Source organism: Somniosus microcephalus, chromosome 7 (genome assembly GCF_052327205.1).
Source record: "Somniosus microcephalus isolate GS21.2 chromosome 7, FLI_Smic_1.0, whole genome shotgun sequence".
Taxonomy (NCBI): Eukaryota; Metazoa; Chordata; class Chondrichthyes; order Squaliformes; family Somniosidae; genus Somniosus; species Somniosus microcephalus.
Genome location: NC_140993.1, coordinates 181302172 through 181446350, shown reverse-complemented (window position 1 = coordinate 181446350; position 144179 = coordinate 181302172).

The window sequence follows — 144179 nt, the reverse complement described above, 5'->3', positions numbered from 1 at the left end:
TTTGGACAGGAACCTTTTGGCCAACCATGATGAATGTTCTCTATTACTGTTTGTAATACTGTATCTTTTACTGTTTCTTCTGCTATTTGCTTTGATTTTGTGTCTGACGCGGGCAGCGCAGCAGTGACCATACTCACATGAACATGCACGTCTTCTTCAGTAGAGCTCACATGACTCATTGTGGGTGCTCGGGATAGTGCATCTGCTAACACTATGTATCTGCCTGGTGTGTAGATCAGTTCAAAGTCCTATCTTTGCAGCTTCATCATGAGTCGTTAAATCCTTGGAGACATCTCATTCAGGTTCTTTTTTATGATGGCAACCAGTGGTCTGTGGTCTGTCTCAACTGTGAAGGTGGGAAGTCCATATGTGTAGCCATAAAACTTTTCTAGTCCAACTACCAAGCCTAGACATTCCTTTTCAATCTGGGCGTATCGACACTCAGTATCAGTCATAGACCTGGAGGCATTGGCAACAGGCTTCCAATCTTCACCCTCTGCTTGTAGCAAGACCGCACCTAGGCCATCTTTAGATGCATCCGTTGACACTTTGATTCTTTTTGTTGGGTCAAAGAAGGTGAGTACAGGTGTGGTTGTCAGTACTGTTTTGAGGTTGATCCACTCTTGTTCACGTCTTTCTGTCCATGCGAAATCATTTGTTTTATGTAGCAGGTCTCGCAGACAGGCTGTCTTGGCTGACAAGTTAGGAATGAACTTTCCAATGAAGTTTATCATCCCCATGATGCGTAGCACTCCTTTTTTGTCAGTGAGTCGGGGCATTTTGAGTATGGCGTTTACTTTTTCCATATCTGGCTCTATTCCTTTACCAGATAGATTGGCCTAGAAATTCAGTGCCCTTAGCACCGATTTTGCGGCGCTAGAGGGCCTAGCGCTGCAATTGGCGCCGGTTCCTAAATTGCCTGGGGCCCTTCCGCGGCGGTAGACCGGTAGCGCTGCGCCGGCACCGATGACGTCATCGGTGTGCGCAGCGTCCCGGTTGCTGTGGTAACCCAGCCCCAAGCCGAAATTCAGTTGCGGCCGCCTCGCCAGTGGCAGCCGCAACTAAGACTCCGGCAAACGAGTGTTGCCGGAGTCTGCGCCGGCGCTTTAAGGAGGCGCAGCGGCCGGCCGCTCTCCCGCCAGCTGCCTGCCCGCAGCTCCCTCCCCGGACTTCTCCCCCCCCCCCCCCCGGAACAGATGCAAGCCCGGCACTTCTCCGAGGTGCCGGGCTCATTTTTGAAGAGATTTGCGCGGGCCGCGGCCGGGTGCAGGCAGCTCCTCCTTAACGGAAGGAGGAGGCCTGCACTTCCCGAGCCTGCCGCACCGCAGCGGGCGCTGCAGCGCCGGAATAGCGCCGCAGTGCGGCGCGTTGCGCCAGTTTTCAGGCGCTAAAACCCTTCAGTAGCGCCAGCAGCCATTTGGGCGCGGCGCTACTGAATTTTTGGCACGCGCAAAGGGACTTAGCGCCGGCGTTAACTTCCGGCGCTAAAGCCCTGGCGCAGCGCAAACTCAATTTCTAGGCCATTATCTCTTTGGAAAGTGACTTCCTGGACGCCAAACTGACACTTGGCTTTGTTGAGTTTCAGTCCATTCCGGCGTATGCTCTGTAGCACTTTAGTCAGTCTCTCATTGTGTCCTTTCAGTGTGGAGCCCCAGATGATGATGTCATCAACATAGAACCGAACTCCTTCCAGACCTTCAATTATGTGTTCCATCGCTCTATGAAAGATTTCAGATGCAGATATTATCCCGAAAGGCATTCTGAGGAAACAATACCTGCCAAATGGTGCGTTGAAGGTACAGTATTTGGTGCTCTCTTCATCCAGTTTTAGTTGCCAAAATCCTTGTGAGGCATCGAGCTTTGTAAAGTATCTGGCATCTGACATTTCACTGGTGATTTCTTCTCGCTTGGGAATCTGGTAGTGTTCACGTTTTATGTTTGCATTTAAGTCCTTTGGATCCATGCATATTCTTAGATCATTGTTCTTTTTCTTTACACATACCATGGAGTTAACCCAGTCTGTTGGCTCTTCGACTTTCCTGATGACTCCTAGTGTGGTCATTCTGTTGAGTTCATTCTTGTGCCGGTCACGCAGGGGTGCTGGAACACTTCTTGGAGCATGTACCACTGGCTGAGCATCCTCCTTTAGCTGGATCTTGTAAGTGAATGGTAGAACTCCAAATCCTTTGAACACATCCTGGAAATTATTCACTACAGAATCCACTGAGTCATCTGGTCTGCTTATGGCACAGTTTATACGGTAGACTCTCTTGACCAGTTCTAAGTCCTCACAAGCTTTGTCACCCAGTAGTGAATCAAGTCTTTCAGCCACAACAGAAAACATGAGATGATGCACTTTGTCTATGACTGTCACTTTAAGTCTGCATACACCTAAGCTATCTATTTTCTATCTATTATAGTCCTTCAGTAGTACTGACTTTTTCTGTATTTTGGGCTTTTCTTTCATATTGTTAATGTCACTCATACTGATTAAGTTTGCTTTTGCCCCAGTGTCTAGTTTCAAGGTAACTAATGCTCCATTTACCTGCAGTGGGATCATCCATTTGTCCTCTTTTACTGCATTAACTTTATGTTCAGCATTGTCCATCTCTGAGGGCTGCACATTTTCTGTATCCTTTTTGATATTGTCACATGACACCATTCCTACAAAAAATGTCTCACTTAAATCAGTGTCCTCAATTACATTAACTCGTTGCCCTTTCTTAGTTTTTACTTTTGAAAAGCATTGTTTGGCAAAGTGATTCTTTCCATTACACTTTGTGCACATTTTTCCAAATGCTGGGCATTGTCTTAACTGGTGTTTGTAACCACAGCGTTTACAATTAAAAATGTCATCCTCCGATTGCTTTTCATTTCTGTTCTGCCCATGTTGCTTCCCCTTGTAGGACACAGCACCAACAGCAGCATTATCACTCATTACAATCGCATCATTATTGATTTCACTGAAAGTCTTCGTGTGCTTTCGAGCTAGCTCGCTGTCTTGGCATAGTTTCACTGCATTTTCCAAATTTAGTTCGGTTTCTCTCAACAGACGTTCCCTGACTTTTTTATCATGAATATCAAACACAATCTGGTCACGAATCATGGATGATTTCAGCTCAGAGAAATTACATGTCTGTGCTTTCAGTTTCAGATCAGTTATAAAGCTATCAACAGTCTCATTTTGCTGGTGTCCTTGAACAGAACATGTATCTTTCATAAGTCTCATTCTTTTTGGGAGAGCAATGTGCATCAAATTTTTTTAGCACATCTTCTAATTTTTCTCTGTTCTCCTCTGGATTAAATACAAATGTATTAAATACCTCTATCGCCTGTGGGCCTGTAACCGTAAGCAGCAATGCTATCTTCCTTGCGTCTGGCTTCGTACCGAATCCGATGGCTGCAATGTAGAGTTCGAATTGTTGTTTACGAGTCTGCCAATTGTAGTCGATATTTCCTGTGAGTTTCAAACGCTCTGGTGGCTTCAAATTCTCCATGTCACTTTTCACAATTTTCAGCAGATCTTCACCATCCTGGTACCATCTTATGTTCATTAATAAATAGACATTCTTATTATGAACACAGCTAGCTTTTGCTAGACACTTGTATTGAGCACATGTGGACTAGGTACAGTATCTGTAGAGGCATCCATCTTGACTGCCGCCTTGTGGGTAGCCTAGTGCCTCATGGGTAATGTAGTCTTAATATACATACAGCTGGGTTGTGTAGTCTTATATATATACAGCTCTACACAGCTCTATGGCTCCACCTAGTGTCCACTATAGAATGACATGTTATTGATCATTACACCATCCTTTCTTTGAGCGATGAGAGTTAATTTTGAGTGTAGCGTGATTCATTAGCGCCAATCTCAAAATTTCTGAAGTTACCGCCCATTCCTGGGCTATAATTAATTTCTCCCCCCATGTGTTCCAACAATAGGTTGTGCCCCAATTTAGGAATCAATTATTACTGGCAGATAAGTGATATCTTCAGTCAGCAGCAAGTGTTTGTGGGGAAAATTCAGAGTGCTATTAACTGACCTGACTTCTGAAAATGTATTACACCTATTTTTTTCTTTTGATAAGGTCAGTCACTGCTTGTTCTAAAACTTCAGATACAGATTATCACCCACACAGTGAAGACGAAAATCAACCTCATATAAACGAGGAGACTAGGGCCACGATTTCCCCTACCTGAGCGGGTCCGTGGCAGGCAAGGTCAGTGGCGGTCTGCGAACCCGTTGCTGCCTTCATCCCGCTACAAGAAAGGATTTTGCCGTAATGGGGCTTGTTAAGCCCACCCAGCATGATTCCTGGTCCAATAAAAGCAGGAGGTCTGATGACGCCATTGATGACACATCATCAGCTGGTTTCCTTAAAGGGACCATATGCAAATTTACTTCGACATTTGTGCGGTCAGCGTTCTACAGCTTTGAGGTACTGCAAACACTGACAAGCGCTGCACAGAGGTGCACAGCTGTACCCAGACTCTTCCATGACTCCTTCCATTTGCTTATGGAGGGAGTCACAGCACACAGGGAGGTCCTCTTCCCTTCCAATGGGTGGAAGAGACCTCCTGAGGGGACCAACGCAGCCTGGTTGCACATTGCACAGGAGGACACAAGCAGGGATGTCATCAGCAGGAGCAGGCTGCAGTGGCGCAATCCTTTTAATGATATCAGTAGATCACAAAACGTTACTGCAAAGCCGCACTCAACCTCATCTTGCCGTGCCACTCATTACATCCCCATCACTCTGCCTTCCCTACCCTACTTCTGCACATCCTTACTCACACCAACTTACCTTGCACCTGCTCCCATCCCTCTGAATCTACATTATCACTTCCCCACCCACTCACCCTCATCCCAGTCCAATCATACCAACTAACAACACACAAGGGTAGGTACTTGGGTGTTTTAGCCAATGTTCATGTGAAATTTCTGTTAATATGCTGTTAAACATTGAAATCTTTATTTTCAACACTTTGTGTTCTTGGACAAATTTGTGTACACATTTGGAAGTGGCTTGGTGAGTTGCAGTGAATGGTGAGACATAGCGGCACCTCTTGTAATGGTGGTTATTGTGAAAGGAATGGCTTGGGCATTGTAGGGATGCTTTATGGTGATGGTGTGGGGTGGTGCCAACCTGGCACATCATGTGGCAGCTAGGGTGTGCAGCATCAGGTGAAGTAAATCTGGCCATGGTAAGGCCAACCCTGACGTCCTGGGCAGCAATGTGGTCAGGTGCTGATGCCCTGTGTCCTGTGTAGCATCAGGTGATTGCGGAGAAGGTTGGTGTGGTTGTTGGTGATGCTGATGTGCCTGTTGATGCTGGTGTTGTGGCTGATCGTGGTCACATTCTGAGGACCAAGGTGAGAGAGTATAAAACATACCAATGCTGATGGAATAGGTGGCAGGTGAACTTGTGATGACAGAAGCAAGCTGTCAATGGTGAGAGAGGTTGTTCCAATGAGGTGACACTGGATAGAGAGTTTGCTCCAAACCCTTGCAACCTGCATAAAGCTCAATCTGCCTTCCAAAAGCAGTAAGCAACAGCTTCTAAGCTTGGAAAGTAAACAGCTGTGAGATGGGAGCTTTTATAGCACATTTGCAGCTGTCAAGTAATGAGGTGATTCCATGGCTATTCAACTCCAGCCCTGATTAACAGACGTGATCCCCGAGCAGCGTGGACCACATTGGCGAGCTGGTAAATTCTAATGTTGTGCTCAAAATTGTTGTTAATCCTCTGTTAAAAAGATCATGATGACTTGAATTGCCTCCCCCGCCGCTGCGTGTCAGGTCTACTCAGTGCTGACAGACCCAAGATTTGGTAAAGGCACATGGTGGTGGATTGACAGCGGGGTCCCGACCCGGTGTCAAAAAGCCGCACTTTCCCACCCGACCCGACGCCGATTGCACACGCTGACCCCTAGAAAATTCCCCCCTTGGGTTCTGACACAGGTGCATAAATAGTTACAATGCTGTAAAGAAACAGCAGTGCACAATGTTCTATACAGTATCCCGCGATGTACTAACTAAAAAGCCTACACATAAAAATATTTCTCCAAGCACCAACTGTAACAAAGATATTTCTTCGTTACTGGGCATTCTGGAGGGGGAGGGTGAACAGCCAGTTGTCGTGGTGCATATAGGTACCAATGATACAGGTAAAAACCGGGATGAGCTGAATATAGGGAGTTAGGAGGTAAATTTAAAAATAGGACCACAAAAGGTAGTAATCTCAGGATTGCTACCATTACAAGGGGGAGGGATTCATATTCCTTGGACATTGGAACCGGTTCTGGGGAAGGTGGGACCAGTACAAACTGGACAGTTTGCACCTTGGCAGGACCGGGACCGGGACCAATGTCCTAGGGGGAGTGTTTGCTAGTGCTGTTGGGGAGGGTTTAAACTAAAATGGCAGGGGGTTGGGAAGCTGTGCAGGGAGTCAGAGGAAAGGGAATCAAGGATAGAAGCAAAAGACAGGAAGGAGAAAAGCAAAAGTGGCAGTCAGGGAAATCAAGGGTGTAAATCAAACATGGCCACATTAAATAATCATTCCAAAAGGTCTAAGAGTGTTACAAAACAAGCCTGAAGCCTTTGTGTCTTAATGCGAGGAGCATTAGTAATAAGGTGGATGAATTAGTTGTGCAAATAGATGTAAATGGATATGATATGATTGGGATTACGGAGACATGGCTCCAGGGCGACCAAGGCTGGGAATTCAACATCCAGGGGTATTCAATGTTCAGAAAAGACAGACAAAAAGGAAAAGGAGATGGGGTAGCATTGCTGGTTAAAGAGATTAACACAATAGTAAGGAAGGATATTAGCTCTGATGATGTGGAATCTGTATGGGTAGAGCTGAGAAATACCAAGGGGCAGAAAATGTTAGTGGGTGTTGTAGACAGACCCCACAACAGTAATGCTGAGGTTGGGGATGGCATTAAACGGGAAATTAGAGATGCGTGCAATAAGGGCACAGTAGTTATCATGGGTGACTTTAATCTACATATAGATTGGGCTAACCAAATTGGTAACAATACTGTGGAGGAGGAATTCCTGGAGTGTATATGGGATGGTTTCCTGGACCAATATGTCGAGGAACCAACTAGAGATCAGGCCATCTTAGACTGGGTATTATATAATGAGAAAGGATTAATTAGCAATCTTGTTGTGCGAGGCCCCTTGGGGTGGAGCGATCATAATATGATAGAATTCTTTATTAAGATGGAGAGCGAAGTATTTGACTCAGAGACTAGGGTCCTGAATTTAAATAAAGGAAACTACGAGTTGGCTAGATGGAGAGTGAAGTATTTGACTCAGAGACTAGGGTCCTGAATTTAAATAAAGGAAACTACGAGTTGGCTAGGATGGATTGGGGAACATTACTTAAAGGGTTGACGGTGGATAGGCAATGGCAAACATTTAAAGATCGCATGGATGAACTACAGAATTTGTTCATCCCTGTTTGGCATAAAAATAAAACATAAAAGGTGACTCAACCATGGCTGATAAGGGAAATTAAGGATAGCATAAGATCCAAGGGGAGGTCATATAAATTGGCCAGAAAAAGCAACAAACATGAGGATTGGGAGCAGTTTAGGATTCAAAGGAGGACAAAGGTATTAATTAAGAGGGGGAAAATAGAGTATGAGAGTAAACTTTCAGGGAACATAAAAACTGGCTGTAAAAGCTTCTATAGATAGGCGAAGAGAAAAAGATTGGTGAAGTCAAGCGTAGGTCCCTTGCAGTCAGAATCAGGGGAATTTATAATGGGGAACAAAGAAATGGCAGCCCAATTAAATACATACTTTCATTCTGTCTTGACAAAGGAGGACACAAATAACCTCCCAGAGATGTCGGGGAACATAGGATCTAATGAGAGGGAGGAACTGAATGAAATCAGTATTTGTAGGGAAATGGTGTTAGGGAAATTGATGGGATTGAAGGCCAATAAATCCTTAGGGCCTGATAATCTACAACCTAGGGTACTTAAGGAAGTGGCCCGAGAAATAGTAGATGCATTGCTGGTCATCTTCCAAAATTCTATACACTCTGGAACAGTTCCCATGGAGTGGAGGGTAGCTAATGTAACCCCACTATTCAAAAAAGGTGGGAGAGAGAAAACAGGGAATTATAGACTGGTAAGCCTGACATCGGTAGTGGGGAAAATGCTAGAGTCCTTTATGAAAGATGTAATAGCAGAGCACTTGGAAAACAGTGACAGGATTGGACAAAGTCAACATGGATTTACAAAAGGTAAATCGTGCTTGACTAATCTATTGGAATTTTTTGAGGATGTAACTGGTAGAATAGATAAGGGAGAACCAGTGGATGTGGTGTATTTGGACTTTCAGAAGGCTTTCGATAAGATCCCGCATAAGAGATTTGCGTGTAAAGTTAAAGCACATGGGATTGGGGGCAAGGTACTTACTTGGATAGAGAACTGGTTGGCAGACAGGAAGCAAAGAGTGGCAGGCAGTGACTAGTGGGGTACCGCAGGGATCGGTGCTAGGACCCCAGCTATTCACAATATATATTAATGATCTAGATGAGGGAACTAGATGTAATATCTCCAAGTTTGCAGACGACACAAAGCTGTGAGGAGGATGCCGAGAAACTCCTGTATGATTTGGACAGGTTGCGTGATTGGGCAGATGCATGGCAAATACAGTATAATGTGGATAAATGCGAGGTTATCCACTTTGGTGGCAAAAACAGGAAGGCAGATCATTATCTGAATTGCAATAGATTTGGAAAAGGGGAAGTGCAATGAGACCTGGGTGTCCTTGTGCACCAGTCGCTGAAGGTAAGTACAGGAGCAAGGATGTCTTGCTGCAGTTGTACAGGGCCTTGGTGAGACCACACCTTGAGTATTGTGTGCAGTTTTGTTCGCCTTACAGAAGAAGGATGTTCTTGCCATTGAACGAGTGCAGCGAAGATTCACCAGACTGATACCTGGGATGGCAGGAATGACGTATGAAGAGAAGTTGGGTCAATTAGGCTTATATTCGCTAGAGTTTAGAAGAATGAGAGGGGATCTCATTGAAACTTATAAAATTCTAACAGGACTAGACAGACTAGATGCAGGAAGGATGTTCCCGATGGCGGGGGAGTGCAGAACCAGGGGTCACAGTCTAAGGATAAGGGGTAAGCCATTTAGGACAGAGATGAGGAGGAATTTAGTCACCCAGAGAGTGATGAACCTGTGGAATTCTCTACCACAAAAGGCAGTTGAGACCAATTTGTATTGATTTCTTTTTGGGTTCAATAAAGACTCATTTCTGAAAGAGAATGTTGTTTAATCTGAAGTCTTGTTCAAGACTTTCTACAGCTTTTTACAGAACACACTATGCTGTGATACATCTAGAATGAAACTGAAAGTAAAACTCCTCTGGACTGCTTGTCTCTCACATGACCTCTGCTGGTCAGGCACAAGTAATCAAAAACACAGACAAATATGCTGTAAGGCATAAGTAATCAAACACAGACAAATATCATCACTATTTGCTGATATCATTACACAATTCATTAAATATATTCAAGAAGGAGTTAGATATATGTCTTAAGGCTAAAGGGATCAAGAGAAATGGGGAGAAAGCAGGGACAGTGTACTGATTTTGGATGATCAGCCATGATCTCATTAAATGGCGGAGAAGGCTCGAGGGGCTGAATGGCCTACTTCTGCTCCTATCTTCTATGTTTCTATGTTTCTGCTTTATGAGTGACAAGAATAATGGATAGAGCAGGTCACTGGCATGAATATGTAAACTGCACAATCCTGAAAATGGACCACTGTAATAAAAATAAAAAGCATCTTCCTACATAAAGTGGTTAGAATAACTTGGTTAATAGTTCTACTTGTTAGATCTGTGTATCTTGACGTTGTGTCCTTCAATAATTAGACAAGAGACTGCAGGGAACAATCAACAGGTGTTTACTGAATGAGGGTTACTCTAAAACTAATTGTACAGATCCCTACTCAGGGTTTATATACAGGTGTGGTCACTGCCGGTACTACAGTATACAGGAGCTGTAAAAAGTAGTTCTCCCCTTAAAAGGTACATACATTACAATTCCTCCACTTTTAGATTAACAGTACCATAACATTCATTTAACAATTAAATATCAACTAATTACAATTAACACTTTTAACATGCAACATTAACTGAAAATAGTCTATTTATAAATTCAGTCTTTGGGGAGGCTTCCTGATCCTTTCTGGATAGCGCCTTTCCTGAGTGTCTTGCTCTTGGTGCGGAGGTGATTCTGGCCCCCTGTCGCCGGTTGGTTCATCCACTTCCGATGCAATTGTTTCTGGGGTAGATGCTACCGATACGTCGGGTTCATCACCAGGTACGTATGGGCGAGACATGGGGTTGACTCATTCGTGTGACTCTAGGATCTGGTCAACATGGCGTCTCACAATGTTCTCCCCAACATCCACTGTGTACATTAGTGGCCCCTGCCGTGCGCATATCATTCCTGGTTGCCATTTCTCTGTTCGGTAGTCGCGGGCCAAGACTGGTTGCCCTACATTGAAGCTCCTTGTCAGCTTCTCATTGATGTGCTGGAATTGCTCATTCTCAACATCTCTTCGTACATTTGGTCTGAGCAAATCCAGACGAGATCTCAACCTTCGGTTAAAGAACATCATGGCCGGGGTCTGGTTGGTGACTGCATGTGTCGCATTTCTGTAGGCTAACAGGAAATTGTCCACCTTATGCTGCAGTGGAATGTCGTCATCACACATGGCCCTTACTGCTTTTTTAAAGGTTTGTACGAACCTCTCAGCCAATCCATTTGTGGCTGGATGATACGGGGCGGATGTGTAATGCCTTACCCCATTCCTTTTCATAAATCTTCGAAACTCTTCGGACAAAAACTGTGGTCCGTTATCAGAGCAAATCTGCTCTGGCAAGCCGTTCCTGGCAAATATGGTCCGCAGGACTGCAATAGTTTTCTCTGTGGTGGTGGAGGACGTTTTGATCACCTCAGGCCATTTCGAGTGCGCATCCACGGCTATTAAAAACATTGAGTCCATGAATGGACCAGCAAAATCAATATGCACCCGCTGCCATGGAGATGAGGGCCACTCCCATGGGTGTAGAGGGGCATGTGGTGGTGCATTTTGGACCTTCTGCCATCCTGAGCAGCTCTTTGTCAGGTCCTCGATTTGCTGATCGATCCCCGGCCACCACACATAAGCCCTAGCAAGGCTTTTCATTTTCACCCCTCCCAGATGACCTTCGTGAAGTTCATTGAGCACTCTCTCCCTTAATTTGGGTGGAATTACTACTCGGGATCCACACATCAAGGTCCCCTGGCATACTGACAGCTGTTCTCTTCTGGATGAGAATGCTGGCAACAGTGAGTCACCATGTGTTGGCCATCCCTTCACCGTCAAGTCATATACCCGAGACAGTGTCGGGTCATTTCAGGTCTCTTTCTCTATACCAGCATTAGTTACTGGCAAGCGTTCAATTATAGTCGAATGGAATATTTCGACAGGATCCACTGCTGGTGCTTCCTCCGCAGTAGGCAGTGGCAGGCGTGATAGCCCATCAGCATTTCCATGCTGTTTCGTGCCCTTATATTCAATCTCATAGTGGTGCGCCCCTAGAAAAAGTGACCATCTTTGTAGTCGTTGCGCAGTCATCACCAGAACGCCCTTCTTCGGATTAAAAATGGAGACAAGAGGCTGGTGATCAGTCAGGAAGGTGAATTTCTGCCCGTGCAGATAGTGGTTGAACTTTTTCACTCCCCACACTAGGCTGAGGGCCTCCCTGTCAATCTGGACATAGTTACACTCGGCTGAGGTTAGTGATTGTGACGCAAAGGCTATTAGCCTCTCTCAGCCGTCCGAGAATTTGTGCGACAGCACCGCTCCAATGCCGTAGGGTGATGCATCACATGCCAACCGAATTGGTAATGCTGGGTTGTAATGGGCCAATACCTCTTTCGATGTGATTAGTGTTTTGCTCTTCTGGAAAGCTCGTCTACATTCGTCACTCCACTTCCATGGCACCCCAGTTGGCAGTAGGGTGTTCTTCAGTGGGTGTAGTATTGTAGACAAATTTGGCAAGAACTTATGGTAGTAGTTTTCCAGCCCGAAGAACGACCTCAGTTGTGACATATTTTCCGGTGCTGGAGCCTTGACTACTGCCTCAATCTTCTCTGGGGACTTATGTAACCCCTCGTTATCGATAACGTGGCCACAATACGAGATCTGTTTTCTAAAAAACACGCATTTGGGGTGGTTAGCTCGGAGCCCATATTCCTTCAATCTAGTGAGCACCTGCTCCAGGTTGGCAAGGTGATCACTGTCATTTTCGCCCGTGACCAGGATGTCGTCTAAATAACACTGGGTCCCTGGAATCCCTTGCAGGACTTGATCCATTGCCCTCTGCCATATAGCCGGAGCTGATGCTACCCCGAACACCAGCCGGTTGTATTGGTAGAGACCTTTATGGGTCTTTTTTGATGCTTCTTCTACCTCCATTTGCAGATACGCCTGGGCCAGATCAATCTTAGTGAGGCGTTTCCCTCCGGATAGTGAGGCGAAAATATCTTCAATCCGCGGAAGTGGATATTCTATGGTGTGAAGGACCGGGTTCACTGTTACCTTAAAGTCCCCACAGATGCGAACCTTCCTTGGTTCCCCAGGCATGCTGCTCAATGACTTTTTCATCACAGGGATGATGGGTGTAGCCCACTCGCTCCAGTCTACCTTGGACAGTACACCTGAACATTCCAGACTCTCCAGCTCTGCTTCGACGGCTGGGCGGATCGCATAAGGTACCGGTCTGGCCTTAAAAAATATTGGGCTTGCGTTTTCTTCAATTTTAATCGTCGCTGTCATGCCTTTTAGTGTGCCGAGTCCTTGCTGGAATACTTCTTTCGCGTCAGTTAGGATCTTTGACAGTCGCCCAGGTGTGACGTCGTCATCCTTTTTGTCAGCCACAGTCAGTGCCTGTATGGAATGCCAATCCAGTTGTATTTTCCGGATCCATTCACGTCCTAGTAATGGTGGTCCTCCATCTTGCAATACATACAGGTCTAGTTATGGTGTTTCCTTACCGTTATATATAACGGTCACCCTTATTTTTCCTTTGGGGTAGACTTTTTGCCCCGTGTACGTCTTCAAAATAATTTTTGTCTCTCTCAAGGGTATGTGAGAGAATAGCCGCTCGTAGTCCCGTCGGTTTATGACTGTTAGGGCTGATCCTGTGTCCAATTCCATCTTTACCTGGATTCCTACTATCTTGAGAGTGACCCAAATGGTTCGGTGATCCTCCGTTGTGATCACATTATGTAGTTTCAGACAACTCAGTTCCCTGCTTTCGGAGTCGTTATCACTGTTTTGTTCATCTGAACTATTCTCCGTTATCTTATGTACCTTCTTGTACTTTCCTTTGGTCGGTTTCTTATTGCTGGTTTTCTTTCCCAACCTGCAGACTCATGCTATGTGTCCTACTTTTCCACACTGTCTGCACACTTTGTCTTTGAACCAGCAATCATTCTCGTCGTGTGTTGTTCTGCCGCAGCGATAGCACTTCTCTGTTCCATATGACATTTTGTTTGTGCCATATTCTTGTGGTCTCTGTTGCATCTCTGCAACGCCCCGTGCTGCTGCTTCATATGATACCGCAATGTTGAAAGCCTTTTCCAGCGTAAGGTCCTTTTCAGATAAAAGCCGTTTCTGGGTTCCTTCACTTTGAAGCCCACACACAAACTTGTCCCTTAAGGTATCTGCCAGTCCCGTTCCAAACTGGCAGTGTTTCGGTAGTTTGCGCAGTTCTGTTAAATAATCAGCATTGCTTTCATCCTTATGCTGGTTCCGTTTGTGAAACTTGAATCTTTCTGCTATCAGCAGCAGTGTGGGGCTTAAATGTTCCTTTAGTATCGTTACTATGTCTTCAAAACTCTTTTCCATTGGCTTTGTTGGGGTTACTAGATTTCATAATAAACCACACGTCTTTGCACCCATTAAATTTAACAATACCGACGCTTTCTTGTCATCTGACACCCCATTTGCCTTGCAGTACACCTCTATTCGTTCGACATATGTAGTCCAATCTTCGACTTCATTGTCTAATGCGGTGATACTGCCACTCTTCGGCATTTTGGGTGTGGTTTAAAATGGCGTCTCCCAATGGCTTAAAATGGCGTCTCCCACACCTTCCTTCCTCCCCCGATGCTGCCGACGCCGCTCCCGGCGGTTCTCGTGGCAATGGCGGCACCCTGTAGGTTTCTCGTGCTTCTCCTGCGCTGCTGCCAACGCCGCTCTCGGCGGTCCTCGTGGCAATGGCGGCACCTCACGGGTTTCTGCATGTCTCTCTCTCCGACACTGCTAGGCCCCTGAACACCGCCTGCGCCCTGTGCGCTCTGCCCTCTCTCTCTCTCTCTCTCTCCCCCGTCGACGCTGCTCGGCCCTTTGCTGTGCCGCTCGGTCGGGCTCTAGCCCACCGCTGTCCGGGAAAGGTCTGCGCACTACCTGTTGCCAGCCCGTTTCGCTGGACCACCGCAACTGGAATGCCAAGCCTGGCTCTCGACAGCCTCCCCCGCAATTCTCGAGTCTCTGCTGGATGACTGGGCGGTTGCCCGTGGTCGACGCCCGAGTCTCTGGCCTTGACCTCCAATCCACTGATCTCCAGGAACGAATCCCCGGGAGGTGATGCAGAGTTGCAGGTAGGTTCAAACCTGCCTCGTCGCCAATGTTACATCCATGTATAATCAGATACAGACTGCGGAGAACGGTACAACGGTGTTTACTCAACGTGGCTCACACTGCAACTGATCTGTACAGATTACTACACAGTGTTATATACAGGTGTGGTCACTGCCGGTACTGCAGTATACATGAGCTGTAAAACATAGTTCCCCCTCTTAAAGGTATATACATTACAGGAGTGGTGCCAGGGGACTGAAGGATTGTAAATGTTACACTCCTGTTCAAAAAAGCGAGCGGGATAAACCCGGCAACTACAGGCCAGTTAACCTAACAGCAGTGGTGGGGATACTTTTAGAATCAATGACCAAGATTTTGCAGTGAAAATAATGGTGAGGTTATCAGTGCTCGCTGTTATTAAGGAGTAAGTCAGACAACAACTTCCGGTGTTCGCACATACGTAGTTAAACGTGGAAATCAGGAACTTGCTGTCCGAGTTGCTCTGCTTCTCCACAAGCTTCACTACCTTGGCAAGAGATTTGGCATGGAAGTGTATGAATTTGAGGTACTTAGTCACTAGATACCCACTAAACATGCCAGAAAAGATAGGTTGTCCATTCAAGTGCAAGTGAATTTTAACAGCGTGATAAGTCTTAATTACTGCCAAACAGTCTTTCTGGCACTGAAAATTAACTTTTACAAGTGTGGATTCTCTTCTTCAGATTTGAATTATTGTTGGATATTTAAAATTAAAAAAAAATTAATAGTTTTTTTTTACTTTTTCTTTCTGACCCTTTGGGGTAGATTTTCCCGAACCTGTCGGGAAGAAGGCGGGACTTCCTCTTTCGGGTTTTTGACCCGCCTACTTCGACATCCGGCCAATCCGCGCGATTTTCCCTTGATTGACCTTGTTGAGCCCGCCTAGCGGGCTCAGCAGGCCAATTAAGGGCCACCCGGCAACAGGTGACGTCACAGACTGCAATTTCATCTGTCAAGAGTTTTTGACAGATGAAATATCAGTGTCTCACAGCTGTTTGAAGCTGTGAAACACTGACACTCTGAGTTCTACCATGAGTCATTCTGCACAGACTCAGTTAGAACTCTTACCGGCACTCAAAGCTGCAGGCTGTCACTTTTGACAGATCGCAGCCATTCAGCTTTCAGTTCTGGCTGAGTGATGGGCTCCCGACGGCTACAGGAAGAAAGGCTGTGAAGGTAAGTACAGGTAAGTAAAAGTTCTTTACACACACCAAACACACTTACCTTTACACTCATGCACCCATCACTCACCTGAGCGCCGACATCGCGACCCCTCCAACTCCTTCAACCTGACAGCCCGCCTGCTCTAACCTGGCGTGGTTTGGAGCCGTCGGGAAACCCACACGAAACCCCTCAAAATGGGGATTAGGCTAAAAACTGCCTGTTAACTACCTGTTAACAGGCAGTTAATTGGCACTAATCCCTTCCCGCCTGCTTTCGGCGGGTCCCAGTGCAGGGCGGGTACCCGCCGCCCCTGAAACTTGTGTGGGGCGGGGTTTTGGGCGGGATGGTGTCGGGACCCCCAAATTCAGGACTTTCCCCCCAAACATGCCTAAAACCCCGCCTGATGGCTGAGGGAAAATCGGGGCCTTTATCTCTCTCTCTTAATCCCATCATTCTTTCCCAGTCTTTATTTTGCTTTCTGTACATGATTTGGCATTGAGTTAAATGTTCTAACTTACACTTCCTGGTTTAGACTCTGCAACCCCAATATTGACAGAGGCGAGTTGCATAGCGGTGGGTGGAGTTTTGAAGTCTGGGTTTCCCCACATGCGACTGTTTTCTTTGACAGGATTGCTGGCCGGAAGTCAGGCTTGGCTTCCAGTCGGGCGGGTAGGACTCTGGAGCAGGCCACAGGAGCAGATAGAGAGCCTACAGCTGCTTCTGGGATCATGGGGAGGTCCAATCCCTGACCCCTGGGACGTGGGGTCCCATACCCCGATTCCCATCTCTGGGAGGGGGGTGGGGGTTGGTGGTTCCGATCAAGGAGGGTGTCCCAGCACTGGCCTTTATATAGTGGGGGGGCTGCTGATTGGGGTTCAGATCCAAGGGAAGAATGTAAGCTTGGGGGGCCGAAAGGAAGCATTTCTGCTCCTCCTGGCCCCAAAGCTGTCCTCGCCTCCCTTGAGCTGTCAGGCCAGGATTAAATCTGCAAAACAGGTTAAATCTGAGGCTATGAATATTTAAATTGCCAACCCACATCCTGGGAATGGCTTGGCTGCTCGCCCCCTGTCCCGCTTCCGTTAAACTCAAAAGTGGGAGGGTTGAAGCCGGGTTTCAGATTTTTAAAATTGTAACATTTCACCCGACCCCAACCCACCCTTTTTGGGGGTTAAAATTCACCCCTGCGTGACTCAGTAATGATTCTTCAATCTGATTGGTTAAGGAGACACACCATTGCTTGCCCTGTTCACAGAAGTCCCAGATTCTGCTGTAGAGGGTGCCACACTGGTTTGGCTCTCTATTAACTACAAGTTCCAGTGCAAAAGCCCACAGAAAGTCTGGGCAAGGGTAAGTGTAATGAACGGCCGGCCATGCATTCACCGCTGACCGTAACCGGGCCAATAATCCAGAACAAAATTAATTGGCACTTCGAAAAATATGGGTTAGTAAATGAAAGCCAGCACAGATTTGTTAAACACAAATCATGTTTGACTAACTTGATTTAGTTCGTCAATGAAGCAACAGAGAGGGTTGATGAGGTTAGTGCAGTTGATATTGTGTATGTGGACTTTCAAGAGGCATTTGATAAAATGCCACATAATAGACTTGTTAGCAAAATTGAAGCCCATAGAATTAATGCGGCAGTGGCTGCATAGGTACGAAATTGGCTAAGGAACAGAAAGCAGAGAGTAGTGGTGAACAGTTATTTTTCCAGACTGGATGGAAGTGTGCAGTGGTGACCCCAGGGTCAGTGTTGGGACCACTACTCTTTCTGATATATATTAATGACCAGTAATTGAGTATACAGGGCATAGTTTTAAAGTTTGCAGATGACACGAAACTCAGAAATGTAGTAAACAGTGAGGAGGATAGTAACAGACTTCAGGACATAGACAGACTGGTGAAATAGGCAGACACATGGCAAATGAAATTCAATGCAGAGAAGTGTAAAGTGATTCATTTTGGTAGGAAGAATGAGAAGAGGCAATATAAACTCAATGGTACAACTTTAAAGGGGGTGCAGCAACAGAGACCTAGGGATGCACATACACAAGTCTTTGAAGATGGCAGAACAAGTTGAGAAGGCTATTAGAAAGGCATACGTGATCCTTGGCTTTATAAATAGAGGCATAAGAGTTCAAAAGCAAGGAAGTTATGGTAAACCTTTATAAAACACTGATCAGGTCCCAGCTGGAGTATTGTGGCCAATTCTGGGCACCACACTTTAAGAACGATGTCAAGTCCTTAGAGAGGGTGCAGTGGAGATTTACGAGAATGGTATCAGGGATGAAAGACTTCGGTTACATGGAGAGACTAGAGAAACTGGGGTTATTCTCCTTAGAGCAGAGAAAGTTAAGGGGAGATTTGATAGAGGTGTTCAAAATCATGAACAATTTTGATAGAGTAAATGAGGAGAAAATGTTTCGAGTGACAGAAGGATTGGTAACTAAGGACACAGATTTAAGGTAATTAGCACAGCGAGTTGTTATTATCTGGAATGCACTGCCTGAAAGGGTTGTGGAAGCAGATTCAATACTGGCCTGGATTTTGCTCTGTGGTGAAGGAACAGCACTCAAGACTTTTCCCGGGCTTGTCAGTGAAGATTTCTCTAATCCGCCACCTTTGCCAGCCCAGTGCCCTCAACAGGGGTTCTGCAGCATGTGTGAACAAGGAAAGCAACAGCGAAGTTCTTCAACCAATCAAATTGAAGAATGCTCACTGAGACACGCAGAGGTGAAATTGGGCTTGATAGAGCCTGTTTTTTGGGCACTACATGGCCATATAAGGTTCCAAAATGGCATCTGCAGTGCATGCACACACTTCTGACACAAATTGCAGCAAATGCCATATTAGCGAAGGGGTTAGTGCATACGTGCACTTAACGTCCACCAGAAGTATGCAGAGCAGGCAGATCATGACATCAATCTGTGTGCAACGCTGATTTTATGCCAGTGCTGCCATTTTAGAACTCCACACTCCAGCCTATGCCCTCTCTTAACATCACACAGCTGAACACGATGTTAAGCAGCATGAAGGACCCTCCACCAGCGCTATTTAAAGGGATCATCAACTACTTACAGGTAGAGGTAGGTGCTGGTTGATTTCTTTTGGCTGTTGCTACAATTCTACATGTTTTTGGTGCTTTCCACAGTTGTTTCAAGTTTCAAACGTCTATAGAGTGGTTTGGCAGGTGCTGATGGACTTTTTGCTGACATCAAGGCTTCTACACAGCCAGTTGCTCCCAGACATGGGTGCACTAGTAAGCCTTCCTCTCGGAATTGAGCATGAATGGGAGAATGAACAGAGGCCATGCAGAGCAGAACAAGTTGCTAGAAGAGGAAGGAGGAGGGGGAGTGGGAGAAGGGCTCTCAGAAGGCGGCCATATTCAGCCAAGGCGTTCAGGGAACAATTCTCCTACCTGACCTTCAGTGACGACCAATGTTTGAGACGTCTGCACTTCACTGAGGAGGTTGTCACTGAAATCTGCCAAATGCTGCAGCCACAACTCCAACCTCAGAGCAGGGCGAGGACAGCATTGCCAGTGGCTGTGAAGGCGACCGTGACGATGAACTTTTGTGTGTCTGGCTACTTCCAGGCTGCTGCTATAGATATTAGCAACATCTCACAGTTTGCAGTGCACTCATGCATAAGGGAGGTCACTGAGGCTCTCTATTCAAAGAGAGATGACTTCATTTCATTCCCTCTTGCCAGAGAAAAGCAGGTGGAACGAGCACAAGGGTTTGCAAGGATTGTAAGCTTCCCCATAGTGCAGGGTGCCATTGACTGCACGTACATTGCTTTGCATCTTCCTCATGTCAACTCTGCCATGTACCTGAACCAAAAGGGATTCCACTCCCTCAAAGTGCAGCTGATGTGTGACCATAGGAAGTGCATCATACAGGTCAATGCCCAGTATCCTGGCAGCAGTCATGATGCGATCATTCTGCGGCAGACCTCTGGGCCTGCTGTATTTCAGCTACCACAGCAAACCAAAGGGTGGCTTCTGGGTGACAAGGGCTATCTGCTGACGACATGGCTCATGACTCTGGTTCACTATCCACACACGTGCGCAGCATGTCTACAATGAGAGCCATGCTGCCACAAGAGATCTGACAGAGCAGACTATTGCCGTGCTGAAACAACAATTCCGCTGCCTGGACCACTCTGGAGGAGCCCTGCAGTACTCAGCTGAGCGGGTCTCAAGATTTGTGGTGATATGCTACATGCTGCTTAAACTTGCCATCATTAGGGAACAGCCCTTGCCACCACCTATCAGGCGAGAAGCTGAGGAGCAGGAGAAGGAGGAGACGGAAGAAGATGAGGAGGCAGAAGAGGAAGGGGTTCTGCAACCCAGACAGCCCCTTTCTGCCCTGGGCTGTATGTGAAGAACTAATTCAAGTGCAATACCAGTAGCCTCAACCCCAATTTCCCATTCACCAAAAGTCAGACATTCCTTACCTTCTATGTCACTGACTATCACATCTTCCTCTTGGCCACAATGCACAAGTAAAAGTCAACACAAAATGCACATTCCAATCCAAATTTATAAATTAAATCATGCCATATTGCATACAAAAATAAATTAATCACCCTTGTGCATTCCATTTTGACTGTCTTCCGTGTGCCTTTACCTGTCCTAGTGCTCCTATGCCGTGCTGCCCCAGTGGCTGCAGCATGGCTGGTGGAAGCCTACTGACTTTCAGTGGAGCAGTCTGCAGATGGCCTTGGAAGACACCCTCGAGCAGCTCTGAGACTAGAAGGCCCGGCTTCATACAGCACCATCTCGGCATGGGCGGCAGCAGTCTGGTCTGGCTGGCTGGCTGACAGGCAACAGCAAAGGCACTGGCAGAATGGCAGGGTTGGGAGCATAAATGCTGTCATCCTGAGAGAGGACAGCAAGTTCATGCTCCATGGAGCCACTGCCATTTCCCTGCAGCAGCTCCTCAGCAATCCAGTAACCTGTTGGAGGACTGATTGTTGGACTGCTATGACCCCCTGCAAGTCCCTTTGAACACTGGTATCCAAAGCCATGATGGCAGCAGTCTGGGACATTGAGTGGCTGCCGCTTGTGCTGCAATGGAAGCTGAGACATCGGCCATCAGATGCTGCCTCATGGTTGGCTCGACAAGTGTGGTGATGGAGTTGGCCACCAGTTCCATGCTGGAAAGGATGGGCTCCAAGTACTGCGCAAAGCCCTGTTCCAAATTGGTGCTGGACTCCTCCATGCTACTTGACATTGAACGCAGGCTTTCTGGCAGCCTGCAATGCACTAAGCATTTCAGTGTGTACGCCGATCAACCTTTTCCTGTACAAAAGCAAAATACTGCGGATGCTGGAAATCTGAATTAAAAACAGAAAATGCTGGAAATACTCAGCAGGTCAGGCAGCAGCTGTGAAGAGAGAAACAGAGTTAACATTTCAGGTCGATGACCTTTCATCAGAATTAGAAAAAATTAAAGGTGTAACAGGTTTTACGCAAGTACAGAGGCAGGAAAAGGGGGAGGGGAGGAAAGAACCAAAGGTCTGTGATAGAATGGAAGGCAGGAGAGATTAAATGACAAAAGGGATGATGGTGCAAGGTGAAAGGAGATGGTAACGGGACAAGTAAAGAAACAAAATATTGTAGGTATTCGTGTTGACCTCTCGGGGCAAATGCCTACTAAATAATTTAGTTCGAGTTCGGATGAATAATCACTAAGTTGTTTATTAACTGGAACTGACGAAATACAACAGGTAAGCTGGCTTTACACGGGAGCAATGCGAGATAGGTCTTACCCCGACGGGGACTCCACGAGGACTGAGTCCGTAGTCCTCGGGAGAGCGTGATGACGTCATCACGCTCGGTCGCGTTTTCCTGCTGTTCGGGTGTCACGTGGCCGAGTCCTGACGTTAGCGCGTTGGCCCGCGCTTGGGGCGGTCACGTGACCTGCGCCGATACGTCAGCGCATTCACCCGGTGCAGAGGCTGGCCGTTGAGGCCGAAGTCGCGACCGCGGTAGCAGGAGCTGGAGGCCGAGCTGAGCCGGCGCTTGCCGCGGGGGATCGCGTCGCTCATGTCTGCCGGCCGATGCGGCCGAAGTCGTGGTAGGTCGGGCTGTGCCGGCGGCCGCCCTGGAAAGCCAAGTCGGGCCGGCGGCTGCCGCACATACGTCAGCGCGCTAGGGCGTGTCTTAAAGGGGCAACGGCCCCCACAGCTAAGTTAAAGGGGCAATGGCCCAAACAGGTAAGTAATACACGTACAGTTAGGTTAAAGTGAATTATATACATTATATGTGTAAGGGACGCCCGGTGGAACCGCCGCATGCGACCCCCCAGAATTCGCTTTAACGAAAGTCCAAAGATGGGCTGACGAGCCGGTGGTCTCGGCGAGCATACTGACTCGACTTGGCAGGTGAGGTCTGAAGATGCTGGTCGTCAGCAGATCCTTATGCACGTCATGGCGAATAAAACGTATCCGTCAGGCGAAGGACCGTGGAAACGTGCGAAACAGCAGGCCGTGTCAGAGTGACGGGCAGGTCGGGCAGACGCGGGCGATCGCTCTCTTGATGGTAGAAGTCCTTGTTCTGACGAACTCTGCAGGAAAGCCAACCGGGCGATCCAGAAGGACTTTACGGGCGAGGTTGGTGAACTCGCCGACAGGTAAGCATAATCGTTGGGAGCCTGGCACGCACAGGACGATGCATACCATAGTGGCATTACGATCACACAATGGAGAGTGAGCCGTTGCTATGCAGAGCAGTGCTTGGTGCAGACTGCAACTTTCACGTGGCCGCTCACGGCCGCAGGCTCTCCGTTGGACCCGTCCTCGATGTTCGCTGCGTCAGTAGATGTTTACGTTTGTTAAGGGGGAATGGGCGGCCGCAGCGAGCAAGTGGCTGAAAAACAGCATCGGCATGTAACAGGCTAGGATGGCAAATGTCGGTCCGCGTCAGGTGCTGTCCGAGCGTCGGAGCTGGAGACGGGCAGGCCCTTAGTTCCTAGCTCTGATCATTCTGTTGATTCGGTCTTTTCTGTTACCAGCAGCACCACCCTCAACAAAAGGTGTTGTCTTTCCGTTCATGCCACCAAGTGGCGAGGACAGTGTGAAGGGCCACAAGACATTGTTGGCCATGTTGAAGTTCTTGCCAACTGTGTAGATCCCATGGATCAGATTGCCAACACAAATTATGACATACTTTCCAAGCTGCTTTGCAATCAGGGCATTGGCCATCGTTGGATCTGTCGAAACCACGTTTGTAAATCAATTCACAGACAGACTTTAGAGTTGGATATTCTCACGCAATGTATGGTGCTGCAAATTGGGGCATATTGATTGAAGCCTTAGTCGTTTTTGAATTTCAGATGCTTCGAAGTGGGGAGGAGCTTTTAGGATGATAGTAGAACTAAAAGGTTCACTGGCCTGCGTCGAGCCACATTTTTTTGAATCCTCATCACTGATGGGAGTGACCGAATCGAGTTCTACATGAGGAAGGCAATTGGAAAAGTCACTGTCCACACGGTGACGCAACAATTTTACCCCTCGATTGCCCCTACCAAAGTGGTTGAAACCAATAGCTGGTGAGGCAGCAACGTTGAGGAAGCGGTTGAGCAAGGGGGTGTGCATGTTGAGCTCCATGTCTGACTCTTGCTCGACTTGTCTGCTGAGGACTGGGCTAAAAGAACTGGAAGTTAACCAATTCGACTAGGAAAAATTTGCTATTTCTTGTCAATTGACGTGCAGCTGTGCTTCAAATCCTGTGCCCCATAGCCCTGGTAGGCAGGTTACTGCTGGACATGGCACAGACCATGCCACTGCTTCAATGAGCACGAGTCTTGTGTGGTTTACCACCAGGAGTGACAGTGCTGTTCTTTGCTTTGTAGACGTAGGCACCTCTCGTGCCCAGGTAAAATTCCGTTTCTTCGCGGTAATAAACCCCCTCAATCTTCAGGAGAGCGGTGCTCTCTTTGGTTTCGAAAGCCTCATTTATAGCCAGTAAACGCAGTTTTGCAGAACCTATGGATATTACAAGGCTTGATATCAGCAATGGAACAGCAGAAGTAATAGTAACCTGCTTTCGGAAGGTTTTCTGTCAATGTTCCAGTAGGAAGGCTAATCTTCGGCGCTTGTCCAGTCGTGAAAATCAGAGTGCAGGCTTTCGACCTGCTGTAGCTTAAAACCTGTTTCTAGCTCGTGCTCTATGGAGAGGAATCGCCTCTGGACCCTTGTGCTGATGGACCAGAAAAAGGGTGGGACAGACCGGGTCGGCGTCGTTTTCGGTGGGGTGAAACTGCCGGAAGGGCGGCAACGCTGCTTGTTGTTGTTGAATTAGTGAAACTACTGCCGATAAGGCGGCACGCTTCTCTTACTCGCCGGCAAGTATGATAGGTAACACAACCAGCAGGCCGACGGGCTGGTGCGTCGTCGGCGGGGAACGAGTCTTCGTGTTGCACGAGGGGTGGAGCCTCGTGGCTTGCGAAAGATGGGTCCTCGTGGTGCGCGAGGGATGGGCCCTCGCATTGCACGCGGAGTGCATCCTCGTGGTTCGTGAGGGGGAGTCCTCGTGGTATCCCCGCCGGGCGCGCTCCGATCTTGTGGGCCCGAACGTGCTGTACCCCACGCTTGGAGAGATTTATACTTGCTGTTGCGTTGGACGTAGAGGCGGACGACACACGTGGCGGTAGAGAAATCGACTACGGGGACGGGAAACAAATGCATGCTCTGCCCTCCATCGCTGCTCCCGGCGAACTGGACTTCTACCTGTACCAAGCACGAGGGCGGTTGTTTCTCCCTGAAGTGCGGCAGCGATAGCAAAATGGCTGGTGCTGCCATGGCGGGCTTCCTTTGTGAAAAACGTTCACAAAAATCGAGGTCCGGCTGTGTGTTTGACTTGTCCATGAAAAACGAGATCACCTCCAGGCTGCGCTTCCCATGCGAATACGTTCGCAAAGAAGGGGTCACCAGGTTCAGGCTGCCTGCTTCCTCCGTGAAAACCGTCCACGGAGTCGGTTGTTCGTCGTTTGTGGAGACGAGGTTCAGGTTGCGCATGTCTTCCGTGAAAAACGTTCATGGATACGGGGTCATCAATTGTATTGTAGGAATTGATGAGCACCCATACTCACGTCGTTGGAGGTGTTGTTGGCTGCGCTTCGGCTGTGAAAAACGTTCATGGTCTCGGAGTCACCAATTGTAGGTATTCGTGTTGACCTCTCGGGACGAATGCCTACTAAATAATTTAGTTCGAGTTCGGATGAATAATCACTAAGTTGTTTATTAACTGGAACTGACGAAATAAAACAGGAAAGCTGGCTTTACACAGGAGCAATACGAGATAGGTCTTACCCCGACAGGGACTCCACGAGGACTGAGTCCGTAGTCCTCGGGAGAGCGTGATGACATCATCACGCTTGGTCACGTTTTCCCGCTCTTCGGGTGTCACGTGACCGCGTCCTGACGTTAGCGCGTTGGCCCGCGCTTGGGGCGGTCACGTGACCTGCGCCGATACGTCGGCGCGTTCACCCAGTGCGGAGGCTGGCCGTTGAGGCCGAAGTCGCGACCGCGGTAGCAGGAGCTGGAGGCCGAGCTGAGCCGGCGCTTGCCGCGGGGGATCGCGTCGCTCATGTCTGCCGGCCGATGTGGCCGAAGTCGTGGTAGGCCGGGCTATGCTGGCGGCCGCCCTGGAAAGCCGAGTTGGGCCGACGGCTGCCGCACGTACGTCACGCAATGCATGACGTGACATCAGCGCGCTAGGGCGCGTCTTAAAGGGGCAACGGCCCCCACAGCTAAGTTAAAGGGGCAATGGCCCAAACAGGTAAGTAATACACGTACAGTTAGGTTAAAGTGAATTATATACATTATATGTGTAAGGGACACCCGGTGGAACCGCCACAATATCATTAAAGAGGAGATGTAAATGTGAATATCAGAATCATCAACAACAGCTGCCCACCGGCAAAATGGGGCCAGAGATTATGAACTCAAATTGTTGAACCCAATGTTTAGTCCAGAAGGCTGTATAGTGATTAATCAAAAGATGAGGTGCTGTTCCTTGAGCTTACATTGAACTTCATTGGAACAATGAAGGAGGCCAAGGACAGAGAGGTCAGAGTCGGAGTGGTCCGGAGAATTAAAATCACAGCCTTTTTCTGCAGCCTGGCCCACAAAACTCCTCTTCTGAGTCCTCTGCAGCAGAATTTGTGTGCAACCTTGCCCTCAGGTGAACTGGCACCTGTGATAGCATTGCCTCCTGCCCTGACTTCGGCGCACTTGTGCCCGGTGTCTCACCACATGCAGCTCCCGCCTTTATGCTATCCTCTAAGATATGTGCAGTGTCACTATCTGAACTGCTGGCTGTAATGTATATACCTTTAAGTGGGGTAACTACTTTTTACAGCTCATGTATACTGTAGTACCGGCAGTGACCACACCTGTACATAACACTGAGTAGTAATCTGTACAGGCAGTTGCAGTGTGAGCCACGTTGAGTAAACACCTGTTGTACCGTTCTCCTGCAGTCTGTGTCTTATTATAACCGGACACAACATTGGCGACGAGGTAAGTTCCAACCTAATGAGGAAATCTACATGATATAAGGGGTTAATTTCAAGTGCTTGCTGGGTAAAAGTTTTCAGACTTGACACTGGGCAAGTGTCGATGTGTAACTAGAGCTATTGCACGTACTCGAACTACAGCCAAGAACAGATGTCTGCCCACCTAATGAGAATGTAGAAGTGAAATAATGAGTTCCTTTGATGTACCAATGACCTGATAACTTGTGACCGTAAGCAAAGCTAGCCTCCCAATATATGATTAAAGAGGACCTCCGGTTACACGATTCATGCCCTGTTATAGATTAACGGTTGACTTATGTGTCCAGGATCCTTCTGTCAATATGTTATTTAGACCTGATGATTAATCTAAAATGTATCCTGATAGAGGAACAAAGGAATGTCAATCAAACTTGTTTGTTACACTGTATAAATATGGAACGCTTACGCTGCATCATTGGAATAGTAGCCTCACCCCTTGAGTAGAGGTGCTGATTCCCCTTGCAAGAAGTGAAATAAAAGGCCTGTCCGTCTGACGAATCCAAGTGTGTATTGAGTCATTACCCAGAGCTAAGAAGTAAGGCACTTCTACAATTTGGAGGTTCCACCGAGATGGCTTGCTGTACCAATTGGTGAGTTAACAGACGCCGAGTACGTTGCTCGGTTGGGAAAATCCCATCGGCCGAAGGTGGTGTTTTGCCACATTTTTGGGACTTTCCCTGCCTGAAGCATAGCTGCGCATAGTCTGTTTATTCCATTGGACAGTACTGCCATCGGGTAATTGACTCACAAGGTTCGGAGGTTAAACTGCCGTTGTGACTGCTTCCCTTTCAGAAACGGAACAGAGGACCAGCCATGAGGCGCTGACGCCCCGCGAACAGGATCGTGCAGAAAAGGACTGTATAAAGGTACCAGAGAGAGAAGGTTAAGTCAGGAATTTGATTAACTAAGGAGCTAGCGATTTATTGGAAATTGAACTAGCAAGGTTCCAGCTTGCTGAGAGAGAAGGTTAAGTCAGGAATTTGATTAACTAAGGAGCTAGCGATTTACTGGAAATTGAACTAGCAAGGTTCCAGCTTGAAGTTAGCTGGGACAAATTGAAGGCCCTTTTTGCTAAAGATTTGGCTAAAGGGAGTAGGGTAGAAGGAGAGAAGAGCTTGAAGTTAGCTGGGACAAATTGAAGGCCCTTTTTGCTAAAGATTTGGCTAAAGGGAATAGGGTAAAAAAAAAAGAGAAGAGTGGGCGGTTGTCTGAAACACAGTGTCAATGTTTAATGTTTATGAGAGTGAGTATTTAACTACTTGTTATTATCAATCAACTTTGCAGCTTTGTCCAGTAAGGCTGCATAGGTTGGGGATTTAGTAACACTTTGGTTGTTGTTTAACAAGTGTATTGTTTACTGTTTATTGTTATATGTATTAATGTTTAGTCATGTCTGATCTGTAGAGGCGTCCCACGCAGATCATAGAGTGTTACGGAATTGTTGTATGTTTTAACTAAAATATTTAAGCTGAAAAAAAAAACTGCAGAAGGGGTTAGAAAAGACCCAAGCCGGGGAAGTGAGTCCCGCGGCGGAATGTATGGTTGAGAAAATAGTGATGTCTTTTACATGATCCACTAAGCTATTGTGGATTCAGTATTTTCCCCAGTTAGAAATACCTTCCACGAGGGTTGAGAACCCTCGAGTTTTATACGTATGTATAGTTTATTAATCTGATCTGTAGGGGCGTACAACGCAGATCATGGATTGTCACGGGAGTTTAGATTGTTTTAAGTGAACCATTTAAGCTGCTAAAATGGGTGCTAGCACCAGTAAGCCACCCGAGAAAGGCACGCCAGCAGCCTTTATGTTAAAGAACTGGTCAATCATCCATTGATCACCTACCAAATTGGTCCAAATGGACTGTAAATAAGACTAGACCCTTTCCCTCAGATAGTCATTTAACATAGAAAGAATTACTTGCCTCGAGGAATGTTTAACGGACAAGAGAGAAATAGAGAACAGCCAGATAAAAAGACTGCCTCTATGTTTGTTGAGTCAGAAGAAAAAAAAAATTACCCCGAAGAAACACCTTTCTCCTCTATTATGGTAGGATAACAAGGTAACTATAGAAGGATGAATAGAGGGGAATATAGAGGAAGACGTGGTAGAATAAGAGGGTATGGACGATCTGGTAATTGTTACAATTGCGGACAACCCGGACATTGGGCAAACCAATGCCCTGCGAAAAATTGTCAGAACCAAACCTCCAATAATGGACCTCCGTTAGAGAATAAAGGTCCTAATTTCACTGTCCATAACCCTTTTTCGGACCAGTCAGGAGGTTACCCTACAAACGGACAGGGATTTAGGAGAAATAGAGATCAGAATTACTGACTGACACCAGCAGCCCCAGGCGCCACAGGCCACCAAATGCCGGTTGTTTCTTTAAATTCACGCAGCGAACCTGAAGTTAAAATGCAAATAGCTGGGAGACCTATGTCATTTTAGTAGATACAGGAGCAACCTTTTCGGTGTTAGGGAAAGGATATTCTGAAGGAATGCCTATTAATGGGAAAAAGACCCCGATAGCTGGATTGGCTGGAATACTACAATGCTTGAATCAATCGACTCCCCTCACAGTAAAAGTAGAAGAATTTGAGGAAGAACACTCCTTTCTGTTATCAGGAGATGTCTCTATGAATTTATGTGGAAGAGACTTGCTGTGCAAAATGAATGCTACAATCATTTGCTCCCCATCAGGAGTAACGGTAGAAATCCAAGTAGATAAGGCATATGCGTACCCAGTAACAGAAATAAAACACCCTGTTCTTTACGCATGGGAAATTGCCGACCCAAGTTTGAGTCCCAAACTTGTCAGTCTGCTAGGAGCGTGGGGATTCATTACAAGCTCCATAAAACAATACCAGGAATCCCTGAAACTAGGGAAATGGCATTCAAAATTGCACTGCATGGCCTGCTATGACAAAACAGGACAAGATTATCAGCCGTTTTAAAATTTAAAATACCTCCTAACTATTAGACTGCACAGCCCTATAAAGTTACAATTAATCCAGCTGCACCATTACCCAAAAGGTCACAGTATCCATTGTCAGAGAAAGCAGAAAAAGGAATTGAGCCAGTGATGGAATCATTGTTAAAACAGGGAGTTAACGCCGGATAGAATAAAGGTCGTTTGCAACACATCGTTGCCAAAAACTAAAAGAGAAATGAAGCATTTTCTAGGAATGACTGGCTATGGTAGACAATGGATATTGAACTATTCAGAAATAACCAGACATGAGCATGACAAATTTGGAAAATTCGCGGTTACCTGACTTCCTCGGGAACCCAGATTAAAAATGCACAAGAAGTGCAAAATCTTTTACTAGCTATTCAGAGACGTAAACAGATTGCAATTATTAAGTGCCAAGCGGACAAGGTTGCGCTTGGAAACGCTGCTGCAGATAGCGCTGCTAAGTCAGTAGCTATATCAAGTACTGAACGACAAGTTTCAGCCTTCCCTGTTAGGGAAAAGCCAGAGATACCGCAGCCCCCGTCCTTAGATGATGTGCTGACCCATCAAGATAGGGCCAGTTCTGATGAAGTAAAGGAATGGGTTGTTAATCATTGTTTTAAAAAACACTGACGGCTTATGGGTTCATCATGACGGCCGCATGGTGGCACCCAAATCATTACTATCACCAATTGCCCGATGTGTTCATAAATTCACCCATGCGGGCAAAGGGGGGATGGCGGACTATATCCTCAAGACCTGGTATGCACCAGGAATCTCAAAGTTGGCAAAACAAATATGTGAAAATTGTACTATCTGCCAGACCATGAATGCAGGGAAAATAAAGAAGGTACAGCCCGCATCCCACCCAAACCCCATGGGCCCTTTTGTACACTTGCAAATGGATTTTATTGAACTACCTGTATGTATGAGCTTTAAATATGTATTAGTTATTATTGATATGTTTTCAAGATGGATTGAAGCTTTTCCTTGCAGAAAGAATGACGCTACCACTGTTGCTAAATGTTTATTGAAGGACATTGTACCTCGCTTTGGGATACCAGCAAAACTGTCAAGTGACAATGGGTCCCATTTTACGGGAACAGTGATTAAGGAACTATGCAAAGCCTTACAGATTAGCCAGCACCTCCATTGCAGTTATCACCCACAGTCGGCTGAACTAGTGGAAAGATATAACGGGATGCTGAAAAACAAGCTTGCAAAACTGTGTAAAGAAACTGGACTTAAATGGGTTGATTTGTTACCCATAGCTTTAATGACAATGCGGTCTGCTACCAACAGAACTACAGGATTGTCGCCTCACGAGATCGTCATGGGAAGACCACAAAGATTGCCTTTTTCGGCACCTTTAACAGCTAAACAAATGGGCATTCATAAAATGGAGGAAGATATGTTGAGTTATTGCATTGCACTAACCAAATGCATTTCTAGTTTCCATCAACAGGTGAAGGAAGCCCAGGTCGATCCCGCTGAAGGAAAGTGCCATACTTTCGAGCCAGGAGATAACGTCTATATAAAAATCTTCAAGCGAAAGAATAGCCTTCAACCCAGATTTGAGGGACCCTTCCAAGTACTCCTGACCACAAACACCGCTGTAAAAGTAAAGGAGCGACCAACATGGATACACGCGTCCCATTGTAAGAAGGCATCAGTTGAAGATAATACACTGCCAAGATGAACTGGATTTGGACTTTAACAAGACTGTTCTCTTTGTCAACGATAATTGAAACTGCCATATTGATTTACCCAGATCCCCTGAAGGGCAAACCATGCATAGAAGAATGTGTACTTTTAAACAGTGATTTCTTTTATATTATATGCTATAACGAGACTATGAAGGTTCAGCTTCAGGATCACACTATGCAGGTACCCCCGTATCAACCCCTGAGTCTTAGGATTAGGCAGGATAAGATAGTAGAAGAAGATAGATGGAGTAAGTGCAAATGTAACTACACTTTGACTAAAACTACTACTAAACCACCGGGCGCAGTCGAATGGCCCTATTGGGGACGGTGGAACCTGTCCACAGTACAAAATTTGACTAGTAAAAAAAAAAATCTGGAAAGGAGAACAAGGAATAGGAATGATGCACCAGATATGGAACAAATTTGAAGCCTATAATAACACCTATTTCATCTGTGGGCATAGAGCATACCCTTGGTTACCACAAAATTGGACTGGGTCATGTTATTTGGGATATGTAGTGCCCTATATACATCATATTTCATCTTTGGATAGCCACCCTGGGACACGAGTAAAACGAGCCATTACAGAAACTGAAAGGTTCTTTGCTATAGCATTTCCCTGGTATGGAACAGGGAAGTTAGCAAGAGAATCTATAAACATGGCAGCAGTGTTGGAACAAATAGCCAATGATACTGCTGATGCTCTTAGTGATGTAAACGCAGAAATGGTGGCTTTGCGCACTGTTGCTTTACAAAACCGCATGACTCTGGACTATTTGTTGGCAAAAGAAGGGGGCACATGTGCAATCATAAAAACTGAATGTTGCACCTATATCCCAGATAGCTCAGAAAATATCACCAACCTGGTAAACCACATAAAGGAGGCTGTAGAGAAACGTCAACCTGAACCATGGTCCATGTGGGATTGGATTTCAGGATGGGGAGGAGCACTAGGAAAGCAAATTTTGGAAGCCTTAATCGCAATTGTGATGATAATAATTTTAATTAGTTTATTGATTGGTTGTTTAAAATTGTGTACAAAAGTCCTTTCCTTATTAACGTCAACTCCTCCAGTACCAATGATGTCTGAATATGAGGATATTAAGGGTGAGACCTTTGATGTAGAGTTTCTTAAACTTAGCGAAATAGATTGTCCTTAGAAAGGACAAAAGGGGGGAATGAGGAAATCTACATGATATAAGGGGTTAATTTCAAGTGCTTGCTGGGTAAAAGTTTTCAGACTTGACACTGGGCAAGTGTCGATGTGTAACTAGAGCTATTGCACGTACTCGAACTACAGCCAAGAACAGATGCCTGCCCACCTAATGAGAATGTAGAAGTGAAATAATGAGTTCCTTTGATGTACCAATGACCTGATAACTTGTGACCGTAAGCAAAGCTAGCCTCCCAATATATGATTAAAGAGGACCTCCGGTTGCACGATTCATGCCCTGTTATAGATTAACGGTTGACTTATGTGTCCAGGATCCTTCTGTCAATATGTTATTTAGACCTGATGATTAATCTAAAATGTATCCTGATAGAGGAACAAAGGAATGTCAATCAAACTTGTTTGTTACACTGTATAAATATGGAACGCTTACGCTGTATCATTGGAATAGTAGCCTCACCCCTTGAGTAGAGGTGCTGATTCCCCTTGCAAGAAGTGAAATAAAAGGCCTGTCCGTCTGACGAATCCAAGTGTGTATTGAGTCATTACCCAGAGCTAAGAAGTAAAGCACTTCTACACTACCTGCAACTCTGCATCACCTCCTGGGGATTCGTTCCTGGAGATTAGTGGATTGGAGGTCAAGGCCAGAGACTCGGGCGTCGACCACGGGCAACCGCCCAGTCATCCAGCAGAGACTCGAGAATTGCGGGGGAGGCTGTCAAGAGACAGGCTTGGCTTTCCAGTCGAGGTGGTCCAGCGAAACGGGCTGGCAACAGGTAGTGCGCAGACCCTTCCCGGACAGCGGCGGGCTAGAGCCTGACCGAGCGGCACAGCAAAGGGCCGAGCAGCATCGACTGGGGAGAGAGAGAGGGCAGAGCACACAGGGCGCAGCCGGTGTTCAGGGGCCGAGCAGCGTCGGAGAGAGGGAGAGAGACGCGCAGAAACCCGCGAGGCGCCGCCATTGCCACGAGAACCGCCAGGAACGGCGTTGGCAGCAGCGGGGGTGGAAGGAAAGCGCGGGAGACGCCATTTTAAGCCATTGGGAGACGCCATTTTAAACCACACCCAAAATGCCGAAGAGTGGCAGTATCACCGCATTTGACAATGAAGTCGAAGATTGGACTACATATGTCGAACGAATAGAGGTGTACTGCAAGGCAAATGAGTTGTCAGATGACAAGAAAGCGTCGGTATTGTTAAATTTAATGGGTGCAAAGACATATGGTTTATTACAAAATCTAGTAACCCCAACGAAGCCAATGGAAAAGAGTTTTGAAGACATGGTAACGATACTAAAGGAACATTTAAACCCCACACCGCTGCTGATAGCAGAAAGATTAAAGTTTCACAAACGGAACCAGCATAAGGATGAAAGCAATGCTGATTATTTAACAGAACTGCGCAAACTATCGAAACACTGCCAGTTTGGAGCGGGACTGGCAGATACCTTAAGGGACAAGTTTGTGTGTGGGCTTCAAAGTGAAGGAACCCAGAAACGGCTTTTATCTGAAAAGGACCTTACGCTGGAAAAGGCTTTTAGCATTGCGGTACCATATGAAGCAGCAGCACGGGGCGCTGCAGAGATACAACAGAGACCGCAAGAATATGGCACAAACGAAATGTCATATGGAACAGAGACGTGCTATCGCTGCGGCAGAACAACACACGAACAGAATGATTGCTGGTTCAAAGACAAAGTGTGCAGACAGTGTGGAAAAGTAGGACACATAGCACGAGTCTGCAGGTCGGGAAAGAAAACCAGCAATAAGAAACCTACCAAAGGAAAGTACAAGAAGGTACATAAGATGACGGAGAATAGTTCAGACGAACAAAAGAGTGATAACGACTCCGAAAGCAGGGAACTGAGTTGTCTGAAACTACATAATGTGATCACAACGGAGGATCACCGAACCATTTGGGTCACTCTCAAGATAGCAGGAGTCCAGGTAAAGATGGAATTGGACACAGGATCAGCCCTAACAGTCATAAACTGATGGGACTACGAGCGGCTATTCTCACACATACCCTTGAGAGACACAAAAATTATTTTGAAAACGTACACGGGGCAAAAAGTCTACCCCAAAGGAAAAATAAGGGTGATCGTTATATATAACGGTAAGGAATAACCCAAACTAGACCTGTATGTATTGCAAGATGGAGGACCACCATTACTGGGACGTGAATGGTTCCGGAAAATACAACTGGATTGGCATTTCATACAGGCACTGACCGTGGCTGACAAAAAGGATGACGACGTCACACCTGGGCGACTGTCAAAGATCCTAACTGACGCGAAAGAAGTGTTCCAGCAAGGACTCGGAACACTAAAAGGCATGACAGCGATGATTAAAATTGAAGAAAACGCAAGCCCAAAATTTTTTAAGGCCAGACCGCTACCTTATGCGATCCGCCCAGCCGTCGAAGCAGAGCTGGAGAGTCTGGAATGTTCAGGTGTACTGTCCAAGGTAGACTGGACCGAGTGGGCTACACCCATCATCTCAGTGATGAAAAAGTCGTTGAGCAGCACGCCTGGGGAACCACGGAAGGTTCGCATCTGTGGGGACTTTAAGGTAACAGTGAACCCGGTCCTTCACACCGTACAATATCCACTTCCGCGGATTGAAGATATTTTCACCTCGCTATCTGGAGGGAAACGCTTCACTAAGATTGATCTGGCCCAGGCGTATCTGCAAATGGAGGTAGAAGAAGCATCAAAAAAATACCTCACAATCAACTCCAATAAAGGTCTCTACCAATACAACCGGCTGGTATTCGGGGTAGCATTAGCTCCGGCTATTTGGCAGAGGGCAATGGATCAAGTCCTGCAAGGGATCCCAGGGACCCAGTGTTATTTGGATGACATCCTGGTCACGGGTGAAAATGACAGTGATCACCTTGCCAACCTGGAGCAGGTGCTCACTAGATTGCAGGAATATGGGCTCCGAGCTAACCGCCCCAAATACAAGTCTTTTAGAAAACAGATCTCGTATTGTGGCCACGTTATCGATAAAGAGGGGTTACATAAGTCCCCAGAGAAGATTGAAGCAGTAGTCAAGGCTCCAGCACCGGAAAATGTGTCACAACTGAGGTCGTTCCTCGGGCTGGTAAACTACTACCATAAGTTCTTGCCAAATTTGTCTACAATACTACACCCACTGAACACCCTACTGCAAACTGGGGTGCCATGGAAATGGAGTGACGAATGTAGGCGAGCTTTCCAGAAGAGCAAAACACTAATCACATCAAAAGAGGTGTTGGCCCATTACAACCCAGCATTATCAATTCGGTTGGCATGTGATGCGTCACCCTACGGCATTGGAGCGGTGCTGTCGCACAAATTCTCGGACGGCTCAGAGAGGCCAATAGCCTTTGCGTCACGATCACTAACCTCAGCTGAGCGTAACTACGCCCAGATTGACAGGGAGGCCCTCAGCCTGGTGTGGGGAGTGAAAAAGTTCAATCACTATCTGCACGGGCAGAAATTCACCTTGCTGACTGATCACCAGCCTCTTGTCTCCATTTTTAATCCGAAGAAGGGCGTTCCGGTGATGACTGCGCAGCGACTACAAAGATGGTCACTTTTTCTAGGGGCGCACCACTATGAGATTGAATATAAGGGCACGAAACAGCATGGAAATGCTGATGGGCTATCACGCCTGCCACTGCCTACTGCGGAGGAAGCACCAGCAGTGGATCCTGTCGAAATATTCCATTCGACTATAGTTGAATACCTACCGGTAACCAACGCTTGTATTGAAAAGGAAACCCAAAATGACCCGACACTGTCTCGGGTATATGATTTGACGGTGAAGGGATGGCCAGCACATGGCGACTCACTGTTGCCAGCATTCTCGACAAGGAGAGAACAGCTGTCAGTGTGCCGGGGGACCTTGATGTGTGGATCCCGAGTGGTAATTCCACCCAAGTTAAGGGATAGAGTGCTCAATGAGCTTCATGAGGGTCATCTGGGAGGGGTAAAAATGAAAAGCCTAGCCAGGGCTTATGTGTGGTGGCCGGGAATCAATAAACAAATCGAGGACCTGACCAAGAGCTGCTCAGGATGCCAGAAAGTCCAAAATGCACCACCACAGGCCCCTCTACACCCATGGGAGTGGCCCTCATCTCCATGGCAACGGGTGCATATTGATTTTGCTGGTCCATTCATGGGCTCAATGTTTTTAATAGCCGTGGATGCGCTCTCCAAATGGCCTGAGGTCACCAAAATGTCCTTCACCACCACGGTGAAAACTATTGCAGTCCTACGGACCATTTTTGCCAGGAATGGCTTGCCAGAACAGATTTGCTCCGACAACGGACCACAGCTTGTGTCCGAAGAGTTCCAGAGGTTCTTGAAAAAGAATGGGGTAAGGCATTACACATCCGCCCCGTATCATCCAGCCACAAATGGATTGGCTGAGAGGTTCGTACAAACCTTTAAGAAGGCAATAAAGGCTATGTACAATGACAACATTCTGCTGCAGCACAAGGTGGACAATTTCCTGTTCGCCTACCGGAATGCGACACATGCAGTCACCAACCAGGCCTCAGCCATGATGTTCTTTAACCAAAGGTTAAGATCTCGCCTGGATTTGCTCAGACCAAACATACGAAGAGATGTTGAGAGTAAGCAATTCCAGCACCTCCATGCGAAGCCAACAAGGAGCTTCAATGTAGGGCAACCAGTCTTGGCCCGCGACTACCGAACAGAAAAATGGCAGCCAGGAACGATATGCACACGGAACGGCCCACTAATGTACACAGTGGACGTTGGGGAGAGCATCGTGAGACGCCATGCTGACCAGGTCCTAGAGTCACAGGAACAAGTCAACCCCATGCCTCGCCCATACATACCTGGTGATGAACCAGACGTACAGGTCGCATCTACCCCAGAAACAGTAGCATCGGAAGCTGATGAACCAACCGACGACAGGGGGCCAGAATCGCCTCCGCACCAAGAGCAAGACACTCGGGAAAGGCACTATCCAGAAAGGATCAGGAAGCCTCCCCAAAGACTGAATATATAAATAGACTATTTTCAGCTAATGATGCATGTTAAAAGTGTTAATTGTAATTAGTTTGATATTTAATTGTTAAATGAGTGTTATGGTACTGTTAATCTAAAAGGGGAGGAATTGTAATGTATATACCTTTAAGGGGGGGAACTACTTTTTACACCTCATGTATACTGTAGTACCGGCAGTGACCACACCTGTATATAGCACTGAGTAGTAATCTGTACAGGCAGTTGCAGTGTGAGCCACGTTGAGTAAACACCTGTTGTACCGTTCTCCTGCAGTCTGTGTCTTATTATTACCCGGACACAACACTGGCTGCGAGTGTGAAATCAAGTGACAGTGTGTTTTCATCATCACTGTCTTCCCACTCTTCCTCCACTGCTTGGGCAGGTTGTAGTTCTTGGGTATCTGAAATGAAAAAGGGACAAGGGTTGGGTTGTGGTGAGGGAAGAGGCAAAATTAAGGAGTGCATGCTTAAAGCATCTGCAGCTTGTAAGTCAGAAAAGAGTTAGGGATGTGGGAGAAGTGGGATGTGAGAAGGAGGATTAGATAGGAGGATACCATCATCTTCAATGGATTCAGCCCCACGGCCTCAGCAATGGCCCTTCCCATAATGGTCAGAACTGTCTCCTCCATGGGGATTAGAACATGCAGACTTGCTTATCCCACTCCGATTAGTTCCTGCTGCCTCCTTGTTGTGTGCCACCTTGTCCTGCAAGAGAGAGGGAAGTGTGTCAGTGAGGGTTGTGCAATATGTTTGGGTGATGTGGCTGTCATAGTTGAATAGCTGCCAGTGTCTGCATGCTGTGAGATGTGGGTGTGAGGCTTGCAACAGAGCTAAATGTGTGAGGGTGTGGTGAAGCATATGAATGTTAGGTGAGTCCTGATTGATAGGGATTGTTGGTAGGTGAGTGATGGGGGTGTGGTGAATTGAGCAGTGGCTGAGACTAGTTGTGCAGTTGGTAGGATATGGCATTTGATGATGTACTCACTGACCTTGCCCACTTGTGTGAGGTCATTAAACTTCATCCAGCACTGCATCCAGGGCCTTGGGGCTAAACTACTGGCATTGACCTCCGCAGCTATCTTCGCATCCTGCCCCGCCCCCCCCCCCCCCGAGGATACAGAACACCTATTCTCCTTTACACCTCTTCCACCAAGACCTCCAGTGCCCAACCTATCCCATGGTAAGCCATTCTTCACTCTTTCCCAGGTCAGATTCAGTTGCAGAACGACTCCCAGCACCTGTTCCAGTCACAATACACCTCCCTGTAAGAGGTGCAGGCTAGCTTTAAATAGTAACTTGCACTAATTAAAGCTAGCCTGCACTAACAATTTTTCACCCTCTGCTGATGCATGCAGCAGATGAACAGCGCAATTAGCGCTGACTGCACGCTGACATTTTTGGCCCAGAAATTCGGGTCGGAGGCTTCCTGCGGGTGTAAGCCCCCGACCTGCACTTACCTTGCGCGCCGGCCGTTGTGCTGTGGGCCCCCGTGGAATTCCGATCCTGGGCCTGCTCCAACTGCCGGCACGCTGTGCTTGCTTGTCCCAGGGGCGTAGTTAATGCGATGTGTCCCCTGGGATCACGTAAGCCATGGGCAGCCAATCAGAGGAGGGAAAAGCCCATTCATAAGATTGACAGGAAGACCTGTCTAAACTTATTAATATACGGGCCCCAAAATAACAGTAAACCTTCAAAAAATTTTTTTTTTTTAAATCACACTTTTTAAATAAACTTTAAATAACTATTTTAAACAATAATTTAAATTTTTGAAAAAAATAATTTAATAAAAAAACGGGGCTAAAAATAAACTTACCTTGCTTTAAAGTATTAAAAAATAATAAACCTGTGGAAAAAATGTTTTAATTTTAATTAATTGACCACTTACCTTTTAAAATGCAGGCCTTACGCCTGGTTTTTACATTTCTAAAATCTAAAAACCTGTAAAAAAAAACGTAAGTTCAAAGCGCACGCGCAGATTCCCACGCGCACGCGTTCGACCTCTGAACCCCTTCGTTCAGAGGAACGGAAGTGCCGGTTTCCCGGGCATGCGCAGTGCATGCAAGAAACCAGCACTTCCATCGGGTCCATGCGTGAGTACCCCGCGCGTACTCACGCGTTGGGACCCGAGTTTCTGGGCCAATGTTATTTTCTAACGGGGCTAAAAATAAACTTACCTTGCTTTAAAGTATTTAAAAATTATAAACCTGTGGAAAAAATGTTTTAATTTTAATTAATTCACCACTTACCTTGTAAAAAGCAGGCCTTATGCCTGCTTTTTATATGTGTAACTTCTGGAGACTTACCCTCCTGGGAAAACCTGCAAAAAAAACCTCTCCTGCACACGCGTTTGAACTCTGAACCTCTTCGTTCAGGGGAACGGAAGTGCCGGTTTCTCGCGCATGCGCAGTGCATGCAGGAAACTGGCACATCCATTGGGCTTATGGGTGAGTACCCCGTGCGTACTCACCCGTGGAGACCCGAATTTCTAGGCCATTATAATGAGCAGGCAGCACAAAGTTGGCGTGCTGCCTGTATTACACGGAATGGGTGCAGGTTAATCGCACATTGCGATCCCCGTGCCCGTTTTCAGGGGCTGTGCAATTTAGCCACCAGAGAGTCTAAACCCAGAAGTATAAAGCATGAAGTATAAATTAGATTTAAATCATGTACAGAAAACAAAATAAAGATTGGGAGAGACAGGTGGGATTAAGAAAGAGAGATAAAGGAGATATACAGAAAAAGTTTTTAAAAAATTGTTTACTTTTTATTTTTTTATAATCTAATTATCATCTGAAGAAATGATATTCCACTCGTGTAAAGGTCGTTTGGCACTAATTATCACTTATCATGCCCTTAAAAATTAATTTATTCCTAACTTTTTCTGGCGTGTTTAGTGGGGAACTAATGGGCAAGTACCCCAAGTTCACGCCCTTACATTGATTCCAATGCCGAGTCTCTCGGCGAGGACTGTTACAGTGCACCCTGTGGATGAGCGGTGATTCTGTGACAGCAACATCTCAATTTTTGTGTTTAATTTCGTATGCTCTAAGTTACTGTCAGGTTTCCTCCATTATAACGGTGAGCTTCATAGTTATTCTTATCACAAATGCCAGGCCACTAACTTTCAAAAGGGAATTGGGTAAATACTTGAAGGGGAAAAGTTTTCAGGGCTATGGGGAAATCGCAGGTGAGTGGGAGTAATTAGATAGCTCTTTCAAAGAGCCGTCACAGGCATAATGGGCTGAATGGCCTCCTTCTGTGCTGTATTATTCTATGATTCTATAAACCCCTCCACCTTGTTCATCTTTCTCCATCGTCAAAAGCCAACTCATAATTTATCCTTTTGCTTTCAGTCACCATCCCAATTCATCTATTACAGCTTTATTTTCCATTTTTACCTCTATAAGATGCATTGGAACATTTATTATATTAAAGGTTTTCCATAAATGTGAGTTGTTGTTATTGTACAAACATTTACTTCATTCATTTCAAATTCATTTGCTCACTACTTTAAGGGAGCATGAGCCCATTTAAAATAAACTGGTTAATGCCTCCAAGCTCTTAGGCTGCAGTTATATTGCAGCTGCTGATGTCAGACTGTTATCTGTGGAATCCAATGTGTAGCTGCTTCCTTGCCAGTTGCACTGTCATCAGTGCAAAGGCATTCTATCTGTATGTCGACCTTCACTCCCTTGGTGGCTAAGTTGCAATGTTAGAAGAGAGCATATAGGAGTGTCCACTTTCTCCTAAAATTAGAAATGTTGAAAAATAAGTTTAGAAAGTGCTCCAACACAGCCTGAGCAGTTTTAAAATACCGTTTTGTACAGGGTTGAAGATATGCTTCACTTCCTACTGGGTCATGCATTCAACAGGAGACTTATCTCTTGAGGAATGCATGACCCAGTTCCACAGCCAGCACCCTACCTGAATGTCAACAAAGACACATGAATGGATATGGTAACATGACAATCAATTCTCTTTGTTTTTAACTTATTCCTGATTTGTCATAATTTTTTTAAACTGCAAGCCTAAGGTAAAGACTCAGGCTCTATACTGGGGGGACACTACTATTGTTGAAAAGAGTTTGAGAGAAGTGTAGGGGGTTTGCACAGGCGTGTTTGGTCAGTCAGCTTTGCCTCTGACTACCTTCTTTGAGCAGTTCGAATCGCTCGCCCCCTGGGTTCTGGACACCGGACTTAGATACAGGCAGCGATACAGAAAATCGAGTAGACAAGTGGTTTGGTGTAAAAGAACCAAGATTTTATTGAAGTGAAAAATTATAACGATCTTACACGAGAAAATTACTGGTACAGCACACTACAGGCATAAAATGCTTATACTTAAAAGGAATGGGGAACACACGGCACAATCGAGGGAAAACAACTATATTAGCAATCCCCTTAATTCCCACCCCCTATACCTAACTAGATTAGACTATGAGGGGCCAGAACTTCATGCTCACCAATCCAAGAACTTGTTACGTTTAAAAAACAGTTGAAGGTTTTGGGTTCACTCCTTGTGCACTCTGTGGCCTGTCGACGTCACGTGGTTCCAGCGCGCTGCAAGGGTGCCGTCCAGGTAAAATACCCCAATATTAAAGTGTCTGCCTGGGTATTTTACCTCGCAGGATGGGCTCTTCTTCAGTTGATGTTATTCCTTGGTTGATCCTGTTGGGTTGAATGAGCTGGACTGAGGGCCCGTTTATTCGAAGCCCCACGCAGTCTTCTTCATACAACCCGTCCTGGTTGTAATGTGGCAGCGAGTTGAGAGGCAGGAGGGAAGAGGCAAGAGAGCGAGTGGCTTCCTGATGGGCCCATAGTTATACCCCCATTGGGAGCCCTTATCTGCACCCCAAATCAGTTCAGTCCTTTGTATGATTTGGGTGAGCTCGTTTAAATGTTTAAAAATGTTTATAAAAATGACCTGTAGAGTGATAGTCGTTATGTCTAAAGTAGCCTCGAAACCCTGGCCGTTGTTAAAGACAAGTTGTGAATTGCTCCCATTCAGGCTTATTACAGGTTTGCGCGTGTGTAAGGGCCTCTCCTTTTTACGAATGTAAAGAGATGCAAGGACTTCATTCTTGAAGGTAAGTGGTCTTTAACTTAAAATTATTACATTTTTTCCACAGCTTTATTGTTTTTAAGGACTTTACAGTAAGGTAAGTGTAGTTTTAGACCCGATTTATTAAAAAATTATTTTTTTCAAAAATTTGATTAATTGTTTAAAATAGTTTTTTAAAGTTATTCATAGTTAATTTAATTACTGGGATGCTTTTTAAAATTTTATTTAAAGTTTAAGTAGTGTTTTGGGGTGCCATACTTTTCATGAGTTTGACAGTTCTTACTCTCAAACTTATGAATGAAGTTTCCCCTCCCGATTGGCTGAAGAGTGCTCACCTGATCCCAGCCGGCACATCGCACTAACTACGCCGCTGGGTCAGGTTTGCACAGCGCGCCGACATCAGAACCGGGCCACTGGCAGAAAATCCACTGCGGGCCAGGTTTCAGATATCGGCGCGCCGGGTAAGTGCACATTGGGGGCTTGCACGCGCAGCAAGCCCCCGACACCAAGTTCTGGGCCAATGTCTCTGGTGAGCGGTTCCCGATTTAAAATGCAGAGAGCCTAATGGTTTGATGGAGCCCATTCCCACTTGAGGACTGGAATGGTACAATCTTTTGTCCATTTCATCAGTCTTTACAAAATCCTTGATTAGGTTAACACTTGAACTCCTTGACCTGCTTACTTTGCAAATCCTTTGTTTTAAAATCGCATTCGGCCTGGTCACGAGGTTTACTGCAGCCATTTTGGTAGCCCTGGTTTTAAAATCAAGTCCATCCAGGGTCCCTTTTGATTAATAACTTCGGGGAAATGTTGGAATTTTGAGAACCTTACAGAAGCTAAGACAGCAAACACAGATTTGTTAAAGGCAAATCTTTTCTGATTAACTTGATTCAGTGCTTCGATAAAGTAACAGAGAGGGTTGATGAAGGTAGTGCAGTTGGTGTTGTGTAAATGGACTTTCAAAAGGCATTTGACAAAGTACTACATAATTGACTTGTTAGCAAAATTAAAGCCCATGGGATTACAGAGGCAGTGGCAGCGTGGATACAACATTGGCTGAGAGACAGAAAGCAGAGAGTGGTGGTGAATGGTTGTTTTTCAGACTAGAGCGAAGAGTGAAGTGGTGCTCATAATGACCTGGAATTGAGTATACAGGGCATAATTTTAAAGTTTGCAGAAGATATAAAGTTTAGAAATGTACTAAACAGTGAGGAGATTATTTGCAGACTTCAGGAGGATATAGAAAGACAGGTGAAATGGGCAGACACATGGTAGATGAAATGTAATACAGAGAAGTGTGAAGTGGTGCATTTTGGAAGGAAAAATGATTAGAGGAAATATAAGCTAAATGGTAAAATTTTAAAGGAGTGATGGAACAGAGAGACCTGGGGGTTCACATACACAAAGCTTTGAAGGTGGTAGGACAAGTTGATAAAGCTGTTAAAAAGCGTATGAGATCCTTGTTTTTATAAATAGAGGCATAGAGTACAAAAGCAAGGAAGCTATGGTAAACCTTTATAAAACACTGGCTAGACCTCAGTTAGAGTATTGTGGCCAATTCTGGGCACCACACTTTAGAAAGGATGTCAAGGCCTTGCTGAGGGTGTAGAGGAGATGAAGGAATTCAATTATGTGGAGAGACTGGAGAAGCTAGGGTTGATCTCTTTAGAGCAGAGAAGGTTAAGGGGAGATTTACTTGAGGTGTTCAAAATTATGAGTGGTTTTAACAGAGTAGATAGGGAGAAATTGTTTCGACTGGCAGACGGGTCAGTAACCAGGAGAAACAGAAGTAAGATAATTGGTTAGAAAGCCAGGGTGGAGATGAGGAGTTTTTTTTTATTCAGCGAGTTATGATCTGGAATGCATTGCCTGAAAGGTTAGTGGAAGCAGATTCAATAGTAACTTTCAAAAAGGAATTGGACATACTATACTTAAAAAGGAAACATTTGCAGGGCTATGGGGAAAGAGCAGGGGTTGGCACTAATTGGTAGCTCTTTCAGAAAGCCGGCATAGGCACGATGGGCCAAATGGCCTCCTTCTGTGCTCTATGATTCTATGAAATCAGAATTAAGTGATACAAACTTGTGTTTTAAAAGCCTGAAAAAGGTTGGAGGATATGTTGAGTTTGAAAATATGTATACTTATCCTATAACTTTATTGTGGTCCTAAACCATTATACTCAATAATTCCTGCTATTTAAAAGAGCATAGTCATCACAAGTTTAGATACAGACTAAAGCACAATGGCAGAATTGGTTGTGTTTCAGCCTAACATACTACGGAGTGAAAAACTAGTGACAAGCTTCTAGATTTCACAGGCGTAGCATTTCTTGCCAAGGTTTAAGCGGCTGACAGATGGCCATGATGGAGGTTGAATCCACAGGAGATATCACATTATTACAGCTTCTACCCATTGTCATAACACAAACTATGTGAAGCCCCCCAGTTAGCCAAAAAGAAGTGCTATTTAAACTGACAATGCAACAGCTGTGAAAATCATCAAGAGGCAGTCTAGTGGATAATTGCACTGGGGAGGAGAAGTTTGCAAAGTAATATAATTTTACATTCAAAGCAAAACTTATCCTGGGTAAGCACAAGGTAACAGTTGATGTTCAGTTATAGCGCTTTGTGAACTAGTATCAGACATTAGCTTACTACTAATTCAACTGCCACTGATACATGGTATATTGTTTAACAAAATTTCACTTTTTTCTGTGTAGAGATCCCCTTTCCAATTCTGACACAATCCTAAAAATCTCCTTGTTACATTTTGGGATTTTTCTACCCTCCCACTCAGATTTTTTGACTTCTGCATCTTCAAATACACTCACAGGCGAGTCCAATCTGTTAATTCGATCTATCCTGGTCCTCTGTGGGAATATTCTTCTGTCTCCACAAAGTGGTAGAGCATTATAACATAGGAGGGCTTGCTTACCAAGCCTCATGCTCCTATGAAGTGTTTTCCCAGTGGCTACAGCTTGTGAAGTAGAAGGCAGCTGAGCTTCCATTGAGGACAATTCAGATGGCAATGGTGGGCGACCTTGAGCAGCTCTGGGTCTTGAGATCCTGGCTGCAGACTTAAGCATCTTGCTTTGGGTCGGGGCAGTCTGTCCCAGCTGGGACACAGGCAGAGTGGGTGACGGGGGTTCAGGCATGCTGTCATCCTGAGAGAGGACAGCAGGTGCCTCTCCCATGGAGCCAAGGCCACTCTCCTGGGATTGCACAACAGCACTCCTACAGTTTTGTGTGAGAACGGAGTGCAGGAGTGATGTGAAGCTCTGGAAGCCCCTGTCAACACTAACCCCCAGAGCCAAGAAGACAGCTGTCTAAGCTTCCACTGCAAGTTGTCACAGCTGTCAGGAGGTTCCATCACGGTGGGCATCACTGTCATGTTCATGGACCTGACCAGTCAGTCCATGTTGGACAGAATGGTCCCCATGCTCTGCAGAAAACCCCGGCACAAGTTGAAATCTCACCCTCCTGAAAATTGGCACCTGTGGCATTCTATTTTCTGCCCTAGCTCCTGCACACTTGTCCTGGTGATTCACCATGTGAAAATCCCTCCCCTAACCTAGCCTCTAAAGTAAGCATCTGAGACCTTTGCAACGGAACCATCATGCGATATCGCTCACCAGCAAATTGGCACCTGTTCTATCCTCTGCCCTAGCTCCTTGTGCTCGGTGATTTACCAGGTGACGATCCCTCCCCTAGCCTAGCCTCTAAAGTTCGCATGGTGCTAATATCTGAGCTGGTGCTTGCAAGAGTGAGATTGAGTGATGCTGCATCTTCAGGAAGACTGGCCTCCTCTGTCTCCACTAACAGTGAGATGTCCACATTTTCAGCACCTGAAATGAAAAAGAGGCCCAAGGGTTAGCTTTTAGTATGAAGGAAGAGCAGAGAGAGATGTGGCTGAGGAAAGCAGCTGCAGTTTGTCATGCAGAGTGAGATAGAAGTCAGGTGGGAAAAGAAGTATGAGTGAAGAAACCCTGCACGGTCGCCTCCAGCATTGCCGCTCGCCATGACCATGATGGCCAGCATGTTTTCTTCCATAGGAGAGGGGGTGTGCAGGCGGGCTCAAACTCCTCCGGTGGCAGCCTCCTGGTGCAGGTTGTGCATGACCTTCTCCTGCAAGAAAGGAGTGTGTTAGCATTAGTCTTGTGAGGTGTTTAGAGAATGTGCCTGTCATGATAGAATAGTTCGTATGCAGTGTGTAAACTGTTAGGTATGGGGACGTGAAGGTTGCAATAGTGGTGAATGTGTGAATATGAATAGAAAATGATGGATTGAAGTGTGGTGCAGTGATTGTCGAGAGTGAAGGGAAGTGAGTAAGTAGTGAGGCTAGAGGTGTGAGCAGAGAGTAAGAAAGAGAGCAGTATTTTTAACTTCTGCAACACTGGTGAGATCACTGAACCTTTTTGGCATTCAGCCATATCCTGGGAGCAAGCTCCTGACATTAACTTCCTCTGCATCCTCTTCACACTGGCAACGGAGGTGTTGCCCGGAGGACCTTCTGATCCCTGGTGGGAACAGGATTTCCCACCTGCTGTCCACCACCTGGACCAGGGCCTCCGAGGTAGCATCACAGAAGCTGGGTGCTCTGTCTGTACTTTTCCAGCCATTTTGTGTTTAGAAGTGTATCCCTGGTGTCTGAATCCAGAGTGCACTTGCCCTTTAAGAAGTGAGTAAGTAGTGAGGCTAGAGGTGTGAGCAGAGAGTAAGAGAGCAGTATTCTTAACTTCTACAACACTGGTGAGGTCACTGAACCTTTTTTGGCATTCCAGCCATATCCTGGGAGCAAGCTCCTGACATTAACTTCCTCCGCATCCTCTTCACACTGGCGACGGAGGCTGCCTTTAAGTGGCATCAGTGATGCACTTTTTCCACCCTGATCCAAACAAGCGTGCAGCCAATGAATAGCCCAGGAAATGCTGGCTGTACACCTGAAACATTATGAGGTCCCAGCACCAATTTCATTTGGTCCATGGGACCACATAAACAGGCATGTGTCGTATGCATCCCATCCCTTGTGCCCCTTTTTCAGGCACAATCCAATTTCTAAGCCATTGCCTTTGCTTTGCACTGCACCATAGTTATGTAGCTGAGACGAGAAGCTTAACTGGAAATGTGTGTTGGGGGAGGGATGCATGTTTCTCATGTGAATTCACATCCCATCATTCTATGGTGTTACATGCTCCATTGTACCAGCTAAACATCATTTTAAAAACCTTTATAAAAAAGGAGCCATTGGCATATGAACAATAGAAAAACATTTCTCCACACAATAGCAAAATATTGCAGATGCTGGAAATCTGAAATAACAACAGAAAATGCTAGAAACACTCAGCAGGTTAGGCAGCATCAAGGAGAAAGGAACAGAGTCAATATTTCGGATCGAGGACAAAGGGTTTTGACGAAGGGTCCTCGACCCGAAACGTTGACTCTGTTTCTCTCTCTACAGATGCTGCCTGACCTGCTGAGTATTTCCAGCATTTTCTATTGTTATTACATAAATATTTCTCTTAGCCCCCCCACATTATATGCTCAAGCTGGTAATAGTTACATGATATCTGCAGCACTGGTCTTTACAGTGACTCATAATTCAACACTAAGGCACAGGGATGACTTGCTAAAATTGATTAGCCTAAAATCAAATTGCCTTTCCAGCAGATATTCCTAAATTTCAAAAGTCATTCATTGTGCAAAGTACTTTGAGATATTTTGATGTGATAAAGCGCTGTAGGGTACAATTGCAAGGCTCCACTTCTGGCCAAAACCTTGTTCACCTTATTAAAATTGAGCACCAGAAAATTGGCAGTGCTGCAGCAGAAATATGAGGCAATGGATGTATGGCAAGTGAAACCTATTAACCCAACAGCAATACATTTAATAGAAATATACAAAGTGCCATCATACCCATTTATTTGCATCAGCAGAAAAGAGGAACATGCAGCTTAAATCCCTGTAGTGGGCAATTCAAAATAAGGAGTTTTTGCATGTATCCCCCATGATATGTTTGTATATCTGTACTCCATTTTCTTTTAATTAACCACAAACACTTTTTAATTCAATTTGCTTCTGTGCAGCCGCTAAGGTAGGTAACAAGGAACTGCTGGTGTGAGGGGAGTTGCAGACAGCTTAAGGGGTGGAAGATGGCAGCCTAATTTTCAAATCCAGCACGTAAGGTAAACCATCCTAGCCTTTAGAGAGAGAAGCAAGCTGCAAGCTGAGGAAAGGAAAATGACTGCATGAAATTTCATAGACTCATACAGCACAGAGGGTGGATATTGATCCTATTGTGCCTGAGTCGGCTCTTTGAATTAGTCCCACTCCCCCGGTCTTTCTCTATAGCCCTGTAAATTTTTCCTTTTTACCTTTTCAAGTATTTTTCCAATCCCCTTTTGGAAATTACTACTGAATCTGTTTCCACCACCCTTTCAGGCAGTGCATTGCAGATCATAACAACTCGCTGTGTAAAAAAAATTCTCCGCATTTCCTCTTTGGTTTTTTACCCAGTTTACTCAGAAGTAATTTCTAATAAGAACACAATAGAGCATGGAATGAAAAAAAGACATTGGCCTAGAAATTGGGTTGGGGCGCCAAAGTGGCGCAAAAGTCGCCTGAGCGCAGGATTTAGCGCAGCGATCGGAGTAATACCGATCGCCAGAAATTCAGTTTCAGTGCCGCTCGAGGGACATGGGGCGAGGCTCGAGGCGCTCCACGTCCCTCTTAGGGCGCTGAAACTGATTATCGCAGCGCAACGTGCCGCAGCGCCACACGCTGCGGCACGGCACACTGCGGTACTGCAGGCCTTCCTCCCACTGTTAAGGGGGAGGTGCCTGCAACAGCGCGATCCCCGCTCGCGAGTGCCGGCAAATGAGCCCGGCACCAAGGAGAAGTGCCGGGCTCTCGGGAAACAGCCGGCAATGCCGCGGGGGGGGTTAGGAGGCCGGGGACAGAGGTGCTGGCAGGCGGCCGCCGAAAAAGCGACCGCCCCGCACCTCCACCTTAACTTGCGCCGCTGCCGGCACAGTAAGGCCCCGTGAACCGGGCGCGGGTAGCAAACAGCGCAACTGCGGCGTTCGCTGCCAAATATCGCGAACAGGGCACGAATGGGGCACTGCGCACACCGATGACGTCATCGGTGGCGGCGCAGCACAAATGCCGAATGCCACCATTAGCGACCCTACTGAATATCGCGGGAGACGCAGCCAGTGGCGCTACAGCCACTGACTGCCTCTTTAGGCGCTACCAGGTGGCGCTACTCACCCAATTTCTCCCCCATTCAGTCAACCACATCAATTTTATCAATCCAATCAATATCCTGAGGGTGTAAACTAATCCTCCTAAATGATGAAGACTTCCCTGACCTACAAGACAATTAGCAAATCTTCCCAAATACAACTCAGAATATAACCTTAGGCACCTTATCTACAGCTCCACAAAATGCTCTTCTACAACCCCAGCAATCCGTGATCACTGTGGTCTGAAGACTATTAGATTATCTGCGTTTATCCTTATACCACATTCTTAAACAGTTATTTTTCACATTTTATTTGAAGGAATTAATAAATGCAGTAACAATTGCTTTTAAATCTGCTGTCAACCCTCTCCTCAAAAAACCAACCCTTGACCCCTCCGTCCTTGTAAACTATCGCCCCATCTCCAACCTCCCTTTCCTCTCCAAAGTCCTTATAGGGGCTAGAAATTCATCTTATTACCGACACTCCGTAGCCCCATGAAATGGCGATAAAATAGCGGCCGCCGTACTTTTGTCAGCTGGTGGTGGGTCCCGCGGCGGCCGTCATATTGCTCTCCCACTTTGCGCTGCCGGGACTGGCAGCACCCTGGAAAAAAAATGGCGGCTTGGTTACATCAATCGTCGTGCAACACCTTCTTAACGTCACCAACACGAACTTCAACCCTAGCACTGGGTCCTAATCACGCCAAGTTAACCTGGCATGCAAGCAGGCTGATAGTGGCAATGTCTGAAGCTCTTCAAGGGACACGCACATCATTCGGGTAAGTTTGAATTTAAGCGTTTTGACTGGATTTTTTTGATTTTATTGATGTGGTGGCTTGCTGCAATAGATATGAATTTTTTTTTAAACTGTGCAGGGAATGCTACATGACGCTTGCAAGGGCTCGGATGGTAAATGAAGGCCTTTGAGAAGATGCTGCGAAAACTCAGTAGCTCACGCAACATCTGTGGAGAGAAAAACAGAGTTCACATCTCAGGTCGACATGCTGCCTGACCAACTGAGTATTTCCAGCATCTTATGCTGTCATTTCACATTTACAGCATCCGCTTGCAGAGGGAAGAGGAAGATGCAGAAGAGGGGGAAGCAAAAGAGTTGGAAATAGATGGAAGGATGCATCCTAGACAGCCCTTTGTAGCCAGGATATCCAGGATGGAAACATCCACCTGCGGTCCCACTGGCTGAGCAGGCTGCCTCTTCCTGTTGACCCACTGGCTGGGCAGGCTGCATTTCTTGGGTGTGTGAAATGAGGAAGGCACAAGGATGGAGTTGTGCTAATGGGAGGGCTAGAAAGCAAGAGGTGAATGCCAGAAGGAGTATAGCGTACGAGGATACCCTCATCTTTTATCCTTTCAGCCCCGCCGTTGGCCAAGGGCTCAACCATGCTCCTGTCAAGAATGGCCTGCACCATCTCCTCCAAGGGGATGAGATGAGGCTAGGAATGGGAGATGTGCCTCGTCATTGGTGCAGATTGTTGGTAGGTGAGTGATTGGGGGTGTCATGCAATGAGTAGTGTGTGAGGCTAGTGGTGCAGTTGATAGGAGACGACTTTTGAAGATGCAATCAGTGACCTTGACCAGTGGTCTGAGGTCATGAAGCTTCTTTGGGCACTGGAGCCAGGTGGTGGGGTGACACTGCTGGCAGTGACTGTCTTAGTGATGTACTCCCACATCGTTCTTTCTGGAGGGCCTCCTGGTCCCTGTGGGTAGAGGGCCACTCTTGCAGTGTTGACCCCCTGCACAAAGCTGGAGTGCTGCATGTGAGACCCTCAGTGCCCCTTCCCTGGCTTGCTGAGCCATTTGTGTTAGTGCTGAGGCAATTTTCCCCATTTGTTGAGGTTAGGTAGGTAATTCAGCTTTAACAGCTGAATATTCATATTTGGAAATTCTTTTAAATGTTGAATATTTTTTTAAAAGGCAGAAAGGGCTGAAAAATGTCTTGATTCACTGCATTTTATTTGTATTGCTTCAGTGTGCATGACCCTTTTAACTCTCAGACCTCTTCATTGCCCACAATTCCTTGCGAGCTCCACAGCTTCGCTCACAGAGGCTGTGGGAAGCTGTAGCGCCAGACCTGGATGGGAACTTCATCCCAGATCCCTCCAGCAATGTGGTGTTGCACGGAAGGTGAGAACTGCGCCACCTATCTCCATGACCCGCAGACCAATTTGACTCGGTTAGCATTGCAGTCATTTCTAGCTGCCATTAACTGCAGTTGCCGGTAACACCGGTAACTTTGCTGGTGAACACTAATTTCTCCCCCTTTGAGTGTGTTGTTGCCTCCCAAATTTGTGCCCACCTTTCCCAGGACTCCATATTTAAATCCCTCCAATCAGGTTTCCGCCCTTGCCACAGTACCGAAACAGCTCTCATTAAAGTCACAAATGACATCCTTTGTGACTGTGACAAAGGTAAACTATTCCTTCTCGACTTGTCTGCAGCCTTTTACATGGTTGACCACTCCATCCTCTCCAACGCCTCTCCACCGTCGTCCAGCTGGGTGGGACTTCAATCGCCTGGTTCCATTCTTATCTATCTAATCATAGCCAAAGTATCACCTGCAACGGCTTCTCTTCCCGCTCCTGCATCGTTACCTCTGGTGTCCCCCAAGGATCTATCCTTTGCCTGCTCCAATTTATCATCTACATGCTGCCCCTTGGCGACATCACCCGAAAACACAGCGTCAATTTCCACGTGTACGCTGAGGACACCCAGCTCTACCTCACTACCACTTCTCTCATCTCCTCCATGGTCTGTAAATTGTCAGACTGCTTGTCTGACATCCAGTACTGGATGAGCAAAAATTTTCTCCATTTAAATATTGGGAAGACCATTGTTTTCGGTCCCCACCACAAACTCCGTTCCCTAGCCACAGACTCCATCCCTCTCCCTAGCATTTGTCTGATGCTGAACCACACTGTTCGTAACCTTGGTGTCATATTTGAACCTGAAATTAGCTCCCAACCACATATCAGCGGCATAACTAAGACCACCTATTTCCACCTCCATAACATCGCCCATCTCCACCCCTCTCATCTCATCTGCTGCTGAAACCCTCATCTATGTCTTTGTTTGTTACCTCCAGCCTTGACTATTCCAATACACTCCTGGCTGGCCTCCCACATTCTACCCCACGTAAACTTGAGGTGATCCAAAACTCACCTGCTCATGTCCTAACTTGCACCAAGTACCATGCACCTATCACCCCTGTGCTTGCTGACCTACATTGGCTCCTGGTTAAGCAACACCTCAATTTCAAAATTCACATCCTTGGGCTAGATTTTCGGGGGGCCGCCAGGTGGGGTTTCAGGCGTGTGGTGGGGGGGGGGGGGGAATCCTGACTTTGGGGGTCCTGGCACCATCCCGCCCCACGTAAGTTTCAGGGGCGGCGGGTACCCGCCCCGCACTGGGACCCACCGAAACCAGGCGGGAAGGGATTAGTGCCAATTAACTGCCTGTTAACAGGTGGTTAACAGGCAGTTTTTAGCCTAATCCCCATTTTGAGGGGGTTCGTGTGGGTTTCCCGACGGCTCCAAACCACGCCAGGTTAGAGCAGCGGGCCGTCGGGTTGAATGAGTTGGAGGGGTCGCGATGTCGCGCTCAGGTGAGTGATGGGTGCATGAGTGTAAAGGTAAGTGTGTTTGGTGTGTCTAAAGTGTGTAAAGAACTTTTACTTACCTTAACAGCCTTTCTCCCTGTAGCCGTCGGGAGCGCAGCACTCAGCCGGAACTGAAAGCTGAACGGCTGCGATCTGTCAAAAGTGACAGCCTTCAGCTTTTAGTGCTGCACAGAAGGACTCATCTTAGAAATCAGACTGTCAGTGTTTGGCAGCTTCAAACAGCTGTAAAACACTGATATTTCATCTGTCAGAAATCTTGACAGATGAAATTTCAGTCTGTGATGTCACCTGTTGCCGAGTGGCCCTTAATTGGCCTGCTGAGCCCGCTGGGCAGGCTCAACAAGGCCAATCAAGGGAAAATTGCGCGGATTGGCCGGACGTCGAAGTAGGCGGGTCAGAAACCCGAAAGGGGAAGTCCTGCCTTCTTCCCGACAGGTTCAACAAAATCGACCCCCTTGTATTCAAATCCCTCCATGGCTTTGCCCCTCCCTATCTCTGTAATCTCCTTGAGATATCTACGCTCCTCTAATTCTGCCCTCTTACACATCCCTGATTATAATCGCTCAAACTTTGGTGGCCGTGCCTTCAGTTGCCGAGGCTCTAACCCTTCCTAAACCTTTCTGCCTCTCTACCTCTCTTTCCTCCTTCAAGACGCTGCTTAAAATCTACCTCTTTAACCAAGTTTTGTTACCTGCCCTAATTTCTCCTTATGTGACTCGGTGACAAATTTTTTGTTCTATAATACTCCTGTCACGCGCCTTGGGATGTTTTACTACGTTAAAAGTGCTATATAAATACAAGTTGTTGTTGTTATTTAGGGCAGCAGTTATTACAAATATTTCACTAAACTTTAGTAGTAGAATTATTGCAACAAAATTAGTGCCAGCATGAAACCACTACATTTTGATTTGTTTTAACTATTGCCATGAATCAGGGAGCTGCACTCTCCGATCTTGTATTACACTTATAGCAAAATTTGCTGGAAAATTGATTTGACAACAGCACGTGACGGATCAGGGACCTCATTTGTGGTGCAGCTAATGTCTTACCCTGCAGACCCATCATATTATAGCACATAAAAAGCAAGGAACAGGTTCCGTAACTCAGAGTGAGGATTGGCAGAGGGGAGGTACGTGCGCTGTCTGTTATGAAATCACCTTAAATCAATTTTAAACTGTTAATTTTGGTTGAAAAACATTGTTGTAAAACACTGTAAATAGCAATTTCCACTTTCTGTACATCCCCTTTTCCAGACATATGTTGCAGGAAGAGGTGAAGAAAAGGACCAGGATCTTTGGAGTTGAAGACCTGCGGGCCCTTTACAATGAGGTAGAACAGATACAGGACCGGCTGTAATTAATGGAGTTTAATGTCCCTGCGGAAGAAAGCATCTGTCACCTGTTGAATGCAGATCCTTACAGCTCCTTAGCTGATGTTAGACAGTGCCTGACTGGAAGAAACCAGATCCTTCCAAATCGAGGGCCATCATTACTTTCATTCCTACTGTCACGGCCTTGCGAGAGATAAACCATAGCTTCAGGTCTTCCTGAAATATTTCGCAAAGTTGGCCAATTGCTTCCTTGGTGAAGCGCAGGCTGCGCAAGCACAATTTCTCCAACAGCACCTCAAATGACATTTGCTCTCTCTACACTCTCTGGAGAGGGTGGGGGGAGATGTAACAAGTTTGGTGCAATCTCCGCCCACGCTCCCTCGTGCGCCATTATTCCTCCGTCTGCCACTCTTCCAGGTCGTTCATGATAATCAAGAGCAGGGGAATGCAAGTGGATAGTCCATTTTAATCCTTTCACCCTCTTAACACATGGGGGTCCTGAAAGTATTGCCTTCAGACACTCAAGATTCTGGATGGCAAAACTGGAAATACTGTGAAAACTGAGAGAATCTGAGAACTTTTTCCAGATTGCAGCTTTAATGGTCCTTTTGTTGTCCTCCCAGGCTGAGAGTCATGCGAAGGCCATGAATCATGTCAATACCAGGTCACTTGCACCAATATTTTTCAGTCTAAGTGGCTGCAGCAAAAAAGCAGGCATAAATCCAGGAAAATCGTAAGCGCCACTGACTGTAATGGTGGGCGGAGCTATGATATGAACTTTTCTTGGTTTCGGTAAGGGTATTAAAGAAGTGCTGGAGAGGGAGGATGTCCTGGAGGGATCAAGGACAGAATCTATATGGCTGGAGTTAAGAAATAATAGAGGTGCCATTACACTACTAGGTGTATTCTATAGACCACCAAATAGTGGGAAAGATATGGAGGAGCAAATTTGCAGAGAAATTACAGACAGGTGCAAGAACTAATAGAGTAGTAATAATGGGGGACTTTAACTATCCTAATATAGACTGGGATAGTAATAGTGTTCAGGGCAGAGAAGGGGAAGAATTTCTGAAGTGTGTTCAGGAGAACTTGCTTGATCAGTATGTTTCCGGCCCGGCGAGGGAGGAAGCATTGCTGGATCTGGTTCTGGGGAATGAGATAGGTCAGGTGGAGCAAGTGTCAGTAGGTGAACATTTAGGGCATAGTGATCATAGTATCATAAGGTTTAGATCAGCTATGGAAAAGGACAGGGAGCAACCTAGAGTAAAAATGTTTAACTGGGGGAAGGCCAATTTCAGTGGGATGAGAATGGATCTGGCCCGGGTAAACTGGAATCAAAGATTGGCAGGCAAAACTGTAATGGAACAATGGGCTGCCTTTAAAGAGGAAATAGTTCAGATACAGTTGAGGTACATTCCCACTAGGGGGGAAAGACAGGGCAACTAAAGTCAGGGCTCGCTGGATGAGGAAAGGGATAGAGAATATGATGAAGCAGAAAAAGAGCGCATATGACAGATGTCAGGTTGCAAATACATCTGAGAATCAGGCTATATATAGAAAGTCAGAGGAGAAGTGAAAAAGAAAATAAGGGGGACAAAGAGGGGGTATGAGAATAGAATAGCAGCTAACATAAAAGTTAATCCAAAAGTCTTTTATAGGCATATAAATAGTAAAAAGATAGTAAGAGGAGGGGTGGGGCCGATTAGGGACCAAAAAGACCTATGCATGGAAGCAGAGGGTATGGCTGAGGTACTAAATGAGTACATTGCATCTGTCTTCACCAAGGAAGAGGCTGCTGCCATAGACATAGTAAAGAAGGAAATAGTGGATATACTTGATATTACAAACATTGATAGAGGTGGTATTAGAAAGGCTGGCTGTACTTAAAGTAGATAAGTCACCAGGAGTAGACGGGATGCATCCGAGGATGCTGATGGAATTGAGGGAGGAAGTCGCAGAGGTACTGGCCATAATATTCCAATCCTCCTAGATACAGGGGTGGTGCCAGAGGACTGGAGAATTGCAAATGTTACACCATTGTTCAAAAAAGTGTGTAAAGATAAACCCAGCAACTGCAGGCCAGACAGTTTGACCTCGGTAGTGGGGAAGCTTTTAGAAACAGTAATCAGGGACAAAATTAACAGTCACTTAGACATGTGTGGATAAGGAAAGCGAGCACGGATTTGTTAAAGGCAAATTGGGGGAGAAATTCAGTATCGCCACGTTTGGGGCGTTATACTCGAGCGGGCGCGAAATTTCCGGCACAAATTATCGCCACCTACACCTAAATTGACCTGCTTCGCCCCAGGAGGTGCTTGGAGCGCTAAAACAGGCGCTGCACGACTATCCTAAGGCGCTAAGCTGGAGAAGCGAGGCGCTACCACCGAGGGCGGGTGCAGCGCAGGTGCGGCCAGGTAGCGATTGCACGCAGACACGCTGGTGCCGGTCAGCTCTTAAAGGGGAGGGTCGATCTTGGATTGCAGCCACACCCTGCACATCGGAGCCCTGATTCTTGGCCTGGACAGACCTGCTGCCACATTCTAATGCCTAGGACCATGGAGAGGGCCAGGGAGCGAGCTCAGCGGTTCAGTGAGGGGGCCCTGCAGGTTCTGGTTGGCGCGGTGGAATGCAGGCGATCCATCCTGTTTCCGGATAGTGGCAGGAGGCCGCTGCCCATTGACTATCGCAAAGCTTAGAGGGAGACCCCTGTGCAATGCAGGAAGAAGTTCAATGACCTCACTCGGGTCGTCAGGGTGAGTACCCTTTTCAGTATCCTCTTCATCCCTGCATGTGCACCTCACTTTATGGCCAAAGGGTCCTGAAAGCCCCAATGCCCAGCCCTCATCCAACACCTATGGGCCTTTCATGAAACTCACATGCACATTCAGCACTTTACACACAGTAAGGGCTATTCCACCATGGGAGGCAGTGCAGCCAAGATCAGGGCTTCACACTGTACTCAGAGCCCGTCCTTTCTCTTGCAGGGCAAGCTGGCCCATAACAGGAGGCAGCAGCAACGGACCGGGGGAGGCTGGCACCACCTTCAAGACCTCAGCGATCTGGAGCAGCGAGTCCAGCGTATTATGGCAGGCCGGATGATTGGCCCCGTCGCCACTGGAGATGCCGACCTCATTCTGGACAGCAATGGTAAGGTCATCACCTTTTTGACCTCTCTCCTTCCACTTGTGCCTCACACCAGCATCCTTTGCCACTATCGAACCAATACAGTGTATTGCAGCACTCATGCCTCCTTCGCTGCCGCTCTGTCCTCACGCTAAAGCAACTCTTGTACCTCCCTGCTTTCAGATGCTGATTCACCAGGTGAGGAGGCGGGCCCTCAAGCTGCCACTGTGAGTGATTCTGAAGGCAAGGAGGAGGAGGAAGACAGATCATCAGTGCCACCCTCAGCCGAGGCAGCCCATGGCCATAATGGGGACACGTCTTCCCTGGAGAGGAGCGGGGGGGGCGGGGGGAAGGGTCTGAGGAGGGTGAAGCTCCGGGGCTGGCCAACGGGCTGCAGCAACGCCGGGGGGGGGGGGTTAGGGAAGCTCAGCGGCCTTCTCCCCGTAGGGAGAGTCTGGCCTCCAGTCCTGTTACAGTGAGCGCAGAAGAGGTGCGGGTCCTCGCTGAAATGGGCGCCCAGGCGGAGCAGAGGCACACTGAGCTCATGGCTGCAGTGGCAAGGATGCCCGAATCCATTGAGTCACTGGCAAGGAAACAGGACTTCAGCGCAACACAGGCAGGGAGTCTGCAGAACTTTGGTGCAGCACTGGCAAGGAGTCTGCAGGAGTTCGGTGCAGCACAGGCAGCTTCCACGCAACTGCTTACTGGAGCAATGCAGTTAGTGGCTGGTCTGATGCAGACGCAGATTGAGGCCACACGAGCACTGACTGCTGTCACCCTTGCTGGATCAGGCACGAATCGCCGGGGCCCTCGCCGCGCTGCAGCAGGCCAGCAATCTGTGCATCAGCAGATTGCTCCGCATGCTGCAGTGCTGCCCCGTGGGAGTGCCAGTGTGTCGTCCGACCAGGGAGTGCCTGTCCTCTGTCAGGATGGCAGCATTTATACTGCCAACACTGTCACTTCTCCACTGCAGCTGCCACCACCCGTAGGACAGACTGCTGCTGCCCAAGCAGAGTTGGAGCAGTCAGCAGCTGGGCCCTCCAGGCCCAGAGCTGGTCCAGGCCGTCCCTCAAGGGCATCTGCCGATTCAGTTTCTGACACTCAGCAGCCTTCCCCCAGCCTTGCTGCAGCCACTGGGGTCCCATTGTGGAGGAGCTGCAGGGTGGGAAGGGGCCAATCTCGCAAGCGAAGCAGATCACCCTCGAAGGGCAAAAAGTAGGTGGTGTGGCAAAATGCTGTTAATTTTTTTAGTGAAGGCTGAGGATCGTGGTCATTTTTTGTTTACTCTTTTGTTCATTGTCTCCAGGTTATGAGAGCCAGTTATGTGTCTGACTGCTTTTTTTGGGGTTTCTCTCTATTACAGGAAACTTTGGTTTATCCGGAGGTTGTTTGTCCGGAAACCTCGATCTAACGGCAGAAATTAGCAGCCATTTTGGTTAGGTTTTTTTTTCTACTCCTAGCATTTTTTTTTGAATAAACAGTCAGGCTCTCGAAAGCGTCTCTGTAGCTTAGCAACAGCTTCAGAGACGCTTCAAAGGTACGGGCCGAGTGTTTACAAGCTGTTGTTAAGCAACAGTGTTTGTTGTTAGATACGGAGAATAAAACCTCCGTATCCTTCAACATTAGCGCTGGTCTATCCGGAAGTTTTGATAGATCGGCAGCAGCTCGGTCCCGTCGGTGCCGGATATCGTGAAGTTTCCTGTACTTTGTCATGCGGGAAGGGCACACAGTTTGTTAAATAAAGAAGTGTCTTTATTCAGATTGTGCATGTTTGCTCTTTGAATTATTTGTTGCCTTGACCGGCTCAGGGGTTGCGGAACGGTTCCATTCATGTTCTTTCAATGGCACAAGCCATTCCCTCAGAGGAGGCCTAGAACTGACTTGCAATAAGCCGCTGACGGACGGCCCTTGCACTTTGTGCCTCCCTCCCATCTTGGTGCTCCTTCTCCTCCGCTGGTGCTCCAGTGTCTGGTGGCAGTGGCTGAGTCCTGAGGATTGCCAGGTTATGCAGCATGCAGCACACTACAATGAAATGGGAGACTCGCTCAGGTAAGTACTGAAGGGCTCCCCCGGAATGGTCCAGACAGCGGAACCGTTGCTTTAGCACGCTGATTGTGTGCTCAATTATGTTCCTGGTCGCTTGATGGCTCTCATTGTATCGTTCTTCAGCACGGGTGCTGGGCGCACGGAGCGGGGTCATTAGCCAGGTGCACAGAGGATAGCCCTTGTCCCCAAGAAGCCAGCCTCCTGGGTGAGCCGGGGCTTCGAAAAGGTCTGCCACAGAAGTCTGGCGCAGGATGAAGGCGTCGTGGCTGCTGCCTGGAAAGCGGGCATTGACAGCTAGTATCAGCTGTCTGTGGTCACACACCAACTGGACGTTCAATGAATGGAACCCCTTCCGGTTGCGGTAATCCTCGGCATTCTCTTGCGGCGCCCGCAAAGCCACATGCATGCAGTCAATGGCGCCCTGGACCATGGGGAAGCCCACTATTCTTGAAAATCCCATTGCGCGCTCTTTCTGCTTGTCCAGGGTCATGGGGAAGGAAATGTACTGACGTCTCCTTTTAAAGAGGGCATTCGTGACTTGACGGATGCAACAATGCACCGCGAACTGGGAGACATTGGCATTGTCCCCAGTAGTGGATTGGAAGGAGCCGGTGGCATAGAAGTTGAGAGCCACTGTCACCTTCACTGCCACCGACAGAGACGTCCTGCTCCTCAGTTGACGCTGCAGATCTGGCTGAAGCAGGTGGCAGAGCTCAGTGACCACCTCCCTGCTGAATCGAAGCCTCCGAAAACACTGCTCCTCAGACATGTTGAGGTAGGAGTACTGTTGGCGGAATACCCTGGGAGGGTAAGGCCTCCTGTGCTGATGCCTGTTGGCCCTCCTCCATCTGGCCATGATTGGCACTCTCTCTCGGTGTCTCTGAGCCCTCTCAATGCAATCGAGTAACCCAACGTTTCCACCCATTGCAGCCCCCATAGTATGTGGCCACTCAAGGTTATGCCACTGAAAAATCAAACCAACTACACAGTTCTGGTCCGAAGCCAGAAGTACCTCTGCGAGCACTGACTCAATGCAGAAAGCTCTCTCCCTTTGTCTCTCTGCAAATCTCTCTCTCACAGAAGGTGTGGTCCAAAAATGGCTACCACAAAGAAGCCAGGAAGAGCCCCCTTTAAATAGCGCCCCCCCAGCCCCACAGCGACTGGGAACCGTTCCAGTCAACCAGTCGCTGGGAGCGACAGGCGGAAAGGAGGGGGGTGCCACTGAAGTTCTAGTTCGGGGCGCCCCAAGGGCGTTGCACCATGAAATGACGTCAGGATCTGTGCGCGCAGCTGAGCGGGCATTGCGGTTTTGCGCCGCTGCTAAATGTCTGCTCAATTTCGCGAGAGGCGCAGGTCTCGCAGCGCCCGGGCGCTAGCTGCTTCATGCCCCACTTATCGCCCTCTTAAGGCGCTAACGGGTGGCGCTAACAACGTAATTTCTCCCCCATCGTGTTTAACTAACTTGATTGAGTTCTTTGATGAGGTAATAGAGAGGGTTGATGAGGGTAATGCAGTTGACGTAGTTTACATGGATTTTCCAAAGGCGTTCAACAAAGTGCCAGCAAAGTTGAAGCCCAAGGAATAAAAGGGAGAGTGGCAGCATGGTTACAGAATTGGCTAAGTGATAGGAAACAGAGGGTAGTGGTGAACGGTTGTTGTTCAGACTGGAGAACTGTTCTCCCTGAGCTCACCTTAGGACACCTGCGTTACAGTGCTCCCCAGGGGTCGGTTCTAGGACCATGGCTTTTCTTGATATATCTTAATGACATGGACTTGGGTGTACAGGGCACACTTTCAAAATTTGCAGAGGACACAAAAATTGGAAGTATAGTGAACAGTGAGGAGGAGAGTGATAGACTTCAGGAAGACATAGACAGGCTGGTGAAATGGGTGGACATGTGGCAGATGAAATTTAACACAGAAAAGTGTGAAGTAATACATTTTGGCAGAAAGAAATTTGCAGGGCTATGGGGAAAGGGCGGGGGAGTGGGACTAGCTGAAGCGCTCTTGCAAAGAACCGGCACGGGCTCAATGGGCCAAATGGCCTTCTTCTGTGCTGTAACTATTCTACGATTCTAAGTGGCACAAAAGTCTTAGCAAATGATGGCGCAACGTGACTAATAGCATAACTCACTTACACCATTGTTTCCTGGATCTTCTATACTGGAAAAATGTCATACACCGTTGATGCGTCAAGTTTCCAGGAAATTCCAAGCCAACGAAGCCCCATGTTTCATCCTTTGATTTATGCTGAGGTTGCTAATTTCAGAGGGGATAGAATTCCAAGCAATACAGTTACCTTTAGTGTGCCAGATTAGGGAAAGATATTAGTTCAGATTTCCCACTCCTGCTTGCAATCTATGGATCCCTGCTGGGAGTATGCATGCATTGATGTCAGAAGGGGGTAGGATTAGGCTCAGCTTGGAGGCCCTCTGTGGTCACACATGAATAATGACCTCTCGGAACTGTACCCCAGCTTTCAGAAGATGAGGGGAATGAGAAAACCGATGAAAAAAAATTAAAGTACGCAGTCTGATTTTGAAAGTGAAGGTAAGAAATCATAATAAAAGGAAAATGAGCATTGAAAATGAGCGCAATACTATGTGCTTCTACTGACACCATGTGGAAATTTAACAACTTTGCATTGGCAAGATCCATGTTACCATAGAAATATTATTGCCATGGTTTTTCAAGATATAGATACTCTATCAAAACATTGCAGATCCAAACATCACAGGTTCCTTTCTTAACTGTATCTCCCATTTACAGAACTAATATGTGCAATGAAAGTAACCCTATGAACTGCTGGATAATATCAGCTTTATACAGCAACATGTGGTACTTCGTACAGAAATGAGCTGAACAGCATTGAATTTTTGACTCAGTACTATTCGTAGCCTAGCAACATGATCTACTAATGACTCAGCCCCATTCCCAGCACTAATAAATACTGCTCTGTCTTTGCAGAAGTAAATATCCAATATGAATTTATTTGTAATAATTTCAAAGTACTAAAGGTGATTCCTACTTTACCAATGTTCTCTAGATTAAACAGCACAATGGAAGCATAGTGATCTGAAGTACCAACACATTGCACTATGGAGTTGCGGGACACAGATCATGCCCATGATTTCTCTGTATGCTAAGTTCTTAATCTTAGCTTTGCCACGGCAGGGAAGCACAGTCAAGCTACAGTTAAATTTCCACTTTTACACCAATGCATAATGGTTTTCGCTATATTAAAGTACCTGCATTAGCACAGAGCAGGATTAAATGGAGTGGACTTGAACAGAGTGCTTTATTTGGGAATTTGAAGAAGCGAGGGAAGGAGTTGTTGCTTTTTGCCTGCACTACTTGTAGTGCTTTGTGTTACAGGTAGATATTTAATTTCAGTACCCTTAACTTAATCTAGATCAAGTAATTGTCAAGAAACTACACTGTAAACTAAGTTACCTAATTACAAATTTAATTAAATAAAACAAGATCATATAGGGATGGCAGTGCAGGCGGTGTGCCGCAACTGCAGCATGTGGGAGTTTGTGGAGAGCATTGTGATTCCAGACAACCACGTTTGCAGTAAGTGCCTGCATCTTGAGGAACTTCAGCTCAGAGATTTTGAGCTGGAGTCTGAGGTGCAGACATTACAGGGCATCAGGGATGGGGAGAGTTACCTGGACACTTTGATCCAGGAGGCAGTCACACCCCTTAGGTTAGGTAGTGGTAAAGGTCTGGTTAGTGGTCAGGGACAGGAGGGTGTGACTGCAACTCAGGCAGGTAAGGGGACCCCAGGTGCAGTACTGGAGGAGCCTCAGACTTTGCACTTGTCCAACAGGTATGAGGTTCTTGCTGCCTGTGTGGATGAGAGAAAAGCCTACAGGATGGATGAGCAAGCTGACCATGGCACCATGGTGCAGGAGGCCATTCAAGTGAGGGGAGTGAAAGGGAATGTAATTGTGGTAGGGGACAGTATAGTGAGGGGGATAGATACTGTTCTCGACAGCCTCGACCGAGAGTTCCGAAGGTTGTGTTGCCTGCCCGGTGCCAGGGTTAAAGACATCTCCTCGTGGCTGGAGAAGAACTTGGAGTGGGAAGGGGAGGAGCCAGTTGTCGTGGTCCACGTAGGGACCAACGACATAGGAAGAACTAGTAATGAGGTTCTGCTGAGGGAGTTTGAGGAGTGAAGATCCAAATTAAAAAGCAGAACCTCAAAGGTAATAATCTCTGGATTGTTACCTGAGCCTCATGCAAATTGGCATAGAAACAAACAGATTAGAGGTTTAAATGCATGGCTCAGAGTGGTGTGGGAGGAAGGGGTTTCAGTTCATGGGGCACTGGCACCAGTACTGGGGAAAGAGGGAGTTGTTCCGTCGGGACGGGCTCCATTTAAATCGGGCTGGAACCAGTGTTCTGCTGAACCGAATAACTAGGACAGTAGACAGGGCTTTAAACTAATGAAGGGGGAGTGGGACGATTCAGGAAAGAGTAAATTTAAAAGCAGTGAGAGAAATGTCAAGGCTCTGGGGCAGAGTAAAGTTATGGGTAAAAATAAGCAGAGTGGGTCAGGAAGGGACAGAGAGAGTAACAAAGCTAATAAGGCATCAGTGACTAAGTTGACATCAGGGAAAAATAGAAATGTCAAAGCTGAATACGCGAAGCATTCGCAACAAAATTGATGAATTAGTCATAGAGTCATAGAGTCATAACGGCACAGAGGGAGGCCATTTGGCCCATCGAGTCCATGCGGGCTCTCTGTGGAGCAATCCATTCAGTCCCATTCCCCTGCTCTATCCCCGTAACCCTGCAAGTTTATTTCGCTCAAGTGCCTATCCAGTCTCCCCTTGAAAACATCGAGTGTGTCCGCTTCCACCACTTCCCTCGGCAGCGGGTTCCAAGTCCTCACCATCGCTGCGTAAAAAAGTTCTTCCTCACATCCCCCCTGTGTCTCTTGCCCAAAACCTTAAATCTGTGTCCCCTAATCCTTGTACCATCAACTAGTGGGAACAGCCATTCCCCATCTAGCCTATCCAAATCCATCATAATCTTGTACACCTCTATCAAATCACCCCTCAACCTCATTTGCTCTAATGAAAACAAATCCAGCTTTTCAAACCTGTCCTTGTAACTAAGATCCCCCATCCCCGGAACCATTCTGGTAAATCTCCTCTACACCCTCTCAAGTGCCTTTACATCCTTCCTAAAGTGTGGTGACCAAAACTGGATGCAACAATCCAGTTGTGCCCTAACCAGCGCTTTACAAAGATTCAGCATAACTTCTCTACTTTTGTAAATACCTCTATTTATGAAGCCCAATATCCCATATGCTTTGGTAACCACTCTCTCAATATGTTCTGCCACCTTCAGGGACCGATGCACATTAACTCCCAGGTCCCTCTGTCCCTGAACACCCTTTAAAACTGTGCCATTAAGTGTATATTGCCTCTCCCTGTTCCTTCTGCCTAAATGTATCACCTCACACTTCTCTGTATTTAATTCCATTTGTCACTTGTCTGCCAATTCTGCTAGCCTTTCTATGTCCTGTTGCAGTCGATATTAATTAATAGCACAGATAGAAATTAACAGGTTTGATCGAATAGCCATAACGGAGACATGGTTGCAAAGTGGCCAAGGTTGGGAACTAAATATTCCAGGATACTTAAATTTTAGAAGAGCTAGGCAAAATGGGAAAGGAGAAGGGGTAGCTCTGATAATAAAGGATGGGATAAAGACAGTAGAAAGGATCTTAGCTCCAAAAATCAAGAAGTAAAATAAGTTTGGGTGGAGCTAAAAAACAGCAAGGGGCAGAAAACATTGGGCTAGTTGTTTATAGGCCCCCAAATAATAGTTGTAATGTAGGGCAGAGTATAAATAAGGAAGTTAGAGGTGCATGTTACAAGGGTAATACAGTGATCATTGGGGAATTTAATCTACATATAGGCTGGACAAAATAAATTTACAGTAATAGTGTGGAGCACAAATTCATGGAATGTATGCAATGTAGTTTTCTAGATCAGTATGTTGAGGAACCAACTAGGGAACAGGCTATTTTATATCTAGTATTGTGCAATGAGAAAGGGTTAATTAATAACCTTGTAGTAAGGAAGAGTGACCATAATATGATAGAATTTTATATTGAGTTTGAAAGTGATTTAGTTAAATCCGAAACTAGGGTCTTAAATCTAAACGAAGCAAACTACATAGGTATGAGGGGCGAGTTGGCTATGGTAGATTGGGAAACTACATTAAAAGATATGTTAGACAAGCATTGGCTAGCATTTAAAGAATTAATACACAAATGAAGGCACAAAAACCCCACAGAAAAAGTGGTCCAACCATGGCTAACAAGAGAAGTTAAAGATACTATTAGATCAAAGGAAGAGGCTTATAATTTTGCCAAAAATAGTAAGCTTGAGGATTGGGAGGATTTTAGAATTCAGCAAAGGAGGACCAAGAAATTGATAAAGAAAGGGAAAATAGAATGAGAGTAAACTTGCGAGAGACATAAAAACAGACTGTAAAAGCTTCTATAGGTATGTAAAAAGGAAAAGATTAGCAAAAGTAAATGTGGGTCCCTTACAGGCTGAAACAGGAGAAGTTATAATGAGGAATAAGGAAATGGCAGAGAAATTAAACAAACACTTTGGACCCAATTTTCGGCTTGTGTGGGAAGGACGTTCTTGCCATGGAGGGAGTGCAGCGAAGGTTCACCAGGCTGATACCTGGGATGGCAGGAATGACGTACGAGGAGAGATTGTGTCGATCGGGCTTATACTCACTGGAGTTTAGAAGATTGAGAGGGGATCTCATCGAAACCTATAAAATTCTGTCAGGTCTGGACAGACTAGATGCAGGAAGGATGTTTCTGATGGCCGGGGAGTCCATCTAAGGTCATAGTCTAAGGATAAGGGGTAAACCATTTAGGACTGAAATGAGGAGGAACTTCTTTACCCAGAGAGTGGTGAACCTGTGGAATTCTCTGCCACAGAGGGCAGTGGAGGCCAGTTCATTAAATATATTCAAGAAAGAGTTGGATATATTTCTTGAGGCTAAATGGATCAAGGGATATGGGGAGAAGGCAGGGACAGGGTACTGAATTTGGATGATCAGCCATGATCTCATTGAATGGCGGAGCAGGCTCGAAGGGCCGAATGGCCTACTCCTGCTCCTATCTTCTATGTTTCTATGAAATGGTCGGGTTTCCCCGAATGTGGGGTTTCTGACACACATAAAAAAGTGTCAGCCAGCTCCACGCAATTTTCCCTCAATTGGCCAATTAATTCCCAGCATGTGGGCAGCCTTGCTAATTGTCCAATTTGAGTCAGAAATCCCCACAGTATGATGTCATCATTCATGGTGCTTTCAAGGTCCATAGCAAGCACTGCATCCTCTGAAGGCTTCCAAACAAACCATACAGGATGGCAGAGGAGACTGCAGCAGCTGTGGCCAGTGCCAGACCCCGAGCTGCCTTCAAATTCGACGAGGCTTCACTGCAGGCATTATTTGGCTGGGGTTAGGGCCCACAGGGAGGTCCTCTTCCCTAGGTCAGGGAGGAAGAGGCCTCCCACTGACAACAATGCTGCATGGATGCAGGTGTCAGCAGATGCCAACTCACTGACAGTCACCAGAAGAACCTTGGCATTACATCTCTAACTCCTTCATTTACTCCCCCACAGTACCATCCAGAGCCCCCGTCCTCACTGTGGAGGAGGAAGAGGCTGTGCAGCCAGACTCCTCAGAGGAAGCAGAAGTAAGCGCACCCAGCACCAGCGCAGACACTCACACCTTGGGGGGACCTTCGGGACATAGAGTAGTGTTGTCACCTGGTGTTTCCCAGCTCACAAGTGAGCCTCAGCAGATTCTGGAGACAGGGACAGCAGTGGAGAGTCCTCGTCGGAGGGCTCAGGACTCTGCCAGCTCAGCTCAGCTGCACTGCATGTCAACCCTCTGCCTCTGGGTCCATCCGCAAGAGAAGAGGTGATGGATCTCCATGCACAGATGCAGGAGTCTCTGTCAGGTTTTGTCTCCAGGGTCGCTGCGAGTGTGGCGCGAATGGAGGAGTCCATAGCGACCATGAGCAGAGCCTTTATTGAGTCATTGGCACATGAACGAATCACCATGGAAAGGTTGGCAACCTCCATGGAGGAGCTAACTCGCCAGGGTACGGAAAATATGGTGAGTGCTCATAAGAGAATGACATCTCTTGAGGAGCGTTGGCCATCTGTTGAAACCAGATCTTCATGGAAGTCCTTCTGAGTAGGACTGCCAGTGCAGAAACAGGTCCCCATGGCCCCCTAAAGCGCAGCTAGGTGCTCTCAAGCCACTTCCAAGCGCTGGCCCCTTCTGGCCTGTGCAGCTTCAGGTGAGTGAGCAGCAGCCTGGTGCTCCTGGTGCTCATCCTGCTGTTCCTGGTTCTGCTGCTGCCGCCTCTGCTGCTGGAGATCCTGTAATGGCAAGAAGGGAAGGAAAAAAAGGCGTCCCATGCTTCTCGTAGATGCCTCCGCTGAGGAAGCGCTGAGTGAGGGTGGCGAGAGGGGCTTTCCAGGAGATCACATTGGAGAAGTGTGTGAGGCTCCAACCTTCCACAGCTGTACCTAAGCCTTGAAGAAGTAGCCCCAAACCTGCAACAACAAGGTCCTTCAACATACAAGTGCTGTCCCTTTAAATCGCAGCTTTCCCTGACCTGCAGCTGACAGCAAGCAAGCCGGCAAGCTTCACGCCAGGTCTCATCAGCGGGGTCCCATTGGTCATCAGTGTGCCGACAACCAGTCCCGCCAGCGGCGGCCGGGACTGAAGCGGGTCGCAGGGAAATGGCGGTCCGAAAGTCGGACGGGGTGGGGAATCAGGCGGGGGGGGGGGGGGGGTGGAGTCCCGACCCACTTTTTCGGCGATTTTCGGCCCTCGACCGCCTGAGAAGCCGCACGACAGCGGCCAGAAAATTGACCCCTTTGTGTCTGTCTTCACGGAAGAAGATGCAAAAACTTCCCAGAAATAGCGGAGAACCAAGGCTCTAGCGAGAATGAGGAACTGAAAGAAATTAGTATTAGTAAAAAAATAGTACTGGAGAAATTAATGGGACTGAAAGCCGATAAATGCCCATGGCATAATGGCCTACACCCTAGAGTTTTGAAAGAGGTGGCTATAGAGATAGTGGATACATTGGTTGTCATTTTCCAAAATTCCATAGATTCTGGAACGGTTCCCGCAGATTGGAAGGTAGCAAATGAAACCCCACTATTAAAAAAGGGAGAGAGAAAACAGGGAACTACAGACCAGTTAGCCTGGCATCAGTAGTAGGAAAAATGCTAGAATCTATTATTGAGCAGGGAAATCGTGTTTGACAAATCTGCTAGAGGTTTTTGAAGTTGTAACTAACAGAATAGATAAAAGGGAACTAGTGGATGTGGCGTACTTGGATTTTCAGAAGGCATTTGATAAGGTGCAACACAAGAGGTTATTTAAAAAACTAGGGCTTGTGGGATTGGGGGTAATATACTAGCATAGATTGAGAATTGGTTAACGGACAAGCAACAGAGAGTAGGAATAAATGGGTCATTTTGGGGTTGGCAGGCTGTAACTCTAGACTTGACTATTTCAATGCACTCCTGGCTAGCCTCCCACATTCCACCCTATGTAAACTTGAGGTCATCCAAAGTTTGGCTGCCCTTGTCCTAACTTGCACCAAGTCCCGTTCGCCCAGCCCCCCTGTGCTCGCTGACCTATATTGGCTCCCGGGTAAGCAGCGTCTTGATTACAAAATTCTCATCCTTGTTTTCAAATCCCTCTATGGCCTCGCCCCTTCCTATCTCTGTAATCTCCTTCAGCCCCACAACCCTCCGAGATATCTGCACTCCTCTAATTCTGCCCTCTTGAGCATCCCTGATTATAAATCGCTCAAACATTGTTGTCCATGCCTTTTATTGTCTAGGCCCTAAGCTCTGGAATTACCTGCCTAAACCTCTCTGCCTCGCTACCTCTCTTTCCTCCTTTAAGATGCTCCTTAAAACCTACCTCTTTGACCAAGCTTTTCGGTCACCTGCCCTAATTTCTCCTTATGTGGCTCAGTGTCAAATTTTTTGTCTTAAAATACTCCTGTGCAGTGGGACATTTTACTAAGTTAAAGTCACTATATAAATACAAGTTGTTGTTGTTATTTGGGAGTCAGTTCCCAATCTGACTTCAGAGTGTACTATAGGAAAGAGGTCCAATAGTACTACTGCAGTATAACAGCAGTTCAGTGAGCAGTCAACTTTTAAACATGCCCAAGACCTTCACAGCAACTCTTGGGAACTTTATAAACTTATTTTGCAATATTTTTAAAATTCAGAGAAATAAAATGCTGCTGCCCATTGTCTCTAAAATTAAAAATCATTCAAGTGGAGGGCAAGCATCGTCGTGGAGATTTGGGTTGGATGCTTCCCGCGGGCGCAAGCCCCCGACCTGCACTTACATAGCGCATCTGCCGTTGTGCTGTGGGCCCACATGGGGTTCCGATCCTGGGCCTCCTCCAGCTTCCGGTGTGCAGTGCTCACGTATCTCAGGGGCGCAGTTAGTTCACAGCATCCCCTGGGATCATGTGAGCAATGGGGAGTGCAGGATTTGCAAAATTGAACATTGTCCTATAAGGGTCTATTGACAGAAAAGGCCTTAATTTTAAAGACTGTTTTAAAAGAAGCCCAGAAAAAGGGGCACACAAAATGGCCACCAGGCCCCGTGACCAGCTTTTTGGGACATTTTAAAATGGTTCCTGCAGTCCACAGACAGCTTTTGTGGATTCAGCCCACAGTAAGTTCTGGAATGCAATTTCGGAGAATGTGAAACCACAGAACCCCATACATATGGATTGGATGCAGATCCAATCAGATCGGCCTGCAGATAAAAGCCATCAAAATGTTTACCCAGACAAAGGGAAACAGCTTCAAATTCAAAGGGGAACATCAAGACCCATTAAAGACAATACAAGGTCATTCCAGACCAGAGATGGCAGTTACCGGCCATCCTGAATGCACTTTTAACACAATGACTACCCCTCTGTGCTACAAGCTCGCCAAAAATTAAACAAAGACTAACCTTGATATGGTGGGAGATAAGGGCCTCGATGAGAAGTATAATTGGAGACCCGGGGTAGCTATTGAGAGAGGATCGGGTTCAGATGATCGAGGTTCGAGTTTGGAGAGAAGTTCGAGAGAGAGAGGTTCAAGAGGGAAGATCGAGTCAGCGCCCAGACCCGGGGTAGCTATCGGGAGATCATCGACAAACCCCGGGCCATTTTGACGAGACGAAAAGACGGCGACCCTCCAAGAAGAAACCTATATGAAAATGGTCAAACAGTTGTTCTCTCTCCACGCCGACGTCCAGGCCTGCTAACATCCAGCCTGTCCATGTCCATCACCTCGAGGGAGAAAAAAAGAGTGTGTCGCAGCCCGCTGCGTTCCGCTGACCACGTGGAGACAGGACGCCTGAGAGGACCAAAACGCAGACTTCAAAACCTCTGTTTTCTAACTGGGACTGGTGAGCATTTTTCTGGCCCCTCATAATCTAATCTAGCTAGGTTTAGGGGGTGGGCATTTTAGGGGATAATTAACAATGAGTTGTTGTCCCTCGACGTTCCGTGTGTTTCCCTATTTCATGATGAACCTTGTGAAGTATAATATGCCTGTGGATATATTGGTTAGTACTGTATTGTGATTTGTTTTTCCCTCCCACGTACCTTATTTGGCTTACATTCAATTTTTTTCCTTTATGCAATAAAATTTCACTTCGTTTCATTAAACTTGGCCTACAGAGTATTCTCTGCATTGTAGTTCCTGCCTCAAAGTCCAGAGTACAGAACCTAAGGGGTGAGTGGATCGAACCACTCGGTAAATTACTGTGCAAAAGAGAGAGAGGTCTCACCAGAGAGAGAGACCTAGCAAGAAAACCCCTTACAGTAGCCAATCGGAGCAGGGAATCTCCATTCATAGATTTGACAGGAAGACGTGTCAAATCTATGACTAGAGATCGGCCCCAAAACCTAAGTAAAACTTCAAATAAATTTTTTAAAACATCACATTTTTAAAATAACTATAAATTACATAAATTAACTATTTTAAACAAAAATTAAAATTTTTGAAAAAATTTATTAAAGTTTTTAACAGGGCTAAAAATAAACTTACCTTTCTTTAAAGTATTTTAAAATGATAAACCTGTGGAAAAAATGTTTTAATTTTACTTAATTAACCTCTTACCTTGTTAAAAGCAGGCCTTGCGCCTGCTTTTCCCACGTGCAGCTGCTAGGGACTTAGCCGCACGGAGAAACCTGTAAAAAAATCAGAAGTTCCAGGTCTACGCGCTGCCTCTCCGGCGCACGCATTTGACCTCCGAACCCCTTCCTTCAAGGGAACGGAAGTTCCGGTTTCCAGTGCATGCGCGAAACCGGCACTTCCGTTGGTCTTACGGGTGAGTACACAACATGTACTCACCCGTGGGGACCCGAATTTCTGGCCCAATGTGCTCTTCTGCTGTTAAGTACAGTACAATGTACAGTCAGAAGTATAAATTTGGTCTACCTGCAGTTCATTATGCTCCACAGTCTGTCACTACTATTTGCATTTCAACTTCAACTCTAGTGACTAGTTTTAACGACATAATTAAAGAAAGGCTGGAAGCAAGTTCCCTGGCTATAAGTTGCATATGGCAGGTACCACAGGGAAATCATGACAGGGAATAAAGGGAATAGTGCGTGCCTTAAAGAGTGGTTTCACTCTCTCAAAAAAAATCATAACCCAAAACTGCAGTGCTAGTTGGATCATTGATCGCACACCATATTCTCTATTTATGTTTCAATATTTCCTATAAATACTAAATTAACAGCTGAGAATTGTCTTGACAGTAAAAATCTGAGGGAAAAGTGACTCAAAGAAATGGTTCAAGATGCCTCTTTTTAACTTTTGTGCCTCAGGTCATTTAAGTGCAACCATGAATAAAATGCTACCTTTTATATGGTGAGAAAGGCTCCGCAGGACAGAGTTGTTTATGCTCCACACAAGCCTCCTCCTATCCTACTTCATCTAACCTTATTAGCAGATCCTTCCATTCCGTTCACCCTCATGTACTTATCTAGCTTCCCCTTAAATGCATCTATGCTTTTCGCCTCAACATTCTAACCACTCTCTGGGTAAATAAGTTTCCCTTGAATTTCTTATTGGATTTATTAGCGACTATCTTTTAGTTATGACCCCATATTTTGGACACCCCAAAAGTGGCAACATCTTCTCTACATCTACCCGGGTATTTAACTGTATAGGCGAGTCAGCACTTATTATTCTGTACCTGTTTTAGCTATAGCATGACATTGCATTTAAAGGATTGTCCCACCAGGCTATGAAACCCACCATTTAAGTTGTCATCAGCATCAATCAGCAAAGTTCCCAAATTAAATCTTAACTAAAGAAATGCCAAGAAGACCTTTTTTTCTTCTTCCTGGGATGTGGGCGACACTGGTAATGCCAGCATTTAATGCCCATCCTTAATTGCCCTTGAAAAGGTGGTGGTGAGCTACCTTCTTGAACCGCTGCAGTCTGTGTGGTGAAGGTACTCCCACAGTGCTGTTAGGTAGGGAGTTCCAGGATTTTGACCCAGCAACGGTGAAAGAACAGCGATATATTTCCAAGTCAGGATGGTGTGTGAGTTGGAGGGGAACTTGGCGGTGATAATGTTCCCAGTTGCCTGCTGTCCCTGTCCTTCTAGGTGGTGGAGGTTGTAGGTTTGCAAGGTGCTGTCAAAGAAGCCTTAGCCAGTTGCTGCAGTGCATCTTGTAGATGGTACACACTGCAGCCATGGTGCACCGGTGGTGGATGAGGTGCCAATCAAGCGGGCTGCTTTGTCCTGGATAGTGTCGAGCTTCTCGAATGTTGTTGGAGCTGCACTCATCCAGGCAAGTGGAGAATATTCCATCACACTCCTGACTTGTGCCTTGTAGATGATGGAAAGGCTTTGGGGAGTCAGGAGGTGAGTCACTCATCGCAGAATACCCAGCCCCTGACCTGCCCTTGTAGCCACAGTATTTATGTGGCTGGTCCAGTTCAGTTTCTGGTCAATGGTGATCCCCAGGATGTTGATGGTGGGGGATTCAGCAATGGTAATATGCTTACGTTGAGCTTCGTCGTTGGAATAATGTAAGAGGCCGATGACAGGGAAGTCAGAGTGGGAGTGGAGCGGATAATTAAAGTGACAGGTGACCGGAAGCTCAGGGTCATGCTTGCGGACTGAATGGAGGTGTTCTGCAAAGCGGTCACCCAATCTGCGGTTGGTCTCCCCACTGTAGAGGAGACTGCATCATGAGCAGTGAATACATTATACTAAATTGCAAGAAGGACAACTAAATCGCTGTTTCACCTGGAAGGAGTGTTTGGGGCCCTGGATGTTGGGAAGGGAGGAGGTAGAAGGGCAGGTGTTGCATCTCCTGTGCTTGCATGGGAAAGGGAGTGAGTGTTGGGGGTGATTGAGGAGTGTGCCAGGGTGTCATGGAAGGAGCAATCCCTTTGGAATGCTAAAAGGGGAGGGGAAGATGTGTTTGGTGGTGGGATCATGCTGGAGGTGGCAGAAATGGCAGAGGATGATCCATTGAATGTGGAGGCTGGTGGGGTGAAAGGTGAGGACAAGGGAACCCTATCGTAGTTCTGGGAGGGAGGGAAAGGGGTGAATGCAGAAATGCGGGAAATGGAATGGACACAGTTGAGGGCCCTGTCAACTATGGTAGAGGGGAATCCTTAGTTGAGGAAAAAGGAAGATATATCAGAAGCACTAGTATGGGCGGTGGCATCGTCATTCAGTACCTTATTTGCATTTTCTTTTATTTCAGCTAAGCACTGTGGTTTCATAGACATATCTGCTATAATCCCTTATATGATCAAAAGCAGTTGACATGATTAATGTTCTCGTTGCTCTAACATAAAAATTGTGACAGCCCAAAACAATCATTCAAACACACAAAAAAACTCAAGTTTACATAACCTCCATTTCTCATCTTGGGATTTCAGCGATAATAAATTTTATAGTGTATTTTATGAATGTGAGTGTAGAAATACAGAAAGAAATGAAGTCCAGACAGTTTCTTTGTTCTGTGCCCTATTTTACTTCCAACCTTGTTTTATATGTGCCTCAACAAAACATGTAAAACCTTTTAATAGCAGTATATTCATTTTTACTTCTTAACTCAGTAAGTAAAAGGACTGGCTAAGAGCATAACCAGGAGTTATACCAGTAAATGTGTTTGATCAGAAATGCTATGCTGTTAGATAAATGTTCAAAGACTAAACCGCTAGGGGGAAAAATTGGTGATCACCGGCAACGCAGTCGGTGTCACCGCCAACTGCCATTAACGGCCACCTGAAATGGCTGCAGCGCTAACCGACCTAAATTAGTCTGGAGGGCATGGAGGTAGGTGGCGCAGCGTTAACCTTAGGCACAACACCGTCCTGGTGGCATTGCACAGGGATCCGGGACCAATTTGTGGTCCTGGTGTGGTGTTGCTGCTTCCTCTAGCGTCTGCGTGCGAGGCGGTGAAGCTCGCAATGCATTGTGGGCAGTGAGGAGCTCTGAACTTTAATGGGGCCATGCAAAATAAAGCAAGACAATACATTTTTACAAATATTCAATATTTAAAAGAAGTTCCAAATGTGATTAGTCAGCTCTTAAAGCTGAAATACCTTCCTAAACTGAACAAATGGGAAAATTTCCTCAGCACTAACACAAATGGCTCAGCAAGCCAGGAAAGGGGCACCCAGGGTCTCGCATGCAGCACTCCAGTTTTGTGCAGGGGGTCAACACTGCAAGAGGGGTCCTCTACCCACAGGGGCCAGGAGGCCCCCAGAAAGAACAATGTGCGAGTATATTACCAAGGCCATCATTACCAGCAGTGTCGCCCCCACAACTTGGCTCCAGTGCCCAAAGAAGCTTCATGATCTCAGACCACTGGTCAAAGTCAGTGAATGTATCTTCAAAAACCATCACCTACCAACTGCACCACTAGCCTCACACACTGCTCAATGCAGGACCTCCAATCACTCACCTACCAACAATCTGCACCAATGATGAGGCACATCTACCATTCCGAGCATCACCTCACCCCCTTGGAGGAGCTGGTGCAGGCCATTCTTGGCAGGGGCATGGTTGAACCCTTGGCCAGTGGCGGGGCTGAAAGGATACAAGATGCGGGTATCCTCGTACATTATCCCCTTTCTGGCATGCACCTCTAGGTTTTCTGCCCTCCCGTCAGCACAACTCCACCCTTGTGCCTTCCTCATTTCACACACCCAAGAAATGCAGCCTGTCCAGCCAGTGGGTCAACAAGAGGTAGCCTGCCCAGCCACTGGGACTGCAAGCAGATGATTCCATCCCGGATATCCCGGTCACAAAGGGGCTGTCTGGGATGCATCCTTCTGTCTGATTCCTCCTCTTCAGCTTCCTCCTCTTCTGTGTCTTGTTCGTCTGCATCTTCCTCTTTAGTGTCTTCCTCTTCCCTCTGCAAGTGGATGCTGTAAATGTGAAATGACAGCATAAAATGCTGCAAATACTCAGTTGGTCAGGCAGCATGTCGACCCGAGACATGAACTCCAAGGATATTGCGTGACCTGCTGAGTATTTGCAGCATGTTCTGTCTTCTCAAGGCGTTCACTTACCATCTAAGCCCTTGCAAGAGTCCAGCAGTACTCCCAAAGCACTTAAAAAACTTTTCACATATATTGCAGTAAGCCACCACTTCAATAAAATCCAAAAAGCCAAGGCCAAATCCTTCCAAACTAACCTGATTGATGTGTGTGTCCCCTTAACAGCTGCAGATAATGCCCATCAGCATGTCAACCTGCTTGCTTAGGACCCAGCGCTGCATTGAGCGCTAGGGTCAAAGTTCGTGTAGGTGGCATTAAGTCAGCATTGCATGCCGACTGATGTCACCACACCGCCATTATTTTTTTTTATTTTTTTTTAAGAGGCCGCTGCCGGTTACTGGCAGCGCAAAGGAGCCCACGAATAGGGTGGCCGCCGCGGGGACCGCCTGCAGCTAGCACCAAAGCAGTGGCCGCCATTTTTTTGAGAATCACAGGCACTAACAGGTGGCGGTAAGTGTATGAATTTCTCGCCCTAGTATTTCTAGACTATGTCAGTGTCTTTACCTATTAAGTAACATCTGTGCTATATAAAACAATTGGATGTAGATTGCAAAGGTCTCAAAAGCTTTATCCTGGGTCACCTTTGGCTGGAGCTTTGAATAAAAAGGACAAAGTCATGGAAAAGATAAATTGGATGCATGTCTATTGAGTGCTACCACAGCAGACCCTCTACACACACTGAGAGGTAGAGCTGACAAGCTAATTCTTCAATAATAGCAGACCTTACACAAGTTTGAACACAGCAGGTTGACTCCGCCCATCACACAAGGTCAATTACCCACCCCATCAGTCTACTCTCAATCATCAGCAAAGTGATGGAAGGTGTCGTTGGCAGTGCTATCAAGCGCCACTTACTCACCAATAACCTGCTACCGATGCTCAGTTTGGGTTACGCCAGGCCCACTTAGCTTCAGACTTCATTACAGCCTTGGTCCAAACATGGACAAAAGTTCTGAATTCCAGAAGTGAAGTTAGAGTGACTGCCCTTGACATCAAGTCAGCATTTGACCGAGTGTGGCATCAAGGAGCCCTAGTAAAATTGAAGTCAATGGGAATCAGGGGGAAAACTCTCCACTGGCTGGAGTCATTCTGTGCGTGGTTAGTAGAGAGCATTATGGCATGCAACAACATCCAAAATTACAGTTATTTGTCAAATCAGGCATTGCACACCGATGTACGTCACGATCTGCACATATTAATTAGAGATGCAAGCGCTTGCAACAGCAGTACTATCGACCTCTCCAAAATGGTGTCCCATGCCGGAAGTGGTTGAAGGCGGCTGCCATTTGTTGAAGAAGTATGGTGTTAATGGAATTTCCCGGCCATGATTTTTCAAATAATATGGCATGGATTTTGTGATCGGGATAATGGCAAACTGGCAACACTCGCCGTCATTCCACCTTTGAAACTGACTGTAACTTCGGGATTTGGCTCATGAAATCATAAAGTTGCGGTCCGTCATTCACGGCTCCGAAACAGACTGCACTGTGCCCTGCCACCCACCCCACCTTCGCAGAGCCAGCAATCTGAGTAACCACCCAAATCAGGGAAACTGATGAAAACTTTGACATTTCCGCAGTAAGTACGCTGTTAAATTCCCCACTAAAAGTTAGGCCCAAAGGGATTAGGTGTAACTGGGGTTTTAACAATGTATTGACTGCTAGAAAAAGTTAAGGACTTGGAAAACGATTTTTAATTTTGTTCAGTGTGAAATTTGTACATTTTAATAAAAATAATAAGAAACTTAAAAAATATATATTTTTAAAGTTTGCCATCTTTATTTTAAGTTTGCCTTTTCCCCACGTGAGAGCCCCAATCTTTGTTCTGCTCTCTCTAACATTTGTAAAATGTTAGAATTTTAAGATCTTACTCATTTCCTGGTTCGCTGTCTGTGAGAATTTTACCTTTTGATTGCCTGCTTCAACAGCTTGTTGACGTCACAGCAGTTCACACAAGGGGATCCCCACTATGCTCCGTTGATTTGATTTGAATGTCGGAAAACCTGAAGTTCTTCACCACTGACTGCAGATTCCAGGCCTATAAGTTTGTTTATGATATTTCAACGTCTAACTTAATCCTATGTGTATTTCCCAATCTTTATTTTGGTCTCTAAAATTTATAATAAGTAAATTAGAATCTGTGCATTTTACTTCCTGGTTTGCTGTCTGTGGGAATTCTTCAGTGTGATTGGCTACTTAGCCTGCTTGATGACATCACTGTTGCTGGATGCTGGACGCTGGATGCTTTATTTGGCACCAGATTCAAACAAAGGTTGGGAGAGCTGAAATTCATGCCACAGAGGTCACTAGATCTTTGTGGGCAGTTTTCTTCGAGGTCAGCGGTGAGCGTCGTCACTTTGCCACTGACCACAAATTCCGGGCCAATTTATCTTTTTGGTGGGAATTGGAGAAGTGCACTTGTGATGGGGCCCAGCTGAAATTTTAGTCTAACTTTCTCTTTCAGATGCCGATTGACCTGCTGTGCATTGTCAGCATGTTTTGCTTTACTTTATATCTTCAGCATTCATGGTTTTACTTTTTATTTCGAAGAAACTATAAAGTTGATGGGTTTTTTTGTGTCTCTCAAAACAATAAGCAATTAGGAAAACAATACAGTCACATCTGTTGTGACTTCCATAATATAGGACAGAAAAAAAGAGACTTACATTTATATACAGTAGCACCTTTCGCAACCTCAGGACATCCTGAACACTAATGAAGAACTTTTGAAATGACTGTTGTAACATGGAAAACATGGCAGCCAATTTACATACAGCAAGGCCCCACAAACAGCAATGAAATAAATGACCAGATCATCTGTTTTAGTTGTTAGTTGAGGGATAAATGTTGGCCAGAACGCCAGGAGACCTGCTCTTCTTTGAATATAACATACTATTACATAGTATTTACAGCACAGAAACAGGCTATTTGGCACAAGAGGTCTATGCCAGTGTTTATGTTCCACATAAGCCTCCTCCCACCCTTCGTCATCTAACCCCATCAGCATATCTTTCTATTCCTTCCTCCCTCATGTGATTATCTAGCTTCCCCTTAAATTCATCTAAGCCAGTCGGCTCAACTACTCCTGTGGTAGCAAATTCCAAATTCTAACAAGGTAAAGTGATTTCTTCTGAATTCCCTATTGGATTTTGTTAAGTCTGTGTGTTCCAGTTGTATTAAGATTAATTACTGACACAGACTACAAGAATAAAGTTCAACAGGTCTTTATTAGTTGGAGGTCAGGACTATACTAAATACAATATCACTACACAGTACTTATATACTGGTGGTCACCACCGGTATTACGTATACAGCAGCCAGAGAAAGTAGTACATCTCTTAAGGTGGAACAGGTTACATACACCACAATCCTCCCTTTTTAGCTTAACAGTCATATCCCCATTTAACATAACATAATAACATATATACATATATAACTTCAGGTATAAACAGTTCAAAGGTTCAGTCTCTCAGGAGGCCTTCTGATTCGGTTTGGATAACGCCTTTCAGTGGTCTCTGATTCTTGTTGCTGAGGTGACTCTTCTTGTTGGTTTCCTATGTATTGGACGTCATCATCAGGTACAGTCCCTGCCGAGGTAGATGCTTAAGGTTCATTAACGTCTTCCACAGTTGTCTCTGTCGCAACCATGGGTTCGACCCTTGCTCTTGATTCTACCAGTTGATCCGCATGACGCCTTATCACATTGTTACCAATATCTACTGTGTACATCAGAGGTCCTTGTCTGGCCCGAATTGTTCCGGACTGCCATTTTTCGTTTCCATAGCCCCTTGCCAACACTGGTTGTCCTACGTCGAAACTTCGAGTGGACTTGTTATTAATATGCCGGAACTGATTGTTTTACACTTCCCTCCGCACATTTGGTTTTAACAAGTCCAACCTGGACCGCAACCTCCTGTTATAAAACATCATGGCAGGACTTTGGTTAGTCACTGCATGAGCGGCGTTTCGATATGCCATTAGGAAATTGTCCACCTTGTGTTGTAACGGAATGTGATCATCGTTCATGGCCTTTATTGCCTTTTTGAATGTTTGGACAAATCTCTCGGCCAACCCGTTTGTCGCCGGATGATATGGGGCAGAGGTATAATGTTTCACCCCATTCTTCTTTAAGAATTTTTGGAATTCTTCCGACACGAACTGTGGTCCGTTGTCCGAACATATCTGTTCTGGCAATCCGTTCCTTGCGAATATTGTTCTTAACACCGCAATTGTCTTTTCTGAAGTAGTGGTATTCATCTTGATCACTTCTGGCCATTTGGAATGTGCGTCCACCGCAATTAGGAACATGGAGTCCATGAATGGACCAGCAAAGTCAATATGTACGCGTTGCCATGGGGCTGAAGGCCATTCCCATGGGTGTAGCGGTGCGATCGGAGGTGCATTTTGCACTTTTTGGCACCCAGCGCAGCTTTTTGTCAACTCCTCTATCTGTTGGTCAATGCCCGGCCACCATACATAAGCCCTAGCAAGACTTTTCATCTTAACTCCCCCAAGATGACCTTCATGCAGTTCCTTTAGAACTCTTTCCCGTAACTTGGGAGGAATAATCACTCTTGTCCCGTACATCAAAGTACCATGGCAGACGGACAGCTGGTCTCGCCTTGCCGAGAATGCCGGTAACAGAGGATCACCATGTGTTGGCCATCCCTTCACTATCACCTCGTAAACTCGGGACAGTGTCGGGTCGTTCCTGGTTTCTCTTTCAATACTTGCATTGGTGACTGGTAAACACTCGATGATGGTCGAATGAAATAACTCAACAGGGTCAACTTTCATCGTCTCTTCTGCTTCAGGTAGTGGCAGGCGCGACAGCCCATCAGCATTGCCATGCTGCTTTGTACCTTTGAATTCTATTTGATATTGATGTGCCCCTAGGAAAAGGGACCATCTCTGGAGTCGCTGTGCTGTCATCACTGAAACACCCTTCTTAGGGTTAAAAATGGATACCAACGGCTGATGGTCTGTCAGAAGTGTGAATTTTTGGCCCTGCAGGTAATGATTAAACTTCTTCACTCCCCATACAAGGCTGAGAGCCTCCCTATCGATCTGCGCATAGTTGCGCTCAGCGGAGGTCAATGATCTGGATGCAAACGCGACTGGCCTTTCCGTGTCATTTGGCAACTTGTGTGAGAGTACTGCCCCAATACCATATGGAGAAGCATCACAAGCCAACCGAATAGGCAGTGTCGGGTTGAAGTGAGCCAACACTTCCTCGGAGGTGATCAATTCTTTGCTTTTGCGAAATGCCTTCTTACAGTTTTCGCTCCATTCCCATGGTACCCCCTTCTGTAAAAGAGCGTTCAGCGGGTGCAGTACCGTGGATAGATTCGGTAGAAACTTATGGTAATAGTTAATCAATCCCAGAAACGACCTCAACTGAGACACATTATCCGGAGCGGGAGCCTTTACAACTGCCTCTATCTTGTCAGGAGACTTATGAAGCCCCTCCCGGTCAATGACATGACCACAGTACGAGATCCGCTTCTGAAAGAACTCACATTTCTGCCGATTAACTCTAAGTCCATACTCTTTCAGTCTGTTGAGCACCAGTTCCAAGTTTGCGAGGTGTTCTTCATCACCATCCCCTGTAATCAGAATATCGTCCAGGTAACATTGTGTGCCTGGAATTCCCTGTAATACCTGCTCCATGGCCCTCTGCCAAATTGCCGGAGCCGATGCCACTCCAAAAACCAGCCTATTATACCGGTATAAACCTCTATGCGTGTTGAACGTGAGGTACTGGCGTGACTCTTCATCAACCTCCATCTGCAAGTACGCCTGCGCCAGGTCTATCTTGGTGAAGTGTTTCCCGCCAGACAACGAAGCAAAAATATCCTCAATCCGCGGAAGCGGATACTGCACTGTGTGAAGCACCGGATTAACGGTGATCTTGAAATCTCCACAGATGCGAACCTTCCCTGGTTCTCCTGGCTTGTTGCTCGAAGGACGTTTCATAACGGGAACAATGGGCATAGCCCACTCACTCCAATCTACCTTAGGCAGTACACCTGAACGTTCTAGCGCTTCCAGTTCCGCTTCTACAGTAGCTCGTATTGTATAGGGTACCGGTCTGGCTTTGAAAAATTTTGGTTGTGCATGTTCAGCAATCTTGATGTTTGCCGTAATTCCTTTCAGTGTTCCCAGTCCTTGCTGGAACACCTCTTTAGCATCATCCAATATTTTGGACAATCGTTTAGGTTTGACATCTGTTTCCCCGGAATCTACCGTTAGTGCTTTTAAGGAGTGCCAGTCCATATTCATTTTCCTAATCCACTCCCGTCCCAGTAGTGGTGGACCTCCTTCAGGTAGCACATATAAGTCCATTACTTGGCTTTCTTCGCCCTTGTGGACCACTTTTACCTCTATCTTTCCGGTGGGGTACACTCTTTGCCCCGTGTATGTTTTCAATATAATCTCCGTATCCCGTAGGGGAATATGTTGGAATAACCTTTTGTAATCTTTCTTATTCATGACCGTCAATGCCGATCCAGTGTCCAATTCCATCTTTACTTGGACTCCTGCTATCTGAAGAGTGACCCAAATTGTCTGGAGATCTGTATCCTTACCAACGTTGTGTACTCTTAAGCTACCCAGTTCATTACTGCTAGCATCTGAATCGGACTTCTGTTCGTTCGAACTGGTCTTTGTCACCTTGTGCACCTTTATGTATTTTCCTTGCGGTGACTTTTTGTTGCTGGTCTTCTTTCCTGACCGGCATACTTTAGCTATGTGGCCAAGCCTGCCACACGTTCTGCATTCTTGGTTTTTAAACCAACACTGGTTCTGATCGTGTGTTGTCTTTCCACAACGATAACATTTTACAGTACTCAAACCCAATTTATTTGTACTGTGTTCCGGTGACCGTAGCTGCATTACTGCCGTGCCTCTCGCTGCAGCTTCGTGTGCTGCTGCCATAGTGACCGCTTTCTCAAGCGTCAGCTCATTCTCCTCGAGCAGTCGCTTTTGTGTATCTTCTTTTAATAATCCACACACAAATTTATCTCTTAGCGCGTCTGTTAGTCCCATTCCAAACTGACAGAACTTTGCTAGCTTACGCAATTCCATTAAATATTCAGCATTGCTTTCATCCTTCAGCTGCCTTCTGCTGTAAAATTTAAATCGTTCCGCTAGCATCAGCGGCGTGGGGTTTAGATGATTTTTCAGGACAGTAACAATCTCCTCGAACGTCTTATCTGCCGGTTCATCTGGTGATAAAAGGTGTTTCAATTGCCCGTATGTCTTCGCACCCATTAAGTTCAATAACGTTAGTGCTTTCTCTGCATCTGGGATTTTATTTGCTTTACAATAATTTTGTATGCGTTCTACATACATGGCCCAATCTTCGATGTCACCATCAAAGGTATCAATGTTCTCATGTTTAGGCATCGTTGCAATTTATTTTATCCCAAGATGGCGGCTTCCCGCTCTTGTCTTCGTCCTCCGCCTACAAAATGGCGGTTTTCACGCGCTTGGCGGTCTTCACCCACTGGCTGCAATGGCGTTTGGCGTGCCGCTGCTGCTCCCCTTTCCCAGCGGTTAGTAACTCCCCCGACGCTGTCTCCGCTTCACCGCGGCTCTCGCGCCTTCAGTCGCCCCAGACGCTGCGCCTTTTTGGCCCGAAAGCGGCCCAGCCCTGATCACCAGCCGCGATCGATCTCACCGCCCTTATTCCTCCGTCTTCCTCCCCCCGTCTGTACAGCCAACGCGGCCGACTTTCTGCTCGCGTCGCTGACCGGCTTACCCACCACCGAGGTAGAAAGAAGATAGCTGACTGCTGCTGATGGAGGCTTTGAGTTCAGGATGTCTTCTGCACTCCGGGTTCTCGATGCCTGCCGCGCGACGTGTCTTCCAGCAGGGTGATGAGGGTGGATGCCTCTCTTCGACGCCCGTTCTGTGGACGAAGCCGCCGTGGATATAAACTGCCGCAGGGTAAGAATCGGACTCGTCGCCACTGTTAAGTCTGTGTGTTCCAGTTGTATTAAGATTAATTACTGACACAGACTACAAGAATAAAGTTCAACAGGTCTTTACTAGTTGGAGGTCAGGACTATACTAAATACAATATCACTACACAGTACTTATATACCGGTGGTCACCACCGGTATTATGTATACAGCAGCCAGAGAAAGTAGTACATCTCTTAAGGTGGAACAGGCTTAAGTTCTCTTAAGGTGGAACAGGTTACATACACCACAGATTTATTAGTGACAACCCCCACAAGTGTATACATCTTCTCTATGTCCAAGAGCACAGAAGGAGGTCATTTGGTCCATCATGCATGTGCTGGCTCTTAGAAAGAGCAGTCGTGTTTAGTCCCAGATACCCGCTTTTTGTCCGTAACTCTAAGTTCCTCAACTTCAATTACCTGTCTAACTCTCTTAAAATTATTTATGGAATCAGCTTCCACCACCTTTTCAGGTAGAGGATTCTAGATCCTGCCAACTCTGAGTGAAGAAAATCTCCTCATCTCCTTTCTCGATCTTTTGCCAGTGATTCTGAATCTATGGTTATTGACCCACTTGTCAGAGGGACTAGTTTTTCTCTATCTATATCAAAACCTCTCATCATCTTGAAATCCTTTATTAGGTCACCTCTTAACCTTCTCTGGTTCAAGGAGAACAGTTCTAACTTTTTCAACATCTCCTCATAACTGAAGTCCCTCATCCCTGGTAACATCTTGGTAAACCTCTTCTATGCCCATTCTAAGGCCTTTACATCTTTGCTGAAGTGTGGTGCCCAGAATTGTTCACAATATTCCAGCTAAGGTCTAACCAGTGATCCAGTAATTTATAAAGTTCCAGCATGATCTCTTTGCTTTTGTATTCTACTCCACTATTTCTAAACCCAAGAAACCCATTTGCTTTTTTAATGACCTTATCAACTTGCTGTGCCACCTTTAAGCATTTGTGTGTTTGGACACCAAGGTCTCTGCTCATCTACACTTTTCAAAATTGTGCCATATATAGTATACTGTCTTTCCATAGTATTCCTCCCAAAGTGCATCACTTCACACTTCTCCGCATTGACCTTCATCTGCCATGCTTCTGCCCATTTCACCATCCTCTAAGTAATCCTGAAGCTTAGAAATATCATCATCACTATCTACTACTTTGACAAGTTTCGCATCAACTGCAAACTTGATAATGGTAGCAAAATACTGCAGATGCTGGAAATCTGAATTAACAACAGAAAATGCTGGAAAAACTCAGCAGGCCAGGCAACATCCGTGGAGAGAGAAATAGAGTCAACGTTTCAGGTCGAAACCCTTTGGCAAGACTGAAAAAGCACAGGAAATGAAACAGATTAAAAGACCAGGCTGGGAGAGAACAAAAGAGAAGTGAAGAGACATTAAAAGGTATTCAAAACGAGACGAGATGGTAATAGGACTAGTGGAGACAAAAGACGGCTCTAGATTAGATGTGAAATGCGCTGGCAGAATGAAAGACAGCTGCCATGTGGGAGAGTAAAAAAAGGGGGAGAGGGCCAAAACAAAGGTGTGGATAAAAGGTGTGGATAAAAAATAAGTAAAAATGTAAAGGGGGCCGAGGTTATGATCTGAAATTGTTGAACTCGATATGGAGTCCGGAAGGCTGTAAAGTGCCTTGTAGGGGGTGGCGGGTCTGGCGCGTGTGCCCAGTCAGTTATGCCCCTGACTGTTGATGAGCAGTTTGAATCACTCCCACGCCCCTGGGTTCTAGACACCGGACTTAGGTGCAAGCGGCGATACAGAAAAAAATTCGAGTAGACAAATGGTTTGGATGTAAGAAAACCAAGATTTTATTAAAACAGAAATAAAACACAGTCTTATGAGAAATTACTGGTAAACGATTACAGGCATAAACAAATAACTATACTTATACAGAGAATGGGGAACACACGGCACATCAAGGGAAAAAAAACTACTTTAACAATCCCCTTATCTTTATCCCACCCCTATACCTAATTAGATTAAGCTATGAGGGGCAGGAATTCATGCTCACCAATCCAAAGCAAAGCCTGTTGCTTTAGCAATCGCGAGTTTTGAGGTCTGGTCTCCTGTCCTTTGGGGTGACCCGTCGCCACGTGGTCTCAGGGCGCGGTGCTGGAGCTGTTACTGCGGCACACCTTTCTTCTCCTCGGCTACCATCGTCGTCTCGTCGCGATGGGTTTTCTTCTTCTTCTCCCTTGGGCGGTCGTCGGCGGTAACGTTGCGTTGGCAGTCTTTACTGCTTAGATTTTTCTACCCATTCTTAGAATGCCAGTATATTCGCTATGGCGTGGACACCTGCGTTTAACGCCAGTTCATTCGCAGTGTTCAACAGCCAGCCTATTCTCTTCCCCAAGCGCCATAACTAGGCGCGCGGTCTTTATCAATGCGTCTTTGCTGCCCTTCTCTGCTCTTTGTTGGGTCTACCTTATTCTTCGTCTCGGTTCGTTTCACCTTGTTTCCTCTGCCCTCTCTCGTGGTCCGGGTGTCCTGGGTGACTTTGGACTCAGGTCTCATTACCCTCTCCTGCGATTGGTATGGATGTCCTTGACTGCTGAAAACCCAATGCGGGGAGCAAGAAAAGAACCCGCCACGAGGCCAGGGCACAAGTACGGGCAGTGGCAGCCGAAGACCAGACAAGGGGTCAGAGTCAAGAGAGAGATTGGTACTGATGGGCCTACAAATATACTCCTTCGGATAGCCCTTATCTGCACGCCAAATCAAGTCAGTCCATTGTTTCACTTTTGGCGGGTTGTTTTAAATGATTATACCAATCTAAACTAACTGGTATTAGATGGCCGTTTATCGCACCTAATGGCCCGATTTCCGGGCTGTATTGTCATTAATGCATTTTAATCGGCCTGTCCAGCCTTGATGGCTTCCATAAGCTGTTTCCGATTATTTATGTGGACAAACTAATGGCCTTGCGCTTAGGCCTAACTGGGTTGCTCTGTTCCAATCTGACGAAATGCATATTCAGTGTTTGCTTAACTGGCTGGGTTTTCAAACACAAAGTCCTTTTCACAGAAATGCATTTTAAGTTTCGATTTCCCAAAAGTGCCTGTTCTGTGCTACAGAGTCCAAGCTTTAAAAATCTTACAGGCTTTTGGTCACGAGGTGCAGACGCCATCTTTTGGGTACCCTTTTTAAATTGTCCATGCAGGGTCCCTTTTATTAATAACCTTGGGGGAATGTGGGAATTTTGTGAATCTTACAGCCTAATCGGAAGATGAGGTGCTGTTCCTCGAGCTTACGCTGAGCTTCCAAGGAACAATGAAAGAGCCCGAGTATGGTGAGGTCAGAGTGGGAATGGGGTGGTGAATTAAAATGACAGGCGACCGGAAACTCGGGGTCATCCTTACGGACTGAACGGAGGTGTTCCGCAAAGCGGTCACCCAATCTGCATTTGGTCTTCCCAATGTAGAGGAGACCACATCGTGAGCAGCGAATACAGTATACTAGATTGCAAGAAGTACAAGTAAATTGCTGTTTCACCTGGAAGGGGTGTTTGGGGCCCTGGACAGTGGGAAGGGGGGAGGTAAAAGGGCAGCTGTTGCATCTCCTGCGCTTGCACGGGAAGGTGCCGGGCAAAGGGGAAGGGGTGCTGGGGGTGATAGAGGAGTGGTCTAGGCTGTCTCGGAGGGAGCGGTCCCTACGGAATGCTGAAAGGGGAGGGGAGGGGAAGATAACATAAGAACATAAGAAATAGGAGCAGGAGTAGGCCAATCGGCCCCTCGAGCCTGCTCCACCATTCAATAAGATCATGGCTGATCTGATCCTAACCTCAAATCTTCTATCACTCTGCATCCACCCAGACCCATGTGATCTCCCGGGAGAGGCGAAAAACCAGATAAAGACCCAATGGCCAATTTGGGAGAAAAAAATCTGGGAAATTCCTCTCCGACCCATCTAGGCGATCAAAATTCTTCCAGGAGATCACTCTGTCCCTATATTTTCTACAGTACTTACCTTCTGTAAAGGCGATCTCCACCCCAGCCAGGAACAGGAATAAAACCATCTCCTGAAATCTAACACAGAATTAGAACACAGTAGGAGCAGAACCAGGCTACACGGCCCCTGGGCCCACTCCACTACCCACAGGGCCATGACCATTCCGAACCTAGACTCATGTCCAATTTCCTGCCCGCTCCCCGTAACCCTTAATTCCCTTTACTTCTAGGAAACTATCTATTTCTGTTTTAAATTTATTTAATGATGTAGCTTCCACAGCTTTCTGGGGCAGCAAATTCCACAAACCTACCACCCTCTGAGTGAAGAAGTTTCTCCTCATCTCAGTTTTGAAAGAGCAGCCCCTTATTCTAAGATTATGCCCCCTAGTTCTAGTTTCACCCTTCATTGGGAACATCCTCACCGCATCCACCCGATCAAGCCCCTTCACAATCTTATATGTTTCAATAAGATCGCCTCTCATTCTTCTGAACTCCAATGAGTAGAGTCCCAATCTACTCAACCTCTCCTCATATGACCACCCCCTCATCCCTGGGATTAACCGAGTGAACCTTCTTTGTACTGACTCGAGAGCAAGTATGTCTTTTCTTAAGTATGGACACCAAAACTGTATGCAGTATTCCAGGTGCGGTCTCACCAATACCTTGTACAACTGCAGCAATACCTCCCTGTTTTTATATTCCATCCCCCTAGCAATAAAAGCCAACATTCCATTGGCCTTCTTGATCACTTGCTGCATCTGCATACTAACTTTTTGAGTTTCGTGCACCAGGACCCCCAGATCCCTTTGTACTACAGTACTTTGCAGTTTCTTGCCATTAAGATAATAACTTGCTTTATGATTTTTCCTGCCAAAGTGCATAACCTCACACTTTCCAGTATTGTATTCCATTTGGTGGTGGGATCACGTTGGAGGTGGTGGGAATGGCGGAGGATGATCCGTTAAATGTGGAGGCTGGTGGGGTGAAAGGTGACGACAAGGGGAACCCGATCGTGGTTCCGGGAGGGAGTGGCAGGGATGGGGGCAGAAGTGCGGGAGATAGAACGGACACGGTCGAGGGCCGTGTCAACCACGGTCGAGGGCCGTGTCAACCACGGTAGAGGGGATTCCTCGGTTGAGGAAAAAGGAAGACATGTCGGAAGCACTGGTGTGGAAGGTGGCATCGTCAGAGCAGATGCGGCGGAGACAGAGAAACTGGGAGAATGGAATAGAGTCCTTACAGGAGGCGGGGTGGGAGGATGTGTAGTCCAGGTAGCTGTGGGAGTCGGTGGGTTTGTAGTGAATGTTGGTCAATAACCTATCCCCAGAGATGGAGATGGAGAAGTCGTAGAAGGGAAGGGAAGAGTCGGAGATGGACCATGTGAAGGTGAGGGAAGGGTCAAAATGGGAGGCAAAGTGAATGAAATTGTCTAGTTCAGGGCGAGAGCAGGAAACGGCACCGATACGGTCATCAATGTACCAGAAAAAGAGGTGAGGGAGGGGACCCGAGTAGGACTGGAACAAAGAGTGTTCCACATAACCCACGAAAAGGCAGGCATAGCTAGGACCCATGTGGGTACCCATAGCAACACCTTTGATTTGGAGGAAATGAGTGGAGTCAAAGGAGAAGTTGTTCAATGTGAGAACAAGTTCCGCCAGGCGCAGGAGGGTGGTGGTGGATGGGGACTGGTTGGGCCTCTGTTCAAGGAAGAAGCAGAGGGCCCTCAGGCCTTCCTGGTGGGGGATGGAGGTGTAGAGGGATTGTACGTCCATGGTGAAAAGGAGGCGGTTGGGGCCAGGAAACTGGAAAATGTTAAAGTGGCGGAGGGCGTCCGAAGAGTCGCGGATGTAGGTGGGAAGAGACTGGACAAGGGGAGAAAAGAAAGAGTCGAGATAGGAAGAGATAAGTTCGGTGGGGCAAGAACAGGCTGAAACGATGGGTCTACCAGGGCAGTCCTGTTTGTGGATCTTGGGAAGGAGGTAGAAGCAGGCTGTGCGGGGTTGGGGAACTATGAGGTTGGTGGCCGCGGGGGGAAGATCTCCAGAGGAGATGAGGTCAGTGACAGTTTTGGAAACGGTGGTTTGATGTTCGGTAGTGGGGTCATGGTCCAGGTGGAGGTAGGAGGAGGTGTCGGAGAGTCAGAAACTTTATAATGCTGTTCCCTACACCCGAGTCTTAGTTGTTTATAAAAGTTGAAAAAGTAATGGGCCCCAAACTGACCCTTGGGGAACATCACTGCAAACACCTCCCAGTCTGAAAAACATCCATCCACCACCACCCTTTGTTTCCTGTCACTGAGTCAATTTTGTATCCTTACTGCCATTTTCCCCTTATGGGCTTCCATCTTCTTGATAAGCATCCTGTGTTGTACCTCATTGAATGCCTTCCAAAAGTCCGTATGTACAAAATCTGCTGCACTACCTTTATCAACCTTCGCTGTTAGTTAACGAAGAACTCAATCAAGTTAGTCAGACACAAAATAAAAACAGAAAATGCTGGAGATACTCAGCAAGTCAGGCAGCATCTGTGAAGAGAGAAACAGAGTTAACGTTTCAGGTCAAAGACCTTTCATCAGACAGGATTTGCCTCTAACAAATGCATGATGATGTTGTGGCAATAACGGAAATGTGGCTTAAAAACGGTGAGGACTGGGCAATTAATATTCAAGGGTACAAGGTGTTCAGAAAAGATAGGGAAGGAAAAAAGGGAGGTGAGGTGGCAGTGCTGATTAAGGAAGACATTGTAGTGTTGGAAAGGGAGGATGTTCTTGAGGGGACAAGGACAGAATCCATTTGGTTAGAGTTGAGGAGCACAAAGGGCATGATCACACTATTGGGGGTATTCTACAGGCCTCCAAATAGTGAGAGGGAGGTAGAGGAGCAAATCTGCAGGGAAATCGCAGAGATATGCAAGAGCTTTAGAGTGGTGATATTGGGGGACTTTTAATTAGCCAAATATCGATTGGGATAATGCTAGGGTAAAGGAAAAGGAGCAGGAGAAATTTCTGAAATGTGTTCAGGAGAATTTCCTTGACCAGTATGTTCTTGGCCCAACTAGGAAGGAGGCATTGCTGGATCTGGTGTTGGGGAATGAGGTGGGCCAGGTCGACCAAGCCTCTGTGGGAGAACACTTGGGTACGAGTGATCATCATATCATAAGATTTAGATTAGCAATGGAGAGAAGCAAGTCACAATCTAGAGTGGAACTTCTAAACTGGAATAGGGCTACTTCAATGGGATGCGAAAGGATCTAGCCAGGGTAAAATGGAACCAAAGACTGACAGGAAAAACTGCAACGGAACAATGGGTGACCTTTAAGGAGGGGATGTTCCAAGTGCAGGCTAGATACATTCCAACAAGAGGGAAGGGTAAGGGAACCAAAAGCAAGGGCTCCTTGGATGATGAGGGAGATAGAGAAGATGATGAAACAAAAAGAGGGGGTATGATGCATGTCAGGTGAATTCTTCAAGGGAGAACCAGACCAAATGCAATAATTTGAGAGGAGAAGTAAAGATGAAAATAAGATTGGCAAAGAGAGAATATGAGAGTAGAATGGCAGTTAACATAAAAGGGAACCCAAAAATCTTCTACCGGCATGTAAACAGTAAGTGGGTACAGGAAACTCTCTTTTAACCGGCACTTAAATATCCAGTAATCTCTCTTAACCAGCAAAATTCAGGAGTAGGTTCAGGTAAGTTTTACTATATATTAGTGGCTATGTAACCAGAATTCCTGGATCTGTGGCCGTGTAACCAGGGTTCCTGCACCTGTGGCCGTGCAACAGGGACTCCTGGATCTGTGGCCATGTAACCAGGTCTCCTGCACAAGTGCCGTGTAACCAGGGCTCCTGCACCTGTGGCCATGTACGGGGCTCTCGTACCTTGGTAAGTATACCTCTCTGTAATCCAGACTTTCTGATCAACTGGCACCACGCCGGTCCCGTCGGTGCTGGATAAAAAAGAGTTTCCTGTAGTAAGAGTCAGGGTGGGGCCTATTAGGGCCAAAGATGTGATATATGCTTAGAGGCGCAGGGCAAGGCTAGAATACTCAATGAGTCCATTGCATCGGTGTTTACTAAAGGAGGTGAATGCTGACAAAATATTGGAAGAAGTGGAGAAGGTAGAAGCAATGGAAGGGGTGAAAATTGATGGACAGGATGTACTAGAAAGGCTGGGTATGCTTAGAGTGGATAAGGCACCTGGTCCAGATGAATTGTATCCCAGGTTGCTAAGGGAATTGGGAGAGGAGATAGCAGAAGGGCTTGCCATAATTTTCCAATCTTCCCCTAGATGCAGGGGAGGTGTCTAGGATTAGAAAGTGGCAAATGTGACTCCATTGTTCAAGAAAGGTGCAAGGACAATCTTAGTAACTACAGGCCGGTCAGTGTAACATCAGTGGTGTCCCGTCTTTCGGATGAGACGTTAAACCGAGGCCCCATCTGCTCTCTCAGGTGATGTAAAAGATCCCATGGCACTATCTCGAAGAAGAGTAGGGGAGTTATCCCCAGTGTCCTGGTCAATATTTCTCCCTCAACTATCATAAGAAAAACAGATGATCCGGTCATTATCACATTACTGCTTGTAGGACCTTGCTGTGCGCAAATTGGCTCCCGCGTTTCCCACATTACAATAGTAACTCCACTTCAAAAGTATTTCATTGGCTGTAAAGCGCTTTGAGCTGTCCGGTGGTCGGTAAAGGCACTATTTAAATGCAAGTCTTTCTTTCTTTTTTAAAATTTTAGAAACAATACTCAAGAAAAAGATTTACGGGCACTTGGAGAGGTTTAAGCTAATTAAGGAGAGCCAACATGGATTTGTAAAAGGCAAATCGTGTTTGACTAATCTAATTGAATTTTTTGATGAAGAACAGGGAGGATTGATGAAAGGAATGCAATGGATGTTGTCTACATGGATTTTAGGAAGGCATTTGACAAAGTACCACATAGAAGGCTAATTAACAAAATTGAGGCTCATGGAATAGGTGGGTGGAGACAGGGACAGCAGTGGAGAGTTCTCGTCGGAGGCTGCAGGACGCTCCTAGCTCTGCTCAGCTGAGCCTCTGGGGCCACCTGGAAAGAGCGCGGTGCTGGAGCTTTAGGAACAGGTGCAGGAGGCTCCAAGTGGCTTTGCAAACCTGATGACTGCGAGTGTGCAGAGAATGGAGGAGTCCATCTCAAACATGAGCAATACCATTGCACACGCAATGGCGAATGTGGGTTCCGCAATGGAAAGGATGGCAACCTCAAAGGAGGACATCATTTGCCAGAATCAAAACAATAAAGTGACTCTTCTAGATAGATGGTCAGCTATGGAGAGGAACCAGAGGTACATGGACATCCCCGTTATGAGGACTGTCAGTACAGAGACGGGTCCACATGAGCCCACTGATGTGCAGCAAGGTTGTATCCAGCTACTTGCAAGCAGAGAAGTGCGGGTGGCCCATGAGAGGGATGGTGATGGGAGGGGACATGCAAGTGAGGGCTCCTCTCCAAGCGCTCAAACTTCCATCCCTTTGCCAACCCCTCAGTCAGAGCCCTAGATGAGCATCCAAGCAGTGATGGCCAAGTCTGCCCCTGTGCAACTGCAGGAGGAGCAGACTTTGGCGTGGACTTCACAGGCTCCAAAATCCAGAGGATGACCACCAAAGGCATCTAAGCAGGCACAGCAGGGAGGTGAGCAGGCTGCCTCTACATCTGCTGAAGCCACAGGGGGAGCACATCGTAGAAGTATGCGCAAGAGAAAGATGATAGATAAATAAGCACAAGGGTTCTCACTTGGGTGTTCTGATAGATTTAATTGTGAAGTTTCTGTTCTTTTCTTATGTTGGAATAAATTTATGTTGAATAAAGGTTTGACATCGTTGCCATCTGTGTGCTGACAATTTGAGGTGGCACAGTGAAGGGTAAGTGCACCTTTAAAATCCAGCAATGCAGGTGACAGTGGATATAGAGTGAACACCACATACTTGCAGCCTAAACACAGAATGTGGTTCCCAAATTGTTCAATCACCAACCTCTGACATTTGAAGCTGACTAGATTTGAGAGTGCAGCTTTTACAGTTCAGTTGCAACTGTGAAGTTTCCAGCTCGTCGGTGTTCCCAACACACTTGCCTGCCGTGTTCTCCAAACGTTGGGAAACCCGACCCAAAAGTAGGAAATTTTTTAAATGATGTCAAAATAGCTCAAACCAGCTCTTAACAAGTACTTTAATCCCTTACGTTTTTATGTTAAAATCTAGATTTTAATTACAGTTAGAACTCTTGTTGTCCTCAAGGTCTTGGGTTGCATCATCAACCATGGAAACAGAAAACAAGCACGGAAAAAGCTTGTGCTATGGCTAAAAAGCAGATAAGGGAGGCTCAAGGCCTCTGCCTGGACACAAAACTGGCTGTGCCCATGAATATATGGATTTCTCTGCAGTTTTGGTTTCTGGGGTATATCCTAGTGGGTTTGGGACATTCTGAGTGTAGAAGGGCCATGAAGGGCACCAGACTTGTGCAGATGTATAGGTGAGTAGAAGGAACATGGAATGGGCTACGCCTTCTAGTAGGACAGTATACTTATGCTTAACTAAAATCATAACTGTTACCAATATGGAGTCAGCTTCAAACCATTTAACAGACAGTCCAAAGGGACTTTAAGTTTATTATAATGGTGAGCCACCCAGGAGCTGATTAATGGTTATTGAAATATTTTGGTGTAAGTGAGATACTGGGACTGGTGTCGTTGGCTGCCGAGCCAGTTAAGGAAGGAAAACCTTCGGGGAGTGTAGAAAATTGTCACCTACCAGCAATATTGTGGCAATTCATTAAGAATGGCGGACTCAAACAATGTTGAGATGGTCTGAGATAAGAAATTTGAGAAGTTGTGTGACAGATTTAGTGTCATTTCTGAGCAGTCCAGAAGGGGACTGAATGGACTGAAAAGTGACAGAACGGATCTGGAGCCAAATAACTCTAGGCAAAATCAAATTAGATAAGTGCAGGCAGTTTTTACACCATGTAGCTCATGTTTACGTGCAACATGACGACAGAAGGGATAACAACTACCAGAGAGATTAAATAGAGGGAGTCAAAGAACGCCAGCAGCTAAAAACCAGGAATGTTGATCTAAACTGTATTCTAACCCAAATCTAGGTGGGGGCTGCGGTAGCAGTGGCACAAACTCTGGGAACTCGGTAAATGAACGAAAAGAACAGGGAGATAGAGAACTAAAACAAGCTGCTGAGACAACAGTTCAAAAGGTGACATAAAAAAACCTTAAAGTTAAAACTGGCACTGAAGCTGATGGGAGATGCTGCCAGCTTCTGTTTCGAGAAAAGCGGAAGGATTACTGAGTGAAAGGAAACTTAAAGGTTGTTGGAATTTCAGTTTGTGTGAAAGTGTCTCTGAATGTGTGGATGTTTCCGGACTATGAATGTTTAAGAAGTTACAGCAGTTCTTTTGTTTGAAAGTCCGTCTTTTATTGTCAGTGCCATCCTCTGTTATTATGTGTCAGGAGTGTCTCTATCTTGCACTCCAGCTCAAAAGACTCTGAGCCGGAGTATCTCAAGACAGACATTTCCTGCAAATGTAGCAATCACAGACAGACTTGCTGTCCACATACTCCCACATATTACAGTCCCAATACATAGTCTGCACTACCATTTCTAGTTTTTATTTATTACTGTTAATTTAGTTTTATCACCGATTTATCACAGGTTGCTTAAAACCAACAAACACCAACAGCTTTTATATTGCAGCGGGTATCGCTCCCCCTGATATAAGAAGAACGGTAGCCAGCAAGAAAGAACGACTCCGTCAAACATCAGATGAGAGACACCCTCTGCATTGTCATACACCTACACCCAGCCACCTAAAGTCAAGAAAGAGCTTCATGAACAGTGTTGTTCCATTACAATCCACCTCATCTGTAGCCCGCATCGCCTTGTGGAAAGACCGGCTCGCCAGTCTTGAACAACCCCCAGTGATGGAAATTTTACTTGATGAAAGCCTTCCCCCAGGAGCTAATTGCAACTGAGCAACCTGGAAGTGCCTTAACAGACTTAGGACCGGTGTAGGTTGCTCAAAGGTGTCACTAAGCAAATGGGGATATTCAACCAGCCCGACAACTTGTGAATGTGGAACTTGTGGTGTATGTGCCTTTAAGAGCCCCCTGTGTACTGTAATGCCGGTAATGGCCACTCGGGCTAGATAAGCCTGTATAGTGTCTTGTATCTGTTAGTTCACCTCCAGACTTTGTTCAGTAAACACCTGTGAAACCAACTCCTGCATTCCGTGTCTCCATTAACACACGGATACAACAGTGGTGACGAATTGGAAACGGACTTACCTGCAATACGGCAGCACCTCAAGGAGATCGATTCCTCAGATGAAAGTCAAAGAAAAACAAGAAAGAAAAAAAACCTGTGGTTTCACCAGCTAGCCGAGCTGGTGGCAGGTACTGCAATAATCCTTCCTGGGCGGCGGGCTGGGGCTCCATCGGCTGGCTCTGCAGTGGGGCCGAGCAGCGAAGGCGGAGGCAAACAGAGACAGAGGCTGGAGCACTCGGGAGACGGCCGGCGCTGCAAAGCAGGTCGGCGTTCGGACCAAGCAGAGGGAGGGAAAAGTCCCAGAGAATCCGGCGGGAACGAGTCTCCACCTATTAAAAAAAAATACCTGTGTAAATAAAAACCGCGGAGAACAGCGTTGTCAGCAGCGACAGCAGTGGGAAAGCGCGGGAGGCGCCATTTTTTTTCTGCGGGGAAGAAAGGAAAGCGCGGGAGGCGCCATTTTTTTTCCAGGATGCCTAAGACTGGCAATATTACTGCTTTCGATAGCGATATAGAGGATTGGACCACATATGTGGAAAGAGTGGAGGTATATTGCACAGCAAATGAAATAGAGGATGATAAAAAGGCATCAGTACTTCTAAATCTAATGGGTGCAAGGACATATGGGCTGTTACGAAACTTGTCCCTCGGTTTGGCTGGAGTGATTAAGAATTTTAAGGAGATTGTTGATACCCTACAGGAGCACTTAAACCCAACACCGCTGCTGATAGCGGAACGATTCAAATTCTTCAGGAGGAATCAGCACAAGAATGAAAGTAACGCTGATTACCTCACCAAATTAAGGAAGCTGTCAAAGCACTGCCAATTCGGGGCAGGACTGACAGATTCTCTTCGAGACAAATTCGTCTGTGGTCTCCTAAGTGAAGGAACACAAAAAAGGCTACTTTCTGAGAAAGATTTGACACTGGGCAAGGCTTTCAGTGTGGCTGTATCATACGAAGCAGCCGCAAGAGGAGCTGCAGAGGTACAGCAAAAGCCACAGGACTTCGGCACCCATGAAATGACACAGGGTTTCAAGGGATGTTCTCGCTGCGGCAGATCCACCCATGACCAGAGGGATTGCTGGTTCAAGGACAAAGCATGCAGGCAATGCGGAAAAATTGGACACATTGCACGTGTATGCCGATCTGGAAACAAAAAATCCACGGACAGGAAAAAAATCAATAAGGAAAAGTACAGAAAGGTACAAATGATGACGGACAGTAGCTCCGAAGACCAGAAGAGCAATAGCGACTCCGGAAACAAGAGACTAAGCTGTCTCAAATTACATAATGTAATTGCCAAAGAAGATTACCAGACCATTTGGGTTACCCTCACGATAGCGGGGTCCCCAGTTAAAATGGAGCTAGATACAGGATCAGCTCTGACCGTCATAAATCGACGTGATTACGAGCGGCTATTTCCACATATACCTTTGAAAGACACATCCATTATCTTGAAAACATATACGGGGCAGAAAGTATACCCCAAAGGGAAAATAAGGGTGCCTGTTGTATACAACGGCAAGGAAATACAGAAGTTGTATTTATACATTCTGCAAGATGGTGGTCCACCGCTGTTGGGAAGTGAATGGATCAGGAAGATACGTTTAGACTGGCACTCCATTCAGGCACTGACGGTGACCAGTAAGAAAAAAAATGATGACGACGTCATACCTGAACGATTAAAAGACATCTTGGCCAACGCCAAGGAACTGTTTCAACAGGAACTAGGAACCTTGAAAGGCGTCACCACCTCAATAAAAGTGGAAGATGCGGCAATTCCCAAGTTTTTTTAAGGCAAGGCCGGTGCCATACACAATTCGTCCAGCAGTCGAGGCAGAGCTGGAGAATTTGGAAAAGGCAGGCGTATTATCCAAGTTAGATTGGAGCGAGTGGGCAACACCCATCATCCCGGTCATGAAGAAAACGTTGAATAATGATAAATCTGAAGAACAGAGAAAAATTCGCATCTGTGGGGACTTCAAGGTGACTGTAAACCCAGTCCTTCACACGGTACAGTATCCTCTTCTGAGGATAGAAGATATTTTCGCCTCACTATCCGGAGGGAAACGTTTCACCAAAATTGACTTGGCACAAGCATATCTACAGATGGAGGTTGAAGAGGCCTCTAAAAAGTATCTCACGATTAATACACAAAGGCCTGTACCAGTACAATCGACTGGTTTTCGGAGTAGCATCAGCTCCAGCTATCTGGCAAAGAGCTATGGAGCAAGTCCTCCAAGGGATTCCGGGGACTCAATGCTACCTAGACGACATCCTTGTAACAGGAGAAAATGACAAAGAGCACCTTGCCAATTTGGAGCAGGTGCTCACTAGGCTGAGAGAACGGGGCCTACGACCAAATCGCTCCAAGTGCGAATTTTTCCAGAAACAAATATCATATTGTGGCCACATAATTAACGAGGAAGGGTTGCATAAGTCACCTGAAAAAATTGAAGCGGTCATAAAAGCCCCAGCACCTGAAAATGTCTCACAATTAAGGTCATTCCTGGGATTGATAAATTACTATCATAAATTTTTACCGAACTTGTCAACTGTTCTGCACCCTCTTAACGAACTGCTACAAACGGGAGTAATTTGGAAATGGAGCGAAGACTGTAAACGTGCCTTCCATAAATGCAAAGGTTTGATCACGTCCAAGGAAGTTTTGGCTCATTACAACCCATCACTGCCAATCAGACTGGCGTGCGATGCATCCCCTTACGGCGTAGGAGCGGTATTATCGCATAGATTCCCTGATGGCTCGGAGCGGCCGATAGCTTTTGCGTCACGCTCATTGAACTCAGCTGAGCGTAACTATGCCCAGATCGACAGGGAAGCACTCAGCCTGGTATGGGGAGTTAAGAAATTCAACCATTACCTACACAGACAAAAATTTACCTTGTTGACTGACCATCAACCCCTCGTCTCCATATTTAACCCTAAAAAGGGTGTTCCCATTATGACAGCGCAAAGGCTACAGAGGTGGTCCCTTTTCCTAGGGGCACACCAATATGACATAGAATACAAAGGATCAAAACAGCATGGGAATGCTGACGGTTTATCGCGCCTACCGTTGCCAACGGTAGAAGAGGCACCTACAGTGGACCCAGTGGAGATGTTCCACTCAACCATAGTGGAATGTCTACCAGTAACAAATTCTGCCATTGAAAAGGAAACGAGAAATGACCCGACTCTCTCACGAGTCTACGATTTAACGGTGAAGGGATGGCCAGCACATGGCGAACCACTGTTGCCAGCATTCTCGCAAAGAAGAGAACAGCTGTCAGTTTGCCGATGAACCTTGATGTGTGGCTCCAGAGTGGTGATTCCACCCAAGCTCCAGGATAAAGTGCTAAAAGAGCTTCACGAGGGACATCTGGGTGGAGTGAAAATGAAGAACCTAGCCAGAGCGTTTGTGTGGTGGCCAGGTATCGATGGAGACATCGAAGAAATGACCAAGAGCTGCCTAGGATGCCAGAAGGTCCAAAACGCCCCACCACAAGCCCCTCTACATCCATGGGAGTGGCCCTCATCTCCATGGCAAAGGGTACACATCGACTTTGCTGGTCCATTTATGGACTCAATGTTCTTAATCGCGGTTGATGCACACTCCAAGTGGCCGGAGGTAATAAAGATGTCCTCCACCACCACGGAAAAAACCATCACAGTATTACGGACCATATTTGCCAGGAATGGGCTGCCTGAACAGATCTGTTCTGATAATGGACCGCAATTTGTGTCCGAAGAATTCAGGAAGTTCTTAAAAAACAATGGGGTTAAGCACTACACGTCCGCCCCATACCATCCCGCCACCAATGGATTGGCTGAAAGGTTTGTCCAGACCTTCAAGAAGGCCATAAAGGTCATGGGTAATGAAGACATAAATCTACAGCATAAGGTAGATAACTTCTTGTTTGCATACAGGAATGCAACACATGTGGTTACAAACCAAACTCCCGCCATGATGTTCTTCAATAGAAGCCCAAGATGCCGGCTGGATTTGATCAAGCCAAACATCAGAAGGGACGTGGAGAACCGGCAATTTCAAGGCATGAATGAAAGGCCAACTAGAACCTTCCAGATAGGTCAACAAGTTTTGGCCCAGGACTACCGTACCGAGAAATGGCAGCCTGGAACTATTTGCACACGACTAGGACCGCTGATGTATACCGTGGACATTGGAGAAAGCATAATAAGGTGCCATGCTGACCAGATCATAGAGTCATCCGAAAAGGGACAACCTACACCACAACTCTATACGCCTAATGATGAAGCAGAGATACCCATAGTATCTACCTCCGATCCGGTGATACTGGACTTAGATGAACCCGACACTGGCATTCAAGCCGAATCATAGTGGTTAACACTGTTGCCTCACAGCACCAGGGACCCGGGTTCGAATCCGGCCTCGGGTGACTGTGTGGAGTTTGCACATTCTCCCCGTGTTTGCGTGGGTTTTCTCCGGGTGCTCCGGTTTCCTCCCACAATCCAAAGATGTGTGGGTTAGGTTGATTGGCTATGATAAATTGACCCTTAGTGTTAGGGGGATTAAATACGTGGGGTTACGGGGATAGGGTGGGATATGTGTTGGTGTAGGGGTTACGGGGATCGGGTGGGATATGTGTTGGTGCAGGCTCGATGGGCCGAAATGGCCTCTATCTGCACTGTGAGGTTTCTGTGATTCTGTGATTCTGTGATCACCAGAAACTACTACACCACCGAGGCGTTATCCGGACCGAGTCAGGAAGCCTCCAGAGAGACTGACTTATAATTGATTAGCTGCAGCAAATGTGTAGATTATTGTTCTTGTAACATGTTAATTAATGATTACTTAAAATATTATGTACTGGTTGTCTAAAAGGGGAGGAATTGTGGTGTATGTGCCTTTAAGAGCCCCCTGTGTACTGTAATGCCGGTAATGGCTACTCGGGCTATATAAGCCTGTATAGTGTCTTGTATCTGTTCGTTCACCTCCAGACTTTGTTCAGTAAACACCTGTGAAACCAACTCCTGCATTCCGTGTCTCCATTAACACACGGATACAACAGAACTGAGGCACAGACTATGCAACATCTCCTGCAATGCCCATCGTTAGAGGAACCCTGCACAGTTGCAGATCTTGCCGAATTCAACAACAAGGCGCAAAAATGTGTCCAGTTCTGGCTGGGCTATATATAGACTGTCCGTAGACACGATAAGAAGTTCTAAATATAATACAATTTGAGGTCTAGATTATATTTAGATTTAGGTTGTTTACAGATTAATTTGTAGTTAATTAACCTTGTTTTTATTAATTATCTTTTTATTTTATTTCCTTAACTCCTAGTTATTATTTATATATATCAAATTTTAATTTAATGAAATACAGAATCCTTTATTGTTAGTATCATCTGTTTAGTTCATTTTAATTTTATCCCTCTAGAACTGATTAATTAATTAAACACTTGATTTAATTATATAATAAATTAAACACTTAACTGTAATTCCTCAGGCTCCACCACTCCTCTGACGTAACTTTTTCAGATTCTGATTTTTTTCCCCAGTCTCTTCCTTGCATCACCGAGTGGCCTCATCTCAATCACTTCCCCGTACTTTATGGCGTCTCCTCACAGCCACTTCTGCCAGGCTTTATGGCCTCATGCCACAGCCGCATCTCCCATGCTTTATGGCCTCGCGTCATAGCCACTTCTCCCAGGCTTTATGGCCTCGCGTCACAGCCACTTCTCCCATGCTTTATGGCCTCGCGTCACAAATTCTTATCCCACGTTATGACATCTCTTCACAGCTGCTTCTCCTATGCTTTATGGTGTCTCCTCACAGCCGATTCTCCTATGCTTTATGACGTCTTCTCACAGCTGCGTCTAAGAACATAAGGCGGCCCTTCAATCCTACTCCGCCATTCAATAAGATCATGGCTGATCTTCTACCTCAACTCCATTTTCCCGTCTGATCCCCATATCCCTTGATTCCCCTAGAGTTCAAAAATCTAACTAACTCAGCCTTGAAGATACTCAATGACTCAGCTGCCATAGCTCTTTGGGGTTGAGAATTCCTAAGATACACAACCCCGAGTGAAGAAATTCCTCCTCATCTCAGTCTTAAATGGCCGACCCCTTATCCTGAGACTATTCCTTAGTTCTAGATGCTCCAGCCAGGGGAAACAATCTCTCAGCATCTAACCTGTCAATCCCCCTCAGAATCTTATATGTTTCAATGAGATCACCTCTCATTCTTCTAAATTCCAGAGAGTATAGGCCCAATCTACTCAATCGCTCCTCACAGGACAGCCCTCTCTTCCCAGGAATCAATCTAGTGAATCTTCGTTGCAACGCCTTTCAGGCATGTATGTCCTTTCTTAGATAAGGAGACCAAAACTGTGCAGAATCTCCAGGCGTGGTCTCATCAAAGCCCCGTACAATTGTAGCAAGACTTCCTTACTCTTGTACTCCAACCCCCTTGCAATAAAGGCCAACATGCAATTTGCCTTCCTAATTGCTTGCTGTACCTGCATGCTAACTTTGTGTTTCCTGTATGAGGACACCTAAATCTCTCTGAACACCAACATTTAATAGTTTCTCCCCATTCAAAAAATATTCTGTTTTTCTATTCTTTCTACTAAAGTGAATCACCTCACATTTCCACACATTATACTCCATCTACCACCTTACTGCCCACTCACTTAACGTGTCCATATCCCTTTGCAGGCTCTTTGTGTTCTCCTCACAGCTTACTTTTCCACCTAGCTTTGTATCGTCAGCAAACTTGGATACATTACACTCGGTCCCTTCATCTAAGTCATTAATATAGATTGTAAATAGGTGAGGCCCAAGCACTGATCCTTGCAGCACCCCACTAGTTACAAGCTGTCAACTTGAAAATGACCCATTTATCCTTTTTCTGCCCATTAACCATTCCTCTATCCATGCTATTATATTACCCCCAACCCCATGAGCCCTTATCTTGTGTAGCAACCTTTTATGTGGCACCTTATCAAAAGCTTTTAAGAAATCCAAATATACTACATCCACTGGATCCACTTTATCTACCCTACTCGTTACATCCTCAAAAAACTCTAATAAATTTGTTAAACACGATTTCCCTTTCATAAAACCATGTTGACTCTGCCCAATCATATTACGATTTTCTAAGTGCCCTGTTACCACTTCCTTAATAATGGATTCCAGCATTTTTCCAATGACTGATGTCAGGCTAACTGGCCTGTAGTTCCCTGTTTTCTCTCTCCCTCCTTTCTTGAATAGCGCGGTTACATTTGCTACCTTCCAAACTGCTCGGACCGTTCCTGAATCTAGGGAATTTTGGAAGATCACAACTTCCACTATCTCTGCAGCCACGTTTTTTAGAACCCTAGGATGTAGGCCATCAGGTCCAGGGAATGTCAGTTTTTAGACCCATTAGTTTCTCAAGTACTTTTTCACTACTGATATAAATTACTTTAAGTTCCTCACTCATATTAGCCCCTTGGTTTCCCATTATTTTTGGTATGCTATGTGTCTTTTACTTTGAAGACAGATACAAAATATTTGCTTAAAGTCTCTGCCATTTCCTTATTCCCCATTATAATTTCACCTGTCTCAGCCTCCAAGGGACCAATGCTTACTTTTGCTACTCTCTTCCTTTTTACATTCTTTTAGAAGCTCTTAAAATCTGTTTTTATATTTCTTGCTAGTTTACTCTCAAAATCTATTTTCTCACTTTTTATCAATTTTTGGGTCATCCTTTGCTGGTCTCTAAAGCTCTCCCAATCCTCAGGCTTACTATTATACTTATGTGAAGAGAAAAAGATTGGTGAATTCAAGCGTAGGTCCCTTGTAGTCAGAATCAGGGGAATTTATAATGGGGAACAAAAAAATGGCAGACCAATTAAATACATACTTTGGTCCTGTCTTCACAAAGGAGGACACAAATAACCTCCCAGAGATGTTGGGGAACATAGCGTCTAATGAGAGGGAGGAACTGAATGAAATCAGTATTTGTAGGGAAATGGTGTTAGGGAAATTGACGGGATTCAAGGCCGATAAATCCCCAGGGCCTGATAATCTACATCCTAGGGTACTTAAGGAAGTGATCCTAGAAATAGTAGATGCATTGCTGGTCATCTTCTAAAATTCTCTAGACTTTGGAACAGTTCCCATGGATTGGAGGGTAGCTAATATTACCCCACTATTCAAAAAAGGTGGTAGAGAGAAAACGGGGAATTATAGACCGGTAAGCCTGACATCGATAGTGAGGAAAATGCTAGAGTCCATTATAAAAGATGTAATAGCAGAGCACTTGGAAAACAGTGACAGGATCGGACAAAGTCAACATGGATTTACAAAAGGTAAATCGTGCTTGACTAATCTACTGGAATTTTTGAGGATGTAACTGATAGAATAGATAAGGGGGAACCAGTGGATATGGTGTATTTCGACTTTCAGAAGGCTTTCAATAAGGTCCCGCTTAAGAGATTAGCGTGTAAAGTTAAAGCACATGGGATTGGGGGTAAGGTACTGACTTGGATAGAGAACTGGTTGGCAGACAGGAAGCAAAGAGTTGGAATAAACTGGTCTTTTTCCGAGTGGCAGACAGTGACAATTGGGGTACCGCAGGGATCGGTGCTAGGACCCCAGCTATTCACAATATATATTAATGATCCAGACGAGGGAACTAGATGTAATATCTCCAAGTTTGCAAATGACACAAAGCTGGGTGGGCGTGTGTGCTGTGAGGAAGATGCCGAGAAACTCCAGTATGATTTGCATAGGTTGGGTGATTTGGCAGATGTAGTATAATGTGGATAAATGTGAGGTTATCCACTTTGGTGGCAAAAACAGGAAGGCAGATCATTATCTGAATGGCAATAGATTGGGAGAAGGGGAAGTGCAACGAGACCTGGGTATCCTTGTGCCGCAGTCACTGAAGGTAAGCATGCAGGTGCAGCAGGCGGTTAAGAAGGCAAATGGTATGTTGGCCTTCATAGCGAGAGGATTCGAGTACAGGAACAAGGATGTCTTGCTGCAGTTGTACAGGGCCTTGGTGAGACCACACCATGAGTATTGTGTGCAGTTTTGGTCGCCTTATCTGAGGAAGGATGTTCTTGCCATGGAGGAAGTGCAGCGAAGATTCACCAGACTGATACCTGGGATGGCAGGAATGATGTATGAGGAGAGATTGGGTCGATTGGGCTTATGTTCACTGGAGTTTAGAAGAATGAGAGGGGATCTGATTGAAACTTATAAAATTCTAACAGGACTAGACAGACTAGATGCAGGAAGTATGTTCCCGATGGCGGGGGAGTCCAGAACCAGGGGTCACAGTCTAAAGATAAGGGGTAAGCCATTTAGGACAGAGATGAGGAGGAATTTCTTCACCCAGAGAATGGTGAACCTGTGGAATTCTCTACCACAAAAGGCAGTTGAGGCCAATTCATTAAATATATTCAAGAAGGAGTTAGGTATATTTCTTAAGGCTAAAGGGATATGGGGAGAAAACAGGGACAGGGTACTGAATTTGGATGATCAGCCATGATATCATTAAATGCCAGAGCAGGCTCGAGGGGCTGAATGGCCTACTCCTGCTCTTATCTTCTATGTTTCTATGTTTCTTCGCAACATTATAAAACCTCTTCCTTTAATCTAATTCTCCCACGCTTTATGGCCTTGTGTCACAGCCGCTTCTCCTATGCTTTATGGCATCTCTTCCAAGTCGCTTCTCCCACCTTTATGGTGTCTTTTAACAGTCGCTTCTCCCACGCCTCATAGCTTCTCCTCACAACCACCTCTCCTGCATATATAGCGTCTCCTCGCAGCTGCTTCTCTCACACTTCATGGCTTCTCTCTCCAGCGCTTCATGGCCTCTTTATTGTGCTGTAGGATCACCTAAGAGGGCAGACGGGGCCTCGGTGTAACATCTCATCCAAAAGCCAGCACCGCCAAAAGTGCGGCACTCCCAAAGTAATGCATTTAAGTGCCAACCTAGATTATGTGGTCAAGTCTCTGAAGTGTAACTTGAACCGATGACCTCCTGACTTAGAGGTGAAAGTGTTTCCACTGAGCCAAAGCTGACACTTTATCAATTGACAACAAAATTGTGCAATCATAATCTATTAAAATGGACACATCCACAGTAAATGCAACTATGTATGTTTGCAAGTCAATTATAAATGATGTTGACACTACTTGCAAGCAGCGTTCTCACTAAGCTGCGCAGGCTTGCAGCGGTCTGGATGTCCCGCGCCGGCCACTCACCGGCTTTTATATAGGAGAAACCGCGCATGCGCAAAAATTTGAATGGGCCACGCAGCCACTTATTGGGATCGTGCACCAAAAAAAATAGGACGCATTGGCTGCAAGTCAGACTTGCGTCTGAATCCAAACTCACAATAAAAAGAACTCCATGTCCTTGCCTATTTGCTTTGTTGCTCAGCAATCCTCAAAGATTTGCTCAATGGCTTCAGGTCCAAAATAGCCTCCATTTTAACTTATTATTTTTAGCCTGTGCTGCGAAAATGGAGGACTGTGCTAATGCCCACAAAATTCTCATGTTTTTCTAAGATTTTCTAATTGTGACTGTATTCTTTCATTTGCCTCTCATAAACCATAGCATATCAAGGAGTCTGAGTGAATGCAGTCAAACAGCAAGAAGCTACCATAACAAATGTTATAAGGCTCTATAATTTGTGCCTTTAAAAGTTAGTTTCAACCTGCTGCAGTTAACTGTTTTATTTGTCAGGATAATTGTACTGTTCATGCCTTAGTATAGCTTCCATAGTTCAGAAGTTATCAGTTATGTTTGATTGTTTTTTTGATCTTAAATTTAAGGTTTGCGTTCTGATCACACCAGATTCCATAATTCAGCTTCTTGGTTTTGAGTCACAATTGTTTATTCATTAATTCTCAGGATCTGGGCATCGTTGGCATTTATTGCCCATTACTATTTGTTCTTGGGAAGGTGATGGTGAGCCGCCTTCTTGAACTGCTGCAGCCGTGTGGTGATGGTGCTCCCACAATGTTATGTAGGGAGTTGCAGACTTTTTAATAAGTAAACCTCAAAATGCATTTACACAAACAAGCAAGTGAGTGGAGCCTAATATTGCAACTGACTGAAATTAGATAAACTTAATTAAATCCAACTGATCTAAGCAAAACGAACTTCAGGGCTTCTCTCTCGCATTAGCTTTTTATAGGCAATTGAAATATTATTTTTTCTTTGAGATTGAAGCTGATGGTAGCCAAGGCATTATACAGCTCTCTTCACTGGTCTCCCAGCTCCACCTACACCAGCCCTGCTTGGTGTGCACTGCTACTCTTGTAAAATACCTTGCAATATTTGCTACATAAAAGATGCTATACAGATGCAGGTTATTGTTGCTATTGTATAGTCATGAAAAGTCTGGCTTCAGAGTTCACTATAGCCCATTTTATATGGGACAGAGGCCAATATTTAATTCTCTTGCACATATTTGTGACTGCAATGCAAGAGACAAATCAATGTCTGTTAAGCACATTAAAACGATGACAAGTGAGGAGTGAATATTTGAATTTTTGGATTGTCAGCAACTTTACCACTCATTTATTGCTAAGTGGAATATGTCAGGCCAGGGATTAAAAGGTGCTTTGAGCAGTGGGTAATGCCATGTCACATCTTCCAGTGTAGGTTTAACATACTGCTAAATGATTAATGCAAATGACCTAAGCTGACGGATTTGTCCAGTGGCATTTCAAATTTTTACATGCCATGATAATTATTCTAAAGCACCACTCTCATAATTCACACATTGAGCAAGTTTTATTGTTGCTAACATCAACACATTGGGGGAAAAGTTCAGTATCGCCCCTTATGGGCGCCATTATCAGCCGTGCGCAAAGTTTAGCGCCTGGCGCTAATTATCGCCTCCGACGGCAAACTTGGCTTTTATCGCACCTGGAGGTGATTGGAGCGCTAAATCAGGAACTTCACACCTGTCTTAAGGCTCAAAGGTCGAGCAGCGAGGCACTAACTAACGCTGGCGAAGCAAGGAAGGGCAAATCAAAATGAACCTGCAAAGTGCTGCTCAGTACCCAAAACTCCTTCACACAGTTTTGAATCTCTCCAGAAGTCTCTCTCTCTCTCTGAATGCATGGTGCAAAAATGTCACCAACAAAAAAAGGCAGGAAGCAGTCACCTTTAAACAGCGCTCCCCCAGTCCCTTTCTGACTGCAAAACGCTCCCCTCAACCTGTCGTTGCTAGCGGCAGGTGGTAAGGCAGGGGGCGCCACTCAATATCCGGTCCTGGGCACTACTGGGGCGTTGTGCACTCAACTGACGGCAGGATCTGCCGGTGCAGGAGATCGGGGCGGTAGTGTTTAGCGCCGCTGCAAAATGTCTAGTTAATTTCACAAGTGGACCGAGGAGTGAAATTTATTAAAAAGTTGCTTTTACCTCACAATTAGCAATCCGATAACAAAATTGCATTCTCAGGAATCTCACATTTCAAAGCTATGCTATCCTGCAAGTTTCCTAGCAGGTCATCGAGAAAGAAGAATATCAATCCCCATGTATGTAGATGGCCTGGTGAGGCAGCAGCCATTCAAACTCAAAAAAGACCCATATTTTAACTTAACCCATCCTGCAGGAATGGGGCAGGTTCAGGTCGGACACCTGTTTTACACCCCATTATTACTCCCCATTGGGGTCGATTTTGAATCTTGGACGAACGATTGGCAGAGTGCACTGGCCAGCTGCTCAAACCTGCAGCGAAGAAGTGGATGTGATTTTCAGGCATCAGCCTCATTTACATCTGTGCAGGATGCCAAACCAGTGCTGCTCGCCTGATTATGGCCTCAAGATCAGGCCAATCTGGACGTCCACTGGGAAACTGCAGGGGCTACGGGAGGGGTCGTGATCCCAGGGGGACCCAGATTATTTTTGTGGATCCTGAAGGAGCACTACTACTCCTCCGGGGCTACAAAAAATAATTCCAAACTTACATTTGCTGGGCCTCTTCAACTCCATTACACATGAAACTGGTTAGAATGTGCATGGCATGTTCTCTAGCCAGTTCTGACCTACCATAGCAATTGGGGTTGTAGGAATCTGATTTGCATATTAAAAGGGGCCAGCTGCCTGCAATAGGCAGGCACTTTGGACGTCCAATGGTAGGCCCCTTTCAAAATGCCATCGACCACATTGTCGGTGTTCACAAGGCAACTGATCCCAGTTTGAGGTCCTTAGCAGCCGTTTAATGGTAGGCATTGCAAGTGAAAATTGACTTCAGTGGAGACTGAAATCTTAACATTAAAAGGGGGGAAAAATTGGGTTGGTTTCTGCCTCTCATTAGTGCCCCCAGGGGACGCTAACGGAGCAAAAATCCCCTAGCACCCAGGCGCGGCACCACTAATGCCTCCCGCGAAATTCAGCAGGAGGTTAGTGGTGGCAGTAGCCAGTAGCGCCCCACGCCGCCGGCGATGACATCATCATCATCATGCACAGCACCCCACTTGCACCCCCTGACCTATCGCCGGCCAATGGGCCAGAAATTCGGGTCGGAGGCTTCCCGCGGGTGCAAGCCCCTGACCTGCACTTACCTTGCACGCCGGCAGTTGAGCTGTGGGCTCCCGTGGAATTCCGATCCAGGGCCTGCTCCAGCTGCCGGCGCGCAGTGCTTGCATATCCCAGGGGCACAGTTAGCTCGATGCGTCCCCTCGGATCACGTGGGCCATGGGGAGCCAATCGGAGCAGGGAATGCTCCATTCATAAGTCTGACAGGAAGTGCTGTCAAGACTTACAAATACTACGGCCCCAAAATAGCACTAAACCTTCAAATATTTTTTTTTTTTTTTTTTAATCACATTTTTTAAATAAACTATAAATTACATGAAATAACTATTTTAAACAATAATTTGAATTATTGAAAAAAAATAATTTTATATTCTAACAGGGCTAAAAATAAACTTACCTTGCTTTAAAGTATTTAAAAATAATAAACTTGTGCAAAAAATGTTTGAATTTTAATTAATTCACCACTTACCTTGTAAAAAGCAGGCCTTACGCCTGCTTTTCACATTTCTAAATTATGCAGGCTTACGTTCCCGGAGAAACCTGTAAAAAAAAAACTAAGTTTGATGCGCACACGCAGCCTCCCCCGCGCACGCGTTCGACCTCTGAACCTCTTCATTCAGAGGATCGGAAGTGCCGGTTTCCCGCGCATGCGCACTTTGAGTACTGTTGGGCGGGATGGCTTATCAGAGGAAGGCAGCAGCAGCCAACTTCCTGGCACCAGGGGTGGCTCTGCTGCACAGAATGGGAGGAAAAAGAGTGGTAAAGCTATAGTAATAGGGGATTCTATTGTAAGGGGAATAGATAGGCATTTCTGCGGCCGCAAATGAGACTCCAGGATGGTGTGTTGCCTCCCTGGTGCAAGGGTCAAGGATGTCTCCGAGCGGCTGCAGAACATCTTGGAAGGGGAGGGTGAACAGCCAGTTGTCGTGGTGCATATAGGCACCAACAATATAGGTAAAAAGCAGGATGAGGTCCTAAAAGCAGAATATAGGGAGTTAGGAGGTAAATTAAAAAACAGGACCTCAAAAGGTAGTAATCTCAGGATTGCTACCAGTGCCATGTGCTAGTCAGAGTAGAAATAGAAGGCTACTTCAGATGAATACGTGGCTAGAGGAATGGTGCCAGGGGGAGGGATTCAAGTTCCTAGGACATTGGAGCCGGTTCTGGGGGAGGTGGGACCAGTTCAAACCGGACGGTCTCCACCTGGGCAGGGCTGGAACCAACGTCCTAGGGGGAGTGTTTGCTAGTGCTGTGGGGGAGGGTTTAAACTAAAATGGCAGGGGGTTGGGAACCTGAGCAGGGAGACACAGGAAAGGGAAACAAAGGATAACAGCAAAAGATAGGAAGGAGAAAAACAAAAGTGGCAGTCAGAGAAATCAACGGTTTAAATCAAACTTGGCCACAGTAAATAATAATTCTAATAGGTCTAAGAGCGTTAAAAAAACAAGCCTGAAGGCTTTGTGTCTTAATGCGAGGAGCATTTGTAATAAGGTGGATGAATTGGCTGCGCAAATAGAAGTAAACGAATATGATTTGGTTGGGATTACGGAAACGTGGCTCAAGGATGGCCAAGACTGGGAACTCAACATCCAAGGGTATTCGATATTCAGGAAAGATAGGCAAAAAGGAAAGGGAAGTGGGGTAGCATTACTGGTTAAAGAAGGGATTTACACAATTGTAATGAAGGATATTAGCTCTGATGATGTGGAATCTGTATGGGTAGAATTGAGAAATACTAAGGGGAAAAAACATTAGTGGGAGTGGTATATAGACCTCCAAACAGTAAGGCTGAGGTTGGGGATGGCATTAAAAGGGAAGTTAAAGAAGCGTGCAATAAGGGCACAGCAGTCATCATGGGTGACTTTAATCTACATATAGATTGGGCTAACCAAATTAGTAACAATACTGTGGAGGAGGAATTCCTGGAGTGTTTACGGGATGGTTTCCTGGACCAATATGTCGAGGAACCAACCAGAGATCAGGCCATCTTAGACTGGGTATTATGTAACGAGAAAGGATTAATTAGCAATCATGTTGTACGAGGCCCCTTGGGTCGGAGTGATCATAATATGATCGAATTCTTCATTAAGATGGAGAATGAAGTAGTTGACTCAGAAACTAGGGTCCTCAATTTAAATAAAGGAAACTACGATGGTCTGAGGAGCGAGTTGGGTAGGATTGATTGGGGAATGCCACTCAAAGGGTTGACGGTGGATAGGCAATGGCAAATATTCAAAGACCGAATGGATGAACTACAGAAGTTGTTCATCCCAGTTTGGCATAAAAATAAAACAAAAAAGGTGACTCAACCGTGGCTAACAAGGGAAATTAGGGATAGCATAAGATCTAAGGAGAGGACATAAAATTGGCCAGAAAAAGCAATAATCCTGAGGATTGGGAGCAGTTTACGATTCAACAAAGGAGGACAAAGGGATTAATTAACAAAGGGAAAATAGAATATGAGAGTAAGCTTGCAGGGAACATAAAAACTGACTGTAAAAGCTTTTATAGATATGTGAAGAGAAAAAGATTGGTGAAGTCAAGCGTAGCTCCCTTGCAGTCAGAATCGGGGGAATTTATAATGGGGAACAAAGAAATGGCAGACCAACTAAATACATATTTTGGTTCTGTCTTCACAAAGGAGGACACAAATAACCTGCCAGAAATGCCGGGAACATAGGGCCTGATGAAAGGGTGGAACTGAAAGGGTGGAACTGAAAGAAACCAGTATTTGTAGGGAAATGGTGTTAGGAAAATTGATGGGACTGAAGGCCGATAAATCCCCAGGGCCTGATAATCTACATCCCAGGGTACTTAAGGAAGTGGCCCTAGAAATAGTAGATGCATTGCTGGTCATCTTCCAGAACTCGATAGACTCTGGAACAGTACCCACGGAATGGAGTGTAGCTAATGTTACCCCACTATTCAAAAAAGGTGGCAGAGAAAAAGCAGGGTATTATAGACCAGTAAGCCTGACATCGGTAGTGGGGAAAATGCTAGAGTCCATTATAAAAGATGTAATAGCAGAGCACTTGGAAAGCAGTGACAGGATCGGGCAAAGTCAACATGGATTTACAAAAGATAAATCATGCTTGACTAATCTACTGGAATTTTTTGAGGATGTAACTGGTAAAATAGATAAGGGAGAACCAGTGGATGTGGTGTATTTGGACTTTCAGAAGGCTTTCGATAAGGTCCCGCATAAGAGATTAGCGTGCAAAATTAAGGCACATGGGATTGGGGGCAAGGTATTGACTTGGATAGAGAACTGGTTGGCGGACAGAAAGCAAAAAGAGTTGGAATAAATGGGTCATTTTCTGAGTGGCAGGCAGTGACTAGTGGGGTACCGCAAGGATCGGTCCTAGGACCCCAGCTGTTCACAATATATATGACTGATCTGGACGAGGGAATTGGATGTAATATCTCCAAATTTGCAGACGACACAAAGCTGGGTGGGAGGGTATGCTGTGAGGAGGAGGTCATGAAACTCCAGTACGATTTGGACAGGTTAGGTGACTGGGCAGAAACATGGCAAATGCACTATAATGTGGATAAATGTGAGGTTATCCACTTTGCTGGCAAAAACAGGAAGGCAGATTATTATTTGAATGGCAATAGATTGGGAGAAGGGGAAATGCAAAGAGACCTGGGTGTTCTTGTGCACCAGTCGCTGAAGGTAAGCATGCAGGTGCAGCAGGCGGTTAAGAAGGCAAATGGAATGTTGGCCTTCGTAGCAAGAGGGTTCGAGTACAGGAACAAGGATGTCTTGCTACAGTTGTACAGGGCCTTGGTGAGACCGCACCTTAAGTATTGTGTGCAGTTTTGGTCGCCTTATCTGAGGAAGGACGTTCTTGCCATGGAAGGAGTGCAGCGAAGATTCACCAGGCTGATACTTGGGATGGCAGGAATGACATATGAGGAGAGAGTGTGTCGATTGGGCTTATACTCACTGGAGTTTAGAAGATTGAGAGGGGATCTCATTGAAACCTATAAAATTCTGTCAGGCCTGGACAGACTAGATGCTGGAAGGATGTTCCCAATGGTCGGGGAGTCCAGAACCAGGGGTCATAGTCTAAGGATAAGGGGTAGACCATTTAGGACTGAAATGAGGAGGAATTTCTTCACCCAGAGAGTGGTGAACCTGTGGAATTCTCTGCCACAGAGGGCGATGGAGGCCAGTTCATTAAATATATTCAAGAAAGATTTGGATATATTTCTTAAAGCTAAAAAGGGATCAAGGGATATGGGGAGAAGGCAGGGACAGGGTACTGAATTTGGATGATCAGCCATGATCTCACTGAATGGCGGAGCAGGCTCAAAGGGCCAAATGGCCTACTCCTGCTCCTATCTTCTGTTTCTATGTTTCTATGAAACCGACACTACCATCGGACCTACGGGTGAGTGCCCCGTGCGTACTCACCCGTGGAGACCCGAATTTCTGGGCCAATATGTCCGACAGGATCAAGCGGCGTTTTTGCAGCGGCGGCGGCACTGTTTAAAGGGCAGGTGTTGGCCGGCCATTTTTATTATGGCCGACGGCCAGCACCTGCCCCCTTTCACTTTTTTATGCAGGGTGCCGGCCGCGATCGCTCAGTCCGGAACTCCGAGTGCCGAGCTGTTTTCACGACACCCGTTCCCCGGTGATCTGGCAGGGCCCCCGTGTGTGCAGCGCTAGGCCCCTCCCCTTTAATCAGGGGAAGAGGCCTGAAATGGCACGGCACTATGTGCCACCACGTGTGGCGCTGCTGCACATAGCGCCATGAAATTCAGTAGTAGCACCCCAAGAAGGAAGTGGCATGCTTTCCAGTAGCACCCCACCTCCTGCTTGGGGCGCTACTGCTGAATTTATGGCAGAGGGGCACTAACTTTTTCAGGGCACTAAAATTAGCACCCCGGCGTCATTTGCACCACAAAATGGGCGCCATCCAATTTTTCCCCCAAACTTTTCTGATGAAGTAACAGAAAGGGTTGATGAAGGTAGTGCAGTTGAGGTTATGCATATGGACTTTCAAAAGGCATTTGATAAAGTATCACACATTAGACTGGTTAGCAAAACTGAAGCCCATGGGATTAAAGGGGTAGTGGCAGTGTGGATACGAATTCAGCTAAGGGACAGAAAGCAGAGAGTAGTTGTGAACGTTTGCTTTTCAGACTGGAGGGAAGTATACAGTGGTGTTCCCCAGGGGTCGGTGTTGGGAACACTGCTCTTTTTGATATATATGAATGGCCTGGACTTGTGTATACAGGGCATAATTTCAAAATTTGCAGATAATACGAAGCATAGAAATATAGTAAACAATGAGGAGGATTGTAACAGACTACAGGATGATGTAGACAGACTGGTAAAATGGGTAGACACATGGCAGATAAAATTTAATGCAGAGAAGTGTAAAGTGATGCATTTTGGTAGAAAGAATGAGAAGAGGCAATATAAACTTAAAGGTTCAATTATAAAGGGATGCAAGAACAGACACACCTGCGGGTGTATGTAAACAAATCTTTGAAGGAGGCAGGAGAAGTTGAGAAGGCTGTTAAAAAAGCGTACGGTATCCTTGGCTTTATAAACAGAGGAATGGGCGGTATCATTAGAAAAGTTGGAGAATTAGCGCCAGGCGCTAATGTTTTCAACTGCATGCAAAATTCATAGAAACATAGAAGATAGGAGCAGGAGTAGGCCATTCGAGCCTGCTCCGCCATTCAATGAGATCATGGCTGATCATCCAAATTCAGTACCCTGTCCCTGCCTTCTCCCCATATCCCTTGATCCCTTTAGCCTTAAGAAATATATCCAACTCCTTCTTGAATATATTTAATGAACTGGCCTCCACTGCCCTCTGTGGCAGAGAATTCCACAGGTTCACCACTCTCTGGGTGAAGAAATTCCTCCTCATTTCAGTCCTAAATGGCTTACCCCTTATCCTTAGACTATGACCCCTGGTTCTGGACTCCCCGGCCATCATAAACATCCTTCCTGCATCTAGTCTGTCCAGGCCTGACAGAATTTTATAGGTTTCGATGAGATCCCCTCTCAATCTTCTAAACTCCAGTGAGTATAAGCCCAATCGACACAATCTCTCCTCATACGTCATTCCTGCCATCCCAGGTATCAGCCTGGTGTATCTTCGCTGTACTCCTTCCATGGCAAGAACATCCTTCCTCAGGTAAGGCGACCAAAACTGCACACAATACTCAAGGTGCGGTCTCACCAAGGCCCTGTACAGCTGTAGCAAGACATCCTTGTTCCTGTACTCGAACCCTCTTGCTACGAAGGCCAACATACCATTTGCCTTCTTAACCACCTGCTGCACCTGCATGCTTACCTTCAGCGACTGGTGCACAAGAACACCCAGGTCTCTTTGCACTTCCCCTTCTCCCAATCTATTGCCATTCAAATAATAATCTGCCTTCCTGTTTTTGCCAGCAAAGTGGATAACCTCACATTTATCCACATTATAGTGCATTTGCCATGTTTCTGCCCAATCACCCAATCTGTCCAAATCGTACTGGAGTTTCTCGACATCCTCCTCACAGCTTACCCTCCCACCCAGCTTTGTGTCGTCTGCAAATTTGGAGATATTACATCCAATTCCCTCGTCCAGATCAGTAATATATATTGTGAACAGCTGGGGTCCAAGGACCGATCCTTGCGGTACCCCACTAGTCACTGCCTGCCACACAGAAAACGACCCGTTTATTCCAACTCTCTGCTTTCTGTCCGCCAACCAGTTCTCTATCCAAGTCAATACCTTGCCCCCAATCCCATGTGCCTTAATTTTGCGCGCTAATCTCTTGTGTGCGACCTTATCGAAAGCCTTCTGAAAGTCCAAATACACATCCACTGGTTCTCCCTTATCTAATTTACCAGTTACATCCTCAAAAAATTCCAGTAGATTAGTCAAGCATGATTTACCTTTTGTAAATCCATGTTGACTTTGTCCGATCCTGTCACTGCTTACCAAGTGTTCTGCTATTACATCTTTTATAATAGATTCTAGCATTTTCCCCACTACCGATGTCAGGCTTACCGGTCTATAATTCCCTGCTTTTTCTCTACCACCTTTTTTGAATAGTGGGGTAACATTAGCTACACTCCATTCCGTGGGTACTGTTCCAGAGTCTATCAAGTTCTGGAAGATGACCAGCAATGCATCTACTATCTCTAGGGCCACTTCCTCAAGTACCCTGGGATGTAGATTATCAGGCCCTGGGGATTTATCGGCCTTCAGTCCCATCAATTTTCCTAACACCATTTCCCTACAAATACTGGTTTCTTTCAGTTCCACCCTTTCATCAGGCCCTATGTTCCCCGGCATCTCTGGGAGGTTATTCTCATATGCTCAAAGAAATGATTGGAGCGCTAATTCAATTCTTTAAGCCCAAGCTCATTGGTGTTACACTCAAAGGGTGGACCAATATCAGATGCGGTCTAATTGCAAGTAATAATTGCCACAGGCTTTTTCCAGTTCTCAAAAAGGGAGGTTCACTGATGCTGCAGAACCTTATTCTCAGCATTGCTGGCCGTGCAGCTGTGTCAGCAAACAGCAACAGGTCAAGGAGAAGGAGTCAGAGGACTGAAGCAGCTGTACTCATGGCAGATCCACGCCCCAGGAAGAGAGCCCACAGATTCAGCAATCAAGCATTGGAGACGTTGGTGTTCAGTGCGGAGAGACGGAGGGCGGTGCTCTACCTGGTAAGTGGCAGGAGTGCCCTCGCCGCAACTCTTCCGCACCATGTGGAGGGAGGTAGCGCAGCACATCTCAGGCGGCACTATGGTTCCCAGGACCCACAAATTTAACAAGCTCACTTGGATGGTCAGGGTGAGTGAATGCTTCAACAAATGCTACATACCACCATCTGCACCACAGTCTTCACACACTGGCAAAAGCACCACACCCCCAGCTCTCATCCACCAACAACCTCTACCTACCAAAGCCACACGCACATCTCGCACCTTGCACACAATGACAGCTGTTCAACTACGGCAGGCACATCACCCAAACACATTGCTCCACATTCACTCACATTTCCTTTCTCTAGCAGGCCAAGGTGGCTCACAAAGGAGGGAGCAGAAGCACACAGGCAGGGAACAAGCCGACACCCAACCACTGTCTGTGCTGGAGAATTGAGCGCTGCAGATTATTGGGCACCAGGCGTCGTGGACACCAGTGACGTTGACCCCCTTGGAGCCAACGGTATGTTCATCCCTACTCATTCTTCTCACATCCTATTTCCCCCGCATCCCACAAGCATGTCGCACTTTTCAGCTAATCATGCAGTATGCATGCATTTCTCCTTTCCTGCCCCCTCCCCTCACCTTAACCTGAATCTTGTGCCTTTATGCTTTCAGATAATTAGCAAGCACCTGAGCAGCCTGTCCCTAAGGGCACCATAGAGAGCGAAGCGGGAGAAGGAGGAGGAGGAAGAACACACCGCATCACTGCATGTCTCACCCGCAGGCACCAGCTCAGATACTGGCACTATGCATTCTTTAGAGGCTAGTATAAGTAGCGGGATCTGCACAGGGTGATGCACCGGGGACAAGTGGGCTGCGGCATGGCCAAGGGGAAAAGGGTAGCTCGGAGGCCAGCTCCCCAGAGGGCGAGTTCACGCGCAAGTTCTGCTGCACAGGACTCAGATGAGGACCTTGGTGGGGAGGTGTTTAGAAGAAAGGTGATGGGCATGTACACGGAGATGATAGGTGCAATGGCAACAGTGACCGAGAGCCTCTCGGCAATGGTAAGGAACATGGAGGAGTCCGCCTCCAGTATTGCACAAGGCTCTGCACATGCCGTGCAGCCCATCATTTCCAGTCTGCAAAGGATGGTAGACTCCCAGACCCGATGCCAAGTGTGATGGGCAATCTGGCAGCTTCCACTGCAGCACAGGCGGAAGCGACACAACGTCTTACTGCTGTAATGCAGTCTATGCTTGGTAGCATCCAATCTGAAACTGCTCTCATGCAGTCTCAGCTTGATGCCATCGTGGCTGGGTCTACCATCATCGACCGGGGCTTTCATGGTGTTGCAACAGGCCAGCAATCTATGCTCCAACAGATTGCTAGGGAGGCTGAAGTGCTGCCCCAGAGGAGTGGCAGTGGGTCAGTAGAGCAGGGACCTGCTGTCCTATCAGGATGACAGCATTCCTGCTCCCACACCGCCATTGTCCTGGTCACTGCCCGTCATCCAGGCAGCCCAGACTGCGGCCACCTATGCGGAGGTGGTGCAGTCTACAGCCGGGCCTTCCAGGCTCAGAGCTGGTCGAGGGTGTCCTGCAAGGCCATCTGAAGTCTCCTGCATGGACACTGAGCAGTCTTCCACTAGCCCTGCTGCAATACTAGAGTAGGCAAAGGCACAGTAATGAGAGGTCGCACAACTGCACATTAAATGAGTGGTAGCCTTTGTGGTTACAGAAGTTCTCAGGATTGTTATGAGGTGTCCGCAAAGCTACGTGGGTGCAGTCAATGGTGCCCGGCACTATGGAATCCCGCTATCCTGGCAAAGCCACATGCACGCTCAGCCTGATTCTCTCTGGTGATGGGGAAGGAAATGTAATCCCTTCTCCTACTGTAGAGCGCCTCTGTGACCTCCCCGATGCGGCAATGGGTGGCGAACTGTGAGATGTTAGCTATGTCTCCTGTTACAGACTAGAAGGATCTGCTGGCGAAGAAATTGAGGGCGACGGTGACCTTGACTGCGTTGTTGTCATGATCTGAGGCTGTAGATCTGGTTGCAGGAAGTGGCAGACTTCTATGACCACCTCCTTGAAGCGGAGCCTTCTAATACACTGCTCCTTACTTAATTGGTGGTAGGAGAAGTACTCTCGGAATACCCTGGGAGGGTAAGGCCTCCTGTTGAGAGCCCTCATGACTCTCCTCCTCCCTCTAGCCACATGTTCCAGTCTTTCTCGTTGCCTCCACTCCCTCCGCCATAGATTCTGGAGAGCAGGGTCGACTGCCAGTACAGCCCCCATTAATGTAACCAAGTGTAGCAATTTGATTTTTTAATGAATAAATGTACCTACATTTTAGTTGCCACAACACTCCTGATACTAAATAACTTTGAAGTGATGGAATGGCACTGTTGCACTATGTGAAACTGACAAGAAAGCACAAACTCCACTAACCTACAGCTGTGACTCATTACTGATGATCCCTTTAAATAACATCCCTGGAGCCAGCTTTCTGTTGCTTCACACCAGCTCCCTCTGTCACTGTTTCCTCCAGGCACGAAGGTAGGTGGCGACAATCAATTTCGCAGATCGAGCAGCCAGTGAGCATTGCACACTCACTGACATCACCATCCTCCTGGTCTTGAGGCTCCTGGCAATAACTGTTAGCAACGCTGCTGCGGGGGGCAGGATTTGGCATGCGGCGTTGGGTTTGCCTTCCCCAGCGATACTGCTTTTGTACCCCATTAATGTATCTGCTGGTGCTAACGGGAGGTGCGAAGGTACTGAATTTTTTGCCCCATAGTGTATAAAAACAAGGAAGTTATGCTAAACCTTTATAGATTACTGATTGGGCCCCAGCTGGAGTATTGTGTCTAATTCTGGGCACCTGACTTTAGGAAGGATGTGAAGGCCTTAAAGAGGGTGCAGAGGAGATTTACTAGAATAATACAAGAGATGTGGGATTTCAATTATGTGAAGAGACTAGTGAAGCTGGGTTGATCTCCTTAGAGCAGAGATTTCAAAATCATGAAGGGTTTTGATAGAGTAAATAAGGAGAAACTGTTTCCAGTGGCAGAAGGGTCAAATACCGGAGGACACAGAGTCAAGGTGCAGTAATTGGCAAAAGAACCAGAGGCAAGATTAAGATAATTTTTTTTACGCAGTGATTTGTTGTGATCTGGAATGCACTGCCTGAAAAGGGTGGTGGAATCAGATTCAATAACGAGTTTCAAAAGGGAATTATATAAATACTTGAAGGGGTAAACATTGAAGGGTTATGTGGAAAGGGCAGGGGAATGGGATTAATTGGATGGCTGTTTCAAAGAGATGGCATATGCATGATGGGCCAATTGGCTTCATTCTGTGCTGTATCATTCTATGATTCTATGAAATCAAACGGGGTGTAAAACAGGCATCTGACTTGAACCCACCTTGTTTTTGCAGGCAACTTTGGTTAAAATAAGTGCTAAAGTTACAGAATTCAGAAGGAGTCACCTAGAAAAGCTCCAAAAAGGAGAAAAGTGACTTACTCTGAGGGAGCGAAAATCAGAAAGGGGAGTCAGCTTGAGTCTCGTTCCTACCAAATAAGATACCAATTGAACCGAACAGTAATTTAGTGGCATGAATCTGACATAGCTCGTGCTCTGTTTCCCATGCAGCAAATTTCCAACGCTAGGAGGGGGCATGTGACAGCATCCATTTCTCCAAATGTTAAAAAATTGAGATATAACTTTTAAAAATGTCCAAGTTGTGATTACTTTTTTTTTTTAAGTCTTTGCACGGGCTATAGTTATGCTGCACCCGATGCAAACTCAGACATTCTGTTTCCCAAGTTATATTGCCACTTCTATGTTAATGCAAGAGTTAAAAGAATTTAAAATGTTCATAGAATAAGCAATGGTGGAACTATTTAGCATGGAGAGTCCTGATGCAAAGACGGGGGCTAAAATGGGAGCACTCTCACCAGCCAAAGGGGTTGGAAATACCAGCTGAAGCTTGTCGGGCCAGGACCTCCTCTCCCCCCGGCCGGCAAAACAATCCCATAAGTACTGAGACCTCACACCTGCTTCCTTGACTAAGTGAGAGGCTTTTGCTCACAGTATTTGTTCTGAATTTGCTTTCAGTACTTTGCAGGTGATTTCAACTACTTTGCAGGTGATTTCTACTACATTGGAGCTTGGAGGTCACTTTCTCTACTTTGGAGGATTGTGCATCTGATCTCCACTTTCCATCCGTCATATATCAGATCAGCATCGGTGCTGCTTATGCTGTTTTACCTTGGCGCTCAGATGAGGACCAAGATGAACAACAGCAGCAATAACACCAGCAGGAGAAGCAGCAGCCTTCTCTTCTCAGATGTGCCACTCCACAGGAGAGAGGGGATGAGCACAGGGGTGCAGCTCGCAAGAGGCGATGTCTGCAACACAGGGTATATAGGCAGAAGATCATACTGAGTTTTGGAGCCCATGAGGACCCCGGCAAAGACACCTATCCGACAATGTGGGAAACTGTCCAGGTTTGTCCTGTCCACAAAAAGCAGGACAAATCCAACCCGGCCAATTACCGCCCCATCAGTCTACTCTCAATCAGCAGCAAAGTGATGGAAGGTGTTATCAAGCGGCACTTACCTCACCAATAACCTGCCCAGTTTGGGTTCTGCCAAGACCACTCAGCTCCCAACCTCATTACAGCATTGGTCCAAACATGGAGAAAGGAGCTGAATTCCAGAAGTGAGGTGAGAGTGACTATCTTTGACATCAAGGCAGCATTTGACAGAGTGTGGCATGAAGGAGCCCTCATAAAACTGAAGTCAATGGGAATCAGGGGGGGGAAAACGCTTCACTGGCTGGAGTCATACCTAACACAAAGGAAGATGGCTGTGGTGGTTTAAGGTCAATCATCACAGCCCCAGGACATCACTGCAGGAGTTCCTCAGGGCAGTGACCTAGGCCCAACCATCTTCAGCTGCTTCATCAATGACCTTCCCTCCAACATAAGGTCAGAAATGGGGATGTTCTCTGATGACTGCACAGCGTTCAGCGCCATTCACAACTTCTCAGATAATGAAGCAGTCCATGCCCGCATGCAACAAGACCGGGACGATGTTCAGGCTTGGGCTAAGTGCCAGGTAACATTCGTGCCACACAAGTGCCAGGCAATGATTATCTCCAACAAGTGAGAGTCTAACCAGCTCCCCTTGACGTTCAACGGCATTACCATCGCTGAATCCCACACCATCAACATCCTGGGAGCCACCATTAACCAGAAACTTAACTGGACCAGCCACATAAATACTGTGGCAACAAGAGCAGGTCAGAGGCTGGGTATTCTGCGGCAAGTGTCTCACCTCCTGACTCCCCAAAGCCTTTCCACCATCTATAAGGCACAAGTAAGGAGTCTGATGCAATACTCTCCACTTGCCTGGATGAGTGCAGCTCCAACAACACTCAAGAAGCTCATCATCATCCAGGGCAAAACAGCCCGCTTGATTGGCACCCCATCCACCACCTTAAACATTCACTCCCTCCACCACTAGTGTACCGTGGCTGCAGTGTGTACCATCTACAAGATGCACTGCAGCAACTCGCCAAGGCTTCTTCGGCAGCATCTCCCAAACCCACGACCTCTTCCACCTAGAAGGACAAGGGCAGCAGGTGCATGGGAACACCACCACCTCCAAGTTCCCCACCATCCTGACTTAGAAGTAGATCACTGATCCTTCATCGTTGCTGGTTCAAAATCCTGGAACTCCCTACCTAAGAGCACTGAGAGAGTACCATCACGACACGGACTGCAGCGGTTCAAGGCGGCGGCTCACCACCACCTTCTCGAGGGCAAAAAGACAATAAATGCTGGCCTTGCCAGCGACGCCCAAATCCCACAAACGAATAAAAAACCTGTGCAGCAGCAGACTCGGCCATCAGGACACGAGGCAGCATGTGGGGCACTGACTGAGGGGAGAGCAAAGGGTGAGGTGGAAGCGCTTTGAGCAAAGTCCCCACTTCCATGTCACCTTTCTCAATCTTCCCTCTCATGGCTCAGCCACACTTTCCTCCTAGCAATGTGCTGGAGAACACTTTGCTGCACATCAGCAGGCTGGTGAACAGCTCAGCCTAGGATATCATTTATCCTATTTAAGGTGGCATTCAGAGTGTGCAAGCCATTAGTGAGGGGCAGCATGCACTCATTTGATTGCCACATTTGATGCTCCATTCTTTCCATGGACAAAGACGACATTACAAAGGCCTGTGACATCATGCCAATTATGCTCGAGACGGAACCTCCACTCTTCCCAGGCCTTGGGAAACCCGACAGTTGAAAGGAGGTGAGGAGGGCTAAATTCATGAGGTAGGCACCTTTACAGCACTACTTGTGGGCCAGGAGGAACATAAGAATATAAGAAATAGGAGGAGTAGGCCATTCGGCCCTTTGAGCCTGCTCCGCCATTCAATGAGATCATGGCTGATCTTCTGCCTCAACTCCATTCACCAGCCCTATCGCCATATCCCTTGATGCCCTTACTAGTCAGAAATCTATCGACTTCTGTTTTGAATATACCCAATGACTGAGCCTCCACAGCCCTTTGGGGTAGAGAATTCCAAAGATTCACCACCCTCTGTGTGAAGAAATTTCTTCTCAGCTCAGTCCTGAATGACCTACCCTTTAACCCGAGGCTGCGGCCCCTGGTCCTAGACTCCCCAGCCAAGGGAAACATTCTCCCAGCATCCACCCTATCAAGCCCTGTAATAATTTTGTATGCTTCAATGAGATCCCCTCTCATTCTTCTGAATTCAAGAGAATACAGGCCTAGTTTACTCAATCTTTTCTCATACGACAGTCCCGCCATCCCAGGAATCAATCTCGTGAACCTTTGTTGCACTCCCTCTATGGCAAGAATATCCTTCCTTAGGTAAGGAAACCAAAATTGTACACAGTACTCTAGGTGTGGTCTCACCAAGGCCCTATATAAATTGCAGTAAGACTTCTTTCCTTCTGTACTCAAATCGTCTTGTAATGAAGGCCAGCATACCATTTGCCTTCCTAATGGCTTACTGCACCTGCACATTCACTTTCAGTGACTCATGTACAAGGACACCCAGGTCCCTTTGAGCATCTGCATTCCCCAATCTTTCACCATTTAAAATTCTCCCGTCTCTGACTGTAAAGGACCTACATTTACCTTCGCCAGTCTTTTTCTTTTCACATACCTATAGCTTTTACAATCCGTTTTTATACTTTTTGCTAGTTTGTGCTCATATGACATTTTCCCTTTCTTTATCAATATCTTGGTCCCCCTTTGCTGATTTCCAAAAAGATCCCAATCCTCAGGCTGACAGTTTCTTCTGGCAACTTTATAAGCTTCCTCCTTTGACTTAATACTAGCTTTAATTTCTTGTTAGCCATGGCTGGATCACTTTTCCTTTTGGGTTTTTATGGAGCAGGAGTGCTTGCTCCAGGCCAAAAAGTTTAGCACTAAAACTGCCTCCCCCGCCATCTGCTCCCCTACCCACCCCACCCTCTGCGATCAGACTCTCCGACCACCATCTGCTCCCCCTGACCACTGTCGGACCCTCCGACCACCATCTGCTCCCCCCGACCCCCTGACCACCGTCGGAATCTCCGACCGCCATCTGCTTCCCCCGACCCCCTGACCACTGTCGGACCCTCCGACCACCATCTGCTCCCCCCCCCGCCAACCCCGTCGGACTCTCCAACCACCATCTGCTCCCCCCGACCCCGACCACCATCTGCGCTCCCCCCCAACCCCGTCGGACCCTCCGACCACCATATGCTCCCCCCGACACCCTGGGCACTGTCGGACCCTCCAACTACCATCTGCTCCCCTTGACCACTGTCGGACCCTCCGATCACCATCTGCTCCCCGAACCCCTGACCACCGTCAGACCCTCCAACCACCATCTTCTCCCCGACCACCGTTGGATCCCTCGAACACCATCAGAATCCACCTCCTACCCCACCACCGCCACCACCCCCCCCCGCCCCCCCCCAAAACTCAGGGGCACCCCCGTGATCGGGACGGCCCCCCCTGGCAATCAGGAACCTGACGATTTCTAATACCCCAGTAGACCTACCTGAGCTGCTCGGCTGCAGGCTTCCCGCCACACAGCCCTCCAGCCTGTCAATCAGGCTGCCTGTGCGCGGGAAACCGACAGAAAATTTTTAAAGGAGCCCAGCAGTTAAAAACTGCAGGACATTCGGGAAACCCGTTCTTCCGCGTTTCACGACTTCAAAACAGCCCCCCCCCGCACGGGACACACCTCCGGGCTAAAATTCAGGCCCTGCTTCTCTCTCCACAGAAGCTGCCTGACCTGAGTATTTCTGGCATTTTCTATTTTTATGACAGTACACAGTTAGTTAGTGCTACACAATACCTGCTCAAATGTATTCATGCAGTCTCTGATGACTGCAAAACCCATGATTTTTCTACCTGAATTCCCTGCCCCCTCCAGTACATTGTGCCACATTGTTTGAAGCATAGCCCAATACTGCAAATGACGTGAGATAGGACCCCTTTATAATGGACAACACTAGTCCAGATAGCCATGACCTGGTTTTTCCTATTTTTAATATAGCTGCTATGCTGAGAGTACATGATTCTAGGCACCCTATACTGTGCAAACAGCTATGTGCTTTTAGACAGCTTATTAAAATTTTGATATGTTCGTATGGCAGTCAAATGACAGTCTTGGAGCAACTATTTTAGCAGAGGCATTAGTTTACTTTATAAAATTCATGAGTTGATGCCTGCATCAAAATAGCTCGCAGGAATATAGCACAAAGACAATAATTCATACAATAATTTCAGCAATGGTCACCACTAAGCTTGCAATATCTGCAATTCTCTAGGTTTGCAGCAGAATTCAATTTTTAGCAATTCAGATAGGAGCTAAGTTATCTATGCTGCAGCAATTTTTGTGAAGGTATTTAAGTTTTTCTGCAGTCTCAAGGGGGCTTTATACACAGGGTACTGACCTCTATTCGCTGATCATTGATTTGTGCCATCACTGAGCCAGAATTTAAGGACAAGGGCAGATGGTAGTGATATTATACACAGATTAGGTACTTTCTGTTCTTAACTCTGTCACAAAACCATGGCTATTTCATAATCAACAGGAATAGAAAAAAATCCTGGCCTAGAAATTCGAGTGTGCTGGAAACCTGCCAGTGGCACTGCGGGCTGCAGTTAACGGCTGCCGAAATTAATAGCACTGGCAGCACCGGTGTATTGATGCTGCTTCCTAATTATCAGTGCAGCGCTAAACGCACCGTACAAGGCTGGTTTTCAGGCGGTAGTCTCAGCAGGAGGCCCAATGTAGCATGGTCGTAGCATCATTACAGCAAGAACAGCCTTCTCTTAAAGCAAGGCTGTCATTTTAGAAAGTACTAAACTGCCTTCTAAAATGAAAAAAATAAAAATAATTTAAAAAGAGGCAGTTTTTAACCCTTAGAGCTCAACTGCCTTCTGGAAAAAAAAACATTAAAATGAATTCCCAAATGGCAGTCTTCAGCTCTTAAAACGGAATTGCCTTCCGCACCTCAAAAAATGGGAAACGTGCTTCAGCACCAAACACAAATGGCTCAACAAGCCAGGGAAGGGGCCTCAGGGTCTTACACGCAGCACTCCAGCTTTGTGCAGGGGGTCAACACTGTAATGATCAGTACCCTGTCATTCTGGAATGGTACACTAGGTGGTGCTGCATGTATATAAGAGTGGGCTACCCACGATGCACCAGGCTACCCACAAGGCAGCAGTCAAGATGGATGCCTCTACAGATACTGTACCTAGTCCACATGTGCTCAATAAAGTGTCTAGCAAAAGCTAGCTGTTCTTAATAAAAATGACTAGTTATTAATGAACATAACATGGTACCAGGATTGGTAAGATTTGCTGAATATTGTGCAACGCGACATGGAGAATTTGAAGCCACCAGAGCGTTTGAAATTCACAGGAAATATCGACTACAATTGGCAGACTTTTAAACAACAATTCGAACTCTACATTGCTGCCATCGGGTACGGTACGAAGCCAGACGCAAGGAAAATAGCGTTGCTGCTCACGGTTGCAGGCCCACAGGCGATAGAGGTATTTAATACATTTGTATTTAATCCAGAGGAGAACAGAGGAAAATTAGACGATGTGCTAAAGAAGTTTGATACACATTGTTCTCCCAAAAAGAATGAAACCTATGAGAGGTAAATCTTCTGTTCTCGGACACAGCAGCAAAATGAGACTTTTGATAGCTTTATAACTGATCTGAAACTGAAAGCACAGACATGTAATTTCTCTGAGCTGAAAGCATCCATGATTCGTGACCAGATTGTGTTTGGTATTCATGATAAAAAAGTCAGGGACTGCCTGTTGAGAGAAACCGAACTAACATTAGAAATTGCTGTGAAAATATGCCAAGCCAGTGAGCTTGCTCGAAAGCACGCGAAGACTTTCAGTAAAATCAATAATGATGCAATTGTAATGAGTGATAATGCTGCTGTCGGTGCTGTGTCCTACAAGGGGAAGAAACGTGGGCAGAACAGAAATGAAAAGCAATCTGAGGATGAAATTTTTAATTGTAAACGCTGTGGTTACAAACACCAGTTAAGACAATGCCCAGCATTTGGAAAAATGTGCACAAAGTGTAACGGAAAGAATCACTTTGCCAAACAATGCTTTTCAAAAGTAAAAACAAAGGGCGGGCAACGAGTTAATGTGATTGAGGACACTGATTTAAGTGAGACATTTTTTGTACGAATGGTGTCATGTGACAATGTCAAAAATGATACAGAAAATGTGCAGCCCTCAGATATGGACAATGCTGAACATAAAATTAATGCAGTAAAAGAGGACAAATGGATGATCCCACTGCAGATAAATGGAGCATTAGTTACATTGAAACTCGACACTGGGGCAAAAGCAAACTTAATCAGTATGAGTGACATTAAAAACATGAAAGAAAAGCCCAAAATACAGAAAAAGTCAGTACTACTGAAGGACTATAATGGACAGAAAATAGATAGCTTAGGTGTATGCAGACTTAAAGAGACAGTCAAAGACAAAGTGCATCATCTCATGTTTTCTGTTGTGGCTGAAGGACTTGATTCACTACTGGGTGATGAAGCTTGTGAGGACTTAGAACTGGTCAAGAGAGTCTACCGTATAAACTGTGCCATAAGCAGACCAGATGACTCAGTGGATTCTGTAGTAAATAATTTCCAGGATGTGTTCAAAGAATTTGGAGTTCTACCATTCACTTACAAGATCCAGCTAAAGGAGGATGCTCAGCCAGTGGTACATGCTCCACGAAGAGTTCCAGCACCCCTGCGTGACCGGCTCACGAATGAACTGGACAGAATGACCACACTAGGAATCATCAGGAAAGTCGAAAAGCCAATAGACTGGGTTAACTCCATGGTATGTGTAAAGAAAAAGAACAATGATCTAAGAATATGCATGGATCCAAAGGACTTAAATGCAAACATAAAACGTGAACACTACCAGATTCCCAAGCGAGGAGAAATCACCAGTGAAATGTCAGGTGCCAGATACTTTACAGAGCTCGATGCCTCACAAGGATTTTGGCAACTAAAACTGGATGAAGAGAGCACCAAATACTGTACCTTCAACACACCATTTAGCAGGTATTGTTTCCTCAGAATGCCTTTCAGGATAATATCTGCATTTGACACCTTTCATAGAGCGATGGAACACATAATTGAAGGTCTGGAAGGAGTTCAGGTCGATGCTGATGACATCATCATCTGGGGCTCCACACTGAAAGAACACAATGAGTGACTGACTAAAGTGCTACAGAGCATACGCCAGAATGGACTGAAGCTCAACAAAGCCAAGTGTCAGTTTGCCGTCCAGGAAGTCACTTTCCTAGGAGATAATCTATCTGGTAAAGGACTAGAGCCAGATATGGAAAAAGTAAACGCCATACTCAAAATGCCCCGACCCACTGACAAAAAAGGAGCGCTATGCATCATGGGGATGATAAACTTCATTGGAAAGTTCATTCCTAACTTGTCAGCCAAGACAGCCTGTCTGCGAGACCTGCTACGTAAAACAAACGAGTTTGCATGGACAGAAAGACATGAACAAGAGTGGATAAACCTCAAAACAGTGCTGACAACCACACCTGTACTCACCTTCTTTGACCCAACAAAAAGAATCAAAGTGTCAACGGATGCATCAAAAGATGGCCTAGGTGCGGTCTTGCTACAAGCAGAGGGTGAAGATTGGAAGCCTGTTACCTATGCCTCCAGGTCTATGACTGATACTGAGTGTTGGTACGCCCAGATTGAAAAGGAATGTCTAGGCTTGGTAGTTGGACTAGAAAAGTTTCATGGCTACAAATATGGACTTCCCACCTTCACAGTTGAGACAGACCACAGCCCACTGGTTGCCATCATAAAAAAGAACCTGAATGAGATGTCTCCAAGGATTCAACGACTCATGATGAAGCTACAAAGATATGACTTTGAACTGATCTACACACCAGGCAAATACAGTGTTAGCAGATGCACTATCCCGAGCACCCACAATGAGTCATGTGAGCTCCACTGAAGACGTGGATGTTCATGTGAGTATGGTCACTGCTGCGCTGCCCGTGTCAGACACAAAATCAAAGCAAATAGCAGAAGAAACAGTAAAAGATACAGTATTACAAACAGTAATAGAGAACATTCATCATGGTTGGCCAAAAGGTTCCTGTCCAAAATATTTTCACATAAGGTCAGAATTGAGTGTCGCAAGTGGACTATTACTAAAACAGAACAGAATAGTCATTCCACAGGCTCTACGTCAAGACATGCTCAAAAGGATTCATGAGGGACACCTCGGAATTGAAAAATGCAAAAGGAGAGCAAGAGACACTGTTTATTGGCTTGGCATAAATAAGGACATTGAGAACATGATAGGCAAATGTGAGACATGTCAGAAACACCAAAACAAACAAGCAAAGGAACCAATGATAGTAGTTGACATACCAACAGCACCATGGCAAAAGGGTGGTATGGACCTTTTTCATTTAAAATGGTAAAGACTATCTAATAGTGATTGACTACTATTCTAACTATCCTGAGATGGCGCTGCTCTCAAGCACCACAGCAAGCAGTGTCATAATGTATGTAAAATCCATCTTCGCCAGACATGGAATTCCCAGGATTGCCGATAGCGACAATGGTCCGTGCTTCAACTGTAAGGAGTGGCAACAGTGCCATTATGACTTTCAACACATCACATCCAGTCCTTTGTATGCTCAGTCGAATGGTAAGGCAGACAAAGGTGTTCAAGTTCTCAAGCAGCTACTGAAGAAAGCGACAGAAAGCAAGTCTGATCCTTATCTCGCCCTGCTGAGCTACCGAGCCTCACCTTTAGACTCTGGTTCTTCACCTGCTGAACTCCTAATGGGTCGCAAGTTGCGTACTACGCTACCCTGCTGTGCAAAAGAAAAGCAGAGTAAGGAACTGAGACAGAGACTTCGACTTCAACTGTTAAAGCTGAAACAGAAATCATACTATGACAAGTCATCCAAAACTCTGAAACCATTGACAAGGGTTGATGTTGTCAGGATTGAAGATCCAGATGCATGGAACAGGAAAGCTACAGTTCTTGAGGAAGTAGGACCAAGGTCATACACTGTTAGAACTGAGGAAGGACAGATTCTCAGGAGGAACCGCCGTTCCCTCCTAAAAACACAAGAGACTATCGAAGAGCAAATCAATGACAATGCCGCAACTGAATCTTGTCACTCACCACCAGAACAATCTAACACAAACACACATACAGGCTCTCATGAAAACACATCAGACTTACTTGTGCTGAGAAGATCCACACGTGAAGTAAAAAAGCCTGATAAACATAATCTTTGAGTACAAAGAAAACTACATTGAAAATGTATTGACTGTTGAAGATGTTTATGTTGTTATGATTGATATTGATTGATACTGATTTTGTTCAACCTCAAAGAAAGGGGGATGTAATGATCAGTAACCTGTCATTCTGGAATGGTACACTAGGTGGTGTTGTATGTATATAAGAGTGGGCTACCCACGATGCACCAGGCTACCCACAAGGCAGCAGTCAAGATGGATGCCTCTACAGATACTGTACCTAGTTCACATGTGCTCAATAAAGTGTCTAGCAAAAGCTAGCTGTTCTTAATAAAAATGACTAGTTATTAATGAACATAACAAACACTGCAAGAGAGGTCCTCTACCCACAGGGGGTCCTCCAGAAAGAACGAGGTGGAACTAGATCACCGAGGCCGTCACTGCCAGCAGTGTCACCCCCACCACCTGGCTCCAGTGCCCAAAGAAGCTTCATGACCTCAGACCAGTGGTCAAGGTCAGTAAATGCATCTTCAAGAGCAGTCTCCTACCAACTGTACCACTAGCCTCACACACTGCTCATTGCACGACCGCCCCCCCCCCACAAAATCACTCATCTACCAAAAATCTGTACCAAACACAAGGCACACCTCACATTCCTAGCTTCACCTCGCTCCCTTGGAGGGCCGTTCGTGGAAGGGGTATGGCGGAGTCCTTGGACAGCGGTGGGGCTGAAAGAATACACAATGCTGATATCCTCATATGGTTATCATTCTTCTTGCATGCACTTCTTGCTTCCCCCCCACCCCAACTCTACCCTGGTCCCTTCCTCATTTCACACACCCAAGAAATGCAGCAGCAGAGGCTTTTATTTCAGCATTGTGTCACTGGTACTAGAGAGGATAATTCCATCCCAGCCAGAAAGGGGATGCCTGGGTTGCGCCCTCCTCTTCCCACTGTGAGCGGATGCTGGCAATCTGAACTAAAAGCAGAAAATGCTGGAAATACTCAGCAGCTCAGGCAGCAGCTCGACCCGAGACGTGAACTCTTTCTCTCTCCACAGATGCTGCCTGGCCTGCTGAGTATTTCCAGCATTTTCTGTCTTCTCGGAGGCCTTCCTTTACCCTCTGAGGCATTGCAAGCCGCACTCCCTGCACATTTTAAAAACTTTTAACATGTATTGCACCAAGCCACTACTTCGAGAAAATATAAAAAGATCTGGTACAAAAGCTTAAATGTAAACTTACCTGAAAGATGTGTGCCCCTTTAAGAGCTGACCGCGTCTGTCGGTCTGGTGCATGTTCGCATTTCAGAGCGAGCTTAGGGCCCAGCACTAATCTCAGCACAAAGTCCAAGTTTGCAGAGTGTGGCGTTAAGTCAGCGTTGCAGGCCGACTGACATCATGCTCGCCAGATTTGCATATCTAGGGCCAGCGCTGCTAATGGCAACACTATGACCCTCACCAAAATGGCAGCTGAGTCCCGTGCCAGAGGGGGGCATTAGAGTGGCGCCCACCACTTTTTTCCAGGATTCCAGTGATAACGGGTGGTGGTAAGTAGCCCAATTCTTCCCCCATATGTCTTTCTAACTAGCCACTGCAAATGTGTTACTGTGGGATGTTGCAGCTTTAAGACAATTGTGCTCCTGCATTATCTGCTAGAAGTTGCTCCATTTTGGAAAAAAATACACTTTTTGGTACAAATTCCTTTGTAATTATCAGAAAGAGTTGAAATATTTATTTTTATTCACTGCAAAGCAGTGCCCGCCCTCCTGCTTTGTGTCAGCTCTTGCTGTCAGCTGGGCACTCAGCATGAAATGGACAACATTATATTGGAATGGTGTTGGCTGCTGAATTACATCATTAGACCCCAACTTTTGCATGTCCATTGGGCCTTCGCCTACCTGGCTTAAATATGCCTGTTAAAATTGTAGGGTGTGATAAATCCATGTAGTGAGACAAGGACTCGAAGAGGCGAGGTATTAGGATTAATAAGAGTACTTTATTAAAACGACTGCGAAACAACCAGGCAGGCTTGCATCCAGGCATTGCACCTTTGCTGACCTTGACAGGAAGACAACCTCTGACCTTAGCAGCAGCATTGGCTACAGCACCACCTGGTGGATAACCTTAATCATAACATCCCAGATTACTATATCCCTCCTCCCTTAAGATTTCAGTATGAATTTCTTAACAAACAACCATTCCTGAGGGTCACATAAGGAGTCTCCATTCATCATGTTCCATACTTGACGAATCTAACAGTTCAGTATCAATCTCTCTGGTGGCTTGCGAGTCCTTTGTGAATGTCTAACAGTAAAGTCCCTGATTGTTTGTGGTGAAGCCACCAGCTGCTCCTGAGCAGTGCTCAGAATATCTGACTCTGCAACGATGGTTTCCTCTTGAGGAATAGGTTCCTGTGGAATTGTCTCGGTCCCTGGTGGTGGCACCACAGATGCACTTGGATAATTGGGGGCAACCCTGTCTTCAGTCATTGCATCTGGAACCTTCATTTCAATTTCCCCTTGTCTGGGAAGTATCTGATCTACATGTCTGCGTACTACCCTACCATCTCCCAACATGACTTTGTATGATACTGGACCTGTCATTGAGTCGATGAAGCCACGAATCCACTTTGGTCCATAACTGAAATTCCTGGTAAGGACTGCATCTCCTTCTCCAAAACTTCGGCTCTTTGTTCTTTTGTCATGGTTCTCTTTTTGTTTGTTTTGTCTGTTTTCCATTTTGCTTTATAAGTCTGGGTGGACAAGGTCAAGAGTGGAGCGTAGTCTACAACCTAATAACATCTCAGCAGGAGAGCGTCCTGTGGTGGATTGAGGTGTTATTCTGGAGCTGAACAGAACCAGTGACACTTTGGCTGCTAAACTCCCTTCTGCACTTTTTTTCCATCATCTCCTTAAATGTTTGTATGGCTCTCTCCGCAAGTCCATTCGAGGACGGATGATATGGAGCCGAGGTCACCTGCACTATGCCATTTTTTCTCAAGAACTCTTTTGACTCTGTACTCACAAAACGAGTGGCATTGTCACTCACCACGATCTCCGGTAGCCCTCGATTACTGAAGCTCCGATGCAGGTAGTCTGTAGTAGTAGTGGTGGAAGCAGAATTTACAGGATAAACATCCATCCATTTGGAATGTGCATCAATGATTATGAGGAACATCTTCCCTATGAATGGACTCGCATAATCTAAGTGCAATCTTCTCCATGGTTTATCCGGCCACTCCCAGGGGTGGAGAGGAGCCGCTGCTGGTGCCTTCCGGTGTTCCTGACAAGTGCTGCATGTCTTGACTAGATTTTCTATCTCCTCATCTAGCTTTGGCCACCACAAGTAACTCCTAGCCAAGGCTTTCATACGCGAGACCCCAGGATGACACTGATGTAGTTGCTCTAGGATAGACTGTTGTGCTGGCTGTGGAATAATCACTCGTGCTCCCCACAACACGCAACCATCCTGCACACTCAGCTCTGTTTTCCTGACACTGTAGGGTGTGAAGTCAGCCCCTTCCGGATGCTGTGGCCATCCCCTCACCACATATTCTCGAACTCTAGACAGTACTGGATCTTTACCTGTCCATGTTCTTACTTGCTCTGCAGTCACAAGTGCCGTGTCAGTGTCCTCCAACATCAAAACTCTGTCCTCTGGAGCTGCATGGATAGGTGTGCCTGGCAGTGGAAGACGGCTCAAGGCATCTGCGTTCCCATGGTACTTGCCCGCCTTGTAGACGATGACATACTCATATGCCCTCAACGCCACTGCCCAACTCTGGATCCGGGGTGACACCATCTGTGGAACTGCTTTCATTTCATTGAAAAGAGAGGAGGTTTATGATCGGTGCATATGGTGAACTTCCTGCCATGTATGTACTTGTGGAACCTCTGTAACCCAAACATTACTGCTAACCCCTCTTTGTCTAACTGGGAATAGTTTTTTTCCGCTGGTGTCAGAGTTCAGGACATAAACCCTATTGGTCTTTCAATTCCATCTTCCATGCAGTGTGAAAGAACTGCCCCCACCCCGTAAGGTGAAGCATCACAAGAGAGAATGATGTCTTTCTCTGCATTGTAGTGAACCAGCACATCCGACGACAGCATCAGTTTCTTGGACTGTTCAAATGAATCCCCCTGCTCCTCTCCCCACTGCCACTGTGCCTCCTTGTGCAGTAGTTTGTGAAGAGGTGCTAACACAGTTGACAAGTTTGGTAAAAACCTGTTATCATAGTTCAGCAGTCCCAGGTAAGCTTTTAACTCAGCCACATTTGTAGGAGCAGGGGCGTCCTGCAGTGCTTGTACCTTCTCCTTGTGTGGATGGAGCCCGGTGGCGTCCACTGTGTCCCAGGAACACTGCCTCATTTCCCAGGAAAGTGCACTTACTCCTCTTGAGCCGTAACCCAGCCTTATCCAATCTTTGTAGTACCTCTCTCAGAGTGCTCAGATGCTCCTGGTCGGTTCTTCCCATCACCAGAATGTCATCCAGATAGATGGAAACATGTGGAATCCATTGCAGTACACCTTCGATTGTCCTCTGGAAGATAGCTGGACTAGATGAGACACCAAATGGTAAGCGGTTATATGTAAACAAGCCCTTGTGTATTTGTGGGGGCATACTTTGATTCGTCATCCAGTGTAATCTGCAAGTAGGCATGACTCATTTCCAACTTTCTGAATTTCTTTCCTCCAGCCAGGTTTGCAAAGAGATCCTCTGTTTTGGGAATCGGATACTGCTCTAGTTTGGACACCCAATTGACTGTCAATTTATAGTCTGCACAGAGTACTCTGCCTTGTTCATTATGGTCACGCCGCACCCTGTATCCACTTCAAAGTTCACCTTAGAGTCATTTACTGTCAGTTGCAATGCGATAGGAGCCACTTTTGGAATGTTCTCTAACATGCTATACATTATGAACATATCCTCTTCTTCCTCAGCTTTCCCGCTGATGTGGTGTGCGCCATGCTTTTTCCCATTTCTCTCCCTTGGTTTTGCTGTCCTCCCCATTTTGGTTTGGATTCCCCCACAGGTGATTTTGCCCTGCAAGCTCATTTCATGTGTCCTTGTTTCCCACACTTGTAGCACTTTTCCTCCAGAAACCAGCATTCACTCGCCAGGTGATCGCCCTTGCATCTATAACATGTCTTCACATGCTCACGTTGTGGTTTCTGACGCATGTTCAACTTGTGCACAACAACCTGACCTGCAACTTGAGTAGCATTAGCCCTGTCTGAACCCTGTATTTCTTTTACATCTCAGTTCGCTGTCTCTATGGCTTGAGCAAGTTCCAATGCTTTTTCATAAATAAGCCCAGTCTCGGATAATAATCTGCGCTGCATTCGGTCGTCCATTATTCCGCAAACTAGCCTATCTCTCAGCATTTCCTTCAGGTTGTTCCCATAATTGCAATCTTGTGCTAATTTACGCAACACCGCTACATTGTCCATTACACGCTCTTCCTCTTTCCTGTTCCTTGAATTAAACTTGAACCGCTGTACAATCTCACTAGGCTTAGGGTTGAAATGTTCTTTTAGCAAGGCCACTAATTCAACAAATGATTTGTCTCCAGGCTTTTCAGGACTGAGCAGATTCTTCATCAAACTGTAGGTTTGGCTTCCCACTGAACTAAGCAGAATGGCTTTCCTTTTTCCGGCATCATTTATTTCATTTGCTTCGAAAAAATAACCCAACACTTCACAGTATTCCTCCCAGGCTTGTGCTTGACTATCAAAAGCGGAAACCGTTCCTACCATGGCAGCCATGCTCTCTTCTAGCTGGTACCTAACCGTAGCTCATAATTTTTTTGTTTAAACGTCCTGGCAGACTTTTCTTCTTTATTCAGGGTCCTTTAGTTACCTCGTCGCCAAATGTGATAAATCCATGTTGTGAGACAAGGACTCGAAGAGGTGAGGTATTAGGATTAATAAGAGTACTTTATTAAACGACTGCGAAACAACCAGGCAGGCTTGCATCCAGGCATTGCACCTTTGCTGACCTTGACAGGAAGCAAACCTCTGACCTTAACAGCAGCATTGGCTACAGCACCACCTCGTGGATAACCTTAATCATAACATTCCAGATTACTATATAGGGGGTGGTGTGGGGTGGCGCATACGCCCCATCAGTTATGCCCCTGACTGTTTATGAGCGGTTCAAATCGCTCCCACGCCCCTGGGTTCTAGACACTGGACTTAGGTACAGGCGGAGATACAGAAAAGACTCGAGTAGACAGGTGGTTTGGATGTAAGCAAAACCAAGATTTTATTGAAATGGAAATTAACACAATCTTATGAAAAGTTACTTGTATAAAATTTACAGGCAAATACAAAATAACTATACTTATACAGGGAATGGGGAACACACGGCACATCGAGGGAAAATGACTATCTTAACAATCACCTTATCCTTATCCCACCCCCTATACCTAACTAGATTAAGCTATGAGGGGCCAGAATTCATGCTCACCAATCAAAAGATCTGCTGAATTCAAAACAGCGGTGGGGTTTGGGGTCCGCTCTTTGTGCTCTCTGGAGCCTGCCATCATCACGTGGTCTTGGGGTGCTGCAAGGGCATTGTCCAGGTACAAGTGCCCCAAAGTTAAAGTCTCTGCTTGGGTACTTGACCTCGCAGGGATGATGGTTCCTCTTACTCGGCCGGCAGTTGGAGTTTGCGTGAAGATAGTCGACAGTGAGCTGGATTGATGGCCCGATTATTCGAAACTTTTCTTCAATCGTCTTCCCATTCGTCTTCCTCACCACCTCGCCTCGTCGCGTCCCGCCTCGCCTGGCTTGTCCGTGTCCGCCTGGCGCAATGCCAGGCATCCTGATGGAATGGGGAAGGCACGGGCAGTGGCCAGGCGGTAAGCGCGGGACGGGGAAAGAGCAGTAGCCATGAGGGCAAGGGGCCGGAGCAGGTGCCGGGAGCAAGGGCAGAGAGCAGAGAGAGAAAAGGTGGCCAGTGGGCCTACAATTATACTCCTTCGGATGGCCCTTATCTGCGCGCCAAATCAGGTTAGTTCTTTGTCCCAATCTTGGCAGGCTAGTTTAAATAATTGTAGCAATCTAAACGAACTGTTTTTAGATGGCCGGTAATCGCACCTACCGGCCCGATTTCTGAGTTGCTTTTGTTATAAATACATCTTAAATCGGCCTGCCCAGCTTCGATGGCTTCCCAAAGCTGTTTCCGATTATTTATGCAAACAACTTGATAGCCTTACATATAGGCCTCACTGGGTTTTGATCTGTCTCCGATTTGACTTAATGCATGATTCAAAGTCCTGTCTGCTTTCAAAACACAAAAGTCTCTCTTCACAGACACTAGCTTGGGTTTCGATTTCCCAAGAAGCTGCTTGTGCCACAGAGTCCAAGCTTTTAAAATCTTGCAGGCTTTTGGCCACGAGGCGCGGACGCCATCTTTGGGTACCCTTTTCATTAAAATGTCCATGCAGGGTCCCTTTTATTAACAATAACCTTTGGGGAAATGTAGAAATTTTGCGAATCTTACAAAATGGCATGTAGTGCTCATTCAGCACAGATGTGGTGAGTTGTAAGCTGCCATGATTCTCGTTGGGAATGGGGGTTTTGAATCAATTGTTTGCCCAGGACTGATGTTGAACTAGATGTTCTATAGTTACCTAGTTTATCAAGGGAATTATATATGCCACTTTCCAATCCCATGGCACAATTTGCATATTTGAGGAGATTACAAAATTGTGGCCAAAGTCTCTGTTATCTCCCCTCTGACTGCTTTTAACAATCTAGGGTGAATGCCACCAGGGCCTGGTGACTTATCTGCTAATTTCTTTTCAGAACCAATTCCATTTCTACAGTTATCTCTGACAATCGTTCTGTATCCTCTGACAGTATACCAACAATCACATTTCCACTAGCATTGATAAAAAACATAAAAAATATTAATATCTCCATTATATCTTAATTGTTTACAATTAGAACCCCTCCTTCATCTCAGTGGTCCTACCTTCCCTTTTTACTTTGTAGATGCTTACTAAAGCAATTACTATTTCCTTTATATTATTTGCTAGTCTTTTATTGTATTCCCTTGTGTCCATTCAAATCTGCTTTTTCATCTACATACCACACTTTCCATATTATTTAGTATTATCAGCCCTAACTTTAAGGTATGTCCTCCTTTTAAGTTTCAGTTTAGTTTTAATCTATTTATCCACAGAACTCTGTACTTTGAACCTCATATTTGAAGATTGCTGATCTCTATCTTGAATCCACAGTTCTCTAGGTTTGTAGCAGAATTCAAAATGTTTCAACAAACCAGATAAAAGCTTCATAGAAATTGGAAATTCTGACATGTGATAGCTCAGACTTCACAGAAATCAGGATTTCAGACAGGCCTTTCTAACTATAGAAAATACAAATCAAAAACAGGATTCTTTATTAACAATTGAGTAACTTTCATGTTTTTAACAACAAACAGAATTAGAGAGCTAAATATGCAGATGAAATCGAAAAAGCTTTCAACTGAAATGACCCTCATTATCATTAGTTGTACAAAAGCAACGCTCATTCTTCTATGGTGAACTATATTTAAAGATATTAATTTCTTAAGTTTAGCACTATTTTAAAAGGATACATTTCCACAGGAACACATGGATTCACACTTTCTTAATGCACGAAAAAATCAGTACTGACAAAATGAATATGCATCAAGCATGCTGCTGACATATCTGACACAAGAGGAATGGTGCTAGCATTCAATAATCAATGACAGTGGTACAGAACAGGCCAGATTGCTGAACTGAATACTACCTTCACTTTTTGCCATAAAGAACACATTTCCATTTCACAGTCATGTCTCAGAGCTAGGGAACCTTTAAATATGAATCTCATGTGAAAGGATTACTTTATTCCCATGTAAGGAACCTAATGAACTAGTACATGGCTGGGTTAAAATAAAACACTTAAATTTGCAATGATTTAATATTAATGGGCCAGAAATTCAGGTAGGAGACTTCCCGCAGGTGCAAGCTCCCGACCTGCACTTACCTAGCGCGCTGGCCATTGTGTTGTGGGCCCACATGGGATTCCAATCCTGGGCCGGCTCCAATGGTAATGCTCAGTGTAGTGTCTCCTCAGCCTGTACTGCAGGGAAACTACTATGAACCAACCAACTCTACTTCTCTAGTTTGCAAAATGTCATAAGTTTTGCTATTTAACTATAAATAATATGAAATCAATATATTGGGCCAGGTCATACTGGAGCTGGGGTAGGCCATTAGACAGACATTTTCCTGCATCCTTCAGCTCAAAATTATTTTGCGTCGTAACTTACTGCAAGTGCGAGCCGGCGCACAGTGCTTGCATATCCCAGGGGCACAGTTAGTTCGAAGCGTCCCCTGGGATCACGTGGGCCATGGAGAGCCAATCATAGCAGGGAATCTCTATTCATAGGTGTGACAGGAAGACCTGTCAAATCTATGAAGAGAGTTCGGCCCCAAAACCTAACTAAATCTTCAAATACATTTTAAAACAACATCACATTTTTAAAATAACTATAAATTACATAAAATAACTAGTTAAACAATAATTTACATTTTTGAAAAAATTAATTACAGTTTTTAACAGGGCTAAAAATAAACTTACCTTTCTTTAAAGTATTTAAAAATAGTAAACCCGTGGAAAAAATGTTTTAATTTTACTTAATTCATCACTTACCTTGTTAAAAGCAGGCCTTGCGACTGCTTTTTAAAAGTATAGCTGCTGGAGACTTACCCTCACAGAGAAACCTGTAAAAAAAACGGAAGTTCCAGGCGTACACGCTGCCTCTCCGGCGCATGCGTTCGACCTGTGAACCCCTTCCTTTAAGGGAACGGAAGTTCTGGTTTCTCGCGCATGCGCAGTTCATGCACGAAACCGGCACTTTCGTTGGGCCTACGCGTGAATACCCAGTGCGTAATCACCCATGAGGACCCGAATTTCTGGCCCAATATGTATTGCACAAGCAATTCTAAGGGAAAACAAAATCATTTTTATCCTTGAATAAAACTCTACAATTGAACCAATATTTTTACTTTAACCACAAATTACTACCTTCTAGTTAATCTCCCATAGCATTGCACATGGGGAGCTGAAACCAACTATTATCTTCAGGTGAAGTAGGGTTAGAGGTCAGGCAATAGTTGGACCAAGGCACACGGACATAATTCAGTCCCCATCTTAAAGTCATCCTGTCCTTATTTTTATATAATGAGTCAGATCTTGCTGGAAAAATAACAGCGTGGTAACGATAACACCATTATTAATGTGTAAATCAGCCAACAAGTTCAGGGGATTAAGAGATACGCCGTGAATTACGAATCTCTAGAACTTGCTGATCAATTTACGCCACTCGCTTTGCATAAACAGCACCTTGCCCTTAGCCTCCCCATTACTTTTAAACTTACTGGATTTGCACATTAATTGCCCATTAAACTTGCCACAGAAAGTTAGGGCTAGAACTCAACTCAACCTCTCTGGCCCAGAAAGGGAACAATTTAAACTTTTCAATCTCATTCCTGCATGTAGTAAATTGTTTAGAGATTTTTTAAGTACAACATTTTTAAATGTATAATTTTTTTTCTTACTTTTCTATTCTGTCTCTATTTTCTCTCTCTCTTAATCCAATCCTTCTTTCTGTTAGTTCTCCTTTTGTACCTGATTTGACTCTAATTCACTTTCCTTTCAGTCATTTCTTTGTTTCTTTCTGAATCCTTAAATCTCATTGGTTACAGAGATACACTGTTGGTCCTGTCATTTACTAACGTCATAGAAGTCCCGCTGCCTCACCACGCCATTATCAGCTCGCACTTGCAGTAAGTTACGACGCAAAATAATTTTGAGCTGAAGGATGCAGGAAAATGTCTAATGGCCTACCCCAGCTCCAGCATGATCTGACCCAATATATTGATTTTATATTATAGTTAAATAGCAAAACTTATGACATTTTGCAAACTAGAGAAGTAGAGTTGGTTGGTTCATAGTAGTTTCCCTGCAGTACAGGCTGAGGAGACACTACACTGAGCATTACCATTGGTGACAGGGTATAATTAGTGTTACAGGTTTACAGAAGCAGTTTGCATTATAAATGGGCACATGGAATTTTTAATGGAAAATTTGACAATAGGAAGTAAGGTTTGCAGATAGGAAGTGCACGCTGATGTAAGATTTTTAATGTTATCGATGTGTACAACTAATGGTTAGTTAGAGGCAAAATGTAGCATCTGCAAGGGGCATTATTTCACCTGTTGATAAATTCTCCAACTATTGTGATACTTTATGAAACAGGAAGTTTTTTAAAATATTTGAGCTAAGGTAGGAGAATGAGTGAATATGAAGTTCAGACATAATCATTTGCAAATGCCTAATAAAGTGCAATAAGGGAAACTGGTTGAGGGGGATTGGGCTTCTTGCACGTGCTCCTCAGAGTATCAGAAGGCGAGTGGGGGTTGGGGAGGGGGTGCGGGAAGTTGTAGCGTTAAGTTCAAGATTCCAGGGCATGGGTGAACCAGTTGGGTTTTTACAATTATCCAGAATTATCAGCTTTATTATTTAATTTAAATCACAACTTGCCATGGTAAAATTTGAACTCTCAACTTTCAGGATTGCTTTTCAGTATCATAACCACTAGATTACCAAAGTGCAAATGAAAGCATTAATCACATACTTTACTACATACTGCACCACTCCATGCAGAATGAAAATGGCCTTAAAATAAATTATTTGCTTTATTTCAACATCCTCTCATTTCTTTTTTTTCCATGTTGTTATGCAAGTTACGCAAAAATAGTAGAGAAAATTTCAAAACTAGGAGATCATAAATATATGATAGTCACTAATAAATCCAATAAGGAATTCAGGAGAAACTTCTTTACCGAGAGTGGTTAGAACGTGGAAATTGCTACCAGATGAAGTGATTGAGGCGAATAGCATAGATGTATTTAAAGGGGAAGCTAGATAAGTACATGATGGAGAAAGGAACAGCAGGTTATGCTGATAGGGTGAGACCAAATAGTGGCATAGACCAGTTGGGCTGAATGGCCTGTTTTTGCTGTAAATTCTATGTAAATTATAGAATCATAGAATGTTACACAGAGAAGGAGGCCATTTAGCTTAAAAAGTCTGCACCAGTGTATTTCTCCACATGAGCTTTATTATCTGATTCTACTCACTCCCCACACCCTTTAATAGTCCTTGTTTTCATACTACAACCGGTGTAGGCTCCAATATGCATAATTAGTGCCTCCTCCTGATTCAGTAGATTATTTGGTAAATGAATAAATTAACCACTACATTTAACTTCCTCACTAAATTTCATTAATTATTTGCTCACTTTATACAAATACTACATTGAAAAGAAACATTACTGCTTCATTAACATAAATAATAAAAATAATCTATGAACTTACAACATCACTATCTCTTATTATAAACCCATCCATTTTGTCGATGGGCAACTCCACAGGAGATTCAAACACATTAAAACAAA